We start from the raw sequence: 144,179 nt of genomic DNA on the forward strand, positions 1-144,179 counted from the left end.
ATTTAAAATAATAATGACAATGGCCTGATGTCATTACACATTTTTGCATAGGCTCACGAAGTCCAGGCTAGGGTTTTTTCTTATCCTTTACATGTTGGGAAACGGCATAACACATTTTTGCATAGGCTCGGGAAGCCCAGGCTAGGGTTTTTTCTTATTCTTTACATGTTGGGAAGGGAGGCTTTTTCAACTCTGGCTAATGATTTTACCTTAACTGAATTTTTCCTAAAAATTCTCTGCAGTGAGAAGCTCAGTTAGAGCAGATATTTTAGCATATGTGAATTATTAATTTACTCTGTTTTCCCATGGCCAACTCACCTGTTCTAAGCCACAGCCACCTGGCACCTTCAATTTGAAATGTATAAGGCATAAGGTATATGTTCCTCATGGAAAGAGTAGAAGTTATTTTATAGCCATACCAAGATTGGATTTCGGGTGTACCATTTATAAGCTGTGTAATAACGTTGGACACATTACTTAACCTCCCTGAAACTCAATTTTCTCTTTTATTAAAAAAAGAAAATCAACAACAAAGCTTTGCAGGATTGTAGTGAGTGAATAGTATATGATTCGGTACCTGGAACATAAAACTTCTCAGTAAATCACGATTAATAATAAACAGTAACAAATAATGATCAGTCCAAACCAAGAGAAGATCATCTCCTTTGACTGTAAGAAAATATGACTTAAACAGCTCTTTCCTTCAAATCCTCCTTCCCACTTTAAGAGGGCACACTGCACCGAGCATCTAGAAGGCTCTCTGCCAACAGCAGCGCCAGTTTGTTATCTAAGTGAGTCTTGGTCATTAAGCAAAGTCAGGGTCTTTGTTACTGGTTTCATCCCCACTGGCCTTGCAGAGAAAGCCCAAGCCACAGGGTACATCTCTGCCTGCCAATGCCCTGTATTCCTGAAACAAAAAGGCAATAAAAAACACGACAGTTAATGTCAGACACGGAGCCCGGGCTTGGGAGCGGGCGGGGAGGGCTCCCTTTTCTCCTTGTTCCGCAGCACCTGTCACGGAGACGGGAGATGGGGGCCTGGCCCGGGCTGGGCAGCCCCGCTTCCTCCTGCCCCCGCCGCGCTCCCTCCCGAGCGGCTCCGGCCCGGGCTCCCAGCAACGCGGCGGCGGCCCGCTCAGCGACTAGAAAGCGCCCATTGAGGGCTTGCAGCTGCCAGTGCCGCTTGCCCAAATCCGACATAAAGCCTCGACTTCAGCTCCAGTGAAGAAGACACTACTGTGTTCTTCCTGAGCCCCAGTCACGGCTATAAAACATTAAAAGCAAACTGGCGATTGTTAAACACTGCATTTGTTTACACCCCGAATCTTGAATCACAATGGGGCAGCTTGGCCTGCCCAGGCCTGGCGAGGCCCGGCTTTCTCCTAGACACTGAAGTCTGTTCTCCGACCCAAGGGACACAAGAAAAGTTGAGTAAATACCATATCGCTTTTCTATTGATAGATGTTTGCTCACGGAGACTTCAATAGGATATTTGGTTGCGGGGCGGGGGAGAGGGGGGCGTTGGGTTGAAGTACACGTTCTTGCAGAACCAAAATGTGTCACGTTAGCTTTGAGGCTTTCTAAAGTATCCTGAAAGAAAACAAACAAACAAACAAAAAGGCGAGTTACATAAACTATATCCGACCGAATTAAGGCATAACTGATCCTTAAAAACAAACAAACAAAAAAACCCAAAACTGCTTAGAAGAAAAAATGGGGAGGGGGAAATAAACGAAATAATGATGGCAGTGTGGTTGATTGGTTAAGCCAACGGAACCTCAATACACTGTTCTACTCTTGCAAATTTCAAAACAATGTTTCATTTAAAAAATTACACTTAAAAAAGTCCCTTTGCTCTCTTTCTTTCCCAGGCTACAACACATAAAATAGATTTGCTTTTAAATATCTCACTCTATTTCGTTTTCAGATTTTTCAGGGGTTTTTTTTGTGTTTTTTTTTTTTTTCTGGTTTAAAAACGTACATCATAATTTGGTAAATTGAGAAGATGCAGAAAAGAAGTCTAATGAAGAAAGTAATTATAAGTCCCATGATTTCAATTCACACTTGCTTATATTCTTATGTATTACCTTTCAATCTTTACATACACATGTGCACACACACAAAGAAAGAGGAAAAAAATGAGCATACCTAAATGGAATTCAATCCTACTTACCTTTATACCATGCCTTTTCCCCCCATCCCTTCTGGTTACCATTCCCCATGCCATTAGATATTCTTAAAAGGATGATTTGTACTGACTTTGGAATATGTCTAGGCTATGTTTCTTTATGTCAGAAAAAGTTCAGACAGTTTTGTTTACATCATTCCATGCTTAGAAACTGGAAGAGGATGCTTATAGAGATTACAAGGAAATGTATTTTGCACTAGATATATACCACTTTCTTCAGGATCATTTAAGAATTGCAGCTGGATTCAGCATAGTGTTTGGCAAGTACAAACATAGTAGTACAATGAAGTTTTCTCACCTTCAGATACGCTCCATAAAGAGAATGAGAAGGAATGAAAATAGAGTGTGAGGTGGGCTTTGGACATTAGGAGCAAAGCAAGAGAAAGGGAGACAATGCTCAGCCCACCCACCCACACACAGACATAAACACACATAAACACATGCACACACACACACACAAATACACCAATTTCTGTAAGCCTCGCATCAGCTGACGTGATCTCTGTTTCTTAATTAAGAACCTCAGAATCAGGCCGGATGTGATGGCTCATGCCCCGTAATCCCAGCACTTTGGGAGGCGGAGGCGGTGTGGAGGGGATGGGGTGGGGATCACTTGAGGCCAGGGGTTGGAGACCAGCCTGGCCAACATGGCAAAACCCCATCTCCACTACAAAAACAAAAATTAACCAGGTATGGTGGTGCGTGCCTGTAATCCCAGCTACTCGGGTGGCTGGGTGGCTGAGGCATGAGAATTGCCAGGAGGCGGAAGTTGCAGTGAGCCACTGTACTCCAGCCTGGGTGACAGAGTGAGACTCTGTATCAAAAAAAAAAAAAAAAAAAAAAAGAACGTCAGAATCAACACTCAAAAGAATCCAGTGGAAAATCACAAGGATTAAAGTGAAGAGACATACTGCATATTAGAAATGCACAGCTAACCATGTGACAGCAGACAGGTCCAATGGCAAGACACTCGGCATTGCTTGAGCACCTGTTGCACACAGGGCTATACAATGGACATAGAAACATAGAGATGAATAAATAAGTCACAAGCCTTGGTCCCTTGCAGTTCACAGTCTAATGGGGAAGACAGGATATAAGCAAGTGGTTTCAGCACAGTTTTGGAATTGCATGCAGAGAAGTGAGTGAAGTCAGTGAGGGCCCAGTCGTGGAGAGACCAGGATTCACAAGAACATCCCAAGATCTCAGAGAGGAAGGGAACTTAGAGCCAAGTAAAGAAGAATAAGACCTTACAAACATAGGGGAAAACGAGACATAATGGGAGAAATTTTAACAGTTTAATTTTTTTTTTTTTTTTTGAGACGGAGTCTCGCTGTGTCTCCCAGACTGGAGTGCAGTAGGCTCACTGTAAGCTCCGCCTCCTGGGTTCATGCCGTTCTCCTGCCTCAGCCTCCGGAGTAGCTGGGACTACAGGCGCCCGCCACTACGCCCGGCTAATTTTGTGTAGTTTTAGTAGACACGGGGTTTCACCGTGTTAGCCAGGATGGTCTAGATCTCCTGACCTTGTGATCCACCTGCCTCGGCCTCCCAAAGTGCTGGGATTACAGGCGTGAGCCCCCGCTCCCGGCCTCATTAATTTTTTTAAAAAAAGGCAAGTGTATTTTAAAATGTCTGTTTTTCATAGGCTTGGGAACAAATGTTATTGGATACAGACTTGCCGTTGTTTTTGTAATAAGAGATATTCCTTTAAAAGTTTGGTATATGGCAAATATTTGATTTTTTAAGCATATTTCAAAAAATTTGATATTTTAAGCATATTTCAAAAAAAAGGACTCACCATGTAAAGAAACTGAACTGTGAATTTGTTGTCTAGATAACACCTAATTTGTCTTTTCTTTCTCTCTCTCTCTCTCTCTCTTTCTTTCTTTCTTTCTTTTCTGAGATGGAATTTCCCTCTTGTTGCCCAGGCTAGAGTGCAATGGCACCAACTCAGCTCACTGCAACCTCCGCCTCCTGGGTTCAAGCGATTCTCCTGCCTCAGCCTCCCGAGTAGCTGGGATTATAGGCGCCTGCCACCAGGCCCAGCTAATTTTTGTATTTTTAGTAGAGACGGGGTTGCACCATGTTGGCCAAACTGGTCTCAAACTGCTGACCTCAGGTGATCCACCCGCTTTGACCTCCCAAAGTGCTAGCATTACAGATGTGAGCCATGGCGCCCGGCCTATTTGTCTTTTTTTCAAATGGACTACATACCACACGTAGTTAGTGCAGTCATGAAAATAGTATCTCCCCACTTGTTCCATTCATTAATGTCAAACCCAAAAGGACGCTGAGTGAGTTTTATGTTGATTTGCTTAGGCCTATCCCCCAGCCCCCACCCACACACAGTCACTTACCCTACTTGTGTGTGAATATTGCAATTAAGATGGCAAAAGGCAGGCAGCAGCACAAGCACATGTGGCCATGGTGAATGCAAATGTTAAAGATTAACCTTCTTTTATAAAAGCAGGTTTAAGTGATTTTGAAAAGTATCATATTTGCAAAGCTAATTTAGTGTTTTTAATTCCCACACTGATTTTTCTTAACCCGTTTGCAGCCTCCCCAACCTACACAGTGACTTTGACTACTTCTTTCTTTTTCTTTCTTCCTTCCTTTCTTTCTTTCTCTCTCTCTCTTTCTCTCTTTCTTTCCTTCCCTTCCTTCCTTCCTTCTTCCTTCCTTCCTTCTTCCCTCCCCTCCCTCCTCTCTTCCTCCCTCCCTTCCCTTCCCTTCCTTCCTTCCTTCCCTTCCTTCCTTCCTTCCTTCCTTCCTTCCTTCCCTTCCTTCCTTCCTTCCTTTCTCTCTCTCTCTCTCTCTCTCTCTCTCTTTCTTTCTTTCTTTCTTTCTTTTTGGAGTTTAAGATCATTTTTCCAAAGAGCAAGAGACAGGGAGAGGGAGGGGACAACTTCTTCCCCTCCCCAAGCCCCTACCATGGGGAATGGGACCTTAAACTGTCACCTGCTAGAGTACATTTTCTGCAGTGACTGGAGCCTGCATCTTCAGATAAGTGCTCTGTCCGTAGAGTCATGAAGCTGCTATTCTTAATGGGAAATGGATCGTGCTCCACCCTTTAATTGAATAGAGCACTTGAATTCTTACAGTATTGAAAATCTCTATGAATTTAACATGGGAGGAACATGTGCCACATAATCTGGCTGGAGGGGTAGGGGGCAGGAGTCTATTCTTATCTTCCTATATTTTTCCTCTGATCACTAGACCAGAATGTGTTTCACTGTGGTTAGAGTAAATAAAGACTCTGGATAACTTTTTTTTTCTTTCAAACAAAACCAAAAAATTCAGTTGTCCTGAAAAGCACTGATAATGTGAAATAACACAACTGTAGGTGTTATTTAAAGAGTCATCTTGGTTTTATTTTTCTTAAATTGAATGTTGTTTTTTTCAGAAAACTGATGTTCCATGAATATATTTCTAGTCTGAAGAAACTTAAGCTACTTTTCAAGGCTATACTTAAAAAAAAAGTCATTTTAAACATTGCATGATCCTGTTTATGAGGTTCTTAGGTCAATTACACCATTGTTATCTTTCTCTTCTTGAGCATAGTCTATAACCATTGGGGAAAATAATTAAATATAAATGTTTCTATATTAACTTTGATTCTGGATGACTTATCTTTTTTTTTGAGACAATGTCTCACTCTGTTGCCCAGGCTGAAGTGCGGTGGCGTGATCTCAGCTCACAGCAACCTCTGTCTCCCAGGTTTAAGCAATTCTCCTGCCTCAGCCTCCCAAGTAGCTGGGATTATAAGATGCCTGCCACCACACCTGGCTAATTTTTGTATTTTTAGTGGAGATGGGATTTCACCGTGTTTGCCAGGCTGGTCTTGAACTCCAGACCTCAAGTGATCCACCCTCCTCGGCCTCCCAAAGTGCTGGTATTACAGGCATGAGTCACCGTGCAGGGCCTGAATGAGTTATCTTAAGAATAATATCACTGAAGATGTTGTACTGGTTAACAATTACTATGTAATAAATTACTCCCCCACACCAGTAGCTTAAAACCATCATTTTATTTTGTTCATGGTTTTCTGGGAATTCCGGAAGTACTCAGCCCAGGCTGAGTTTCTCTCATGCAGTTGCAGTCAGATGTTGACTGGGGCTCCAGTGACATAAGGATCAACTGTCATAGGTCCAGCAGTTGAGGCCCAGATCTGCCACAGGTCCAGCAGTTGAGATGTCTGCTGTGAGCTTGGCAGAGGCTAACAAGGGTATCTACACCAGCATGGCTGTCTCAGGGTAATCAGACTCCCTACATGGTGGAAGACTTTCTCCAGAAAGGCCCAAGAGAATCAGACAAGGGCTTTTTCCAACCGGCCTCAGAGATCACACGGCATCACTATGAGGTTCAATTGGTTCCAATAGAATCACTAAGATTCTCTAGCTGGGAGGAGTATCAAATGATTTGCAGATACATTTTTAAACTGCCATACATGTGCTTTTGTGTTTTCCTTCGCAAACAACTCAGCATGTATTCTTTTTAGCTAAAGACCCCAGAAGTTTCTGAGTTCATTTTGTGCTTCCAGAACCTAGCACAGGGTATGTGTTACAGCAAATGCAGCCAAATATTTGTTAAACTGAACCAAAGGCTGATAAGCCATGAACTCCTGCCATCCACATGAAGGAGGGATTTTGTGGCTGCCAAATTTTTCTTTTGATCAGTTAGATGGCTTATCATGCTGATAATACCACTATATATATATATATATATATATATATATAGAGAGAGAGAGAGAGAGAGAGAGAGAGAGAGAGAGAGAGAGAGAGAGATAATAGAAAACCTTGGTTTTTTTCCAAGGTAAAGGAGTCTCAGTAATCCTGTAGTCCCACCCTTTACCTTGTACCTCCCAACCCCACTCACCCCACCCGTTTCATAGCTGAAGCCCAGAGAAGTTAAGTGACCTAACCAAGTGATAAAGGTATGGTCTCTAGTTGTATTATGTTGGTGCAAAGTATTTGCAGTTTTTGCTATCAAAAGCAATTCCAGGCATTGTTTCTCGTCCATAACAAAATACTGTTTTCTCACTATTTGGGGTTATGACTTTATCAAAAATTGCAGGGACATTGTGGGAGTTAAGTCATTTTTATACATGAGGGTGAGGGAAGTGATACTTCTGCCAACCTGTTGATCTCAGCAAGAATTCTTTTCCTCCCTGACCTTTCTATTTATTCCATCAGGCAGATAAAGAAAAGACCCAGAAAGATCTCACCAGGAGGCCATGGGACTCCAAGTTGCTCTCTTCAGATATAGGTCAAAAAAACTAACTTCCTGACCCTCTTCATGCCTTGCAATAAGATCTTGTAGTTTCTATGTCTGGGGCAGTGCTGAGTCTAGAAGGCTTCCTGTGATTTACAAAAAGCCTGTGAGGAAATGGAGATGTCCCTGAGCCTGCCTCAACCTGTAACAGTGATCCATTGTATTTCCAGGGGGCGGCCCATCATACTGTGATGTGAGACATCGTTCCAACCCTTTGGGGTCAGGAATGCAAAATGCCAAGTCATCTATTTTGCACCACAATGATGCAGTTTTGTCAGGAAGGATAGTATTTTTAAAGTGATCACCCAGTTGATTAACAAAAGGAAAGAAATCACACCTTCTCCTTTGAAGTTTGCCAGGCTTCCCCTAGCTAAAGAAGGCTCTTTCCTTAGCTCGTATCAGGACCATATTCAAGACTTTTTCAATTTCGAAAATTTCATATTTATGAGGAAAGGTGACTAATACAGCTAGTATATGAAACTAATTTCTTAGGTCAGTCAACATTTCTTTAAGTCAATTCATTGAATTGATGTTTGTGTGAATGTCTGGCTTATAGTGAGCCCTCAGTACATGTTGATTCCACTTATTTTCCCAACACCATTGTATGGGGAATGACTCAGGTTCACGATGTTTAGTATTTCTCCAGAAGACTCTGAGTCTTCATTACCAAAAACAAAAACAAAAAAAAAGTTTAATAACATTTAACCTCCTGTATTTACTAAGGCAGAAAAACTTTCTAAGCTCCTTGTATTAGGATTCTCCAGAGAAACAGAACCAATAGGATGTGTGTGGTGTGTGTGTGTGGGGGGGTGTGCGTGTGGTGTGTGGTGTGTGGTGTGTGTGTGGGTGTGTGTGTGGTGTGTGTGTGGGGGTGTGATGTGTGTGTGTGTGGTGTGTGTGTGTAGTGTGTGTGGTGTGTGTGTTGTGGTGTGTGTGGGTGTGTGTGTGGTGTGTGTGTGTGTGGTTGTGTATGTATGTGGTGTGTGTGTGGTGTGTGGTGTGTGTGTGGTGTGTGTGTGGGTGTGTGTGGTGTGTGTGTGTGTGTGGTGTGTGTGTGGGGTGTGTGTGTGGTGTGTGTGTGGGGTGTGTGTGTGTGTTGTGTGTGTGTTATTATTATTGGTGTGGTGTGTGTGTGTGGTGTGGTGTGTGTGTGTGGTGTTGTGTGTGTGTGTGTGTGGTGTGTGTGTTGTGTGTGTGGTGTGTGTGTGTGTGGTGTGTGTGTGGTGTGTGTGTGTGGTGTGTGTGGTGTGTGTTGGTTGTTATTATTGTTGTTATTGATTATTATTGTTATTGAGTTATTATTATTATTGGTTGATGATGATATTAGTTAGTGTGTGTTATTATTATTGTGTTATTGTGTTAGTTATTGGTTATTGATATTATTGTGGTTATTATTGGTTATTATTATTGATATTGGTTGATATTATTATTATTATTGATTGATATTATTGATTATTATTGATTATTATTATTATTATTATTGATTATTATTATTATTGGTTATTATTATTATTATTGGTTGTGGTTATTATTATTGGTTATTATTATTGAATTATTATTATTGGGGTCATTATTGAATTATTATCTCGGTGTGTGGGGGTATTATTATTGAGATTATTATTGAATTATTATTATTACATTATTGGTGTGGTGTGATGGTGTGTGTAGGGGGTTGTGATTATTGGGGAATTATTATTTGGGGTGTGTGTGTATTATTATTGGTATTATTATTGATTGGTATCGTGTAGTGTGGGGGTGTGTGGTGTGTGTGGTGTGTGTGTGTGGTGTGTTATTATTAGTTATTATTATTGGTGTGTATTATTATTATTGTGGTCATTATTATTATTGGTGTGTTATTATTGGTGTATTATTATTATTGGTGTGCGTGTGTGTGTGTGTGTAGGGGGCAAGAAACTTATTTTAAGGAATTGACTCGTGATTATGAAAGCTGGCACATTACAAGAGCTGCAGTGAGCAAGCTGGAGATCCAGGATACCTCATGGTATAGTTCCAGTCTGAATCCAAAGTCTGAGAACCAGGAGAGCTGATGGTGTGTCTACTCTAAATGATGGCAGTCTGAAGACCCAGAAAGAGTCAATGTTTCTGTTAGAGCCTGAATACAGTGGGGGAAAAAGAACTAATGTTCTAATTCTAGGTAGTCAGCCAAAAGGAAATTCCCTCTTACACATGGTAGCACCAGCCTTTTTGCTGTATTCAGCCCTCAACCGACTGGATGAGGTCCATCCACATTAGGGAGGGCAATCTACTTTACTGAGTCAACTGATTCAAATGTTAATCTCATCCAAAAGAACCGTCATAGAAATACCCAGAATAATCTTTGGCCAAATACCTGGGCACCCCATGGACCAGTCAAGTCAACATATAAAGTTACCTATCACACTCCTTTTCCATTGAGCACTAGTCAAATTGAAATTTCATACAGTTTGTGTGTTTGTAATAGAAATGATTTTCTGGTTAACCCTGTTTTACCAAATATGTATGGTATATCCAGTTCTCCTTAGGTTTTACTCTTTGCTCAGACCATTTCATTTTGGGGCATGCAAATAAATGGGATGCCCCCCTTATCCCTGCCCCATTTTCCCTTATCCCTATCCGTGTATGGGAATACAATGTATACTCATAACATGAAACCAAAGGGAGGATGTTCTATGTAACATTATTGATTCTGTGACCATCCTAGGAAGGAATGCTGGTGCGAACTCTCCATCTTCACCTCACGAATCAACAGACTTGTCATTAGAGGTATTACAGGGCTTGGAGTTACAGCAAAGCTTCACAGACATTCTCAGACATCAATCACATTTTGGTATTTGCAGCTCGAAGGCAAATCATCTGTACAATTATGATTTATATGAAATTCAGGAATCATAAATGTGCTTCGCTTTGGTCTTACTCAGAAACCAGTAGCCTTTACTCATGGATGGTAGCAAGTTTGGCTTGCACAGTGGAGGCTGTGTGCTGTTGAGGTTAATAGCATGCAATTACCCGGGCTCCAACTGCAGCTCTAGCAACACAGAAGCAAAAGGGAAAACACAGCAGAGTTCTTAGAGTAGAAATAAAACTATAAAAACAATGGTTGAAGAAGGATCTTTGTGCTTGTTTTAGATAGAATTCATTAAATTTTTAATTGCTACACCAAAGACTATATCCATATAATCTTTAGATATGCAGTGAGGTAGGTACTGTTATTATCTCCATGCTAGAATTTGAAAACAGAAACATAGAGAACATAAGTAACTTGTCCTAAGGTCACTTTGATTTGAAAGCAGGGAGTGTGGTTCCAAGGTTAACCACCAAACTAGGTGTCTCTTTGTTGGGTGAGTCCTCTCTCTGCCACCCAAACAAATACACAGCCTGGCTCAGTGATTCCACAGGGGTGCTGCCTTCCACTGCCAAGTCCTATGGGAATACTGGGCAAAGGTTCTTTTCTGCTTTCAGGCCATACCCCTTGAGCATCAGGTAGAATACTATGGGGGATAAATGGAAGACCAGATCCAGTTGGGTCAAAGGCTTCTCCTTCAGATCTTCTGCTCTCCAGAGTCTTTTTCTACCCTTTCCTCTAACCATCAACCACATGTTCCTTAGAGTTTTGTACTGTCCGTTCCACTCAAGACTTGGGTTTCCCTTTAACATTTTTGTTGGTTTTGTAATAAACATCTTGGTGCTGATTTCTTTCTTTCTTTTTTTTTTTTAACCAAATTTCACTCTTTTGTCCAGGCTGGAGTAAAGTGGTGCAATCTCGGCTCACTGCAACCTCCGCTCCCTGCACGTTCAAGCGATTCTCCTGCCTCAGGCTCCCGAGTAGCTGGGATTACAGGTGCAGGCCACCAAGCTCAGTTAATTCTTGTATTTTTAGGAGAGACAGGGTTTCTCCATGTTTACCAGGCTGGTCCCAAACTCCTGACCTCAGGTGATCCACTGCCTTGGCTTCCCAAAGTGCTGGGATTACAGGCATGAGCTACCACGCCTGGCTGGTGCTGAATTTTAATTCCACAACCAGCTGGGCTACCCTCGGTAATACACTCAGTAATCATTACCCTCCCCCTCACCAACCACTCACTTGATCACTCAACACATAGAGTCTCCTTCATTCCTAATGTAGACTAGAGAGCAGAGATAACAGTGGAGAGCAAAGGCAACATGGTCCCTGCCCTCACGGAGTTTATAGTCTAGTGGGGAAGACAAACATTATTCAGAGAGTTACATACAAATATAAAACTATACTGTGACACATGCCACAAGGGAAAGGTGCAGAGTTTGATGACCCCAGGACCAGGAATTGACCGAGTCAGGGAGGTCAAGGAAGGCTTCCCTAAGGAAGTGGTGCAGAGCTGAGATCGGAAGAAGCAGGGACGTGCTCCACAGGAAGAACATGCTCAGAAGCCCAGTCAGCAGCAGGAAGGAGTGTGGTGATTTTGAGGAACTGAAAGAAGACCAGCATGGCTGGAGAACAGAGGATGGGGGTGTGATATGTGACGAGCGAAGAGAAGTAAGCGGGGGGCAAGATTGTGTAAGCCTGTGATCAGGATTCTGGCCTGTATGCCTAAAGCAGTTATTTTCAACTTCGGCTACATGTCAGAAGCACCTAGGAAGCATTTTAAAATACTGATTAAAGAATCCCGTTCCAGAACCATCAAATCCAAATTTCTGGAAGTGAGAACCAGGCATAAGTATTTTTTTAAAAAGGTTCCAGGTGATTTTATTGTGAAAACAAGGGTGAGAATCATTGACCTATAGCAATGGTAAGTCACTAAAATGTTTGAAGATAATATGTATGCTATGAATGTTTAGAGGGAGTTGGAAGCCATCTCCAGATTTACATTTCAAAAAGCATCCTCTGGCTAGAACCATGGAGTTACCAATGCTTGAGAGTTCAAAAAGGAGACCACTTCAGTGACAACTATTTATTTATTTATTTTTGAGATGGAGTCTCACCCTTGTCATCCAGTTTGGAGTGCAATCTCATGATCTCGGCTCACTGCAACCTCTGCCTCTTCAGTCCAAGCGATTCTCCTGCCTCAGCCTCCCAAGTAGCTGGGATTACAGGCGCCTGCCACCACGCCCAGCTAGTTTCGCACTTTTAGGAGAGATGGGGTTTCGCCATGTTGACCAGGCTGGTCTCGAACTCCTGACCTCAGTTGATCCACCTGCCTCAGCCTCCCAAAGTGCTGGGATTGTAGACATGAGCCACTGTGCCTGGCCAGTGACTACTATTGATAAATGGTGCAGGTGTGGATTAGGGTGGCATCAGTGGAGATGAAAAACATACATATATTTACAAGATTTCTAGTTGGTTAAACCACTGAGACTGGCAGAATGATGAAATGATGGATTCTATAGAGGGAAAAAAGAGAGCGAATGACTACCAGGGTTCTGCTCACACAATAAGATGGATAATTGTGCAATTTGTTGAGACAGGGACAAGGACTAGAACCAGAAATGTTTAGAGTGAGAGTGGGTTTTCATCTGGGCATGTGAGGTTTGCTTTCACTTTGTCATGCATGTTCTTTACCTCTCTTTTCTGTAGGTTATCCATACTTCATTTACCAGTCCTTGCTATTGATTATTCATTGAAACAAACAACAGCAACAGTAACCACAACAGCAGCAATAAAAATACCTTTGAACTCACTCAATCTTGAACTATTAAACATGTTAAGTCCATGTCATTGGCCTACTTAATCAACCCTTGGTTGTAACTTGAAGAAGCTTACTGATAAGAAAATAAACTTCTCATAAAGTATAACTACTTTCTTAGCAAAACTATTTATTTCATCTTCTCTTTAAAATTTTTGATACTATGGGTTTTTTTTTTGTTTGTGTTTTTTGTTTTTTTGTTTTTTTTTTGAGAGAGAGTCTCACTCTGTCACCTGGGCTGGAGTGCAGTGGTGTGATCTCAGCTCAATGCAACCTCCATCTCCTCGGTTCAAGTGATTCTCCTGCCTCAGCCTCCCAAGTAGCTGGGATTACAGGCACTCACCACCACCCCTGGCTAATTTTTTGTATTTTTAGTGGAGACAGGGTTTCACCCTGTTGGCCGGGCTGGTCTTAAATGCCTGACCTTAGGTGATCCATCCATCTCAGCCTCACAGAGTGCTGGGATTACAGGCATGAGCCACCACACCCGGTCTATTATGTATTTCTTAAGATATTTAATGCCAAGTAACAGAAACCGCACTCCAATGAGTTAAAATAAAAAGAACATTATTATAAGAATATAAAGGTATCTTATGGAATATAAGAATAAATCTGTGGCTAGAGTTCAGGAAAAGCTAGACCCATGAACTCATGACTTCACAGTTCCCTCTCCCCAGCTCTTCTTCTCTTGTGCATCTCCTTTGTTTTTCTTTCTCTGTTCTCAGAAACTAGCTCCTATCACTTTTCTTCTTAACATGAACAAAAATATGACAAGTGACAGCTCTTGAGGTTTAAGCTCTAGAGCTCAGACATCAGAGGGAAACAATCTTAACTCTTTCAGTACAAAATCTAAAATCCTGGGGTAGAAACTCAAGTAGACTAGCCTTCCTTCTCCAGACCATCAACTGTAGGCAGGAAGTCAGAGCTGGGGAAAAAGCTGTGACTATCTCACTTTGATTCATATATGCTACTGAACTGTGGCCAAAATGGATACCCCTCTTGATAGTCTGAGGGGATTCCTTTAGGATTTGATTTGCAAGCCCCAAAAAAGCAGGGGCTGAGCAAAAACATGCAAGTTTGCCATTACATCCCAACTAAATAAATTTACATATGTGATCCTCAAGACCTAACTGAAGACAATCCTAAAAAGGCTGATAGTTATGCAAAATATGTTATCTCCCTGAACTAGTGTGTGTTTTTTTTTTTTAAATGATTATTAAGGCACCTGAATTTTCCAAAATTTTGAAAATTTTATATTTCATAATGATGTATGCCAAGAGATTTGCATTTGTCTATGATTTGAACTATGATGTTTGAACTGATTCTTTCAACAAAGCAATGAACTAGTTCTGAAATTATCCTAATTTTAAATATCATTTGCATTTCTGTAGATGGAAAATTATGTAACAAATTCTAGTTCTTTTCATTTTCATTTGATTAACACTAAGACTCTCCAAAGCTCTAAAAGAAATAGCAGGAGTTGAAATTTCAATTGCGTTTGGGAAAATATGTACTTTGTTCCTTTAGAAATAAAGGAGAATATGTGAGATGACAAGTCATAAAGAAGCTGGTCTCAACATGTATTCTTTTGAAGCTCTAAGATGAAATGAGGGCTATGCACATTACTGGTGATGAAAATGATCACAAATAAAGATCTCTTACGAGCCTTCTTATGGAAGGGCATTGAAAAATGTAAGGAAATAATCAGGCCAACACTTCCCTTCTGACTTCCCAGTGTACAGCCTTCTCCTGCAGGAAAGAGAGACAGACTGTCTACCCCATGTGGTCATGACTTACGGATTTTCCCTCAAGGCATTTATAATCTAGTTAGGACTGAACATATATATATGGCTAAGGACATTTATAAAATAATCCATTCTTAAGTGTCCAGTAAGCAATTCACATTAGTGTAAACAGAAGTCAGAGACTAGGAGACCAAGCAGGTTTGAGTGGCCCTGCCAGGGCTGGCCCTTGACGAAGCTGTGAAGCAGATATAGTTTGTCTTGGGGGAGGTTGTGCCCCAATTATCAGCACAGTCTCTGTTTCCTTCCTTTTGGCCCCCTGTGTACTTAACTTTAACTTCATTCTTCATCTGCTGGATGGTACCTATCATTTTTTCCAGTTTTGCTCGTAACTCATTTTCAACAAATCCCTGCCATGGTACTAATTGAAACTTGAAAATGAAACATAACAGATCTGTGGGTTGGAGAATCGAGTCCTATTCCTGGCCTGCTCCTCTCATTCACTGTAATCGATCACTGTACCTAGCGAATTTTTGTATTTTTAGTAGAGATGGGGTTTTGCCATGTTGTCCAGGCTGGTCTTGAACTCCTGAGCTCAGGTGATCCACCCGCCTCAGCCTCCCAACGTGCTGGGGTTACAGGCATAAGCCACCACACCTGCTCTGCATTTGTATTTTTTAAAGTGGGAGAAGGACAGTCCCTATTATTCTCCAGTATAATTTACTGCAAGAGTCAGCAAACTTTTTCTGTAAAGAACCAGTTAGTAAATATTTTAGGCTTTGTGGGTCATACAGCTTTTGTTGCAATTACTCAGTTCTGCCATGGTAGCAGGAAAGCAGCCACAGACAACTTCAAAAGTCATTTAAAAGACAGGGCCAGAGGTGGCCTGCAGGGTGTAGTTTACAGACCCCAGGTTTAGAGGATGCTATCTAGAGCCAATTTGCTTGAGTTCAAAGCTTAGTTCTGCCTGCTTACTAATCTCTTTGTGCCACAATTTTCTCATCTGTAAAACACCTACTTCACAGGTTGTTTGGGCGACTAAATGAATTACTATGTTAAAGCACTTCTCTATTCGTGAACTTTCTACCTGTGATCATAGATATTGTCAAACCTTTTTACCAGAGCAAAAACACATAAACTTGGACCTCCTCAAACTATTGACTCTAGTGGCCACATGCATGGTGTTACTTTGACTCTAAAGCCAAATGATCTTGCAGCCTTCTGCAAGGTAACTTGTTGACAAGCCAAGATGTTTCTGAAGAAAGTATGAAAAAGAAAAACTTGGAGAAGTCACCTCTGCCAAAGTACTGAGCCTCGTGTTAGGGAGAACACTGCGTTTTGGATATTTACTTATTTATTATTATTATTGTTATTATCATTTTTTGAGATGGAGTTTCACTCTTTCACCCAGGCTGGAGTGAAATGGTGCGATCTCGGCTCACTGCAACCTCCGCACCCACCAGTTTCAAGCGATTCTCCTGCCTCAGCCTCCCGAGTAGCTGGGATTATAGGCACCCACCACCATGCCTGGCTAATTTTTGTATTTTTAGTAGAGACAGGGTTTCGCCAGGTTGGCCAGGCTGGTCTCAAACTCCTGACCTCAGGTGATCCACCCACCTCGGCCTCCCAAAGTGCTAGGATTATAGGTGTGAGCCACTGTGACCGGCTGGTTTTGGCTACTTAGTACGTAGTAATACTAGGTTTATAGTATTACATGGAAATTGGTAAGGGAATTAGAAAAATATTAAGATATCATTTTAATGGGACTCAGTGTGGATTGGATAAAGGAGGTGGTGATAGTGGTAGAAATGAGGGTGTGTGCAAACATTCCAGGACAGGAATACAGGCTTAGGAACAGATGTGTATTCTCTTTCCCTTCCAAATTCAGTGACTGAAAAAAGAGCAGTAATTGCCAACTCCTCTGCCACAGTTGTGTGGTAAAATTATGTGATAGAGTATTTTATAGCATTTCAGGTTTAAGTGAGTTTTGCCTTAGATTGCAACATCAACCTGCCTGGTTCCTCCTGTTTTTCATGTGGCGCGGTGCCCAAATTTTGTACAAGATTATTAATCTTTTACAAGGGTATTGTTGACAGTCCTGTAATCATGTATACAAGTCATAAATCTTTTCTTCAATAAGTCAATGGTGCCTGTCATATTTGGCAAGTATTTCCCAGGCATTAGCTAAACTGGAGTGATAACAGTGAGGCCATGGGCTAGAACAATGAGGCCTGGATTTATTTATTATCATTTTTTTCAAGACAGAGTCTCGCTCTGTCGCCCAGGCTGGAGTGCAGTGACGCAATCTCGGCTCACTGCAACCTCTGCCTCCTGGGTTCAAGCAATTCTCCTGCCTCAGCCTCCCGAGTAGCTGCAATTATAGGCATGTGTCACCATGCCTGGCTAATTTTCTTGTATTTTTAGTAGAGATGGAGTTTCACCATATTGGCCAGGCTGGTCTCGAACTCCTGACCTTGTGATTGCCTGCCTCGGCCTTCCAAAGTGCTGGGATTACAGGCAAGAGCCACTGCGCCAGGCCCTGGATTTATTTTTTATTTAACTATATATATATGTGTATATATATATTTTCAGAGACAGGGTCCCACTCTGTCAGGCTAGAGTGCAGTGATACAATCATAGCTCACTGCAGCCTTGAACTCCTACCTCAAGCCATCCTCCTGCCTCAGCCTCCCAAGTAGCTGGAACTACAGGTGTATACCATGGACCTGGATTTAGACTTAGGTTCTTGTCATCGTTCTGTCACTAACTAGTTGTGTGACTTGAAGCATTAACTAACTTTGTATTATAGGGATAATTATCTAGCTTCCCTGGGTCTTGGTTTTCTTATCTGAAAAACAGTTAAACTAGATGTATGCAGCACTTGCCAATTCTTTAGTTCAATATTCCTGAAGTAGACAGATTAGGTGATCCCAGAGGTCTGAAACTCTGTGTTAATTATCCCAAAGCCTTTTTGGGCCCTTTCAAATTTTCTCCTAGGTTTGTGGTAATGTTACATCAGTTAATAATTACAGAAGTTGGACTGAAAGTTGCCTGAAAGTGACACAACACGGATTTAGAATAAGGAGCACATTAACCCAAATGGAAGAATCATCAGACAGTGAGGCAGCGCAGGCTGCTCTAAGAGTCAGAAGACCCAAGGGGAGATTTGGCTCTGTTGCTTCCCACCTGTGGGACCTAGGCCAAATCATGGAGTTTTCCCAAGTCTTTTTCTTCATCTATAGAATGAAAATCATGATACATGCTCTGCTTATCACCCAGGGCTGGTGCGTCAAATAAAACAATTTATGTAAAAGCCCTCTTTCTTTCTTTCTTTCTTTCTTTTTTTTTTTTTTTTTTTGAGATGGGGTTTCACTCTGTCATCCAGGCTGGAGTGAAGAGGTGAAATCTTGGCTTAATGCAACCTCTGCCTCCTACGCTCAAGCGATGCTCCCACCTCAGCCTCCCACGTAGCTGGAACCACAGGCGCATGCCACCATGCCCAGCTAATTTTTTGTAGTTTTGGTAGAGATGGGGTTTCACCATGTTTCCAGACTGGTCTCGAACTCCTGAGCTTAAGCAATATGCCCACCTCAGCCTCCCAAAGTGCTGGGATTATAGGCATGAGCCACTGCAACCAACCTGTAAAAGCCCCTTTAAACATTAAAATTTAATATAAAAACCATCGTAAACATGGTTCCCTTCTTAAAACAGAAAACATAAGCTACCTTTTTCAAACACGTTAGTGGTTAAATAATCTAATAACTTCTAAAACATCCTAAATTATCCATAGTCACTCTGTCCAAAGTCATTCTTCCAAATAGAAAGTTGTTGCTTTCTATTTATAACAGAAAGGAAATCCTTGTTAACATTGTGATGCATCTACGAACAAGTTTAAGTGTTTAAATGAAAAATTCTAACCCTTTTTTAAAAAAAATCAGTATTGTCAGAATACAGCCTTGCCCGATCTAAAGTGTTTTCTTTGCACAGAGCTTAGCAGGATTCAGAGAAAAGTCTATACGATAGGAGCTAGACTGGGGAGGCCGATGGGAATGTGTCTCCTTTATTCTGTGAGCTTGTCTGAATGCTAGGGGCCAGGTTCTGTCGGCAGCACTGACAGCTCTGGGTCCCCTCCAGTGGAGGGAACAAAGGCTGAGGTTTCTTTTGAAAAAATCTTTCTGAGCAGCGAGATTGTCCAACACAGTTTCCTTGATAAAGGGCTCATTATCTATCGGTGTGACTTTGCCCTTAATTTTTACGCCGGCAGTGCCAACATGAACACACTCAGGCAAATCCTTTTACCCAGACAGCTGTAACAGCACCCTGATAATGTGTGCCAGTGCTCAAGGCTTGGGTGTGGAATATAATCAACCACAGGCTAAATTTTCTATTAGTCGAATCTCCAAGAAATATAATTTATTAGCTTGCTCTTCATCATGTTTACGCTTCTTGTCACTTTTCAAACGCAAGCTCATTTTCAGATAAGCATAGTGGAATGTTTCAGAATTGCATCTTTAGTTCAACTAACACATTCCTTATGGATCTAAGAGAGTGGGCTTTTGTTGGAGAAAGGTAGGTCCAAAACTTTGGAAAAAGTGACCTTCTGAAAAAGAAAGAAATCAATACAACAATGAACACATGATGAATCAGTCTGACAGAATCTTTAAATGGTGGAGAAAATCTGGTTATCTCCCAAATCTGAATGTAGTGATTAAGTTTTAGTCTCTAAGAGGTGGGACTAGAATATGATGTTAACTGAAGAAGCTGGATGCTAAGTGTACTGTAAGTGCTGTAATATAGTTGTAATCTAATGGAATGGCTGTGTAGAACTTACACAAAAGGAAGCCAGATAATAAGAGTTAGTTCATGTTTATCAGGCAGTCCAGGGGAGAAGGTTCCTGGGATGGGGGATGAAACATTCTGCTCACTAGGAAGATGAACTTGATGGGGTGACTGGGACACTTCAATACGGTTTTACAAAGCCAAGATGAAATATCCCTCAAGACTCTCCACCATCATTTACTCTGAATCTATGCTCATTAAAAACAACTTATCAATGAATAATTCTGCTTCCAGGTTTTCCTAATATTGGGAAGGGGGTTCTGTGAACATGATTTCAGGCTGCTATGCACTGAGGTACAGGCTGTGCACTGGACAAGAGCATCGTATGAAAGGGAGCATCAGTCACAAGACAAACCTTGTAGATTTAAGTATTTCTTATGACAACTTTCTGGCAGATATTAGAAAATTCTCATTGTACTTAACAAAATCAGTATTTCCTAATAATTTTCTGCTTGATGAAATTAGAACACCACGAAGAAGAAAATCCTTTTACTTTTCTATTTTTCTTATGACTTCATTGAGATATAATTGATACATAATAAACTACACATATTTGAAGTGTACAATTTAATGAGTTTTGACATATGCCTATACTCAGGAAACTATAGCCTTCACCCCCAAAGGTCTCTGTGTGCCCTTTATAACTCAACCATCTTTTCACTCCTGCCTCATCCCAGCAAAGCAGCAGAAAACACTGGCATGCTTTCTGCTGCAGATTAGTTTGGATTTTTTAGAATTTTATAAAAAATAAAACCAAGTTGTATGTATACTGTTTTTCTTGTCTTGTTTCTTGGTATTAACACCATAATTTTGATATTCATCCATGTTGTGTGTATCAATAGTTTCGGGTTTTCAGGGCTGTGGTTGTGAAGAAGATCGAGACCTGTGATGGGAAGCTGGTGTCCGAGTCCTCTGATGTCCTGCTCAAGTGAACAGCCACAGCAGCCCCTCCCAGCCTATCCATCCTGCTGCTGCCCCAGAGCCCATGAGAAAGGCCCCTGTGCAGGGGAGCACAGGGAACAGGAGACCCATCTGAGGCACAGCCCTATCCCTCAGCCCACTAGGGGAGTTTACTCCCTGGGGCACCCCCCTTGCCCATGCCTCCAGCAACAAAACCATTCAATTGTTTTTTTTTTTTTTTTTTTTTTTTTGTGCCAAAAAAAAACTCTCTTTGTTTTGAAAAAAAAAAAAAAAAGAAAGAAAAGTTTGGTGTTTTCTTTTGTTTTGTTTTTTTGACAAGTAGTATTTCATTGTATGGGAGTACCATAATTTGTTTATTCTTTCACTTGTTAATGGACATTTGGGTTATTTACAATCTGGGGCTACTAAAAATAAAATTCCCATGAATATTCATCCACAAAATTTTGTATGGGCACATGTTGTTATTTTTCTTGGGCAAATACACAGAAGTGGAATCACTGGATCTTACAGTGGATATATGTTTAACTTTTAAATAAACAGCCAAACTGTTTTCTTGATTATATCATTTTACATTGATTGCCATCACCAGAGTTATAGAGTTGCACCTGTTCCATATCCTTGCCAACACTTGGTATTACCAACCTTTATAATTTTAGCCATTCTAATGGGTATGTGGTCATATCTCACTGTGTTTTCTTTTTTAATTCAGCAAGTATTTATTGGGTATCCAGAGAATACAAAACAATGTCCCTAATGTGGTTTGGCTCTGTATCCCCCACCCAAATCTCATCTCAAATTGTAATCCCCAAATGTTGAGAAAGGGACCTGGTGGGAGGGGATGGGTTCATGGAGGCAGTTTCTCTTGTGCTATTCTCATGATAATGAGAGAGTTCTCACTAGATCTGATGGTTTAAAAGTGTGGCACTTCCCCTTCATTTATGCTCTCTCTCTCTCCTGCGCCTTTCGAAGATGTGCCTTGCTTCTCCTTCACCTTCTACCATGATTGTAAGTTTCCTGAGGTGAGGCTTCCCTAGTCATGTGGAACTGTGAGTCAATTAAACCTCTTTCCTTTGTAAATTACCCAGTCTCTGGTATTATCTTTATAGTAGTGTGAAAACAGGCTAATACAATCCCTTTATGTATATTTGGCCCTTAATTATTTTTTAAATTTTTATTGAGGTAAAATATATAAGATAAAATTTGCCATTTTAACCATTTTAAGTGTACAATGTAGTGATGCTAATTACATTCACAACGCTGTTCAAATATCACCACTATCTATTCCAAAATTGTTCATCATCTCAAACAGAAACTGTATCCATTAGGCAATAAGTTCCCATTCCCACCCATCCAATCCCATACTCTCTATTTTCTGTCTCTATGAATTCATCTATTCTAGATATTTCACATAGAAGAATCATACAATATCTGTCCTTTTATGACTGGTTTATTTCATTTAGCACAATATTTTCAAAGTGTATCCATGTTGTAGCATGTGAAACAACTTTCTTCCTTTTTATGACTGAATAATATTCCTTTGTATGTATATACCACGCTTTATTTATCCATTCATGTTAATAAACACTTGGGTTGTTTCCAGCTTTTGTCTATTGTTGAATACTGCTGCTGTGAACATTGGCTTACAAGTATCTATTTGAGTCCCCTCTCATTATGATTTTAATTTGCATTTCCCTAATGACTAAAGATGTTGAGCTTCCATTCATGAACTTGGTTGCCATTCATATATCTTTTTTTCCTGTTTTCAGAGACAGGGTCTCAGTCTACGGCCTACATTGTAGTGCGGTGGCTGAATCCTAGCTCACTGCAGTCTTGAACTCCTGGGCTGAAGCAATCCTCCCACCTCAGCCTCCCAAGTAGCTACGACTACAGGTGCATACTACCATACTCAGCTAATTCTTAAAATTTTTTTTTATTTTTTTGAGACACAGGATCTTGCTATATTGCCTAGACTGGTGTTGAACTCCTGGCCTTAAGCAATTATCCAGACTCTGCCTCCCAAAGCTCTAGGATTATAGACTTGAGACACTGTTTTTGTTTGATTATTTGTTTTGTTTTGTTCCCCTGGCACTGGAGTGCAGTGGCAAGATCTCAGCTCACTGTAGCCTCTGCCTCCTTCAAGTGGTCCTCTTACCTCAGGCTCATAAGTAGTGGGGACCACAGCCACATGCCACCACTCCCAGCTAATTGTTGTACTTTTTGTAGACACAGGGTTTTGCCACGTTGGCCAGGCTGGTCCTAAACTCCCAGGCTCAAGCAATCTGCCCACCTTATGTTCCCAAAGTGCTGGGATTATAGACATGAGCCACCATACCCAGCGCCATATATCTTCTTTCGTAAAGTGTTGTTCAAGTCTTTTGCCCATTTAAAAAAACTGTAGTATTTTTTTTTAAATTAAGCTGTAAGAGTTCCTAATGTATTATAAATACAAGTTCTTTGTTGCATATGTATTTTGAAAATGTTTTCTCCTGCCAGGCATGGTAGCTCAAGCCTGTAATCCCAGCACTTTGGGAGGCTGAAGCAGGCAGATCATGAGGTCAAGAGTTTGATACCAGCCTGGCCAACATGGTGAAACCTTGTCTCTACTAAAAATACAAAAATTAGCCAGGCATGGTGGTGCATGCCTGGAGTCCCAGCTACTTGGGAGGCTGAGGCAGGAAGAATGCTTGAACTTGGCAGGCAGAGGTTGCAGTGAGCCGAAATCGTGCTACTGCATTCCAGCCTGGGTGACAGAGTAAGACTCTGTCTCAAAAAAAGAAAATATTTTATCCTAAGATAGGGCTTTTCATTGTCATTGTCTTTTGAAGATCAAAATTTTCAATTTTAATGAAAGGCCAATTCACTGATTTTGTTTTTTTCTTAAGGTCAAGTTTTTTTTGGTCCTGATATTTAAGAAATCTTTTCCAAACCTTTTTTTTTTGTTTTGTTTTTTTAAGTTTTTTGAAGTATTGTGTTAGCTCTTAAATTTAGGTCTATGATCCATTTTAAGTTAATTTTTTATATGGTAGGATATAAGGTTCATTTTGCCTTGCATATGGTTCTCCAGTTGTTTCATGCTCACAGATGTTTCAGCACCACTTGCAGATTGCCATAATGGGTGGTCCTGTTGATCTGTTTCCAGATCTGGCTCTGACTTACCAGACCCTCAGAAGGATAATCTAGACAGCATTTGCATTCTATTGTTTCCACTGCCACAAATGTAAGAAACTGGTGTCAAGTTTCCTTTCACCCTTCAGACCTTTCTCCCTCACTGAGTGCCCATGATGTACCAGGAAGTCTGTTAGCTGCTGGAGTCATACAAAAATAAAAATTTGCCCTTGCTTTCAAGAAAATAGCACAGAAATCTGCTCAACTCAACTGGGATAATTGTATTTTAATTTTTTTAAGGCGAATTTTTTTTTGCAGGTGATTTTGGGATCAGATATTGAGCAAAATTGAACTGAAACTATAACTCAGGTGGCTCATTTACTTCCATTCTATACTGATTGACTATTTTCAGAGTCTTATTCTCAAGTATGAGGACTGAAGAACTAAAAGAGACAAGAATCCCTAGAGCATGCATTGTTATCAGAGACCTTTGAGTATAGGTGATTATTATCTGACTTGCTCTCTGGGATACATTAAAGTTTCCTCTCCTTCTAATGCTTCAACATGAATAACAGCTTGTAAAAGCTCAGAAACAACAGAATGGGAATTATAGTACTGTTGGCCTTCTGAATTCTTACTCTGGTAGTATATTAGTCCATTTTAATGCTGCTAATAAAGATGTATCCAACACTGGGTGATTTATAAAGGAAAAGAGTTTTAATGGTCTCAGAATTCCACATGGTTGGGGAGGCCTCACAATCACGGCAGAAGGTGAAAGGCACGTGGTGGCAGGTAAAGGGAGAATGAGAGCCAAGTGAAAGGGGAAACCCCTTATAAAACCATCAAATCTTGTGAGACTTATTCACTGCCATGAGGACAATATGGGGGAAACCACCACCATGATGCAATTATTTCCCACCAGGTCCCTCCCACAACACGTGGGAATTATGGGAGCTATAATTCAAGATGAGATTTGGGTGGGGACACAGTCAAACCATATCATTTCACCCCTGGCCCTTCCCAAATCTTATGTCCTCACATTTCAAAACCAACAGCGCCTTCCCAACAGTCCCCCAAAGTCTTAACTCTTTTCAGTATTAGCTGAAAAGTCCACAGTCCAAAGACTAATCTGAGAGAAGGCAAGTCTCTTCTGCCTATAAACCTGTAAAATTGCAAGTAAGTGAGTTACTTCCTAGATTACAATGGAAGTACAGGCATTGGATAAATACACCCATACCAAATGGGAGAAATTGGTCAAAGCAAAGGAGCTAAAGGCCCCATGCAAGGCTGAAATTCACCAGGGCAGTCAAATCTTAAAGCTCCAAAATGATCTCCTTTGACTCCATGTCTCACATACAGGTCACACTGATACAAGAGGTGGGCTTCCATGGTCTTGGGTAGCTCCACCCTTGTGGCTTTGCAGGGTACAGCCTCCCTCCCCGCTGATTTCACAGGCTGGCATTGAGTGTCTGTGGCTTTTCCAGGGGTACGGTGCAAGCTGTCAGTGGATCTACATTCTGGGGTCTGGAGGACAGTGGTCCTCTTCTCCCAGCTCCGCTAGGTGGTGCCCCAGTAGGAACTCTGTGTGAGGGCTCTAACCCCACATTTCCCTTCTGCACTGCCTTATCAGAGGTTCTTCATCATGGCTCCACCTCTGCAGCAAACTTCTGCCTTGACATCCAGGTATTTCCATACATCCTCTGAAACCTGGGCAGAGATTTCCAAACCTCAGTTCTTGACTTCTGTGCACCCACAGTCCCAACCATGTGGAAGTTGCCATGGCTTGGAGCTTGCACCCTCTGAAGCCACAGCCCAAGCTGATTTAGGTGCAGATTTTAAGCTAAGTAATGCAAAGATTCATTCCACTTTCCCACCCACAACACATCAGTTAGCAGGCAGGAGAAAGAGAAAATAAAAATATTGCACAGAAGACCATAGTGTTTTGCCCCAGGGTTGCAAGCATTGATATCTCACCCATTACCAGTTCCCAGTCATTGAATGCCTACAGTGTTTGGTTCTGTTACAGAACAGAACATTTAAAATACTTGACTCTTTAGATTATCAGGCTGACATTCCAACAAGCCAGTACTCTTCTTGAGTGACTTTTTTTTTTTTGGCCACTTTATTTTATGATGTGCAGCATCATAACATCACACTAACCTAACCCACATTTGAAAAAATCACACGAATGTGGCCTAACCCATATTTCAAAAAATGTTGAATTCATTACCAGCATTCAATAATTGGAAAATTGCCCATAAAAATCTGGATTTCCAGCTTCTCTAGGAAAATTGGAAAATCTGGGTTCACATTCCTGTGTGTTAACAATTAGCTAAACTCTAGTTCAGCTGCTCTCTTTAAGACCAGCCATTTGTACTCTACTGTACCCAGAGGGCTTGCCTAATGGCGCCTTTCTTAAATGGCTCCTCCAAGGCAGCGGTTCCTAAAACCTGGCTTCACATTGGAACAATGTGAGCTTTAAAAGTTACTAATACCTGCATTTCACCCCAGAGATTTTGATATAATCCATCTGGGGTACAGACCAGGTATTGAGATTTTTATAGGCTCCTCAGGTATTTGCAATGTGTAGAGAAAATTGAGAACCCCTGTCTAAGATAGAGCTTCTCTAAGTTTAACTTACACAGGAATCACCTGAAAATCTTGTTAAAATGCAGATTGTGATTAAGTATGCCTGGGATAGGGCCTGGGATTCTGCCATTCGAACAAGCTCTTACATGGTTCCAAAACTGCTGGTCTATGGGCCTCACTCGAGAAGGGTCTAAGCCATTTGTAATTCATGTTGGTTTTGAACCCTAAGATACATTCTTAGGTTTCAAGTCTAATGAAAGCTAATTCTAGCACTCACAATATTGATGTAGCTGGAATGATGATGCCAAATGAGAGTACCCTACCATACTTTGGGGAGAATTCCTTCTCAGCCTGTGGCCACTCAAAGCCTTTCTTGACATTTGGGGGTCCTTGACTTCCTATGGCTGACTTCCAAAAGACCTTCACCCTTATGCCTTGTGACACCCCTGTATCACCCCTTTTGTTGCAAGTTGTACATCTTCTGCTATTTCCAGTTCCTTGCTGGTGTCACTACCTGCCAGCCAACAGTTTGGCCATTACTGATTGAACCGTGGTGTTTGGGTACTTATGTGAGTATTTTATTGCAGAGGTTTTCAATCAGTGTTTCCAGAAGCCCTAGAGTAATAGTTCTGAAACCATAGCATGCATCAGATCACTTGGAAAGCTTATTAAAACACAGATTGCTAGGTTCCACCCTCAGCATTCCTGATTCAGTAAGGACAATTTGAATTTCCAACAAATTTTCAGGAGATGCAGATGTTTCTAGTCCAAGGACCCAGAGGTTCTAGACAGAAGGAAAGGAGGTGGTGCAATGGGCCTCTTGGCCTTGTTACATGACTTGTTACCTTATAGCAGTTGTATTTGGGGATTCTAGACTAGATATTTTTAAATAAAAAGATTATTTTTAAAAAAGCTTGAATATTCCTGTCTTGTTGCCTTTGCTTCTGTTTCATATAAATCGATTGAAGGTGAAAATAAAAATGCTAATACTAGTGATATGGGGGGGAATATCATCAGTTTAAAACAAATGAAATACTGAATTTATTCAGTATATGAAGAGAGCCTTATTTTCTTCCCTTGGGACACTCTTCATACTTATATGTTCAAATATGATGGAAAAACGTAAAGGAAATACAACGTACGCTGGAAATAAATTACTAAAGACTGTGTCTAAATGAGGAGGTGCATTTGGGAATTTTATTGATTTTAGGTTTGCGGGTGAAGAGAACCCCACTGTAATAGTGCATAAGGCTCTTTCCAGCTATCTCCAAAAAAAAAAAGTTATCTCTTGCTAGAGATAACTAGCAAGGTTTTCACTGTTAGAATTTGTTCAGAGCGGAACCTAAAGGAAATACTGTGAAGGTCACAGCAGTTTCATCTCAGCTTATTGGATTGGATCAAAGTAATTCTACTGCAAGGCAAGTTACATCACTTCATTTACAGACAGAGAATGCATGAGGTCCTTCATTTCACACAGTAGGTGTGAAGGAGGTACCTTGGTAAATTTCATATTTGCTTTTAGATAAAGTGTATTCTTAAACCTGATGTGGGTAGCTGCCTGTTTTCGTGTCGCCTCTTCAAGAGACAACTTGGAATAATAGAAACACCAGTGTCTGAATAGCCTAAAGAGGAGCTTACTTTTCTGTTAGGCGAGTCACCTTTAAAAATGATATTTTTTAAGGATAAGCGATGAATTTTAGGACGTTCTTCCCTCTACTTCCAACGCCCACAGGAATAAACCACCGAATTCAACGTTTTACAGAGGCCAAGTGCTTAGGTTTTGTTTGTTTTTAAAAGAGTTTTCTTGCAAGGAAACTGGGAGGGAACTATAAAAGGGCTTTAGGCACGCAGGGTGGGCAGGTGCAGGGCTTTAAGTTGCAGAAAGGAGAATCTGGAAAGAGCTTTTAGGAAGCAGATTCTCACATGTTTTAATATGAAAGAGTGGCACACACGGGGTGCTGGCATTCCATCTTATCATCAGTGGAAGGTTTGAACCAACATCAATTTTTTCTGGAGCAATTTAGGTAATTATTACTTGAAGAATCTGCATTTCAAAACTAACACCTTTAAGAGACAATGTAATTCACCCGAGCTTCCCTCCGAACCCCTCCTGCCCGCCGCCACCGACCCCGCGAACGCCGAGGGGCCCGTGGTCTGCCTGAGTGACCTCCATTTGCTCTGTCATCTCAGGACTGGAAGGCATCAGCGTATACCCTCAGAAAACTCTCTTCCCTTCTCGTGGGTCCGCCTGGCTCCCGGAGGTGGCGGTGCCAGACTGCCGGAGTCAGCCAGCGGCAGGCTGCGGGCGCCCGTCCCTCCGGTTCACCCTTTCACCCCTCCTTCACCCCCGGAGCGCCAAGCGGGTGGCGCGGGTTTTCCGCCCACTGGGGAGGCGGTGCTGGCGAGGCCAGGAATTGCAAGGCCTCCCCGCTTTGGCGAGCTCCGGAATCCGAGTTCTCCCCACCCCAGTCACTCTGCTGGGGCGCTAGGGGCTCGAAAAAGCCTGGGGTTGGCTGCAAGACACTCGGATTAGAGACACAGCCAGCCTCCCGGGAGGTCTGAACTTGTCTTCGACCTCCCCGAACCCCTCCGCCTCTGCGCTGGGAGACGCCCAGCAGCCGGGCCGGCCCGGGACGCGCAGAGCCAGAGCACTCCGCAGCAGAGGCAGCGCGCAGCACGGCCGCCCGGGGCATCCCCGTGGCTGGGGGCGGAAGGCGAGGGCGGTGGCAGGAAAGGTCCGCCAGGCCGGAGCTGGCTCCCCCACCGCCGGCCGCCGGCTCGGAGGCCGGAGCTGTGCGGGCGGAAAGGGGCGGAGCCGTGGGCTCTGGTTGGTGTGGGCTCGGGGGCGGGGCGCGCGGGGCCGGGCCGGAGGCGGGGCCAGCGCCGGGCGCTGGAGCTGCGGGCGCACGGAGAGGAGTCGCGAGCAGCTGGAGCGGAGTTGGAGGAAGCAGTGGCCGCGGCGAGGGCGGCAGGCTAGCGGTCGGAGACGGCGAGCACAGATCGGGCACGGCCGGCGGGTCGCAGCCGGGCTGGAGGCGCGTCGGAACCGAGCGGGCAGGAGGCCGCCGCTGCAGCGCGGGCCCCGCAGAGGAAGGAAGCCGGCAGGCGGGGGAGGTAGGCAGCGGTGGCCCCGGGTGTGTGTGCTCGGGCGGGGGAGGCGGTGCATGTGTGCGCGGCTGCCGCGGCTCTCTTCCTGTCACTGGCAGCCGCTTCTCCTTCTGCAGAGCCCCAACGGGGGGAAGCTGGCCGGCCACTGGCCCTCCCCGCCTCCGGCATCTCCTGGCCACCGGACAGCACTCCCCCCTCGCGCTGCCGGCGTCCTGCGAGATCCCGGCCATCCTGGCTCCCGTTTCCCCTGTCCTCCTGTGAGCTGGTTCTGCACGCCGCCGGTCGCATTTGCCCCCGGAGTTGCCGGCGAGCTCGGGCTTCCCCCAACCCTCCATCATCGCACACTTCCGAGGGTCCCTGCTGTCGCCTTGCTGCAGTTTTCCGCGGCCCCTCACCGGAGGAGAGCGCCCTGGCCGCTGCCTTCGTGTTGCGGGAAGGAGCGCTCCCTTCGCCCGTGGTCCTCCAGCTGCACCCAGGGTCGCTGCCCCGGCCCTTCCCGGGGCGGGAGAGGCGGCGGTGGTCCGCAGAGCTAGTCCCCTAACCCCCGCCTTCCGAAGTTTGCCGCCCTCCTCTTCCGGGGTGGGGGAAGTGCGCCTCGGGGCGGTTGGTCGCTGGGGCCCTAACTCGGCGTCTAGTGCCAGCCAAGCTTGGGCAGGTTGTTGGAGGCATATTTAGTGGGGTCTTGGAACAGCCCGGAAATCCAGCTTTTTGGAACGTGGGGCGAGACGGGAGGGACCTGCCCAGCAATATGGAGCCGGCTGGGGAAAGCCAGGGAGCGTGCAACCCGGAGCTAAAATATCGTGGGCAATTCTCTGGAAACCACAGCTCTTACACTAGTGAACTCTAACCACAGCTCTAACCTAAGCTCAGAAACTGCCCCCCAGATCACAAGACAAAGAGAACAGAAAACCTCTGGCCAGGCACTCCTGTACAGAAATACACTTTGGGAACCAGAATTGGAGCCTGAACTGCAAGGGTATACGCAGAATGGCTGTTACATGTTGAATGCAGAATGTATGTCAACTGGATTTGGGGGAATTCTTCTGTTTCCCGGGGCGCTATTAATACCGGAAAGGTCTCACTTCCACCGTTAATCCCTTGAGCTGCAGCGCTGTTGGTGTCTGCTCTTTATTTGGGGGCTTCATGATTTTAGGTTTTTTTTCTGTTCTTTTCCTCTTTGTCAGCCAGTGCGAAGTACCAGTGGATAAAGCAGTTCCGGGTTTTGAATGCAACATAAGATTGTCATTTTGGTGTGATGAGGCTCAAGATTTAGTAATCAGGCGGGATATTCACAGAGCTTATTGGTCAAGGCTTGATGTGGAGTTATATTTTAATACTTCATTAGTTCTGTTACGTTTTGGCAATCTTAAACATGGTTAGATATTAGGTAGGAAGGGTTGGAATAGGCAGATAGGTTCATTTCTTAAGCAGGCTATTAGAGTATTAGATCGTCACAGTTTGAATTACTAGGAATTTGGTGACTTCTGCACAGAAGGCCACAAGTATCTTTTAACATTGAAAAGGAAGAAAAAGCAACTCACTAGCTGTAACTTTTTGACAGATTACACTGTTCTTGAAAAACAGTTTAGAAGCAAGCAGATAATAGTTTTCTTAGGTGCAAAAGTTGAGTAAACTTTGGGAAGCAAATGTTTCTGACCAGTATAAAGAAAATAAGAGTAATGTGGTGTGTGTGTGTGTGTGTGCGCGTGTGCGTGCATGCGTGCGTGCGCGCGCACGGCTAAAGTTTGGGAAGAAATGTTGGTTCAGAGTAAAGGTTTAAGTTGGAAAGGCCAGAGGATGAGGCTCCCTGCCTTGCACAACTGCTGGGTAATGTCACTGCTTGCCTCTTCAGCTTTTATATGCAGGTCATACTGCTTTTTCCAGATAAGTGTATATAGATTTTTATGATTGGAAGAAAGTTTAATGTATCTGATACTGGCTTGCAAAGTGTAATGTGCATTTACTTTTAACTTTCATCTTGACTTGGGACCTGTTCTTAGTTGCATAACAGAACTCTGCAGTGTACACACTACTATCTGATGTTTTATCTGCTTTTTTAAATCTGCTTTTTAAAAATGAGTCTTTTCATATCCATGATGCTGTATAGTCAGTGTAAAAAGCATTTTATTTCCCACTTATTAAATGTTTTTTCTTTAGCAATTTTTTGAGTTTAAATATACTAAGCGCAGGAAATCCTCACAGAATAAAGTTAGTTTTGGGAAACAGAAGTGGAACAATAAGTCATGGGAATACATATTTTGATTATTGACAGTGATGATGGTGACATGCGTTTATCTTCTGGTAATGTCAGTTTCACCTAAAATGATTTTTGAAGGACTTTGAATTGTAAATGCAAACCTACTCAAACTAACCAAAATTTTGTACCGTTAAAAGTGTTGGCCATTTCGTTACATTTTTCCATGAATGTCATGTAATTTTTAGGTTGATATGTTGATTGAAATTTCCTTTTTTCTCTTAGGTCGTTCAGGGGAGTATTGTAAAAAGGCATCCAGTCTGAAAGATTGTTCACATGATCATTAAAATAGGAACAATTCTAGTTCAGCTTTTATTGTGTTTGCATTTTGTGATTTGCAAAATGCTTGTTTATTGAATAAAGAGATGGTGAATGAGCAGGCTGAAAAAAAATTGATTTTTATGCTCAAGTAGAATATAGCCAGTTGAGATAATGTTTGTGTTGGGTTTTAGAATTCTGTCACGTCAAGGCATACACAATGCAGATGATATTGTATGTTTCATATGGGCTCCTCCAGCTCTCCCTCTTGAAGGGCACAGGGTTTGCAAGTGAAGGTAAGAGAATGAAGCATTTTAATGAAGCCCTGGAAGCCTAGAAAGTTAGTTATCAGTGGAAGGAATTATCAAGTTAGTTTTTACTTTAGAAAGCAGAATATAAATTATATCACAGCTTTTTATCAAAAACCTAGGTTGTAATTAATTTTCAAAGTATTCATGTCATTTCCTGCATTTTCCCATGCCTCCTTTACATACACCCTAATGTGATTACTTGCCATGATTCTACCAATACTTGTATGGAGTTACTTGCCTAAAAGACTAGCAATTAATGACCATTTCATGTACATTAAGCCACATGAGCTGAAAAAATAGACTATATAATTACTTATAAACTTGTCTGTTTGGCATTTATTTATTTAGGTGTTAGGTGTTTGTTTATTTGAAAGACTGGAGTGATTGTAGTATAGCATTACAAGAAAAAAAAGTCTACTGTAGAAACATCTTTGGAGATTTTATTCTGCTCACATTGTTTTCCTTAAAGTAAATCAAATACATATCCACAGGCACCTGTAGTCAAAATAGTTGTCAGGTTAATGATCATCCAACAGAGTACTGAAGTCACAGGAGTCTGGCCAAAGTGTGAGGAGACTCCACCAGTGGGTGCAGTGAGCTAATAAAGCCAAGGCATCTGGGCCAGCCATTCCTTGCCTGTTGTCTTCCTCCCTGTGTCCCAGCCTGGGGTTCTGCCCCAGGATCAAGGGCTGTACCATGAGCTACTTATCTCTACATCCTGGGGATGCGCACACATGGACACATCCCTTGGCCTCTCCCAGGCCTCCTTTGTCCTGACCTCTGCGGAGCCGTCCTCTACCCCAGGTAAGGAGAGAACTACATGGGCAAAGTCCACACTTAGCCTTTATCTATTTACTCCAAAAGGGGTTTAAGACAGCAGGGAGTTTTATTTTAGTTTCATTCAGGATTCATTTAGAACTGTTTGCGAGTTAAGAGGCAATGCAGAAGAAAATTCCTCACAAATGTTTGTTCCTCTGTTAAATCTGAATTGTATAAATGACAGTAGGTGACATTCAATACTAATAGAAATAACAGTAATATCATAGTTGCAGTTTACTAGCTATGTAACTTTAGGCAAAGTAGTTAACTTTTATCTGCTTGTTTTCTCATCTGTAAAATGGGGATAATAGTTGTACTTAGAGTGGTTGTAATGATTAAATGAGTTGATATATGTACAACTCTGAGAACTTTGTGCCTGGCACATAGTAAGTACTATGTTGGCATTAATTATCCTAAGCTCCTATTATCAAGTATGGAGCTAAGTGTCATTTTGTTAATCCTCATAGTGACTCTGTGAGGTGTAGGTTTGCTTGTATCTGTCTCACAGATGATAAAACTGTGCCACAGAGAGGTTTAAGTGACTTTCCTGAGGTTACATATTTAGTTACTGATTGGGGCAGCTGCTTGAATCTGAAGCTCAGTGTTCATACTAACCTTGCCAAGAAGTTTACAGAATAGCATCTTTTTTTTTCAAAAAAAGAAAGACTTAAAATCATCCCCTTCAGTCTTCTCATTCCTGCCCCCTCAGGTCCTCTCCATTGTGAGGATGCAGAGAACCAGAATGATCAGCCTCATGGCCTTTTCTGGGTGATAGGATCTGTCCCTTAGGTCCCAGAAGCTACGTCACCCTTTCTCCCAGCCTCCGCGTAATGGCTACTGCGTTCCAAAGCGTTGCCATCACCTGGGCCAGGGTCATTCCTCTGTGTCTCCTGCAGTGCCTTCCCATCATGTTGGCTGCTTTCTGAAGAGCCCTGTCTCCTTGTTGTGTTACCTGGGCTTGTGCTACCTGTTCTCCTCTCCCTCGCCCCATAAACACAACACCAAAAGGGCTTGTAGGTGAGAATTACAGCCTATACACCCTATTTACCCACACCACACACCCAGCCCTGAGCATGGCAGCATGCAACACATTCTGTTTAGTTGGTTGGTTTGGAAATGAATTTGATGTCTATTATTTGGGGTTAATCTAAGCCCATTATTTTCATTTTATTTTAATTGATATAAAATCCACATACCATAAAATTCACCCAAGTTCATCATTTCAAATTGAAGGCAATTTATTATGTTTACTAGGTGCTATGGGTTGAATGTGTCCTCCAAAACTTACATGTTGGAAATGTAATCCCTAATGCAATGGTGTTGGGAGGTGGGGCCTAATAGGAGGCTGTGCTCTTATGAATGGATTAATGTCATTATGGCAAGAGTAGCTTAGTTATCTTGGGAATGGGCTTGTTATAAACTCGAGTTTGGCCCCATCTTGCATCTTGCCCTTGCAAGAGGAGGGAGGACGAAGGCCTTCACCAGATGCCAGTGCCGTGCTCTTGGACTTTCCAGCCTCCAGAACCAAATATACTTCTGTTGTTTATAAATTATCCAGTCTCAGGAATTCCATTATAACAACACAGAATGGACTAGGATATTTTAATTTTGTTCAGCTTGATTTTCATGATTTCTGGGACACCATGATTTGGAAGGTAAAACATTTTTAAATAATGATTTTTTAAAAGACTGTATGAATTTAGGTGAGGAACTTGACCTAGACTCTGAGCTAGCACACTGAAGTTAAAAAGACCGAATGTAGAGAGATATGGGCTGTGGGCCCAGGAATCCTTCCATACCCTCCTGCCTTGGTTGAAGACCCATTTTGCTCTGCCATCCAATGCCAAACTTTTAATTTCATTGGGAGATAGAATCACATGACTTGGATATATTCTTGATCAATTTAATGTGATTTAGAAATATCCTGTATTCCTGCCTCTCCATCATGTTTTCCAGATTCTTGCCATTTCTAAAGGGGGAATGGAGTAACTCAACAAAGTCAGAGAGGGTTTTTTGTTTGGCTCTTTTCCAAAATGCCTATAGGTTAGAGGGTTACACACAAAATCTACTTTACAGCAGTTGTACTTTAAGTAGCTTTGGATTGCTACTTGTCAAACATCAGAAACAATTTCATTTTGGGGAATAGAAAGAGAATTGCTCTCTGTCTTAGCAGGGACAGAAAATATGCTTCTGATTAATGGGATTGCAGGCAGTCATTAGAAGGATTGAAAGACTGGAGAAAAATTCCTTAAAATTTTGAACTGTTGCATATGATATTGTATAAGAGTAAGTTAGTTTACTTGTTCGTAGGATTCCTTTATACCCTTTGTTACAATAACTTATGCATGCACTAGCTTGGAGCCTATATCAAAAAACTGCCTTGGTTATTTGAAAATATTACATTGTAGATAATGTTATCTACATATAAAAAACCTTTGCTATGTGAATAATCATGTCACAACTGGGTGAAAATCGTTCAGTGGACAGGTATATGTAGCGAAAGAGAATGGAGGCATACTAGAGTGAATCTGAGGAAAAATCCTGTTGATCTGGATAGTTTAGGCTCCAAGTCCATCTCGGTGCAGGGGGTTGGTTACACAGGTATTGCCAAATACCTCAAGCTGCTGGGTGCAGTACTGTGAAGAATTTGAGGATGAGAGAAAAGAGGACTTCCCAGTCCTCTAAATGTAACAGTCCTTGTGGCAGTGCCATATCCCCCCAGGTGGGAGCTGAGTTGTTGGAAATTGTTCAGTGGAGGGGCCTGGGATAGTGGCAGGAGGCAGAGGTGCTAAGAAGGATACAGGTGGCAGAAGCTAAACTCATAGAGCAGAAATAGGCAGGATTCCAGAAGTGGGCAGCCTTCCAGAAGTGGGGTGCCCAGTATTCTTTTATTCACTAGTTTATGGACTTCTTTGGCAGGGACACATTTTAATGAAGTCTCTTTGGAAGAAAATTTGCATGGCTGAGATGCTGGGTTTTGGAGTTGATGGAACTGCTGCCGAGTTAAAATAGCTTTTTTGTGTGTGCAGGTAGTGTGAAAGAGCCACATACACTATCAGTAAAGCCGCTGTCTGAGAGAGTTGAAGAGGCACACAGACAGTTAAGGTTAATCAGAGTGATCAGCCTGTGTAGGCCAGGAATCTGCATCATTGACACCAAAGCAAGTTGAGTTCAGGCAGTAGATGCTAGAGGTGTTAAAAATGGGACTTACAGAGTCAGACTGCCTGGATCTGAATTCTAGTTCCTCTTCACAATTGCTGAGTATTATCATGACAGAGATACTCTCTGTCCTATGTTAAGTGAGACTACTGATAGTACCTGTTTTTATATAGTTATCTACACACACACACATATATGACTATATATATATAGTCAGCATCATCATAGCATCTAATACTAATTGGAACTATATGTGTACAAACTCAATCATCATCATCATCACCCAATGCTTAACTGGAGCTTTATGTGTATTAACCCATTCAATCCTCAAGAATGACAGACATCAAAATGGACATGGCAGTCAGGAGAAAGTGTACAATGTGCAAAAGAGTAGGGGTGGCTGCCTTCTCTATCTAGCTAAGGGCTCTCTACACCTTATCACCTTGTGGTCCTGTCCCCACCCCAATGACTTGTCTGCTCTCCTTTTTTTTTTTTTTTTTTTTAAAAAAACAACATTGCCCTCAGACCACTTAATTGACACTGACTAATGGCTGGCCTTGAATTAATGTCTGCATCAATGGGTGGATGCCCTGTTTGTATCCGTCTTCCTGGCCTTGCTTTGGGATCTCAGAAGACAGAAATGGTGTGTTCTATTTACAATCCTAGAGTCATAGAAGATTTGTGGTTCTTTTTATCAGATGAGGACCCAGAGTTCTGCACAGGGTTCTTCTTACACACAAAGTAAGGTTCTTCTTACAGGTGGCAAGGGAGAGAGAGTTTGTAGAGACCTTTAGTTCTCTGTCACTTCTGACAGGGATTGCCTCTCTAGTGTCTAGCCTCTAAAAAGTCATCATGTTCCTTAGGTTTCTATTTCCCTTTGCACAAATTTAGCCTCAGGCAGAGTCAAGCACAGCTTTTAGGTTTGTAAAACCTTGACAAGACCTGGAGCCTTTTCTTAATACAGAGCCCCCTGGCAAGGAACAGCTTCAGAGGTAAGCTGTGGGCAGGGGCTTGCTTGATGGTTCCTGGGGGATTGAAGATGGCGGACAGTTTGTTCATTATACTTCCCATTCTATTAGGAATCCCACCAAACTGGCCCACTGGGTGGCTGGAATAAAGGAAGTGCTGGGAAGCAGCTGGCATAAAGATCTACCCAGCCTACTGGTCGAGGATTTTTTTTTTCCCTAAAAGACATACATTGCCAGGAAAAGCTAACAAAAATTTCAAGGCAGATTTGGAGGAATTAAATTATTCTTAGGCATATTGCCTGGTTTCTAAGCATTTAGGGATATGTAAATGTTCATGTTCTTTAGAGGTCTGTGTCTCTTTTGTACAGAGTACATTAGTACTAAAAATGAGATTTGCTAGTTCTACATTTTCATGTGAATTTATGCAGTGAATATTCAATTTGATTCTGGATCTTTCAAAAGGAAAGGCTTTCTTTAAACAAATAATATGGCTTATTTTTCTGATATGCTCTACTGGTTGCTTTAATTCTTTTCTCCGACAACTGAAATGCAGAGTAGAGTACTGTCCCCAATTAATATTCTTGTTCCACAAAGACTTCCAGTGTTTGTTTTTGCTTCTTTTAATATGTAACTCTCCTAAGTGTGTTATTGTATTACAGCTAAGAGGCTTTAACCATGTAAAGTTGAATACTTTACACTTCTGAATGCCAACATAACAATTAATCTGTGATTAGATTTTGCTTCTTAAGATGCCTCTACTGACGAGTGCCTATAATATTAAACTTCTAAAGTGTTCCACTCTTTAAAACTTATAAAAGCTCTCTTTGATATAGCCCACTGAAATTATGTGGCTATTGTTTTTATTGCTTTATTGTGCAGCCAGCTTAACTGAAACCTTTGGGTGACTTTTACTCTTTATAATAAAGATAACATTGAGAAATGCCTGGAGTACAAAGTGTATATGTGTACATGCCGTTCTCAGCCATCTACTCTGACTTAGTAACTCTCTAATTCCCTTGCCTCCACTATGTTTAAGAACAAAAAAGAAAAACACTTCCATTTCCCATTTCCTCCATCAAGCTCTCTTTATAGAGTGATCTGCAGCAGCCATTGCTACTTCCTCTCTGATATTTTTGAACTCCTTAAGACGTTCTTACTGTCCTCACTACTGGACTGGAATCTGCGTGATGATTCCATCATGGGCGAAGCCCCAAATTATTTCGCCTTGACTCAGTCTCTCCTGTCTGGATGCCTTTGTAGGATTTAGTCTTAGGGATCACATTTTCCTATGAACTCTTCTTCCTTGTTTTTGGGACGTTGTCTCTAAACCTTGACTTTCCCTCCTCAGTTACATACATTGAACTTCACTATTTGGCCCTTGGATCATTTTTTTTCTTTTTAACTTTTAATTTGTCCTTGTGAGCGCTTCCATTCCATTGAGTTCAGCCTTGCCTAATTGTGGCTGATTGCCAAGTCCCTAGTGTGTTTCCTCTTCTGAATCACAGACCAGGGTTTTATCAGCCACTAGCACACTTGCACAGGGGCGCCCAGAATCATCGTCAGCACATCAGGTCACCTGGCTTCTCTTTGCCTGATAGTGCTACAAACTCTCATTCACGCAGGATCAGGCGTCCTTTGCTCCTCTCGTTCTCGCCCCACATTTAAGCATTTGCCACATCCCACATGTTCTTTCTCTGCAGTGTTTATTTCACTCCTCCCCTTTTCACACCTGCTGCCACCTCGGTTTGTGTCCTCACTGCCTCTTGGCCAGACCTCTGCAACATACCTTTCTCACACATTGTGGTTAGACTGATGTTCCTCAAGTGCAGCTCTGATCCTATTGCTCACTTTTCACCAAGCCCTTTCAGTGTTCCACATGGTGGACTGAATCACTCACAAACTCAGCATGGGCGTGCATGATGTCCTACAGCCCCTACCTAAATCTCTAACCCCAATCCCACTGCTCCCTCTTTGGCTTCAGACTGCCTGTTCTAGCTCTTCTCAGAATATGACATTTTCTTAGTCACTTCTGTAACTAGCATCTCACCACACATTCCGTTCTGTCTTCAGATTCCTGCAGTTAGTGTGCTTTCTCCCTCGTTTGAACCCTGTAGTGTTTAGTTTCTGCCTCTCTTATGACATGTACTAGTGTTGCGGCTCTTTGTGTACTAGTCTTATCGCTGAGACATTGCCTCATGCCGACACTCCTCCCCTCTGCCCCCGCCCAGTGTTCTTAGAAGGCAGCAACTGCCTTACTAATCTTTGTTGTGTATATTGTGTCAAGCAATAGCACACTGGCCTGTGTCTGTCTGCCAAATCGATTAAGTACTTGTTGAATGGAAGTAGAAATTCCAATTAATACAGATGGCAAAGTGTGGTGTTCATTCTTAAGTCTCGTTTTTTTCATTCCTAGGTGAAGCTCGTGTGTGGAGTGCCACGGTACAATCAGACGACAGATGGACAGTGTGACAAAAGTGTCAGAAAGGATTGGGCCTCGCTGTGAGAGTCAGCCTGGATTCAAAGTGTTGACAAGTTGCTGAAAAGGAAGCCAGTGGGAGGACTGTGGCACGCAGAGGAAGTGGAGCCCTGTCTTCGGTCACACCATTGATGGAGGACAGATGGACAGCCGTATGGCCAGTCACCTCTCCTCTTAAACCTTTGGAGAGTGGTCCTTTGTCCTCTGCTGGACACATAATAGGAATTCTAACACACTGTCTGAATTCACTTTTCATAAAAACGTAAAATCAGACTGCTCTGTACAGCCAGGCTCAACTGTTGCATGGTAGCAGATTTGCAAACATGAGTGCTGAGGGGTACCAGTACAGAGCGCTGTATGATTATAAAAAGGAAAGAGAAGAAGATATTGACTTGCACTTGGGTGACATATTGACTGTGAATAAAGGGTCCTTAGTAGCTCTTGGATTCAGTGATGGACAGGAAGCCAGGCCTGAAGAAATTGGCTGGTTAAATGGCTATAATGAAACCACAGGGGAAAGGGGGGACTTTCCGGGAACTTATGTAGAATATATTGGAAGGAAAAAAATCTCGCCTCCCACGCCAAAGCCCCGGCCGCCTCGGCCTCTTCCTGTTGCACCAGGTTCTTCGAAAACTGAAGCAGATGTTGAACAACAAGGTCAGTATTGATAAGTGGTTGCTTAATGACTCCCTTTCTTTTTCTTTTTAAGGAAAAGTCTTAAGTTTGGGTTGAGTTGTTATGTTCTGGGCAGAAGTTATCTTGGCAACTACACCTGAATTGATGCGTGGTGCAAAAAAGCTTGGTCAGTCATTACACAACTAGAAATTTGTGTTTTTGACACCCAAAGGAAATTCTCATTAGAGCATTTCAGAATTCAGATTTTCAGATTAAGAGTGGTCAAGGGGTATAATGCAAATATTCCAAAATCCAGAACAACATGAAATCTACAACACTTCTGGTTCAAGGCATTTCAGATAAGGAATACTCAACCTGTGTGTATCTAATAATAATTTTGGGAAAGTGGAGGGTAAGTCTAATGTAAGTATGTTTAACATGATTTGTATGGAAAAATAGAGAGAGTAATAAAATGACCACAGAACTCAGCTGAGAAGAAACCATTGTTTTTATAACCCGGTATCTACCTCTTGGTTTCCTCTCCAGGATCGCTGTGGGCAAAGCTGAAACCCAATCCTATAGTTAGTATAAAAGTAAAGGGATTTCACTTCCTTTGTGGGTAGTGTCATTTGTAGCATTAATGCCTATAGTCTGGTTCACCTTCATGAGGGGAAAAAACATTCACTGAATACTTTTCTTAAATGGAAACCACCTTCATTCAAAAACCACTTATTGCTTATTGGAGATGGTCCATACTTGCGCTTCGGGCACAACTGTGTCTTTAAGGTTTATCTTCTGTTTGGTTTCACACAGAGACAAGCCTTATGCTCAGCTTTAGTGTTATCAGCTTTGTCAAATACCGGTTTCCTCACTAGTAAATCACATGCATTTTTCTTTTTTCTCTGGTAGTCTTTTTTCTTAGGATCTAAGAAGGGAATGGGAAGGAATGTTTAAGATGGGTGGGCCAAACTGCAGTAGTTATATATTGAGGAGACCTGACTGGCATCACAGGATATTTCTGGAAGAGATTCTGGTACCATTAATAAGGTGTTATGCCTTCTTTAATGTTGCCTTTTTCTAACACAAGTGAATAAGACAATGAGAACTGAGAAACAGAATGCAAGGGTAAGAGCTGCCTTTCAGTACTGAGTAATAATAGATTGGGAATATTGTGTTAAAGTCAAGGAATTTATTAATGATACCTGAAGGGAAGCCCTTTTCTTTCCCACACCCAGCCCAGAAGGGATACTTATTTCATAAATGTTACACTTTATAATGTTCAAATAATATCTTTTATTATATTGTTCAAAAGCCAAAGTTAATTTTGCTTTGCAGGTGAATCAAAAAACCATGACTCTCCACACATACATAAGTGATTTTGTCAACCATTGCAGCACTTAGCAGATTGAAGATACATATGTATAATCGTTTTTCTCCACCAAGTTATATATTTTTCACCTTTTATTTTTTTAAGTTAAAAACATTTTCTTCAGTAGGCTAATTCAAAAGAAAAAGTGATTTAATTTTTCCCAGAATACAGAGCTTTACAGAATCATAAAAATATCTCAGTTGAATTAGAGAAGATTATTTACAAGGTGGAATAAGGGCACCTTGTCAAGAATAGTTACAAAACAATTTTATAAAAGCAGTCTTTCAGCAAAATTGCATTTGATAATTGCTATCAGGTGTAAGTTTCTTTGGATATGGTGTACAGAAAAGCAAGTCTTTCCTTATAGAAAAAATCATTTTCTCTTTTTATATCCTAAACTATTTTATAATGCTTCCTTTCTCATGTAATGTGATGACAACTGAGATTTTTAGCAGCTTTTCCATTTTTCTTTAATACATGGAAAGGTGGAGTGAAATGAAAATTTTTAGCAGAATTCAAGAAAGAGACCCATGATAATGGCATAAAAGTATTAGAGCCTGAATATAAATGAGAAATTAGGAATAACTGAAAGGTTGAAAAGAGAGTGGGCGGGGGGGCCGTGTGGGGAGTATAATACTAAACATTCAATTTTCTAGAAATGTTGGTCTTGTATTCTCATTTAAATATTCCTACGAAGTGCGAATTCAATAGCTCCTATGAGTTGCATGTTGAATTGATATGGAAAGTAGTTATAAGGATAAATGGTATATGTTGGAACGTATGAGACTGGTTTCTTTTGCCTCCGTTTGTATTTCTTTGAAAAGCTTTTGCGGTGACAAATTGTATGAAGGCAAGAAATGATAGTTCTGTTCTGTTCTTACTGTAATTGAATTCTTTAGTTCTTTTTTTTTTTTTTTTTCCTTTTAACACCCTCCACCTCCACCTGACTTAGCCAGTTTTTCATGTTATGCTGTGTTTATTGCTTTTAGAAGGTTATTCCTCACCAATCCCCCGCCCCAGGTCTAGGATTTGTTTTGTGGACTTGGCACACCTCATTAATGGGCAGCAGGGTAGATAGAGGGTGTGAGGACAGCCTGCATGCCAATCGTGTGTCTGTGTCCTGCTGAGCCTTGCTATCCTCTCTGTTTTTGAAAGGAAGTTGTCATTAGACTCTGGCCAAAAGTACATTCTGTGAGAGATTCCTCCCTGTACGATAGAGTCTTACGTTTCTACTTTGCTTGTATGTTCTTGGAAATAAAGCTGTGACGTTTTACTTTTTGAGAGAAAGAGTCAGAACCCCTTAGGAAATCTTATATACGGCGCTGTACTTTCTTCCAATACATTTTGCATGCAGTTTTTTAGGAAGCCCTGGCATATAGATTGAATGAATTGTTCTAATTGGATAATCTTGGATGTTTTGGGACTTAAATACATTTAGTAAGCATGGCCTGAGTCCTTATTTTGCGCTAGAAAGCAAAGATAAAAGATGAAATTAAGACTCAAGAGCCAGCGTGCCCTGAGATGCTGTCTCATGCCTCTCTTCCACCTTAGAGCTGTGCTTTGTCCCCTCTGCTTGGACAGCTCTTTCCCTAGACATCTGAGACTGACCCACTCTCACTTCTCTGCTCAAATCTTTCTTCTCATGGAGTCTGACTCTACTCACGATATTCCATGCTGACACCTACCTCTCTGCTTTTGCAAATCATTGATTATTTAACCCATGATGTCATTTACTTATTATGTTTATTGTTCATTGACTGTTCCCTCTGTTAGATTTTTAAGCTCCATAAGGGGAGGGATCTTTGTGGTCATCCATTATCCTAAGTATCTAGGACAGTGTGGTAGGTTCCCAGCATGCTGGTAAACATGAGCTGCTGCAGCTCATCATCTATTTCACTTTCTGCATTGCTTTTGAAATTGATCACGTGCTCTGAATGTCATGTGCAATCATACAAAGCTTAATGGCCCATCTTGTTTTAGAAAATAACAGCTTATTTGTTATCCACATCCTCCACATCTGAGGCATTCTGCCTTGGCCTTCACCATTGCCTGCTATGTCTCCAGAACTCTTCATTTTCTTCCCAGGGCCTGGGACAGGTAGTTCTGCTGGTGGGAAAGTGGGTTAAGCTGATAGTGCCTGCAGTCACTTAAGTCAAGTGAGTAGAGGGTCTGTCCTGGCCAGCGAGTATCCTCAGGGCAAATTCTGTGCCCTTTCTCCCATCCTTTTATCTCCTTCCCTTTGCATGGGGGCTAAAATTGCCAATATGATGATGACATTTCATTTTTCTAGAAACCAGTAGAGCCCTATGTTCTTTGGAGAGAACCTCTTGCATGCTTTGTTTGGATAAAGAGTGTGCTGGGTGTACAAGGTGGGTGTTACATGCTCTTAGGTGAGGCAGCTATTGAAAGGCAATCTTCTGGCTTAGGCTGCTCAGATCCTGGCATCCCGTCCCGCTACACACAACCTCATTCAGCCAGGGTCCTATATTTTCTCTTGTACACAAGGAAATGAGTTGATGGAAAGTGGGGATCTAGGGATATGGGAATAAAAATATATTCCTCTGTCATATGTAAGCCATACCAGTGAGGCTATTTCTCAGGACAGTGGTTTTAACTCATACTTTGAGATCCTTTAATTAAAGTCATGCTAATGCAGAATATTTAGATGAGTGAGTCTGTGCCCATGTTAGTTTGTGGAGTGCACTGAAACCTGCTAGCATAAGAGATTACTTACTGCATCTTCACCTCCATCCTGACCTACACAACCCTCGCTGGCTCCTCCTGCAGACTCTGACAGTGGATTTCAGCTGGTTTCAAACGTAAGACATAAAGCGTGCATTTGGCATGGCTTATGTTAAATTTTGATCAAAATCGCTTCTAAACAGAAAAAAAAGGCCGCCATTGGCGTTGGTTTTCATGGTTTCCTGAGGCATGTTATTGTTACATTTTTCACATTCAGCATTCAAGTGTCCCTTCATGGTTGTTGTTCCGTGTCCAGAAAGCAGGGCTGCAATAAATCACAGACGTTGATACACTGTACAGAGGTCACAGAAAATAGTGACCTGATCCAAAATTACACACCTCTGCTGAGCCCGTTGATCATAACCTACTGCTGTCTCCTTGAGGCAAATAGTGGTTGTGCAAGTTATTTGCTTTGCTTCACAAATTCCTGCCTTTATGAATTCTGTTTTCTTTCAGAATATACTTTCTCATAACATTCTTCACCTTCCTTCCTACTTAAATAAGCCTTTGCTGTGAACTTGGAGGTTTGTCTTGTTAAGCCCAAGTGATGGGGAAAATCACCCAATTTATGGTGCTGACTGCTCGTTCTGCATCTATCAATCACTTTGTTTTTGCAAGAAAGTTGTGTCAGTTACAGGATCTTAGAAGATAAGGGCCTTTGAGCTCTGTCTCTAACTTCTGACCAACCAGAAAAGTTCATCAGGACATTATGGAGATTTCTACCCAGGCATAAAAATTTAAGTGTTGGCCCTCTGTGTTTCAGTAGGAAATGAAATATATTTCTAAAAGACGTAATGAATATAATTGATTAAAGAGTGTGTCTGGAAAAAACAAATGTGCTAATTATTTTGAATAAAATCAAATTAGCCTAACCACTTATCTTAGGGTCAGAGAATATGTCATTTGCATATTAAATTACGTATTGCAACACGGTTCACCCTCTCATGAGCATTTATTTATATTCTCATTACATTTTTGATTTTTTAAAAACATGTTTTCTGTTAATTTTAGTTATTTTGTTTCCCTAAAAATGTATGAGTGAAAGAAAAGTAGCTCTAATTAACAATTTGTGTATCCATGGTTTTTTTGAGAATGAAATTGACAAAAAGAGGATTCTCACCTTTATTGCTTTTTAGCAGGAGGGTTCTGATCCTGAGCTGGCCTGACCACTTGAGGAATTCACAGGCATGCTCTGAGGGGCCCGAGAGTAGGGAGGCTCTCTCGCCCAGAGAGGAGAGGAAGGCATTTCTCCCTCCTTCCCCCAGTCTGTTATTTGAAGGGAATTACTTGAACTTCTCTCCTAGAGCTGTGGTGACAGTTAAGTCCAAGCTTGCAGAATAAGACATTATTTGAGGGGAAGCTTTCTGCCAGGTGTCCGTTTCTGTCTCCGTCCTTTAGAATGTTTGTTCAGATGCTTTTGTTAAGGCTTCTGACTCTATACACTTCTTCCTGTGTTCTTTTTTAAAAAACGGGAAAAGGGTCCAGTGTCCTTATATGTACATCCTAAGTGAAGCCCTCACACACCTCTGATTCAAATAGGAGTTATTTAACTAGAGGGAGCATATTTTGTTTTGTGGCAACTAAGTTAATGTTGATATTCGAATACAGTTTTCTTTGTTATAAATATGGAACTCTCTATTTAACTTGTCAATAGATTCTTTGATAAATTTGATGTCAGTCTTCTCTGGTTTCTAGATGAATGCATCTTTGTCTGCAAGAAGAGACGTTCTGATTAGTAAGAATTTCTTCTCTGAGTTAGAAAAAAAATTAGAAATTCTGAAATTCAACAACAAATGGTGACTTACATCTGCTAAGTAGCACCCAAAAAGGGGAGAATTTTTCACCTATGGCAAATAAGAGTGCCAAATATGACATTATTTGCATATCCATGTTTTGATTAGTAAAAACCAAACAGATGTTAGTACAGCTGGCTCTTGCCTATATGTGTATCTTTGTTGCTAACAAATTTCCATGGGGAAGGATGTAACATTGGTCTGAAGGCTCAGATAGGAGAAAATAACGTGGTGTGATAGCTTGAAATGAGAAGCATAATTGCATGATGGATTATATCTGAATGTTTTGAGGTCTTGAGTTTATACCATTCAATATCAAAGCAGTCCATAGGCTTTCAATAGAGGAGGACACGTGGAGGGGGATGAAGCGAACTAGAAATGGGCTTTATTTCAATTACTTGGGTGTAGTGTACCTAAAATGTCAAGTTGTTTAACAAAATATCAGACTACTTTATAAATGTGTTATTCCTTCTTACCAATTTATGTAAAAGACCACGATATTTTATTTTTACTATGAAAATTCCATGCAGTATACAGTGAGTAGAATTATTGTAGAAACATTGTTAAAATATAACTTTGAATTAAAAACAAAACATGGTATACATTGTTATATAATGGATAATGTAGTGTATACATTGTTAAAATATATCCTTGTAGTTAAAAACAACACAAATTAGCTGCACAAATCTTTGTTTAATTATGTATGCAGAACTTTCTCCCAAAGACTTTATACCACCTAAAGCATGGCTGTGATTTTCAGGAATACCCTCTCTGGACTGTTTCTTGCATGGAGGTGTTTGCAATGTATTTGTATTCATCTATCTCTCTATTCTCAGTTGGTAGATTATGTAATGCCTATAGATTATTCTGTCCTGTCACAGTTTGATTGATATTGAAGTTATAACTGTGAATTTATTATAGCGTATTGCAGGAGCCGTAATTTGATGATCACATCTGATATCCAAGAGAGTAAAGAATATAGACATAAGTGAAATATAAATCTGTGACATATTATTTGAATCAGAAATTCCACATTGCTTTGCTTTCTATAAATTCCTTAACCTTCTAGTTCCAGTGTTCTCTAAGTATAAGATGAAAAGCTAAATGCTGTCTCTTTCGAGTTTTGGCAGAGTTTTTGTTTCAATCCTTCTCTTCCTAATCAGAAGAACTGTCGGAGAAATAAGACCCAGAAAAATTGATTCTCACTAGTAGTGTTTCCCCAATAATGCAACCCAGAAGCCCTGTATATGAGAATAAGGGAATGCAGTGAGAGGATTTATGCAGAGAAGCAGCCTATGATGGTTGGAAAGATGTACTTACATGACCTCATTGGGATTATTGCTTATGAAAGTGCCTACCTGGTATCAAGTTTTTGCAAATGCACGTGGTGTATGGTTTTAAGATATGTTTCACCAGTGTGAATATTTAGGCTCTACCTCTGTTGGTGGGCAGTTAGCAATTGCTGGTATCTAAACTGGTTTGAAACTTACTGCCTCCTTTGAATGGCATCTGTGCAGTAGAGCTAAACTCGTTGACATGATCTGTGCTCAGAGTTCCTACAGATTTGTTTCATACATATTTGTTAAATTTTGCAAGCTAAGTAGAGAATGATGGTTATAACATTTTGTTTATTCAGACCCCTCTAAATCTACCTAAGAGGTAACACATTAGCATAGACATTAGACAAGGCTGCATTGTGAAGTCAGAGTGACTGTCTGGGGTTGTCATTGTCATCTTCCAAGCTTTCTCCTAAAGAAGAAAATTGACATAATGCTGTTAGACTCGGCACATGAGACCAGTGCCACAGCAAGCACTGGTTCCAGCCTGCTACTGGCTTTTTGGTAAAATGCAGTTTTCAGAATTACTCAAGGGCATTAATAAGATTAATTTTTATGATATTAGATATAGTATGTTAACTTTTTAGCTATTGTTAGTCTTAAACACTGATGGTTTTATTTTTATTCTATTTAAAAGAATAATTTTTGAGGCCAGTTGCAGTGGCTCACACCTGTAATCCCAGCATTTTGGGAGGCCAAGGTGGGCGGATCACTTGAGGTCAGGAGATCAAAACCAGCTTGGCCAATATGGTGAAACCCCATCTCTACTAAAAATACAAAAATTAGCTGGGTGTGATGGTGCATGCCTGTAATCCCAGCTACTAGGGAGGCTGAGGCAGGAGAATCACTTGAATCTGGGAGGCGGAGGTTGCAGTGAGCCGAGGTTGTGCCACTACACTTCAGCCTGGGTGACAGAGTGAGACTATCTCTAAATAAATACATAAATAAATAATAAAAATAATTTTCAATGCTTAAGAATTTTTTTATCAGTAAACAGTGCATTTGAAATTTTTTTTTTTTTTTTTTTTGCATTCTTGTGTCCCAACTATAGAAATATAGCTGAATATTTGTGGCATCATTAATGCATAATTTCAAAGCATTTTACACATTGTTAACTTAAATCTTACCATGTTCTTTCAGGTAGCAAAAAGTAAGTTTGTTTATTATTTATTCAGAAGTATTTGAAGAAGTTAGAACAAGATGATTTTATTGCTAAATAATAAGGAATATCTGTGGAGTACCAAGGAATGAGATATAATGAATTTGGTTAGAGTATATCAAAGTGCATATTATAGTTTTTGTCTCACACTTCTCTGTGGGTCTGTTTAACTGTTGAAAATGTCTTCTTCAAAATGAACCTTAAACATTTGCAAATTTAGTCTTTGCTAATTATTCTGCCAGGCTTTTTTTTTTTTTTTTCCTGAGAGTCTTGCTCTGTCGCACAGGCTGGAGTGCAGTGGCTCGGTCTCAGCTGACTGCAACCTCTGCCTCCTGGGTTCAAGCAGTTCACCAGCCTCAGCCTCCTGAGTAGCTGGGACTACAGGCGCCCACCACCACACCTGGCTAATTTTTGTATTTTTAGTAGAGACAGAGTTTCACCATATTGGTCAGGCTGGTCTCGAACTCCTAACCTCGGGAGATCCACCCGCCTTGGCCTCCCAGAGTGCTGGGATTACCAGTGCAAGCCACCACGCTGGCCCTGCCAGACATTTTATAGATATTTTTCATCTGACCCTCACAACCACCCTGCAAAGATGGCATATTATGACCATTTTTGAGATTTAAAAACTGAAGGTCATGTGATTGTGTAAATATTTAAAAAGAAAAGGGACTTCTTAGTGATGGTGCATTCACAAGATTCAAGAACATTTTGGGCAAGTCAGGCAGTCGTGGGGATTGCCTTAAGCAGTCCCTTGTGAAGTTATCGGTAATTGAATTCTGCTTTTTGGGTGGTCTTCAATTATGTCTGCTCTATCTGTTAAGTTTCACTAGCTATTACATTCATACAACTCCAGAAATTTACCTCCAATTTATATGTGACTTACAACATTTTCTTATGTCTGGTAAGTATTTGAAAGGATTGAATTACAAAGAGACGGATAAGGCCATGAAGCTAAGACAAAGTTTTGGGTATATGCATGTAAATGCAATTTTTCTCAGGAAGAAATACACCATGATCAGATAACTCAAAAGTTTTATAACCTTGATAAATAGATTTACCTTCATTTCTGTTGTTTTTGAAGAAGTTAAATGTCTGCTTTAAATGTTTCCCTGCACTTCAGGTTTTCTTATTTCAGACTCATTATATCATTTTGATTAAAATGGAGCACAGACTGGAGTTATACTTGCTTAAAAGCCAAAAACTTGAGGGTATCCAGCATAAGAATTGTGTGTTTTGGCCTGTGGATAGCAGCTGCTTGAAATCCATAAAAACAAGAAACTTGAAGTTGACTCAGATAAATCTGAAGTCTTGTACCTGAATTATGTCAAGGTTAGCAGTAAAAGCCATTTAAAAAGACTGAGTACAAATTGCCAAATTCCTTTGAATGCCAAACCGTATTTCTCAGGAAAGTCGGCCACTGCCAAATTTATAACATTTGTGTTTCTGTTACCTGAATTCCAAGGGCAGAGGGGTGGATGGAGGGGGTAAGTGAAAGGCACAGGTGAATTTTATTTTCAGGTATCTAATAGGACAGTGTGACATTGCCCAGAGATCGTCTCTCAAAGGTAGTGAGTGCCAGCAGAACTTCCTGAATGCATTTATTTTTGCTTATTTACTTATCTTCTCATTGAATTAAAAAAAACCTTTAAAAAATGTTCTCTGAGTTAAAAAGGCCTCTGGCTGGTAGTCCTGAGACAGCTTCTTGAGAGTCTCCAAGAGAGCCTCTTCTCACTACAGTCCCGAAGAAGACAGGAAGAAAAAAAAATTATTCTGAATACATAAAACTAGAATTAGTGGGGGGAAATGCATACTGTAAACTCAACAGAACCAGGGTTAAAAAATATAGGATAAGTTTTGACTACCTAAAAATAGCAGGGCAGACCCATCTCCTCCCTAATTCTGTCCATAATTCAGAAAGGGCACAGGGAACTATCCTCAGGAATGCTCTTACCCCCTCTTCCTTGTCCTCTCCGACAAAGCCTTTCTAATCAGTAGGAGGTTACAACTCAGAAAATAACCAGAGAGAGCTGGAATGGTTAGTTAGGGGCTATTACTGTTGTATCCTGAGAATCCTGATCCGTGAAAATAAAGTGCTGAAGGTGGGGTAGAGTTAGAAAGACCTGTGTTCATGGAGGGTTTTGAGTATTACAGGCTCTCCATCCCTCAGAGCACCAGAAAGCCAGGCGGCGAACGCAGGAGATTTTTCTCTCAGGCTAATCAAAATCATGTTGAAATGAAAACCACTTTGGAATTGGCCTGTTCGTCTCAACCTGCCAACTAACTGTAGGCCTGATACCAGCACCCAAGTGGATCCCTTGGCTCACAGCAGTCACCAGGCGTGGGTAGATCTTTCCTTATTTAGTGATAAACAGGAAAAACCTAACCAAGCCTACTGAAGCATGTCCATCTATAAAAGAAAAAGGGAGATCGTATTGGAGATTTGGAAGAACAGTAGACCTCCAGAACTGATTTATTACAATTTACTTCTGTTACAATATTTCAGCTTATTATTATGATTTATTTCTGTCCCTCATGAAAGGGACAGAAAGTAGTCAGACGGTTATGAGCTGAAAAGACAGTAGGATGGGATGAAATCAGAGTGAAACAATAAAAAAAAGACTAAGTTAAAAATGTAATAGCATATTAAAATTCATGTTTTGAGGGGGTAATGAGCTGAAAATAAAGTCTGTGTTGTGAAGGAGAAACAAGATAAGGCTCTTTCAGAATGCAAAGGATAAAAACATAAAAGGGAGAAGATATATGGAGAGAATATCTAACAGGAGAGAATTACAAGTGTTGATAAACGGGAAACCACATCAAGTGAAATAGAACAACATCATTGTAATAAGTTTTCACGCATACGTGCAGATTTGAAAGTGTTCCCCATATTTTTCATGTGAAATCAATGAAAAATATGTTTGGGCATTTCTTTTTAAGAATAATGTTAAAGTACCTTGCCAAAATATCTGGCAAGATATTTGCTACCAGGAAACAAAGATGTTTTTCTTCCCTGTCTGGCAATAAATGCCAAAAAAATAGTGCATTGATTTCAGTAGAGTTTTGAGGAGAAAAGATGGTGACTTAAGAACTTACTGAGCTTCCTCCTTGTATTTTATGTGGAAAGGCAATTGAGAGGCATTCACTGATCAGCGGGAGCTCAGGAAAGATACACTGAACCTCTTGTTCACATGGGAGGACCTAAAGGTTGCCTTTTTATTGTTAAGCTTTATAATTTAAAAAGGTATAAATTTAAAAGTAATTCATTTTGGTTACCTTAAAAAGTAATTATCAAAATAAAACTATAAAGTATATATCTTCTAAACACGTAGAAATATATATTCCAAAAGATAGGCAACAAAGAATAAAAATATTACAGGGAAAATGTTTACTGTATATGAATAAGAAATACAGACTTAAACATATGTATGTTCGTATATACACATATATACATATAAAATTGGCCATATACATGTATTTATGTGTTCAACACACACATTATTTTTCAGGTACTGCACTAACCTTTTATTCCATTGACTTGTTACTTTTCCTAAGAACTCTGTGACACTGGCCTTATTATACCTGTTTTAAAGATAAACAAGTGTACTTAGATGATGGCCCAAGGTCACACAGCTAGTGGAGGAGCTGAGATTTGACCCCAAACAGTCCGACTGTTGACCCAATGCTCTTAAGCAACTGTGCAATACAGCGAAAGGGCCAGCGGGGGTTAATGTTCACACTGCTTCATGCTGCTGACTTCTGACCAGCCACAGGGCACCCTGGAGCCAAAGGCAGATGACTCCCTGGCTTGCCAGTGACGTATGATGCGGTCTGATATGACAAAGTGAGTTAAGCAAGCAGATTTTTCCTCTTGGGAAACACACCCAAGAACAACTAAAAAGAATAAAGCAGATGTGTGAGTTACTGTCCTTACAGCAAAAGAACCTCATCAGAACCACAGGCTGGAAAGAGGTGATTACTTTTAAAGGGCAGTTCATTCCTTCTGCATGTTGGAACCTGTGGCTCTTAACTGGCTAAAATTTTAACCTTCAGTGTGGCCCTCACTTGGCTTGTACTTCTTAATGTTGTAGATAACATTATAGATTTATATAATATTCAACTTTTATATATATTATATATAAATGTTTATGTATAAATATGTATTTGTATTTGTATATGATATATAGTAAATGTTATATTTAAACCATCATATAGAAAAGCCATTATTGGGTACACTGTACAAATCTGCCTTTATAATTGAGCGTGCTGTTTCACTAAAAGCAGCTTTAGAGAAAGGACTGAAAGCTAGCTCTAACTTGCTACTTCACTAGCCTTCATTGTTTGGATTGGCGTTACATGCACAGTTATATTGTAACTGTCACTTGTGGTCTAATCTTCCCCTTAGGGGAAACTTGAGAAACCCGGTCAGCTTTAACATTTAGAGGAAGTTTAAACATATTGGACCATAACATTCACAGTTGTTTAACCGAAACTCCAGTTCTTGTCAGACCACATCTCTGCAGCCCTTCTGTGATTGGAATCATCTAACTTTGGCCCTCACTAAGGAAAAATTTGACAAGATGCAAAAAAATGTTTACTCTTGTTTTCTTTGCCAGGAACCTGAGTCTGTGCAGCAGACTCTGAGACCTCTTTGCCTACCCCAAATAAGTGAATTGTCAAATTCAACTAAGTGAATTGTCACTGTAACTGTTTTTTATTCCCATAACTGCTTTCAGTGAATTCCAACCTAGTTGTTATATCCCTTTAATATTTTGGGTAATTATGTTCTTTAAGAATGAAAATATTTTTTCCTTCCTTCCTTTCTTCTTTCCTTCCTCGTTTTGTTATAGTCTAGCTGTGAGACCAGTTGCCCTTCATATATTCTAGAAGAGAATGATGGGGTGAGTTTCACAGTGATCTTTTTCCAAAATGCAAAACCACTGTCACTCCACCTCCCAGGCAACCCCAATCATTCTATTTTCTAGAACACATTTAAAATATAGTTGAGGGTTTTGCTTAGATGATGAGTCCCTTGATTCAGTGGACTCCTAAGGGACCATCTTTCACCAGCACTAAATGCTGTTTAGTTCACATATTGAAATGTTTTAAATTATAACTTAGCAATTGTAAGTAGTAATCTTCAGATTATATTGTCTCACATTTAATGTATAATTTCCTAAGAGAAGGAAATGGTCCTGGTGGGGGTTAATAGTTATAGTAACTATTAATAATACTGATGACTACTAGTTAATAGTAATTAAAGCCTCCTAAAATGAGAGGGAAAAAAATCTTTTGTTTATAAGGGTTAAAGAGAAGAGTTGATACTTAATATTTTTAGTAAAATCCCAGTGCATATTCGATTAATTTTGTTACTTTATTCCGGGCATGTAGTTGAATAATCACCTGAATTTTTGATTTGCTGAAAAGGTGGTAGTTGCATTTTTTTTTTTTTTTTTACATTACTGTTTTTAGTTCATTACATCTAGATGCTACATTTTCCTTTTCTTAAATACAAGCAAGATAAAATGTTTTACCTCTGAGATGAAAAATTTGAAATTTCTTCAATGTGACTCCTTACTAACACAATTGCAAGCACGCATTGAACGTTTGCTTTGTGCCAGGCACCGCATGCTGTGTGCTCTGCCTACCTAATCTCACTTAGTCCACTTAGTCCTATTTGCAGGTTGAGGCTTAGAAAGAAAAAGAAACTTGCCCAGAGTCCAACACTAGTAGCTGGTAAAGAGCGGGTCTTTGCATTAGCCTTTCTCACTTCAGGATGGGTTCTTCCCAGCACCACACTGTACCACGCTCAAGACGAGTTGCAGGAGGAAAGGAACCTCTGGCAGTTAACTAAATCTTAGCAAGTAGTTGCCTGTAAATTGTAGACTTTTAAATACAATCTCACATTTCTATGATCTTTATCCAGACACCAGTTACCTTCAAACTAATTTAAGAATCTTATAGATATTAAAAATGCTTGATTGGCCAATCTAATTTCTGTGAAAATCAGGTACTAGAAGCATGTATCAAATCAGAGCCTTATTTGTGACAATTTGCACACACATTTGCACAAAATGCATCAACTTCTTTCAAAGTTTACTTGAAATAAAAAGGGAAGAATATGAAGTATCATAGGTTAAAGCAATGCCCTCATTCCATTTAGGCAAAAGTATTGTGATATTTGAATATTGTTAGTTTGAGAATATGGAATTGTACTCCTTATAGCAATTCCAACCTAGAAAAAGATTTATGTTTTAATTGATGGGTTAGGCAAAAAATTAATCTTGGCATAGAGGAAGGAAACAGCTCTGACTTAGAGGACTTGAGGCTAGAACATGGATCAAGTGTCTGAAGTTTTTCATGTGGCCTCAAGTTGAATCTTGCTCAGAGAATACACGGTGGTCAAACTTTGCATCATAGTCATGATGTATGAAGCCAAAAGAAAAGTCCTAGTTTAGTTGCTGGGTGGTTCCATTAAATCATGAACGTAGGTTTAATGATTTTATTGGAAGCATGACTTCCAGTGAGGCAAGGCAGCAGGCCCCAGAAGAGAGGTCTTCCATGGGTAGATAGGAACTCAAATGCTTTCCCAGACTGGACCCAGGAGACCATGTCAGGGACTGTGATACGGCTTACCACCAGGACAGATCATTCTACCCATCTAAGGAGTTAGGGTATCCCCAGGAGCTGTGATGGGAGCTGGAAATTCACACCTGTGAAATGGGAGGTATGCTGGGTTGAACAGGATAGCCCAAGGCCTGTCCATGAGCTGAGCCATGGCCAAGGATTTCTTAATTCTAGAGGCCTCCTTCTTGAGCTTGCCTTCTTTTGAACTTGGCCCTCAGTGTCTGGGTAAGTTGGAGCGTGACTATCCAGGGAAAGCCCCTGGTTTGTATTTAGTCAAGTTGGCCAGAGAAAACTGGATCTAAGCGGGAATAAAATTTGCTGACCCCCATCTCAGAGGTTAACATTTTCATTTGTGTTTTGCATGACTCATTTTAAATTACAGTGCTCTACAAGTATAGAAAGAAGCCTTCCTCTTCCCACCCTCCCCCAGACACCACATAATGGAAAAAGCAAGAATTTTCTGCATAAGCAAGTCCTTAAAAAAAAAAAAAAAAAAAACACACACACACACACACACACACACACACAAAGGTCAGCTTCTGATGGGACTTATTTCCTGCCAGAAATCCCACTGGTCCACTGTCGCAATTTTTACAAAAGGCCACGATGAAAGAGTAAAGCCCATTTTGAGCCCTTTGCTTCTGTATTATGTGAAACATAACTTGTATTTCTGTTCTTGGTATCAGAAGAATTGTTAGTTTTTGAACATGTAAAATCTACTAGGCTCTCTGACTGTTGAAATATAATTTTGATTAAGAAAAGATTTGTTCCACCGCTTTGATTAGACACATAAAACTTTGAAAAGTTTTGATGTTCTGTTTCCTGTTTTAAAAAAGTATGTCCTCTCCTGTGAACTCTAACTAGATGAGAGGATTTTCCTCAGAGAAAATTCAGCCCTGGGAAGAACCATCTATGGAGGTCATAACCTAGAAAATTCTTCAAGGGAAGTTGCAATGAATTAAAAGAGGTTGGAGTTAGAAAGTTCTGTTCTACCAAATTTGTGCTAATAGTTGCACCTTTCTTTCCCAGAGTGGTCACTGGAGAAAATGTGTAAACCAACTGCAAACAAGTATATCTGTTGTAGCTTGTCTTTTCCTTTAGTGACAGTTCAATTAGTTAACCAAAAGAAGCTACTGTACCATCAAGACTAGCTCCCAGCCCAGGGCTTCAGCATAAAGCAGCTGCTCAATTAATTTTGGTGGATCAGGGGCAGAAACAAGTTACCTTTGGGATGCAGATTCTGAAGAGTCTGCCATGAAACGATTAAATGAATGAGAGTGATGAGGGGCTACTTAATTGGAACTATGTAAAATGGCTCCTTAAGCTTCATGGACAATTGAGTAACTTCAGTTTCTTCTCCACTCTTGTTTACTTCCTGCTCTTCTAGAATCAAGTGTTAGGTATTCTGGTCTTTTACAGTGAGAAGATTAAACAGCTGTAGTTTAAAGCATTAATCTGGAGTGTTCTGTGGCTGCATTAATTGTATTTTCTACTAAGATTAAATTGCAGATGGATATAAGCAGCAATATACGTTCATCCAGGGCACACCAAAATTCTGTAACCAGCCATCCTTGGTGACTTTTTATTTGTATATAAAGACCTTTTTAAATTGAAATAATTTAACTTGATTTTTTCCCCCAGTTAGGTAGAAGAAAAATGAATTGGATGCAGAAAACAGTTGTATGGAGTGTATTTTCATAGGTACAGGACTTGAGTGACAGAAAATTCTTTTTCTTTTTTCCCCGGTGGGATTTAGCAAAAAGCATGTGTTGAAAGTCTCTTGACAAAATGGGTCATAATTAAAGACTTTGGGATTTATTTATGGGTATTTTAATTAGAAACATTAAGTTCACTCAATGGTCCTTGTGAAAACTTTTCTCTCACTGCCTATTTTATATCAAGTAATAAAATTTTTGTGAGTATAAAGATAAGTTTTAGGGCTGTTCATTTCTCCGGGACCCCCATCTGCTTCAGAGAGCTTTTCTCTTTCTTTTGCCTATTAAACTTCTGCTCCGAACCTCAAAAAAAAAAAAAAAAATGAGTTTTAGCTGTAACCACATTGTAATTCGTGCTGAATATATGAATGCTGCTGTTCACTGAATAGTTAACTGGTCATATCCCTTGTTAATTTGAAGTTTTCTTCCTTTGTTTTGGAATAATAGTTATAAGGCAACAAGTATTTTAGAAAAAATGCACTTGTTTGAACTTGTCAGATGTAATGTGACTCTGTGGGACTAGACGTTAAGAAACTATATGTTTAATTGAACATCATCTATGATATTCCATCTCATAACATGTTCCATGAGTTTCATGGACAATTTCTAAGAAAGTAGCATGCAGTTTTATCAACCTCTCTGCATCCCTTGGCACAAGGAATAATTTTTCTGTCATCGAGGGGGCAAAACAGAGGGGTAAAGGGACTCATACAGTTAGTTGCCAGATTAAGTCAGGCATCCAAGTCACTCTGCTTTGGGTTGATTCTCTGAGACTCAGCTGCTGACTTCAAAGGGAAGAAATAGATTTCAACATTGGAAAAGAATACAGTGTGGAATATATGATGGGTCTTATTAGCTATCTCTTATTTTCTAATCCAAAGAGCCTCCTAGTTGGAGGAAAAGCTTGAACTACATACGTATATCAGCAAATCTTCATTATATTTTATAATTCTTTATTGCATTATACGTGAATATATTTAGCAGTGGTTATACATCTTGGAAAGTTTAAGAATTTAGACAAATATACTTTTTTTAAAACTAAGCTGGTTGAGTTTTGAATATGCTGTTTTGGTCCTTATGAGCATGTGGGAGATACATAGGAGAAAGAGTTTGTTACTGATGTTATAGAATCACCAACGCAGCATTGCACTTTTGTTCTTTTCCATTCATTGTTCTTGCTTACGTGGAGCACTTGCAAACAGGCTGGACATCTCAGAGTTCTGAACAATGCCCTTGGCTAACCGTTAGTCCTAATTGCTGTGACTAATGTGCTGTGTGACCTAAAGACGGTAGCATACTTAACCTTGGTTTTCTCATCTGCAAAATAGAATTGATGACCTCTACCAAGCCAAGGATTTCAGTGAGGCCCTCAAAAATAAAAACAAAAATACATTTGGGACAAACATGAAAAAAATTACTTTTTAGACTGAAGCGATGCATTTAAACCTGAAGAAAATGAAAGGAATTGAAATTGTTTAGCCACAGAAGATAAAGACCAAGGACCAATTTAAACAGTTGAAGATTATATGAAGTAGTGTTTTATGGAGAGTAGTGATGAACTCTTCTTCACCTTCTTTGAAGCTGTCCAAAGAAGAAATGAAGTTAAATTATTGCAGAATTACATAAGTTAGTGAGCATGAACTGACCAGTTCTTTCGAAGACACATAATTGAGTATTCTCTTCAGTTGCATTGAAGGTGACAGTGAATTTGCTGAACACCTGTGTACATGTTTCCCCGAAGAGACCACTGGAATAAAGTTTTGTTTTGAGACAGAGTTTCCATTGCATTTATAAGTCTTGTCCCTTGAAGGATGTTTTCTGGTAAACACCTTTATTCTTTTTACATTATATATCTTCATTACCTGTACAAGTTGGTTGTGAACCATTCCAGAGTCTTTAGTGTGCTGTATGGGTGTATTCTATACTTTATGCCTTATTTGGAAGTCATAATAATGTCAAAACCATGCCTAGCCATCCCCTCCCCTGCAAAGTCTCTTTTGCTTTGTCCACTTGGTGTGTATATATACATATATTTTTTTGAGACAGAGTTTTACTCCTCGCCCAGGCCGGAGTGCAGTGGCGCGATCTTGGCTCACTGCAACTTCTGCCTCCTGGGCTCAGGCGATTCTCCTGCCTCAGGTCCCCAAGTAGCTGAGATTAAAGGTGCCCGCCACCATGCCCAGCTAATTTAGAGAAAGGGTTTCACCATGTTGGCCTTCCTGGTCTGGAACGCCTGACCTCAAATGATCCATCTGCTTCAGCCTCCCAAAGTGCTGGGATTACAGGCGTGAGCTACCGCGCCTGGCCATGTGTGTCTTTTTAAAAAGATTTCTGGGACTTCTTTTTTCTTTATAAATCCAGAATTGCATTAGCTTAATAAATAACAAATATCTTGGTTATATGCTTACTAACTGTCAAATAGCTCATTAGTAAGAGAAAAAATGCTGAGCCTTAAGAGGGGAGACGAAAGGCAGTCTTTCTGAAGCTGAAGCCTTTGCCTAAATCCTTAGCAATAAAGATTGCCACCTATTGGTAAAAAGAAGAACTAAAACTCAAAGGTGTTTGCCGTTCTGACAGGTAGTTTTAGTGTGATCGAAATAGAATTCTTTCAGTGGTGCTCTTGGATAAGGGACTTGGAAATCTGGGATTTGATAAGGAACTTTTCCCTCTGTTTTGAATTTGTCATGGCTCGTCTCTAAGTCATAATAGTTTTTTGAGTAGAGGAGGTATGCTGCTCTCATGGTCTGTCTTAAAATTATATTTTTGAGATAGAATTCCATTTTAATGGATAAGTGGATTTTAATTGGACACATTTTAGAGGCTTGACGATTGATTTTGAAAACATTTCTCCTTTTTCTTTCTTTCTGTCTTTCTGCCTTTCTTTCGACCACAGCTCACTGCAGTCTGAACCTCCTGGGCTCAGTTGATCCTCCCGCCTCAGCCTCTTGAGTAGCTGGAACTATAGGCGTGCACCACCATGCCTGGCTGAGTTTTCTGTAGAGATGGGGTTTCACCATGTTGCCCAGGCTGGTCTCAAGTGATCTGTCCGCCTCAGCCTCCTAAAGTGCTGAGATTATATGTGTGAGCCACTGCACATGGCCGTTTTTTTTCTTGAGACAGAGTCTTGCTCTGTCACCCAGGCTGGAGTATAGTGGCATGAACATGGCTCACTGTAGCCTTGACATCCTGGGGTCAAGTGATCCTCCTACCTCAGCCTCTGGTGTAGCTGGGACTACAGGCTGAAAACATTTTTCTAACTCTATTGTTTGTTTGGGCTTTCCTTCATTCTAGCCTCTGAAATCCATTATTTCCTGCACAACTGAAACGGGACAGGCCAGTGGTGACATTGGCCTTTGGTCCCAGGACCTGTTTTTCCAGATCATGGGCACCATGCAAAGACGACTGCCCTAAACAGCATCATTTCCCCAGAGTCATTGAATGTCCTTAAGGTGCGTTTGATAAAACAAAAAAAGGTTTTTGTTTTGAAAATTCTCAAGGATTTCCATACTGGGAAAATGTTCTTTTTTTTTTTTTGACAGGGTCTTGCTCTGTTGCTCAGGCTGGAGTGCAGTGGCAGGATCTTGATACACTACGACCTCTGCCTCCTGGGTTCAAGCAATTCTCCTGCCTCAGCTGGGACCACTGGCATGTGCCACTAAGCCTGGCTGATTTTTGTATTTTTAGTAGAGATGGGGTTTGCCATGTTGGCCAGACTGCTCTTGAACTCTTGACCTCAAGAGTGACCCGCCTGCCTTGGCCTCCAGAGCGCTGGGATTACAGGCATGAGCCACCACGCGTGGCCAAAAATGTTCTTTTTAATGGTGTTTTCCCCACTATTTGGATGGATATATAAATTCAGTTACTAAGATGACTTAGATTTAAATATAAAACACCAGCGTAGCAGATTTTGATTCTTAAATCCACCTCCCCTCATTGTCCCCTGTATCTAAACACCCTTCAATTCTTGAGAAAATTACGATTTCCATAGATTAGTATTCTATCTGTGATAGTGTGTGTTGGTAGACACCCTAACAAATTTATGAATAAAGCCAATACTCTTTTGTATAGTGCCCTTATTTTTTCTTTACGTCTGTTCATATTTGGAATCTAAGCTTTTTTATATGAGGCACTACCCAAATAATCATTTGATACCCTTTGTTGGCATTACATGTTTGGTCAATTATTTTGGCAACAATTATTTATCCGCCACTGGGAACTAAGCACTGTAACAGCTAAAGAAAGAGGTCATACGAGGGAAATTGGAAGACCCATATGTTATTTGTTTCAGTTTTTATGTAGTATACCTATATATGTGTGCAAAAAAATGTAAACTGTTACAAAGCAACATATTGATGAATTTAAATGAGTAGAGCATAATAAAAGCAAAAACCGAACAGAAGAGTGGTTGGAGTGAGGCCATAATAAACCAAGAGATATTTTCTGAAGGAAATGAACATGTTTGTATTTTCCAGCATACTGCTATGGATGTCAGCATTAGGCTCATACATAGTATTGCAGCATGATTCAAAAAGGTGAGATAGAGGGGAAATAAGATAGCTTCATAAATATTACCAAGGAATTTAAGACATGAGCATTTTATGTAGGGAGGTTGAAATGCATTGTTATAATCAGGCTGTGTAATTTCCTTCTGTCAAGACCTGCCCATTTACCAGTAATGATACCTTCTTTCTCTTCTATTTTTGTCTCTTCCTTTAGGAAAAGGAATATATGCTTACTCATTATTTAAAATTCAGAGTCATTTTCCTGTTGCAGTTGGTTTTGTTCCTAGAACCACCAAAGAAGAGTAGAATTAGGTGCATGTGAAACTTTTATTTCTGCTTTTTCTACTCAATCAACTTTTATCTCTTTTTAATTTTTACTCTCTCAACCATCAGTTCTGTATCATGGTATCTCTCCTTGGTCTTTGTGTATTGTATTTCCATAAAACCCAAGGTACGGGGTTGTTAAAATACTTGGATATATATATAAATGCTTGGATATATTATCTACCCTGGCACTAAGTGGTCCTGTCACAAAATCCAGTTAAACACTCACTGAAGTATTCAAATTGTTTCATTTTTAAGTAACATCATATTGGGCATTGGAATTCTTAACTAAACTATTTCTTTCCTTAAATGACATTGGTTAATTCAACAAGCCATTGTAGGAATTCTGTTAACCCAGTAGCTTCTACTACTATGCTACTATGGTAATGACTTAGCTTCCCATAAAGCTGCATTTTAATAGGTGTTTATAGTCACCAATTACCAGGTATTTCAATTACCAGGTACTCTTTGAAAGGAGACTGCTTGTGGTGGGGTGGGGGGCGTTAACATAGATACTTTCTCAGTCAAGTAGCTATTGAATTTTTTCATGTAGAAGACAGTTCATAGACTATTTGGTGGGCAAATGAATAACTGGATGAATATCCATCTGGGAACCCCTAAAGAACTGAAGATAATTCCCTGGCCACCACTGTTCACAGTCATCTGTTATGTGCTTACTCTATGCCAAGTGTTGGGCTGGATTCTGGGGTCACCAAAGGGAAGAGAAAATCTTCACTGCCTTGAGGGTAGCTAAAAACTTAATGGAGGGAAGCTGAGAGCATGAGTGAGTGTGCCACCCAGCTGGGAGAGCAGCACAACTTGGGAACAGCTGGGAGACACCCAGCAGTATGTGTCTTCCTTCACCCTTAGCACTTGCTCCTCTCCAGTTCACTATGTTTCTCTTCTCTCTGGGGTCTAAGGAGCTTAGGTTTCACTGCCTGCTCCTCAGATTGTTGGAGCAGAAGCAGGGAGTGGTGCCTGCCACAGGACATTGGGTCCTAGAGACAGGCCCCAGCATGGGAAGTCGGTGGAAACCCATGCATTGCTCTCTGGCATTGCCACACCTCTTCTGCCACCTGCCTCCCAGCCCTTTGCTTTTCCCCAGCTCTGTCAGCTCCTTGCCTCTGACATCAATGATGAAAGTCAGGGGTGGGGGGATTAGATTATTTCCATTGGCCTTGATAGACTTAGACATATAATAGAAGCTATAATAAGTGAGTTAGGTTTCCATGTTTGTTTGCTGAAGTTTATATCACACTTTATGTCACCAAAACTTGCCCATTTGCAGTCATCGCAATTGTAGTCATGCAAAATCACTTGAGAGAAACAGACTTCAGGGGACTAATCTGGGGACCTAATCACCATTTATAATGTTTTTTGGGGGAAAATGTGTTCTGGATTTTGCACAGCCAACTTACAAATGAGCTTTGGGAACACAATCCATATGTAAGTTGGAGACTTCCTATTATTAGCATTTAATCCTGTGAGGAGAGCCCTTCCTTTGTTATCAGGCCTGTGTGTCCTCAGCCCTAAGTTCCTAAAACCAACACTACTTGAGGAGCTTGAATTGGTGCTCTTGGAGTTCTTTAGATTAGTTATGAGATTTCAGAACCTGCTTACCAGCAGTACTGAGCTCAAGGAGACCTAATTCATATCCTTAAGAAGATTCTTTTAAATCAAGAGAGTGTGTTTGTTTTCCTCTTGTGAACATAGGAAAGTTAATCTGGTGCTCGGTGCCTGTTTTGTGACTCCCCAAGGGTGAAGGGAAGGGAGGGCAATGATTGATTTCCAGATAGGATAAAAACCAGTCAGCACACAATGGGTTACTGCCACCGCTTTCTGATAAGGATCCTGCTTCAACTATCTGAAGAAATTCTTCAAGGTGGAGGATACAGTGGTTATATTACTCTCACCCTTGTTATTATGGAAGGTAAAATTCCTGGATCCTAGATTTAATTTTAAAATAGTAATTTAATAATGTCTGGTGGAAACCTCTTAAAAAAACACTTGGCAACGCATCTCTGGTAGCCCTGTGCTTGAGATGACTTTTAGGCTGTCAGTTCAGAAGGTGGAAGATGTAAACTGTGTTGATGAGTTGGTTTTTCAGCGTACCCTGTTAGGTTCCTTCTTTAAAAAAATAATAATTTTTATAATGAGTATGTCTTTGTGAGCCCTCACAGCCCTTGAAGTTTTTACTTGTTTGGCAGAACTAAGGGCACTGGACGTTTGCAAGCCGCTCACTAACACTTAGAGGAAGGGCATAAAAGGGTGCTCAAGTCAGTCTGTAGGTGGTGGGGGCAGGGTGGAAAGAGGGCATTCCTGTAGACCTGGATGAATCAGCCACTGATTTCTGATGGTAACCCCAGCTGCAAAAAAGTAGGAGGTATTTTTTATGGACAGAACTGCAACTCCTTTCTTTCAGGTTTTTCAGCCTTTTCACACTTTTCCATTCTTCAGACTTTGCAAGTTTTTAAACAAAATCTTTGTATTTCCTCAAAGGAAAGCACACAGTGGACTGCATTGTGAGAGGGAAAGGAGCAAACTCTGTCTCATCTGAGGAGGGGCTCAGATCAGGAGTTGTGTAGGACCCTCGCCTAATTGGGGGTGGTGGAGCCTTGGCTGTGTGCAGGAATGACTGTTCTTGGAGATGTTCTGGTTGTATCATGAGTTTGGGCTCGGTTGGAAAGCACTGCCTCAAGTTCATCAGCAGGAATGAGGCAGAATTCACTACTTGCTGTCTTAAGACCTTTCTGTCTGCCAAGTGTTTGAGCAATCCCTCACATCTCCCCCTTGAACTAAAGAGCAACGACTGGTCAAGAGCCCAGCAGGGATGAAAAAGGTTGGCCCCTTGCATCTTCCATCTGCTGTTTAGACTAAGGGCCACATTCTAGACCACTCTCAGTCACGCTGTCCTGAACCCGAGGATCAGCAGAATTACAGGCCCAATTTCAGGCAGACGTGAGCTTGCATCTGATGACAGGCAAGTACCTACATGTGTCTTTCATTATTCCATAGCCTTAGGAGATGCTGTTTAAGTTGGCAGATATACTTATTGAAAGCAAAGCTTGTTGCTGGTGAGATTACTGAATTTACAAAAAAAAAAAAAAAAAAAAAAAGGGGGATCAGATGCCAAGGGAGAGGGAGGGAAGTGTGTAGCATTTAAAAGTGTGGTGAAGCCATCAAGTTAACAAGAAAAAGTAGAATAAAATGTGGTTTCAATTTGTTGTACTGGGCTCAAGATGATAATATTGCAATAGTAAACTGGAGGGATGTGTGCGTGCAAATGTAAGCACATGTGTGCTTGCTTTCTGAATTCAAAATCCTAGAAGTTATTAGAAGTTCTAATTTTAGTTCCCAATTTAATGTACTCTGATAGTAAATTAGTAATTTTCAAGGGATTTACTGATAATCAGAACAAAGGTTTGCAATTTCTAGGACAGATCCCCAATTTTGGGGGCGGGAAGGAGCACTTTGTATTTCCCTGAAACCTTGAGTTATTGGGGCCGAACATGTAGGACAGATACTGAATGACCAATCCTAATGCTTTTAGCAACTTTGCTAAGTAAAACCCCGCTGCCATCCAGTGGCAATTGGCTATACGGCATGGTAGCTGTAAAATATGCCCTTTTCTGCCTTTTCTCCCTCAGATTCCACCTTTCTCAGATGCTCCCAGTTTTGTTTTTTTCCCAGATGGCACCTGACACAGTACTTGACAGGAAAAATCAAGTTTATGTCTGGCTTAAGTAATTCAGGGCAAATGTGCATTTATTTACCTTGTCTTTTCTAGCAATACTAATTTTTATCTGCATTGCATTTTTATTTTCTCCCCTGATTTGTCATAAAACACATACTTTTTCCTTGAATATTTTTGTTACCTTAGCTAAAGAATTAATGCTTGGTGGTATTTCTTTTTTTTTTTTTTTTTTTTTTTTTTGAGACGGAGTCTCGCTCTGCCGCCCAGGCTAGAGTGCAGTGGCCGGATCTCAGCTCACTGCAAGCTCCGCCTCCCGGGTTCACGCCATTCTCCGGCCTCAGCCTCCCGAGTAGCTGGGACTACAGGCGCCCGCCACCTCGCCCGGCTAGTTTTTTGTATTTCTTAATAGAGACGGGGTTTCACTGTGTTAGCCAGGATGGTCTCGATCTCCTGACCTCGTGATCCGCCCGTCTCGGCCTCCCAAAGTGCTGGGATTACAGGCTTGAGCCACCGCGCCCGGCCGCTTGGTGGTATTTCTGCTCATCATAGTTTTACTTTAGAGTAGATTTCGCTTGTATCTTTGTATTTATGCTTTGAGCTGTGGTTTACCAATTTCCTAGTATGTTTCATGACACTTATCCTACATTTCAGACAAGGATTTATGTGTCCCATAGGATTCAAGCTGGACTTGGAGAAAGAGCCAGCTAGCAAATGGAATTATTCTGACTTGTGAAGGGTTCCAGCCTTTTTAAACTAGGCTCTGAGAAATAAAAAAACAAATATTCTTGGGAAGAAACTGGGTTTGTGAGTACTTGGCTAGAAATTTTAGGAAAGGAAAGAACATTTCCTCTGGCCTCAGGAGCACATTCAATGTGAAATATTGCTGTCTTTAAAAGAGCCAAACTTAAATTTCTATTTGGGTCATTTATTTGACTTGAAAATAAAGGGATCTATCTATATATATATATATATTTTAAGGTTCAGAACCCTATTTTAAATAAAATGACATTCTAGTAAGTCAGGCACAGGCAAGATGCCACCAACATGAGCTATTAATTAAAAACAGCCGGAACTTCTAGAGGTGTTTGCAAGTATCTACCATGAGCTTGGGGACTGGCGAAATCTGGTACAAGTTAGTTCCAGCTGCACACATTTGCCTTATTACAGTTCTTTATAATAAATTAAATGCATGCTTCATACATCCTTTGGTGTAGTCATATTCTCTCAGCACTTGACTAAGCAGGTGGAAAGTTTATTTAGTCAGAGGATGACTGAAAACAATGAACTATAAACGCATCTATATCCACTCCAAGAAAGAGCTAATAAATGTCATGTTTTTTATTTTCCCGTGGACCCCCATTTTTTTTTAATGACCTTTCCAGAATCTGGAGTGATTTTTAAATGTTTGCCCTTTGGTCATAAATGCAGCAAGTAAATGTGAGTCTGCACACTCGAATGTTATATAAATCAGTTGACCAGTCAGTGTTGGAGCAAACTTCTCAGGATTGCTCTGTGAACTCCCTGTTCTCTGGCACAGTCGCCAGATACAAAGATAAACCAGGAGAGACTTATTCCCAAGAAAAGAATTATTCTGCATCCTTAACTTACATATCAACTGTTGAGATGTTTCATTTTTTTGTATGGTCAAGCCCCTTCTCTTGTTCTCTCTCTTCATCAATTAGTATGGAAATTGGAAGTTTACTGAAAAGAGTTTCGAATCGTGGGATTTTAGATTTAAAAAGATCAGAGGGATCATCTACTACAAACTTGCCAAAAAATACAAAATGAAACCCCCCAAAGAATGAATAATCCATTGCTGGGACACTGGAATCTATCTATAAAGGAGAAATCTTATTAAGGTATTTTCATCTTAGGCCTCTAACCCCAAGGGTATCTTTACAAAGACTTTATTTTAGTGAAGCCTTCAATAAAAAGTGACCTCATGTCAAGAATTCTAAAGAGAGGGTTACGGAATATTGGTTTGATATTTAAGTCATTGTTATCTTGGAGCTGGCCTGAATGGACTGATAAGTGGCCCGTCACCAGTTGTAACTTACTTTTACCATTTTAATGTGATTTAAGGGAAGACACTCTTGGAAACGCTTAGTTATGGTTCATACCCATAATCGTGTTTCTTTTAGGTCTTAAAATTTTATGTAATACAGGGGAGTAGATTGCATCAGTGCAGTCTTTTTCTTTTCTTTCTTCTTCTTCTTCTTTTTTTTTTTTATGATGCAAACAAAGCAGTATCTTAAATTAAATCAAGGTTTCTTAAGGTTCCAGATTCTCATTCCTAAATTTTCCACTGAGTAACCTCCACATTCTTCTCCTGCCTTTGTCCCTAGTTGACACAAGTCAGGCCACAATTTTTTTTTTCCTGCAAATGGACGAGCTGCTGCTCAGAGGCTGCACTTACTGGTGAGAGATCCTTCAAGGGAAATGAATCTAGAATGGCCTGGAACATTTGTCGTTGGGTTGCTCCAGAGCTTGATTAGAGCTTCTGAGATTTCTAAGTAGGTGATGAAATTTAACAGCATCTGATTTTCTAAAATGACCAAAGGAGAATTGTTTCAGTCCCTGATTTGCAAAGTACTCACTTTTTGGCCCTCTCAGAATTTTTGTCAGATGAAGATTTTTCCATGCCATGAATGTAAGAAATAACCCACTCTTACTGACAAAGGGAAGTTAGTGTTGTAAAGGAATAAGTGATGATTCGGGGCTCTTGGAAGTCTTTGGAGGTATTCATGCTCGATTAAGCTATATCCCAATACCATCATTATCTGGGTCAGCCTCCGATTCAGCCTCATCCTGTGCTTCAGCAGTGGGGTAAAACAAATGTCACTTGTTAGCTGCTTCTTCATGACCTTTATAGACTTTGCATTAACTTGAAGCCCTGTCCCCAAAAATAGTGCTTGGGGGGAAATGAGTTAGTGATTTTATGAAGATAATGGGAGTTGAGGAAAACACTTAAGTTTGCTTTTCTGAGCTCTAGCCTCATTTTACTTCTCAGCCTATTTCATTGTCTCCACTGCTTTTTCTAACTTGGAAGGAAATCAGATGGCGAAAGTGAAACATACTGGCTGTCAGTGTGAAAAAGCTGCTCCCTATAGCACTGGAATTCTCTTGTCATTAATAGCTCTTGTAATCAACAGATTCTAATGTACAGAGTCATAAATGCTCTTGTTGTCATTTGGAAAATTACAAACTCCCAAAAAGTGGTGATTATTTGGGGCTTTGGGTCTGCAAGACAGTTCACATTAAAATGCCGATAATATCTTCAAAAACCACAGAGCCATGGGCCTTGCAGGCTTGGTAACTGACTGCCTTTGTGGTGTGGTTTTATTCTTTCTACTGAAGCACCTGGTTGAAAGGAGTGGGATGCTGAATTCATAGGGGCGTGTTCACAGAAATCTTTAACACCAAGTATCTGTTTATTCAAGATAGTGCATAGTTCAAAGCAACCCTGATTCCTTAAACTAGATGTTTGTATGTTCTTTAATGAAAACAGCCTGAACATGGTTATTAATCTGGGTCTTTCTCCATTCTGACCACCCCACTCTGCTTTTCTCTTTGAGTATCAAAGAAAAGTATAAAAACATTTTGTAATTAATTATTTATTTATTTATTTTGAGACGGAGTCTAGGTCTGTCGCCCAGGCTGGAGTGCAGTGGCCCGGATCTCAGCTCACTGCAAGCTCCGCCTCCCGGGTTCACGCCATTCTCCTGCCTCAGCCTCCCGAGTAGTTGGGACTACAGGCGCCCACCACCACGCCCGCCTAGATTTTTTCTGTATTTTTAGTAGAGATGGGGTTTCACCATGTTAGCCAGGATGGTCTCGATCTCCTGACCTTGTGATCCGCTCGTCTCGGCCTCCCAAAGTGCTGGGATTACAGGCTTGAGCCACCGCGCCCGGCCTCTTTTTGTATTTTTAGTAGAGACAGGGTTTCACCCTGTTAGCCAGTATGGTCGCGATCTCCTGACCTCATGATCCACCCACCTTGGCCTCCCAAAGTGCTGGGATTACAGGCGTGAGCCACCGCACCCAGCAACATTTTGTAATTTTTTAAAGTGCCACATAAATTCAAGGTATTATTGCTATACTTCTTTTCTGTTACCTTACGAAGTTGATTGTTGTTGAAGCACCAGCAGTATGCATGCATGGGTATTCAGAATGACCATCTAGTCTCAGCTGTGCAAAATCCACTATTCATGCTGGGCACAGCGGCTCATGCCTGTAATCCCAGCACTTTGGGAGGCTGAGGTGGGCAGATCGCTTGAGCTCAGGAGTTTGAGACCAGCCTGGACAGCATGGTGAAATTCCGTCTCTACAAAAATTAGCTGGGTATGGTGGCATGTGCCTGTAGTCTCAGCTACTTGGGAGGTTGAGGTGGGAGGATCACTTGAGCACAGGAAGTCGAGGCTACGGTGAGCCATGATCTCACCACTGCACTCCAGCCTGCGTGACAGAGCAAGACCCTGTCTCAAAAAAAAAAAAAAACAACAGCAAAAACAACAAAATCCACTATTGAGGTGAGCATTTTAATGATCTTAATTAGACCTATTCCAGTGATTTATTCACAGCAAAGTACTAAAGAGCTATGTTTTCAAGAAAGATTGTGCCTGAAATTCTACAATTAGAATTTGGCTTGAGACCCTGTTAAAATCAGCAACATCTCTGTAATATAACACATAAAGCTTCATTGGTCATTTTTCCATTTCATTTTTGGTTTTTCATTTCCGTGTGATTGAGTTTAATAGACTCTTCTCTAAGAGGCTAGCTTTTGAGTGGCGCAAGACTAGAGAAGACCATAAGGCACTATGCAGTCTCATGGATTGGGAGGTGTGATTAGCAAGCGTGTGAGATAATGGAGAACGAAAAATAATGCCAAGCTGGGTTAAAAAAAAAAAAAAAAAAAAAGTTTGGGAAAGAAAAAACAGGTGCTCAAGATAAGCCTCCTATTTTTCAGTTTGGCCTAGCCCTAGCCCTATTGAAGAAGGTTAGTACATTCACCTGGCCAGTTGTAGCTAACTTGGTTACCTGGCAAGTGGCAGGGACACAGTACATTAGTACTTGTCCTATGGTACAGGGCATGCTTCTCAGGGTGTGGCCACTCCAGGGAGAGGGAAGACGTGCTTTATGGGGCCTACTCAGCCATCACTGTGATATGTGCCACCAGGATCTCAGGACCTTTCGTGGTCCAGTCTGAGGTGGGAGCACCACAGAAGCAAGAGCTGCCCGGCCCGGCCAAGCCCAGATTACCCTAAAATCTTACCACTTTTTTCCCTTCAGCATTTTAAATTATAGGAGCAAGTAAAAGTATACATAACACAAGGCAATCTGAACAGGTGGCTGATAGCTGCTCCATCCAGAGGAAGAGTCATGAAGTTCCCCCTCCCCACACATTTCACCCCGTCTTGTCTACCAGAAATCCTGTGGAAATGCAGACATAGCCATGGAGGAGTAACCCATGAACAAAGGGCTGGTAATTATAATTTAATGTTGTTCTTTTTACCCCTTTGGCTGGCTGGCTGTGCAAAGACAGGCCCCGCAGGGAAGTAATGTATTTGTGACAGCCAGTTGGGGTGGGGAGAGATGGGCTGTATTACACTTTGAATTTATTATGTTCTGCTAATACTTTTACTCCTATGCTGGAAAGTTATGTTTTCCTTCCTTTGTTAGACAATTTTTGCAGAGCAGTTTAACATTTTCAAACATTCACTATATATAGCACTTTTAAAATCCAGGAACTGTCATTTCCAAAGAAGACTCCGTGTCTATAATATTAATTTCCTGTCCTCTCCTCATGGCCTTTTTCAGACATCCACTGTAGATAGCCTCTGTTCCCCAGGAACTACCATTTCCAAAGGAAACTCCCTCGCCTATAATTCCCTGTTCTCTTCTTGTTGCCTCTCCTGAATAATAATTTTTGATTCAGTACCTTTTAGCTATTTATAATGTTACCATATAATCTGAGTTTGGGAACTGCTTGCCACTTCCAGTTTCTGACACCCAAAACACATTTGCTGCTTAGGGAAAACAATAGCATCCTGAATTTTTAGAAGACATAGTTTTCTCTTGGGGATCCAAACTGGAAGCAGATATTTGAGCTGTGAAGCCCATTTTTTCTTAGAAGAGTCAATTAGGAGCTGGGTTGAAACTTCACAGTCTATGCACTTAGAGTCAGGTTTTAGGACTAGAGCAAGCACTGTGGGCACCTGTTGTAAGAAAACATCTGACAGCGCGAGGTGCTAAATTGCTTCAAAATCTCCTCCACAGCTCGTTGGGATGCTACCTTTTTAGCAGGAGTTTGAAGCCCAGGATGCACTTAACATTGTAACCAACACAGTTGAAAAATAGGTTCTATGTTCTGTAGGGATGGATTCATTAAACTGCATGTTCTGGAAAAAGGATGTATTAGAGACTTTGAATTTGAGGCTCCTGTGTTATGTACATCTCTGAGCCATCTTAGGAAGAAAAGCAGCTCCTTAAGCTGCCTGCCTCTGCCTCTAATACTAGGTACATATTTTGACCTCTGCCCTCTTTAAGTTCTTTTCATTTGTCTTGTAGCCAGTATCGGACACGTTAATGACCACTAACTTTATAAATGAAACTATTGCAGTTCATAATGTCAAGATGTGAACCTAAGCAGGCCTTCGGTTTTCTGACTTAATAGCTGAACCATATCAGTCTTTCCCTGATCGTGGAACCTTCTGTCTTCTGCAGTCAGCAGACTGTCTCTAATGAGAGGTGCACAGATACTTTTGATGCTTATTTTAAGGGAAGCCAGTGGCAGATGGAGAGCCATCAGATGAAACTGTTATTAATCACGCCATTTCTGAAGATGTTCTGACTCTACACCCTGCATGGTGACAAACGCCAGGATGCCAAGTTCCTAGTATTCCAGCAGGTTCTTAGTATATAACAAACACTATCAGTGCCCCCAGCTCCCCTGTCAACTTTGACTAAATGCCTTCCAATAGAGTTAAGCTGTTTTTATCTAATACATGCTAACAGTAAAAGGACATAGAACTCTTATTTGACCCTCTTAGCATCTAAGGCATATGATACTTTTTTTCTTTATACTTATCTTTGAATTCAAAGCTAACACATTCTTCAAGTAACCAAGTTCACACTAAAGAAAAATTGAAGGCCATCCTCTAGAGCCATGCTGCTCAGTGTAGGAGCCAGCAGCCACATGTCAAAGCCACACTGAGCCACTGAAAGGTGGTTGCTATAAATTGAGATGTGCCGTGAGTGGAAAACAAGAGAGAAATGAAGACTAACATATCTGCTTAATAATTTTTATATTGATTGTATGTTGAAATGATTATATTTTGGATATATGGGGCTAAATAAGAGATTAAATTTCACCTGTTGTTTTTGCTTGTGATGTGGCTACTAGAAAATGTAAAATTACATGTGTGGCTTACAGTGAGACCCCACTATTTACAGAGCACTGAAAGTCATTCTTCCCCTTAATTCCTTATCTAAACTCGACTCATTGGCTATTTTGTGTTTCTGCACCTTTTCTTCCAAAATGAAGTTGCTAGAAGGCATGACTATGGAAACACTTTATCTCCTACTGTGATTTTTCAAGAGTGAGGAAATTTGGTTGTCACCATGAGGGGGAGGGGTTCTGTTCTCATTTGGTAAACATAGACCAGATACGCTAAACATCCCATAGAATATCTTAGAAAAAGAAAATTACAGTAAGTAGAGAAATTGATCAAAGAGTGGCTATTCTTGAACTGTCTGCTTTCCAGGTCTTTTTGGCTAGATAACTCTTTTTCTAACTTTGTTGCCTGGGTTTTGGCTTAACGTCCAAAGTAGTGCACTGAGCTGCCCCCCAAAAGGGGTACAGTTTGTAAGGAAACCATATGCCCTATGGGACCTCATGGGATGACATTGAGTGCATTAGGATCTCTTGGAAGGGAGCTGCCTTTATGTCCTCTAAACCAGGTCATCTCTTATCAGTTAAATCCTGGTGCTGACTAGTACAGCTGTGTGAGCCTGGACAAATCACTTCTGAGCCTGTTTTTCTTCTCTGTGCAATGAAAATGATGATAGAACCTTTCTTATAATGTTGTGAAAGATTATATTTTCTGAGATAATTTTAGTAAAGCAACTTAGCATAGAGCCTGATACATACTAAGTATGTTGTGTATGTTGGCCATGATTATTATTGGCTTCTTGGTAATGAGAGCCTCAGATACTAAGGGCAGTTTTTAGTGTATTATTTCAGACCTTGTGTAATCAGAAATACCACATTTTTGAGAATGTATTCTTTTCCAAAGAATTAAATGACTCTCAGAGGGGAATGGATAAACCCACAGAGGTTTTGGAAATGGAGCTGTTTCCTCTAAGTTTCATGACTTCTAATTAAGCCCCTTTATCTGTTTTATCCCTGACATTTGTACTCACTGTGTAGATCATGAGCTAATTTTGCATGGACTCTCCCCTCCCATCATCTCTTAGAGCTCAGCAGTGCTGTGCATGCATTGGTTAAAAATCTCAAACTGTCCAACTGAATTGCATTTATTAGCAATTTAATGCTGAAACTCAAAGAGGGAGAAGAGGAGAAAAAAAAAAAATCAAAGATGAAGTGGAAAGAGAAGGGCCCTTGGATACAGCCAGACAGGGGTTGTAATATCTGCTCTGCCAAACACTAGTTAAGTGATCTTGGTGTAGTCACCAAACCTCTGAGTCTCTTTCCCACATACAAAATGAGGTTGATGTATTTCACAAGGCGGTTATCATGACTCAAGGAAATAACCTAAATGACTAGGGCAGTGACAGTTCACCTCTCTCTCTTCATGTTGCTCTCAGTTTCATGATCTCCTCCTCCCCGCAACCCCATGATTTATAGAAGCCAAGTTACATTCTCTGATTTATAGCTGCTGTAACTTTGGAATACATTTAAGAACATGGAATTGGTTGTCTTTTGTTAGATCCACATACAGAAGTCACAGAAATGTTTTCATCATTTTGAATTTTACCGTTCATTCTAGCAAAGTGAAAATTTATACCAAAACACTATTTTAAACCACCTATCCCCTGGGTTAGAAATTATAAGTTAGTGTAGCCCAGTGAAGTATAATTAAATGTTGCCATTCTCCCATTTATTTAACTTCCTTCCCTCCATATTTGAAGTAATTTTCGCTTGGTGCCAACTCCAGCCATTCTCCAGATGCCTGTGATCTCTTCCAGATTTTCAACACATAGTGGCTAAAGATAATATAGAATTATTTTTTAAGTAATTTGCGATTAAATGTAAATTTAGTAATTTTATGTTGGGACATGTGATCTCCTTGACGTTTTCTCTAAAACACAGAATTTAAGAACTATAAATGATTTTAGAACATCTAGTTAAACCTCTACCACTTCACTGTTATGACAGTGAGGCCCGGAGACATTAAATGTTTTGCCCAAAGTTACCAACATGTTGTTGGCAGAAAAATCTGGAACATATGGCCTCATCCATTGTCTGATTTTTTTCTACTAGCACAGTGCCTTTTCAATTGCTTTTTATATGATATAGTGACAATCATAAATAGGTAGGGGATTTAATCAATACTCTTTAAAAAGTCACAGAAAGAAAGCAATTGTATTGAAAACCCCTTTCTAGTTTTTCCAGTAGGTTACATTAAATGGCCCCAAAAAGTAATTTATGGGCTAAAATGAATGTCTTCAGAAGGCTAACATAAAAGATGACCAACAAGGGGAAACCTGAAACAGCCTTTTAGATAATTTGCTTAACTTCTAGCCCTTTTAAAAAAATTACTCAAGCTCCTATTAGAGCCAACAAAGAACATCTGTTGTTTTATTTATAGCCACAATTTCTAAGAAGCATATTCTATAGCAGATGAAAAAGTAGTTGACAGCTTATAATTCATAAAGTTACTGAGGCCTAATCTAATAGAACAAAATGTACAAACTCCCTCCTGTGGTTCAGGCCCTATCACCTCCCTTTCAGCTGAAGACAGAAATGGCGCAACAGAGAAGTGGAGCATAGGTTGTTATGGTTGTTAAGGAAGAGGCGACTCTGAGATGATAATGCAGAAAGGAATACCCCGCAGTGATAAATGATTGCTTTCACCTCTGGGCCGTCCATCAGCCTGAGTCACTGCTACTTTTTCATTAACAACGTTGTACGGATTTTCATTATAGGAGGCCAACATTTTGCTGTGTTCAATCTACAGATTGTTAACATTGTATTTCCATCAGGAATCTAAAGTGTTAATTAAAATGACCGATTGAATAGTTCCCTCTCTGAGTGAAGCTTTTAGTTGACCCCTTTCACCAGTTAGCTCTAGTCTATATTGACATAACTTTCTCCCTGCTGACTCTTGAGCAATTATTAGAATTCACTCACTACTCAAATATCACCTCTCTGTATCTGTTGGCTTATTTCTGAGAATCTTTTTGAGAACATGACCAGGCTTCTTTCTATAATCGATATATATATATATATTCTATATTTTGGTTCTACTATATCTACAGGGTCTTCTGTATATCAGTTTGGTATGTTTTTTTTTAAGTGCCTTGGTTTGGCACTAGTAACTGTAGTACTATTTATTACCCTGAGCTTTTTTGAGAATGTAGTGATAGGGTCCAACATCTGCCCAAATTGACCCATCTCAAGTTATAATTCTAAAACCGTAACCAGAAGAAGCCCAATAATTTCTTTAGCAGAGAGGTGAATAGCCTCTTGTTCATTTCACTGCTGATCATGGTCTGTTTTTGTCTGAGGTAGTGAAAGTATGTTGCTTCATTTTATTAAACTCTGATTCCTTACACAATTAAGGATTGTGTTTACTTTTATCTCAAAATTGTTACTTTTTAATATATATAGTCTTTTTTCAGTGATCTTTTCAAACTTTTAAAATGAAGTCTGAATAAATATTATCTTATGCATTTCTTCTGCACCAGCTGATAGGGAATTTTCTGTACAATGTTTCCAGGCCTCTTGCCTTTCTTGCCTTTATTTTTCTTTGCAATTCCACATGCAGGTCATTGCTTTCCCTTTCTCTCCCTTTTTGATCATGGGTGCTTCAACTCCCTTCATATATTTGTTAAGCATATTTTACTAAGATTTCATTTTGGGGTGCTTGCAAATATATATTACAAAATATGTATTTTAAAAAAGTTATTTGCGGGGCCCTCTGTCCACCTGATGATTAACTAGAAGAGTCTTTTGTACCTTGCTAAAAGTGATAAGTTAGCTAGCTATATTTAGCTGTATAAAACCCATTACATCCTTGGGGAAGAATGTGCTTTGTTTAGCTTTATGAGAAAATATTTAATAAATGCTGTCTTGAAAATATTTAGCCTGGCTGAGTGGGCTGGCAAGGCTTCAATACTGATAAAGCAGAGGTGATGGTGAGAAGCTGGCCTTCCAGTCCAAGCTCAAGTTGAAAAACGCACCTCTTGTCACTAAGGGTTGCAACTGTCGCCAAGTGCTTGTCCATCAGTGTCATGTAAAGATTTTTTAACCTCACATATGGCATCATGCAGCGTGTCTGCCTAAAAAGGCAACCTAGATTCACAGAGAGGTTACAATTGGCTTTGAAGTCCCATCTGTTCTTTAAAATCCTAGCTTTATTTCTTACTACTGGTATGACTTCAGGCAACTTGTTTAACTTTTCTTAATCTCAGTTTTCTCACCTGTAAAATGGGGACAATGATAATTCCTTCGAGCGTTGTACAGATTCAATGAGATAAAACGCTGAGCAGAGTCTCTTACACTAAGTGTTCACCACATGGGAATTATCATCAGTAGTAGTAATTTGTCATCAGCCTAACATTTTCTGTCCCTCCCTAACTCCTCCCACCCCACAGGAAATACAAAGAGCAAAGTCCTCTTGAATGTGGTGAGGTGGGAAAGGCTCTGGCATGGGCATCAGGAGGCCTCGGTCCTCGGCTGGAACTTCCTGTGGGACCTTGGGCAAGTTGTGGCTTACATAATCCCTCCCCACTTATCAGTACACAATGCACAGGGCAGCAGAGCTCCCAGCTGCTAATCTCTCTTTTGATACCTAATTCATTGTGATATCAGACTGAATTTGATATGATAGCTAGACCCTCCAGTCCATAAGCATCAACTGGGGTCTGGTGTAAGATCAGCCTGTAAAATTCAGGCATGTAGGCAACAAGTTATCAGTAAGAAGGTCAATCATTGGGATTCTGTCTCCCACAGTGGTCTGGATTTCCTCTTTGTGGCAGGTGGGGTCAGCCTCAATCCTTGCTACTCAGAGTGTGGTTGTGGTGCGAGGACTGACAGTGTGGGCATCACCTGGGAGCCTGCTGGAAATGCAGAATCCCAGACCCCACCCCGACCTGAATCAGGCTGTTAATATGTACATTAAAGTTGGGAAACCACTGCCTCAAACCACTGCTCTTGGTAATATTCTGACACATAGAGGGTATTTACTAAACACTTACAGAATTTGTGTTTGACACTGACATTTTCTAAACAGGGTTCCATTCCTTTCTTTGGGTGTAGTGTACTGATGTGTTAGGTCAGGGTTACCATAACAAAACACCACAGACTGGTGTTTATGTCTGTACCACCATAGACATTTAGAAATCTATTTCTCAGAGGGTGCCAGTGTGGTTGGGCTCTGGTGAGGGCCCTCTCCCTAGCCTCCAGGCTGCTGCCTTGTCACTGTGATCTCACATGGGAAGGGTGGGAAGAAAGGTCTCTGGTGCTGCTGCTTATAAAGGCACTAATCCCATTGTGAGAGCACTTGTCCTCAGGACTTCCTCTAAACTCAGCTGCCTTCCAAAGGCCCTGTCTCCAAATACTATCACATTGAGGGTCAGGGCATCAACATGAATCTGGGGAGAAGGGACACAATTCAGTCTGTAGCAGCTGACTTCGCATCTGACTTTAAAATGCATCTTTTTTTTTTTTTTTCTGAGACAGAGTCTCGATCTGTCGCCCAGGCTGGAGTGCAGTGGCCGGATCTCAGCTCACTGCAAGCTCCGCCTCCCGGGTTTACGCCATTCTCCTGCCTCAGCCTCCCGAGTAGCTGGGACTACAGGCGCCCGCCACCTCGCCCAGCTAATTTTTTGTATTTTTTAGTAGAGACGGGGTTTCACCGGGTTAGCCAGGATGGTCTCGATCTGCTGACCTCGTGATCCGCCCGTCTTGGCCTCCCAAAGTGCTGGGATTACAGGCTTGAGCCACCACACCCGGCCTAAAATGCATCTTTTAAAAAAAAAGATGTGCTGGCAGATAAACATGTAAATAAAGCCAATATGATAAAATGTTAATCGTAGAGTCTAGGTGAAAGATAATGTGGGCGTTTACTAAGCAATTCTTTCAACTTTTCAGGATATTTAAAAATGTCAGAGAAAAAAACCCCTACTCTCTGTAGTTATTTGAAAGGAATCTGGTGCTTGCTTTTTTCTCCTCGTTTCCATCCAGGCTTTCTTAAGAGTGCTTGTTCGGTCTGGCTGGACAAACTTGCCTTTTTGGCAGTTCCTCTCTCTCTCCCCACTCACTTTCTCCTTGGTCAGCCAGTGGCCTGCTTCTGCACTGTCAGTGAGGTCCCAGCCTGTATCCAAAGCTTCTTTCTGGTCTCTAGTCTGCCAGTAGCATCTTTCTGTCCAGTTCCTCTCCATCCCCTGCCCTGTCCTAATACTAATCAGGGGATCTTTCAATTGCTTGTGACATCGCAGCTTCTCAAGTTACATTTTAAGACTCTGCTTTATTATTTTTAAGCATTTCTAACATGACATTGTATAAGTTTGACTCTGAAATTTATCATCACATGTAAGTAGGAGAGAAGTGTCTCCACAAGTTTGCCCTCAGCCAGAGATAGTGTGGTTCGTCTGGAATGCCCCTGCCTTTCTCTGGTTATTAATAGGGGCTCCTATTGCTTTTCCATTTACAGTGTTAATTATCTGCATTTCAAAGTAGTTCATAACGAGAGAGAATATATTAACTTGTTATTTGGGGAGGAAGTACAAAAACTGCTATTATCAAGATCATTTAACTTGAACATAATCAGAAAGTATTAAGGTTATTCCCCTTGTGGGGTTGACCATCAGATATCTGTGTGTTTCGTAATACCCTTATTGCAGATACCTTTTAAAGAAGGGAGGCTTGCGGGAAGTGTTGGGAAACTTACTATAAGCTTCTTTCCTTGACTGGCACTTGTATACTCTGGCGCAGGGAAGACAAGCCCAAACTAAATACATAGGCACTACTTAAGAACTTTGCGACATTGGCCAAATAGTTTCCTTGCCTTTAAATTGGGGATAATAGAGACTATATACCTTTGAACTGCTATGAAAAATAAATGAAAATGTTTTTGTAAAATACTTACTGTGGGAATGTGGCTCCTAGTTGATGTTCAGTACTAATCATTCATTCAGCAAACAGCCTACCGCCCATTGCGTGGTATGGCCTATGATTTGTCTTTTTTCTTTTGGGGGGCTTCTGGGTCACACATCGTATGAAATGTTTCTTAGCACACCGAAAGACCAACTTTCCTTATAAATCATTGGCTTCAAAAATCCTGTGGACTCAAGTATAAATTATTTTTCTGATGAGGAGAGGAGGAAGCCCCTTCTTCCCCATTTATATCCTGCCTAGCATTTTAATTTGCTACACACTGTAAATTGTAATCTTAGAATCAAACTCCAATTTAGGTGATAAGGATCACAATTAATTAGGCTAGCCTGTCAAAGATTAAATGTAATCTTGCATTTCAGTTACCTCTTAACTCTGAGGCTTTAGCTAAGGCTATCAGAAACAAAGCTGTTAGGTCTGCTTATGTTTAATAAGATCTTTGCCTGCTGTTTGTTTTCTATACCAGTCTGTTGTCTAGAAATAAAACGAATGGACAGAGGATCTCAAATCCCTTTCATTTGTTTTTAGCTGTGCGGCAGGAGAGATAAATGGGAGAAGATAAACTTAACGATATTAAAGACTAATTAGGGTATCTGAGGAGATTTGCAAACTTCTAGTTTAAATCTGTTGGCAACTCTTTTAATTCCCTCCTGCTAGTTATCTCTGAAAATAATATAGTTATGGCTGAAGATTTATTTCCACGTCTACTCTTTGTACTCTCATTTTCAGTTGCCCATACTTTTTTTCTCCTTCCTCCAAAAAAGAAAAAAAAGTTCTTGTTTCCACCATGCTCAATATAATTTAGTACACAGTCGTTCCAACTTCATTTTTTCTTCACATTCAGTGTTCAGTGTTCAGTATTCTGAATGTGAAGAAGTCTAGTGACTCAAATATATTAGTATTGTGGTCCTTTTGGGGAAAAGTGTGATAAATTGAAAATATTTTGGTTTTGACTTCTGAGGATTTTGAGTATTATGTATATATACAAAGGCAAAATGCAAGTGTTTACCAAATATGCTTCCAGCTTACTTCCTTAGAACAGTATTGAGAAGGGTCTAAGTATGATAATTTGTGGTCTTAAAACCTGCAGTCGCAATCAGTGGATTTCCATAATCTAAACAATAATAAAGATTACATGACTAATTCTAACAATAATAACTACCTATTAGTTTGTGCTTTCTACATACTGGGCATGAGGCTTGTCATGTTTATATATATATATTATTCATTTAATCCTTATTATTGCACATAAGTATTCCCATTTTACAGATGAATAAATGGGATTCAAGTTAATTAACTCACCCAAGATTGCTGAATTCAGTACGTGGCAAAGCAAGGATTAAAACCTAAGCCTCTTTGGCTTTAAAGCTCTGCTTCTAATCACTTTTTTACTACTGATTAAACAGATGTGTCCCAAAATTAAGGAACTCGTCGCTGGATTTTTTGCTTTGTTTTTGCTTAAAGAGCACAGGCCATCATTTGTTGTAGTGTCACCCATAAAGCTTAATAAGTTTAAAGTTCAGGATTTTAATCATTACAAGCATAAAGTATGAATATGCTTAAAAGGTTTATTTAAGAAAAGAATTGGGATTAGATTTGCCCACCAGAATATACATTTTTCACTTGAAGTCCTGAGAGAGATTCAGACAGAAATAGCTTTGACTCAGTAGCAGTTAGCAGACAGACTAACATCTTGATATAATATTGATCCACACTTTGCATATACACTTTCTTTTCTTTGTATTACATTTTTAGAGGTAAGTGACAGTTTTTCACACACTTCCAACCTGCTTCCATCAGTAACGAAATATTTGGCTTGGGCAGCCTCTGGAGTCCCAGTGTTTCAGCTTAAACTTTCCACTCGGCCCTGCCAGGCACTAACTTGAAAATATCTTTTTTTATGGAGAATGCCTCCCGAAGGTGCAGCTGTGTGCTGGTTTCATTTTGCACTTCATAACGGTGTTGGCACCACTTAATGCAAAGAATGCCACTGTCTCCCACACACCGCTGGTGCCCAAGGACTGTCGAGGCCTGTCCATGTCAGTGGTTTGGGAAGGGCTGAAGTTTGGAGAGAAGGCTCTTTTTCTATTCCGTGTGATTGGCTGTCACCAGGGCAAAGGGGGAAAACCAGAACTAGTGGAAAATGCAGCATCGGATGTGTCATCAAATATTCTTCCTGCAACCTGGAACACCTAGTTCATTGGTGTTCTGGTCAACATTGAAGGCTGAATCCTCCTTTCTTTTGAAATAATGCATGTCTTGGATTCACTACTTTTAAACATTTCTGCTGATATTTATCCTTTTCTTTCTAAGCAATACTGATTTCTCAATGAAAAATGATTCAGCTAGTGAAAAACTGGGATTGGGTTGTAGTAAAGGAATCAACAAATTTGCCCTGATTCTGAAGAGTGGAGTTGGTTCTCCAGACTTATACACTGTGCTACAGCAAGCTTCACAACCAAAACCCATTACTTATTCAGGTATAAAAATCAAAAGCTGAACTGTAGTGAGAATTTATATGTAAACTGTTGGAGGATGGTGCTCTGTTAATCTGTGTTTGTTCCATACAACCCCTCCCATATAATTGATAATATTTGCATCTTTTTGTTCTTAGTCCTATTATTTTTTGGTTCATCAAACTTTGTAACGTGGTGCTTTATCGTGGACTTTTCAAAGAACAACTTGCCAAATTTGGTAATTCCTAGCAATTGTCATTTCCTGTTGGAATTTCTTAAAATTGAATCTAATGGAAAAGTGATTCTTGACCTTGTGTATTTAGTAAAATTAAAGGCATAGTTGATTTTAGGATTGTTATAAAAATTAATATTTTGTTTTAAAATGCTTTTTAGACTTTCAATGGTAATTGATCCTATTGTTGGAAGTAGATGATATAAACTTTAAAGCTTTTTGGATAGAACTTTCACATTCCCCAAGTCTAAATATTTTAAAGAGGAAATGGATTGACTCACAGACATTTTGTCCTAAGGAATAGAAAATCTTTGAATTGCTATTTTAAAAAAAACATCCTTGTAAAATTTACTATTTTCAAACTCCAGTTGCAAAATCCTGACCAGCTATGATGATTCATACATTTGAGCGATAAAGCTTTTTTCAATATTAAAAATTCAGTGGGGAGTCACTCAATACGTTACAAAAAGAGTACTTATACTTCCTAGTACCTATGTGTATTTTTTTTTTTCTTTTTAAAGCAGTCTGGTGTGCATTTTGAGAAAAGTTCCAGTGTTCTCACAGACACCTGACTTGGTGTAGCACGGTGCTTTTCAGAAACTTCATCCAACACCTGAATGAGTAATGCATAAAACATACGATGTTTTGTAGCGCAGGATACTGCAGGTAAATTAACACTTTTTGCCAAAAAAACATTGAAAAGACAAAGGAAAGCAAGGAGGTTTTGCTTTTTAAAAAATTTTTTTCAAGCTTAATGAAGAAAGAGAGAGCTGGAAACCCTTCTGTATGAGCATTTGCCAGCCCAGCAATATAACAACTTTTGGGTGCATATTTCAATCACAATTAGATGAAATCTTTAATTATCATTTAATTTAACTTTCATATTTGCCTGCAGAAATGATTGTGTTGATAAGACTGGATTGAGACAAACCTTTATTAAGTAATTCTATTTTCAGAGCCAACATTAAAGTTTTTTTTTAATTAAAAAAAATGCCTGTGTAATTTATGAGAAAAGGGGAAGAGGAATTGGCATGTTGGTTGCATGAGAGTTGCATGGATATGTATTTACTATTTGATCTTTAGCTTTTTGAGATCTGGGGTGTGCTAAGTCTTGTTAGTTTGAGAGGCCTAAGGAATGACACAATGATGGATCTTAATAACACTTTTCTACATCATTTCTCTACCTGTATATTTCCCTTCTATTATATATGCTGATAGGATGATATTTCATTGTGTTCAGTGTAGAAGGTGTTTGTGAGAGAGGATACGTTTGTGAGTTGATATTAAGGCAAAGGGAAGTGGTTTATAATTTATCAGAGGAAATGAAATGGTGTGCCCTTTCATTTTATAATATTTCTTTTAAAATTTTATAATGATTTTAATTAGACTATGAAATCTTTAAGACATTTGTATTTTAAGTGCTTTTCAGATATATTTACATTTTAACATACAGAGATTTGAGAGGTGTCATTGCTGAACTTTTTCATAGGATCACCCACACGAATTTTCTTATCAAAAGAGTATGTCCTAATGCTTATTTCTAACCCCAAACAGATTACTAGCCCATTCCTGGATGTTCTGATCCTGAAGATTTAGGATGGTACCTGGGAATCAGTATTTCTAGCACATTCTCCAGGTGGTGCTTAGCTCTGGCAGGTGTGGGAGACACTGGAGAATGGTGAAGTTCCCACCTAGCCCTCTGCACAGTGACTGGAAAGTTAATGGCTGGTCGGTCGTGCTTTTATGAAACCTAAGATGTGTTACAGTGATGTTGCAGTAGGACAAAGTCACTCAAGAAATCGAGTGGTAAACATTGCAGGGCTTTGAGTTCAAATATTGATTAGCTCTATGTTAAGATGCCTTGTCTTCAGGGATCGCTTTAGAGTGGGGTCTCTAACACAAAGCTGACTCGGGAATCTTTCATCTGCCATTGACAAAATTTGCCCTTGTGCAGGCAGATAAGACTATACTCTCTAATACCGTGGGCAGTAGCCACATATGGTTGTTTCCATTTACATCAGTTAAAATAAAAAATTCAGTTCTTCAGTTGGAATGGCTGCATTTTACTCAATAGCCACCATGGCTAGGCATTGCTTTATTGGAGGGCACAGCTGTAGAACATTTCCATCATCACAGAAAGCTCAAATAGACAGTGCTGCTATAGGATTTTCCTTCATAATGTAGCTCTTTTCTTTTTATCCTGGGTAGTTGCAATGCTAAATAGAATTAGGTGGAAAGATCATGTGACAGTCTATGTACTGCACATTGTGTACTGCAGTCTGAGTGTTTTTGCAAAACGACTTAATCATACTTCATTCTCTGAGATCAAAATTTACTAACACTACTTTGGTAGCATGAATGTGTTCTATGTTGACTTTTAGTACTTGAAATACAGGCTTAATTAAAAATTTTTTGGTCAGGTGCAGTGGCCCACACCTGTAATCTCAACTTTTTGAGAGATTGAGGTGGGCAGATTGCTTGAGTCCAGGAGTTCGAGACCAGCCTGGGTAATATGACAAAACACCCTCTCTACTAAAAATATACAAAAAATTAGCTGGGAGTGGTGCTGTACACTGTAGTCGCAGCTACTCTGGAGGCTGGGGTGGGAGGATCACATGAGCCCAGGAAGTTGAGGCTGCAGCGAGCCATGATCATGCCACTACACTCTAGCCTGGGTGACAGAGCGAGACCCTGTCTCAAAAAAAAAAAAAAAAAAAAATTTGTTTACCATAGTATATGGTTTATAATAAAGAGCTATACTGGTAAAATCTCACAGAAACAAAACCGCAAATATTTAGTCTTTCTCAGATTATATAAATTGTTCCTAGAAAAGACTGCAAGTGATGAGGCTAATAAACAGGTTGTACGTATATTTTCATAATGACTTTAATTTACCTTTATTTTGCAGTTTCACAAATTTAAGATGAATATATTTAGCTCCCTCTTCTGGCATAATTTGAGAATTTTTTTGCTTACAATGGTTTTATTTTTTTGGACTGAGAATAAGGTTATCAATGTAATGTTGAAGAATGTTATTTATGAGTGTCATCCAGTTAGATTTTTTGGTATCATTACAAACGGTTAAAACACACGGAAAAAGTTTATGAAAACAGCACATTTTAAAAACTACTAACTGACCAAAAAATATATAAACAAAGGCTTTGACAAAGTTACACAGAAATTTAATTTGATATCAAGTGGGCAGTATTCATTCATATTGGCTTCTGGATCTGAGAATCAGCCCATACTTGGCATTTGTGAGGCCTGGGGGCAAGAATGCAAAAAAGAGGCCCAAGTAACCTGTGCCTAAATATTTTTGTTATAAATCATGTCCACATGATTTATAACAAAAAAATCAATAAAATCTGTCCAATAAAATTTTATTATCTGTTCAATAAAATCTGTCCCGTCCTTTCTGGGCAGTTATTTCTTCCTAATAACCAGGAGGAGAGATCTGAATTCAGGTTCTTGGGCTCCTGAGAGTTCTGCCCTAGAGTGTGGTATTATGCGGAGAGCTGGATCCTGGTTCATCCCTGGCTTCTCCCTGCACATCCAAACTCCCATCCATCCTGCCACTCCCCTCAACTTTGGGGCCCAGGGGTGTACCTAGACAGGGGGGTTTGCCCTGGGGAGGGTGGACCTGGGGGAAAGGCCATAAGAGGCCATTCAGCAGGAAATTCTGGGGCATTACTCTGAGCAGACTCTAGGTGAGAAGCAGTGGGCATATCACTTTGGCCTGGACAGTGCAAAAGCCCAGAGCAGGGGTTCTTCTTGCTCGGGCCTGGGTTTGCTAAGATCAGATGTAATTAAATTATTTTGTACGTCCTTCATTGTGGTCTAATGCATTCAACTATCCAAATTAAATACAATGGTGGGATTTTGTTGTTTGCAGCTTTGACTCTCCCAGATCTTGCAGAGCAGTTTGCCCCTCCTGACGTTGCCCCGCCTCTTCTTATCAAGCTCGTGGAAGCCATTGAAAAGAAAGGTAACCAGACTGCCAGAGGGCATCAGTTCACCCTTATTTCATGGCTGTTATTATTTGTCTCTTGTGCATTCATTAAGTAAACTTCCTGCTACCAGCTATGTCCAGATACTCTGCTGGACACTCAAACTGTTTAGGGCTAAGTACTGGGGAAAATGTCTTGGTCTATAATTTCTAACTCTAGATTAACATGTAGTTTCCATATGGAAACTATTAAATTCTTCATAATTTAATAAATATGATTAACTTTCTTCTTAGAGGCCAGATGGTTTTGCCAAAATTATCGACATGCCAGATAAGATTAATAGTAGGAGTTGACTTCCAAGAATATTTGGTACGCATCTAGAACAGATACTGGATGGAAACTGGAATGTCTCTGGCAGCGGGCTCACAGGTTCTCCAGAGAGCTGTGTTTTGCATACATAGTCTGTGGTCTGTTTTGTGTCCTAGGTCTGGAATGTTCAACTCTATACAGAACACAGAGCTCCGGCAACCTGGCGGAATTACGACAGCTTCTTGATTGTGGTAAGTGTCACAGAGCTAGAAATACAAATGGGAAAGACAGGTCTTGGCTTTCTGTTTCAGGTAATGCACACACAAAAAATGGAATTTAATCTATGCCATGTTCTAAATGTAAAGGGAACTCAAATCATGCACAGCTCTCCCTGCCCTGTTACGGTAACAGTGCAGACCTTTGACATTTTTCTCCTGAGTTGGGCTGCAAGTGTGTGCATGCCTCCCTTCAGGCATGTTGGCCATCATCATAGCCAGCAGGCCGTGGGTCCTGCAGAGGAGAGAAACGACCTCTTGATGTTTCTCTCGCTCTGTATATCTACCATCTTTCCTTGATCCTGAATTTGGCTACATCTATTTCATCTGAATCAGTTAAAAAATATTTTTAAGCCTATGTCACTTAAGAAATGTCTCTTCTGACACTCTTTTTCTTTTATTACCTTTCCCTTCCATTTTCCTTTTCCCTTTCCCTTTCTTTCTGGCTTGTCTTCTTTCTTGCTTTTTCTTGTGTTGAGTACATTAAGTAACATCATGAGATTGTTATGTTCAGTGGTGTGCTGATAAACCAACTCTCTAGGAAGAAAAAGGCCCTGGTTGGTAGCGTCTGCCCATTTTTGTGGCATGAATATTCCCACCGAGGCTTATTTCAAGCTAACCAACATGTCACTGGATGTGGAATTGGGAAGAATTGAGGACAGTTTGGTTAAATGACACTAATTAATTTAGCCAAGAGGACTTTAGTACCCCACACACCCACTTCCTCCTTTGGCATAGAGAAAAAACTACACATCAATTTACTTGCCAGCATTCCAGCAAGTCATCTTCTTATATTGACTTCTAAAATCTCTCAAGATCCTTCATTCCCTCATAACACTTTAAAAAAATTATATACTGCCTCACATCATTTTAACTGAACTTAGGTGTTTAAACCAAAAAGAGTGAAACCCAGTTTTGCACTCCTTCAGAGGTATAATTGTACAAAGAATGCCCACATGATAGTAAATGAGAATTTGAAGCGTGAGGCAGTTTCAAAATGAGGCAGCTTCTGAGACTTTCTAGAAAAGAGGTCTTTTTGGAGAAAAGGAGGAGACTAGACCTTTATCAGTATCAGTAAATTCTTACACTTGAAATGTTCTGACCAAATGTTTTAAAAAAATGTTTTAAAAAAATATTTAACTTCATTTTTTCTTTGTACATGGAAATCAGTTGCATGCGAACAGGGCATATCCTCTTTGCTGCTCTGCCTCCTGCACGTCCCACAGAGCAGATCATTAGAAGTTAACATGCAGAACACTCAAGGTGAAAAGGCTTGTTTTTTGGTATTTCTGACAGCTTTATCAGAGTATTAAGGAAACGCTGAATTTTGTCCTTAGCCAATTGAAATAAAGACACATGTTTGGGTCAGAAAATTGGTCAAATTATGAACATGTTTAGTCACAGGAAAAGTTTTGACATCAGAGCCTGATGAAGTGGAAGTTATTTGAGAAATAGTGGTTAGGTTTGTAATGTGATCAACACAGAATGATGCAGTTTAGTTGTTAAAAAAAAAAAAAAAAAAAAAAACCCTTCACACCACTTGCAAGATAGAGTCAACAACCAAGACTCACGTCAACGGTACATTTTGACCGACAGCTTTCCTTCCCCAGTGAGATCAAAACACATAGAAAAGTGGTTTCATTTGGAGTCTGTGCTAAAAAAGTGAATTTTGTGCCCCCCCACCAAATATAAATAAATATTGTCCAAACTTGGGAGTGAATCTGCCAGGTCTGTTTCCAACTCAAAGATTTTTCAATACATAAAAATATTGTATAATATCCTGGAGGAGGCTCCAAAATAGTCACTTACACCTAAAAAAAATTTATGGCTTTTAACTAACCTTATGAATTACCAGTGTTTGAAAAGGACAGACATGGCAGACAATAGCCCACTTTTATTAGCACCTGCTAAGCTATTTCATCCACACACTTACCTTGTGATGTACATCCTAGTAACTTTAACTCACCAGAAAAGAAAGCTGACCCTCAGGTAAATAATTTCTTTCACATTTTTCAGTGGCTGAGTGGCTAATTTTTCTGACTCCAAAAATCCTTGATTTTTTTCTCTTTTTTAATTTTGCCCTAAAATAAATTGTTTCTTTGTCTCATGCAAGTTTTAATGATTCAGATCTTCACCTGACAGTTTTTGGTTTCTTTTAACTTGACTCGGGCTTTCTTAGCCTTGGTACTATTGACATTTTAGGCTGGATAATTCTTTGCTGGAAGAGTGGCAGCCTGTCCCGTGCATTGTGGGATGCTTAGCCACATCCCTAACCTCTACCCACGAGGTGCCAGCAGCATTCTCCCCCAGTTGTGACAATCAGAAATGTCTCCAGACATCTAGGGAGAGACCTGAAGAAGAGGGGACTCCATTCCAGGGGGAGGGAGGGAGGAGTGAAGGATTGGAGAGTTTACGGGGTACCTGTCGTGAGTAGACTCAGTGAAAAGTGAGGTAGGAGAGAATGCAAACTCCTCCAATCAAGACCTAAAGATTATGTAGCTCTTCAAAAGTCATCACATGACAGGTGTGAATAGCTAGTGGGAGAGCACGTTAGGCCAGTTTCAGTGCAGAAAAGGGTTCTTAGAGAGCAGAAGTCAGAGAAATAAAACAGACTTTGTCACTAACTCTAGTAGAATTTGACATAAGGTAACATTACCCAAAGACCTGCATAAGATAATTTTATTCATACACTATAGAAGTTCTTTTGATATACCTCGTGTTAGAGAAGGGCTTTGACAAATTAACTTCACTCTAAGAGCCTTCTAGTTCAGTCCACAAACATTTAACACATTGTATGTGCTAGACACTGAGGGATGCGAGAAGAGCAGGTGACAGCCACAGCCCTTGCCCTTGACATACCTTGGTCTAGTAGGGGGAAACATAATCCCATATGATGATTATACTCTTTGGGAAGTGTCTTGATAGAGGGATGGCTCATTAGCACTGCAAAAGCACAGAGGGAGACCCTGCCTGAGGGAGGGATGTGTGTATATTTATTATCTTAACATTTATATTGCATCACCAAATGTTTTATCACATATTTTAGGATAAGCAAATTCAGTAATACTAATTTTCCGGGCAAAGAGACATTAGATGAAACGCACAGGGGCAAAGTGTATGGGAGACCAGAAGCACGGCCAAGAGTGGTGACCATAGAGAATTCCTATAGCGACACACACACACGATTTTATTTGACGGTATTTAATTATGCTCACAATTGCATTACCTTCAACATAGATCCTTTAGGCAAAGACCTGCAATGGTATTGCCCCTCCCACATTTGTTAGACATGTGATAGGTCTCTGGTTAGTTGCTTGTAGGACATTTAAGTGATTTAACACTTTGTCTCTCACCTTTTAAATTTGGTAATTCTTTTCCTCAAGTTGACCTGTCCATATCCTATTCCAGTCTGACTTTTCTTAGAGCTCTGTGGTTGGGTGACTCACTTTTGGAACATCGGCCTACTTAGTGGGGCAGGTTTGGTTTATGATAACGATATGTCCAAGGAATTTTTGTAGTCTTAGGCTCAACCTCGAATGATTTGTACTATCATACTGCATTGAAGGGTATCTAGGATACTACCTTCTCCCACTCACTTATACTCAAACACTTTGCAGTAAACTTTCATACTTCCTCATTCTCTCCTAGGCCACAGCCCAATGCAGTCAATCACTGAGTTATATGAGGTCTTGATAATATCTTGCACATTTCTAACTGCATTAGAATTCAGACCCCCATCACCTTGATTCAGAGAACTAAAACTGGTAGTTTTACTTCTAGCAGCACTCCTTTCCAATTTATTCTTAACACTGTCATTAGTAAAGCTGTTACAAATGTAGTATCTTGCCCATCAGCCCATCTTTTCTCCACTGAGTACACAAGTCCCCAGATCACTTTCCTCAAATTACCCTTCACATTGCTAGTGTACATCCTTCAGCAGCAGCCAAAGACCTCTTCTTTTCTGGAGGCCCATGGTCAGCCCTGCCCCCAGATCTTTGTTTCTAGCATCCCTTTTTTCTGCTGGGCATTGTGTCTTTTTCCAACCCAAGTGCTCAGAGTGCCATGCATAGTGAGTGCCTGGTGAGTGGTTTTGATTAGTATCACCCCCGTTATTGGATCGCTTGACCTGTTTCCCAGCTGAGGCATTTACTGGACAGGTATGCTCATTTGATTTTCTGAAATAGTCTGATGTCCACAGGTTAGATTAGTAATACTCAGCCAGAATTAGGGAGAAATATTCTAAAAATGTTGAAATTATTTTCATGGATATTGTTGAGCTTGGTTGCTAAAAGTCTGTAGTATCTTACTGTTGAATCCGCCACTCTGTTGGTGACATTTACATGAATTCTGAAATGTATCAACTCAAGTCTTAGGAAATCTGGGAATATGCATTTTTCAAATTTTCCAGTTGAGGTTTTAGGAAACATTTACTATATGACTAACCATTCCTAGTTAGAACCCTTCTCAGTCAGGGCAGAACCACCCTCAGAGGGTGTTAGGAAATGTTTGGATTCTATATTCGTTTGCTCAGGCAGTTATAACAAGTTACCACTGACTGCTTGGCTTAAAACGCAGAAACTTGGCCGGGCACAGTGGCTCACGCCTGTAATCCCTGCACTTTGGGAGGCTGAGGTGGGTGGATCACAAGGTCAGGAGTTTGAGACCAGCCTGACCAACATGGTAAAACCCCGTCTCTAGTAAAAATACAAAAATTAGCCGGGCGTGGTGGTATGCACTTGTAATCCCAGCTACTTAGGAGGCTGAGGCAGGGGAAATCGCTTGAACCCGGGAGGTGGAGGTTGCAGTGAGCTGAGATCACACCAGAGATGCACTTCGGCCTGGGCGACAGAACGAGACTCTGTCTCAAAAAGCAGAAACTTACTTCTTGTGGTTCTGGAGGCTAGAAGTCTGAGATGAAGGCATGTTTGGTTTCTCCTGAGGCTTCTGTCCTTGACTTCCAGGTGGTTGCCTGCTCACGGTGTCCACAGCGTTTTTTCCTCTGTGCCTGTGCATCCCTAGTGTGTCTCTCTGTGTCCTCATTTCCCCTCCTAGAAGGATATCAATTAGATTGGATTGGAGTCCACTCTAATGGCCTCATTTTAACTTAAATGCAGTCACTTTCAGAGGCATTAGGGGTTTGGGCTTAGAGGGGTGGGATAGAGGATGGGGTAGGTAACCACTGAAGATGCAGCCCAATTCAGCCCATAACAAAGGTATTATTTTTTGTTGCCCCAAAGTCCAGAGGTCTGCTACTGGCATCATGGGCAGGGGGTCAGGCATCCCAAATGCTTGCAATTTGTCGGACAGACCTCACAGGAAAAACTGTTCTACCCCAAATGCCAGGATCAACCCCTACAAGAAGTACAGCTAACGAATACTTTGTGTCTTATATTTATCCTCATATTGCTTCCTTTTTTTTGTCACATGAGTCAGATGTTCAGAAAATTAGCCCAACTGATGTATTCTTTAAAATAAATGTCTGAAATATTTCTTAAAATGTTTCCTAGATACAGCCTCTGTGGACTTGGAAATGATCGATGTGCACATTTTGGCCGACGCTTTCAAACGCTATCTCCTGGACTTACCAAATCCTGTCATTCCAGCAGCCGTTTACAGTGAAATGATTTCTTTAGCTCAAGGTTTGTTTTTTCTCTTCTGAGGACCTCATTGGACATACATGGAGATGTAGATATGCTTGTATATGTGTTGCATATATAGAGATAGTGGTTAGAAAATAGTGGTAGTAGCCACCTGTTCCTCCTCCATCAATACCACCTCAAATTTCCTCCTCTACCCAGGCATCCAAGAGAAGACCTAGATTCTCATTTGCTTGGGAAGCCCGTCTGCATGTCAGAATCAGAAATGGCTCATTGTTAACCTACTGGTCTTAACAAAGTTTGTATGTCAATGAAGGACACGGTCTTCCAAGTACTAGTGTCAGATTCAAGGAACCGGGACTAGGATCCAGTGATGGGGGATGTTCTTGTCACCTTCCCTGAGTGGCCATAACAGAATGTGTTGAGGGAAGAGGGCTCTCAGTTTTAGGAGCTAAGGTTCAGTTAAGTGCTCTGGGGACAGGAAACTGTGGTTCGTAACCTTCAAAGTTAAAACCTGTGATACTTATCTGATGCTCCTCTGAGTTAGCCAATCACACATGAAGCTGCTCAATGCTGGGTAAGTTGCTGCCAGCACACCCTAAACAGCTTGTGGTTTTTTTTTACACACTGAGCTTCTTGCTTTTCCATTTGACCTGAGATTTCTTCTTTCTCATAATGCATTTTTTAATGAGAAGGACAAATGTACCGTGTGCTTCTTCCAACAACTTTTTTAATGACTCCTATAGCTTGAAGAAAGAACAGAGCTTTTCTAGGTGTTTATTCACTGATACCTGGAAATAGTCTCTTACTCATTTCCCTTTTCTTTTTTTTTTTTTTTTAAACTTGTAGAAGTACAAAGCTCCGAAGAATATATTCAGCTACTGAAGAAGCTTATTAGGTCGCCTAGCATACCTCATCAGTATTGGCTTACGCTTCAGTATTTGTTAAAACATTTCTTCAAGCTCTCTCAAACCTCCAGCAAAAATCTGTTGAACGCAAGAGTACTCTCTGAAATTTTCAGCCCTATGCTTTTCAGATTCTCAGCAGCCAGGTAAGTGAAAGGAGACAAACATGTATTTTGGGGTGATGAGGGTGGTCCTAAATGGATTGGTCATGACAATGTATTCTAAATATACTACTCCAGAGATGCATGCCCAAATGCTATCACACACGTTCACTTGAGTGTATATAATGAAAATGAGTTTGCTTTTAGGGAAAAGGTTTCTAATAAACTCTCTTTCTTACAGCTCTGATAATACGGAAAACCTCATAAAAGTTATAGAAATTTTAATCTCAACTGAATGGAATGAACGACAGCCTGCACCAGGTAATGCTTTTTGAACATTTAACATTCTCTCATTGTTCCTTTTTTTAGAGCCTTAAAAAATGGTGCCTGTAAACCTCCTTTGAAGTAATACAGCTTCTTATGGAATTACGATTGGTAGTAATATGTTACCTTGTGATTTAAAGAAAACAAATAGCTGAGTGATAGTGTATATGTTAATTATTATCTGAGTTTCAACATTTGCGGATTTTAAATTAAACTTGGTTTTAGGTGAGAGTTTGGAGAGTTCCCTGTACCCTTCAACATTTATGCTTCAGGTTGTTGAAGAAATTTATGGAGTTCATTTTAGTTGTTGACATTTTTGTTTTTCTTTCTAATACTTATAAGTAGGGGATTTATAATTGCTATATAATTTAAAGTATTTTAGAATGTGTGTTTTGGAAGTGGGTATGCTGAGAAATGCCTGTCAAAATAAACATTTTCAATAATGCGAGCAGTATGAAACCAGAGTGTTCACTGCAGCAAGTTTGAGCAAGCCAGACACTTCTTTGAAAGCAGGCTGCTGTTCAGTTAGCCATTTAACAAAGCAGGAAATGTAGACCATGTTAGCAATGCATTTAATTTAAACTGATGTATTTTTCTTCTACTGTGGAAAGTCTAAACAACCTCATTTTGCTATATACCAGTTAAAAGTTAGCTAATCGACAGTGGTGATTTAGAATAGTGATTAGGGTCCTATACGTGAAGTTTCAGGACCAGTAAAAGGTGTTGCTTGTAGTCTTAATTTATTCCTGGAACTTAAATGAAACTCCATGAATATATTTATTATAGGTAATACATGCAGATTACCACATTTATCTCGGTATGAACAGGCATGGGGACTCAGTTTCATCATCATGCAATGGAGAGTTAAGTTGTGCTTTTTCTTAATTGGGTATTGCACAGCCAGGCTTGGTTACTTGCATCTGGATGGGGCAGCCTAAGAGAGGCCAGGGCCTAGACTCAAAAGCCACCTGCAAGGGGGTAGGATAGAGGATGGGGTAGGTAAACACTGAAGATGTGGGTATTGGGAAAGGTTTATGTGGACAGGCCCAAAATGGTACCTGTGGTACCAGAGTTGAGAGGCATCAGATATAGTAGATAAGGCAAGCATGGGATGTTCCAAATCACAGCAAGCAGAATGTTTAACAGGGGTGCCCAGAATTCTAGGTAAACTACGTCAAAGAAGGCTGTCAACAGGTAGGGCCTAGGACTTCAGTCCAGGGGGTGGCCAAAAGGCTTCATCTCGTGTGAGTACACAGGTCACTGTGAATGGATTTGACAGCTCTGTGCTGGTGTTCAGAGGCTGCCTTTGGACTTAGTGGAAAAGAATGGGCATAGGGATGTGGCACGTGGCACTTAAGTTGAGGCTTATGTTAGAGACTAGGGAGAGCTGGACTCTGCTTTCAGTGAAGGGCTAGTAGGGGGTAGTCCTGATCTTTTCAGTGGCCACCCCTCTAGAGAGAAGAGACACATGGAAGCCAACGCCAGACGGGGTTTGACAGATACCCACAAATGAATTTATCACATGGAATTTTGGAAAATTTCTACTACACAAGGTATAGTAGAATCAGTGGTAGAGTTTGATTAGCCTGACTGGTGTCAACTGGTTAAATGTCTTTGTTAGTTGCATCCTAATTCCACCCAAGTAAAAATGGGTATCCGCACTATTTTCATAATGCCACCCAGAAAGCTGTTTGATATGTCAAAGGACCCTATATTTCTCTACTGAGCAATTGGTGCGCCTGTTTCAAAGGAGGATTAGTTCCATCAGCTCTGCTAAAGAATGACAAAGCCTTGAACATTTGCTGGATCATCCCAGTATTTATGTGGCCTCTTTAAAAAATTAAATCCAAGTAGGTTTTAAATTCTAGTTTGAGCCGTTTTCCCAGGAACTTTGTGTGATTTGTATAGGACCTTTGGAATTAAATGGCTGTTGTAGTATCTTCTCATATGTGCATACATTGTACTGCCCACTCCAGGAACAAAACATCCCCATCCAGAACATCTTTGTATTCAGGAATGGCTCCAGTGCAAATGACTAGTATGGCAACCTGGGTTGAAGAAATGATTCTTAGGCCTGGTTTAAAAAATGCAATAATTTCTTAGAGTCCTTCAGCATTGCCACAGCATGTGCTAGTACCAGACAGAACTTTGAAAGCATAGCACCTTACATCTCCAGTGAATGGCCATTTACAGTTACATTGTTGTGAACACAAATGAGTACCTGAATGATATTTAAGGGAGACAAAAGCAAGACTCTGTTATAGGGCAGATAGACAGCATTTCTAATTATTACCAGATAGAACTTGAAATGACAAAGCTTATGATGTTTGAGGCAAAGTTTCAGTTCAAATGAGACCAATTAGCACATAGTATCTAATTAAATGGTAGGTGGGAGTGCACAAACTCTAAGTACAAAAAGGACTTCAGAGATGCAGCTGGTGACTATCTAGGGTAATGGAGTAGACAGAAAAGGCTCATAGAAGAAATAGGGCTTGAAATGTGTCTTGAAGAATAGGTACAATTTGAATAGGCAAAGGAGAAATAGCATTTTGATGCATGGAGTTTAAAGACTTATTCAAAATAAATTACACAGTACAAAATAATGGCTTGGTATTTTACAAAAGCAGTGCATATTTTAAGTGATAGTATCACAAAAGAAGCATCATTTTAGAGTTGAAAGCATTGTCCAGCTTTACCAATTTAGACATGAGGAAACCAAGACCCACAGAGAGAGAGATTTGCTGTGTGCTACCCAGCCAGTGGGGGCCCAAACCGGGTCTGCCCAGGAGCCGCCGCCTCCACTTCAGCCCATTCTATCTGCCATGCCCTGCTGCCTGGGTTTTTGGAATCTTCATGAGCAATGAGGCTGCTTTTAGTGTCCAATCAAAAACTTCTCTGAAGTTTCCGGCATGTAATAAACTAAAAATATGTGAAATTAGCCCCCATGGGTCACACATAGTAAACAATGTCAGGGCAGTGTTAATACTTTTCAGGATAAGGCTCCAAATCACTCCATGAGCCATGCGGTGGAAAAAACAGTGGGCTTCTGACTCAAATAGATCTGGATTGGAATCTCAACTCTTTCCAGTAACTCAGCTTTTCCAAATTGTTTTCCAGACTGTGGAACTGGGTTAATGCCTCTCTCCTGGGGTTGGTATGAGATTTAATGAACTGATCATTTCTCTACTATCTATCACATCAACTCTAGCTTTTGAGGCCTTATGGGAGCTGTCCTCATTCAGCAGGTCTGATTCCTTCAGTCCACCTATTCCTCATTAATTGTGTGAATTCTGTCAGGCCTTTTTCCTTACGCCATGTTCCCAGCCAGCAGAGCTACGGCCTCTAGGAGCCTGTAGGGGCAAAAAGAGACACTCTGGGAAGTTGCCTCCCTGATGTGGGTATGTTGCTTGGAGGGAGGAAGGTACCTTTGTATGAAGCCCTTCCTCTGTATGTGGCTTGGTGAATGGAGCAGCCTAGATTTCATCACCACTCCTCCATCTTGCCTAGGTGCCTTTGCACAGTGCACAAAATATGCAACTATACGTAGCTGCCCCAAGCAGTGCCATCCACTTTATCTCCACTCAAGTAGGTCCTTCCCCTGTTTTATATGCAAGTTAAGTCGACCCATTCAGTATGTTTATGCCTTTAAGCTTTCTGTCATCTTATATTTAACTGTCTATAGTTTTTCCTATTAATCTACATAATTACATTTCTAAAGGGCAGGGATAAAGGCTTTTTCTCCTTTTGAGCTCTTCCTAGCAGAGAACTAGATACAGCATAATAATTATCCAAATTTATTCTTTGATAAACTTCCAACTTTCAAAGAATAGTCACACATCAACACATCCAATGCATCCAGCAATCCTGTGAAACAAGGATTCTCCTCATTTATGGAGGGAAGCTAAGATTTGGAAAAGGTAGGGCACAGAGTAAGCTCTCTGAACTTTGTTGATAGTTTGCTGTTCTGTTTTGTTACTAAAAAGTCTTAAAAATATTTAAAGCCAAACGACAAGTTTTCTTGAATCATTGTGTTCTCTTTACCCAATTAATACTTAGGTAGGTAAAGTAGATTTCTGTAGGCAAACCAAGGTAAAAATAAGTCTATTTAACACAGGGTGCCTTTGAATGAAACCCATTATAACTGTATTTACATATTTCAGATTTCATGGATATATTCAGAAATATGAATGTAGTATAATTGAAGTCTAATATTGCACCCTCAAGCCCAGAGTGGAAAATAAATGACTCTTTCTCCCCCTTGCCCTTCTACACCTGTCAAAGTTAATTTTTAACCACTGGCACATTGCAAAACATTCATCCTGAAGAGCCTGATTCATAAATCTTGTTTTAAATGCTCTGGGCTTGGTTCTCAACCCAGACTAAAGGCAAGCACTAAGGTAGAGGGAAATGACATTCAAAGAGTTTTACTTTTCTCTGATTTAATTTTTATTGGGTTTAAAATGTGGTCTGACATTAGAGGGTTGCTTCAAAGGGGAGAAATGCAACTTTGAAAAATTACATGTTTTTAGATGTGTAGAACTAAACAGGAAAGCCACACTAGGTTTTGTCAAACAATAGTTTTATTTGTGCCCTGAAAGAGAGACACAGGTATTTTGGTATGTATGTGTTTAGGAGGGGTATATAGTCAGTTTTACTTTTGTTTTCACAGTGCAGACTTCTCTTTATCTCAAGGGACAGGATCTGAGGGAGAATTGCAGAGGAGGAGTTCTTTATTCTGCTAAGCAGTGGGGATGCCTTTTCAGAAATCTGGTAGAATGTGTCAGATTTTATACATATGTAAACCTGGGCTTATTTATATACTTAAATGGATGTTTTCCTTAGCACAACATCAATTAAGACCAGTGGATATGGAGCAAATAATTTGAATTACCCTAAAAGGCCCTCTGTTCTACACTGTCTTAAAGTTATGAAGGGAGGTATTCATTTTACCCTTAGATGGAAGATTTTGGTTAATTTTTGTTGTCTATTCTTTTTTTCATGGTCTTTGTTCATAAATGATGTCCCACAAAAAGAAGCATTCTAGGTTGAAAGCTGCTTGTGCAACATTTGCCACTTGATGGTGATTTGCATGTATGAAATATAGTATTCAGTTTGTAACTTTTGAACAGTTTAAGGATCAAGAGACATTTTCCTGACTATATCTGCTGAGATGTGAAATAATGGCCTCTGAAATGAGTTTTGTGAAACTTGGGGGAGAGGGAAAATGATCCATATTGTTTTAAAGTATCCAGAAGGTAAAGTTAGTTTTCCAGTGTGTCTAGGCCTTTGAGGTCCCAGAGAAATGCTGACATTAAAATACAAGTTTTCCTCAAAGACTATCAGCTTCGTGAAAAGTGTACTTTTTACTGATTATTTGTTAGTGAGTCATATAGATCAAGTGACAGTAATACAACTAGGTGCATTAGTTTGTGTCAAATTTGGACATACAAAATATACAGAAAGTTGATGGTTTTCTCCCAAAGTAGGAGTTACCGATTCATTTCTACCAGCAGAGGGCTCCCTTTTTTAAGCTAATAAAGAACATGTGTCTTGCAGATCACTTTTTAAACACTAAAATTCAACGGGAAAAAGATTCAGCTCACACTTTCGTAATATAACAGGACTTCTCTGGTAGATGATTGTACATATTGTGAGAAACTTGTTTAAGGCAAAGTTTTTCCAACCTATTTCAAGACTTACTTTCTATGCGTTGAGAGAGTACTGCTTTCCAGTGGCTCATTTTCTTCTGAAACAGAAAATATACTGTTGGACTTAACAGAGCATTTTAATCTTAGAAGGTTTTGACATGAAACATCATGTGAATCCAGACAGGTATGCTTAGGAGACTGATGTTTCCAATGTTTCTAGCTTTAGAAAGGCTATTTTTAAAAGTAGGGCAAGATTATGCAGCTCAGGATGCAAGGGTATTCTCTGAACTAACCATATGTCCCTGTGATCAGATGGCAGATTCACTTATAGACTGTTATTTCCATTGGGAAAGTTTTTCAATATTTTATCAGTTGCATGAAAGGAAAGTTTGTAAAATCACTTTCATCGTGAGTTTAACAGCACTTGCCAGATATTTCAAGTAAGCTTGAAGCTCGTTCCTACTGTTGGCCTGTGTGGACTTTATGTGACCACTGGATCACTTTCCCTTGCAGAGTATGAGGGTATTATTGAAAGAACCTATGTCTTCAAAGGGAATGAAATGTTTTGAAGCAAGCTAAAAATAGAAAACAGAAAGAGAGTTTTGTTGGGGGTGTGAAATTTTTTGCATGTGGCTTAAAAGATTAACTTCAGTTTTGTCCATTATTTTACTTTCTCTAGCAAAGAAAGAGAAGTGAGGAGCAGGAACAGTGGGTAGAAAAGGGCATTTGAAACCATCAGAAGATGGGGTTCTAGTCTTAGGGCTATAATCTTCTGCAAACCACTTCACCTCCCTGGGTCAGATTTTGTTCCCCCCCCCCCCACCCCCAATGGCATGAAGGAATTGATTGATCTCTAAATTACTTTCTGGTGTAAAGTTTGGTGATTTCCCTGGATAACCTTAAAGCTATCTATGCTGATGCAACTGAAAATTTTCTTAGATCAAATTTTAATTATTTAAATAGTAGTCAATAATCCCAAGTCTTGTCTATTGCCCACTTTCTCAAATAAAGGGCAAACATCCACTAGAAAGGTATGTCCTTCTCTGCCCTTCTATCCTTTACCCCATTAGCTGGCACATAAACCTAATGCAGAGACACCTTTTAATTAGCAGGTCATATGGCCATTTAAATGCGAGTTGCAATCGACCTCATAAAAATAGCCGCAGTGTTTTTTTTTTTTTTTTTTTCTGAATCGTCACATGATCATGGAGTATAGTATGCATGTGGTGTGGGGTTTAATATTCGTCCGAGGATGCCCTCCTACTACTTACTATTGAACACTTTTGTAATCTGCTCCCTGCCCGAGCTGCTCACAAGGGCTTTCCTGTTACACCTGCGGGGCTGTCTGTGCTGGTGTGTGGGAGGAGGTGCAAGAGGTAGACACGAGCGAGGCACTGTGTTCTGGGTTGTTCCAAGAGGTTCAGGCCTTTACAAGTGAGGCTTTGATTCTATTTTTTGCTGAACTAGCTCAGCCACTTCCTGTGTTTGGCGGTGCATAGTGCCTCGCTTCACTGTCGGCTACTTGAGCCTCGCGAGCCAGCCAGCGCGCTCAGCAGCCAGTGAGACTATTTTAGGTCCTCTCACAATGGCCTTCTCATTTCCTAGGCGAAAATGATCAAGTTGGTCTTGCATTGGCCACTTGTCAGCCGATGACAACTTTGACTTGGGCTCCCCTCCCCCTCCCGAAATCCCTAGCTCAGCAAATATTTGAACCTGCCCAAGTTAATCATGAAGCTGCGATCTTTATCTAAGGGAGACGTGCGAGCGCCTGGGCTCCTTTCCTCCCCAGTACAGTAGCAAAATCCAGTTGGCTTCTCAATGAGGAGCCGGCGGTGAGCGGCGGTGGCCCGGACGCCCGGACGCACTGCCGGGCGGGGCGTGGGGCGGAGGGACGAGCCGAGCCGAGCCGAGCCGAGCGGAGCTGTTCCACTGTGCGTGCCCGGAGGGTCCTGGCGGCGCCCCCGCTCCTGCGCGCACTCTCGGCGCCGGGCACGAGCACTGCCCGCCAGGAACAGGCTGGGGGGAGGTGCGGGGGCTTGGCCCACTTGGTGGAAGAACAGCTTTGGGGATTTTTTTTTTTTTTCATTGTCGGATACAGGCATTTCAAAGGGAAACCGTTGAAATGCATAACCTGCAAAGTAAGTTGCCTTGAATTTGTGCACTTCTCTGTTCCTTCCCTGTGGTTTATCTGAGCGGTGCCTCTCTGTAGTTTGTCTTGGAGTACGTGTGTGTGCGTGCGCCCCTGTAAGCGCTGCCTGGGGAGGACAGATGGGAGATTAGGGGAGACACTCCCCCTGTCCTCGAGGGGGACAGTGGCTGGGAAAGATAGGGTTTAGGTTGGAAGTTCAGGAAGAAGGTACTAATTACAACGTGTTTGGCTGGAAGTTGGTGCCAGGCCAGGGCTTGGAGAGACCATGTAAAATCACCTGTCTCCCTGCCTTCTCCCTGGGTTAGTTTGCCACAGCAGATCCAACAGCCAGACTGGTTTGCACCGACGGTTCCCAAATGCACGGACTGGCACTCTGGGCTGTTACACCGGCCACAGCTGCTTGGAGAACTTCTCTCCTTGCTTTGGGGGAGGGTCGACATTTTAATTAAACTAAAAAAGAATGTTTCTCTGAATCTTATCTGAGGGCACAACGCCACTTTTACCATTTTTATTTGAATTTGAGTTCAGGTTTATCTAAACTTAGGCAAATAGAAAAGTGGGAGAGGGTGGGAAGGAACAAGGTGAGCCTGCTTTTCTCAATAATGGGAAAATGAATTAAACTAGACGGAGGACGTCAGAGAACAGAATGCCTTGCCTTTGGTCTGCTTTTTCATATATTTTATGATCCCAAATTTTACAGAAAGTCTCAAGGGTTTCTGTGTTTTTTAAATGGTCACACAAATATGTGACATACGTGTGTACATAGATCACAGAGCCCACTATAGTTTTTTAAATGAGCCACATTTACGTGGGGGAAGAGCCCCCCCCCCCCCGCCATCGTAATATTGTGAATGTAAAGAGATTGGTTCACAATGAGAATGTACAGTGGGCTCCTATAAGGGTGACAGGATTATATGCAGAATGACTTTGAAGAACTAAAATTGATTTATTTATATTAAGTAGTGCTAAGAAAGAATAATTGTCCTGGAGTGAAGCATTTGAGATAGAGGGGAAAAAGAAAAAAAAAAAAAAAGTGATTACATCATCTTCCCGTTCAAGCAGTATTAGTAGTGAAGATGGGTTCATCAGTGAAACATTTTGCAAAGATAAATATACCTCTACTCTGCATTCTGATCTATAGCCTCTTTCTTTTTGGAAGAAGCATTTTCTTTGCCCAGTTTTTGTAGGCAGTCACATTAAAATTCTCATTAATAATGTTGACAATTACGTTTAATATTTCTGCTAATAGGCATCTGCATTCCTATTCAGAATTTTCATTGTTCGTCTATAAAGTCTAGTTTTAACTTTGGAATGTTTGGTAGAGGAGGACATTTTATCTATACATTTTCTTTTAACTGTCCTTTCTAATATGGTACATTTGTGACAGTGTTTAAATTCTGGGTTTTCAGTGAATTACGGAGGACTGAAATTAAATACCAGGAGTAGTCCGTTCTGCTTCTCTTATACATGAGAGATATCTAAGGACTATAAAATGTAGCTTCAGTATACCCTTTTAATGCCTTTGTAAGATTTTTAAACCAAGGAATGACTGGGCTATCTATAAACCCAGATGCAGTAAGTGGGGAGAAAAGCTCAGAGCTGCAGCATATCAGCTTTTGTCAACCTGCCAACAGCAGAGCGTACCATGCTGCAAGGAGTAATAAACAAGGAATTAGAAAACTCGCTGCTGGAGGAGAACAGTCAAATTAAACACCTTTTTGAAAGGATGAGCGTGTATATACTGCAATTCTATTAAATGTAGCTTCTCAGTGAGGTTGGCATTATATTAAGGCTGGTATAGAAGAGAACTGATGAAGCAGGAGTGGTCTGGTGACATTTTTCTGACTTGATTGGCTGGGGCGTGTGATGTAATAGGTTTCAGTGCAGCCCCTTATAGGTTTTAAAATGAATTCCAAGACACCATTACAAAGAAAGCCGGACTCTTTTCTTATAACTGAGCTCAGCCAAGGAAACTCTTGCACAAATGTACAATACTGTTTGGAATATGGAAGACCTGGATTTAGAATATGCCAAGACAGATATAAATTGTGGCACAGACTTGATGTTTTATATAGAAATGGACCCACCAGGTAATACTGCGGTATTAGAATTAGTTAATTTCGTGGCTTTTTAATTTGTTGAAAGCTACTGTAAAAAAGATCCTTTTTAGATTTCTGTTTTTATTAATTTGTTTCATTGATAAAAATTAGTTTGCTCATGGCTTAAAAATTAAACAGATTGTTTGACTGTCTGGAAGCAAGCAGCTCAGGCTGTGTGTGGTAAATGCTTATTCTTACTTGAATGGATGTGAATTGAACTCCAGTTTTTCACTGGTGTCTTTTGTTAATCGAGATCCTTCCCTGGGTGAGTTATGTTGTGGGATATTGTCCCTGTAATTAAAATGATGCATCCTTTGTGCTGCTTTTCTCTGTTGCCAGTGGATGAGACCAGTGTGGCACTTTGCAGTGATAACAGTACTTTAGAAAGCATGTAAAATGTTGCAGTGATTACAACTCAGTTCTAGATGTTGAGACTTTGCTTGTCCTCTCTTGTATTAAGATATTATAATGAAAAAGGAAGTTGACGTTCCATTATTGTTAGTCTGTAAAATATTCTTCGTAGATAACTGAAATCATTTTTTGCATAAGTTAAAATAGTAACAGTGCTTTAAAAACTTATGACAGAATTTACCTAAAAATCCTAGATTTATTTTGTTTCCTAAGTTGTTTTATTCCAGTGTTAGCTCCCCTGCCCCCATTTAAGATATTCAGGAATATTGCAGTCTTTTATTTGTCACCAATTGGTATATATGAATACTGATTTGACATTGAGGAAGGGGGATATGGCTTTTAATCATACCTGGCATATAGAGCACAATTTATCCAACAGAATATTAACATAAATACTAAAGAGATTTAGGGCACAGATGAGAGTTTCTTAAAGTGGCTTTTTGCAGAACAGTGCCTGAAATACTAAGATTAGAGAAGCCCAATTCCTCCTCTTAAAACATACTGCTGTGGAAAACATACTGCTGTAGATGAGCCTTTTTATTACTGCAACAGCGTTTGTGGAGGACAGAGACCAAATTTGTCTTTCATAATTAAATAAGAGGAGGAAATTAAAGCCAACTCATGTTATTTCTGCTATTCATATGTTCATAGTTTCTTACTTTAGATGGATTTGACCAGGCATGAAACTTTAATATAACTAGAATCTAGAAGTGTAGAATGTCATGACTCTGGATTTACTTTGAAATTTATTCACATGGCCAGCCCAATTTATTTGTCAGTTTCTAAGGCTCTCTCTCTTTTCTCCTTTTCAGTTTCATTTCTTTTTGAGCCATGCTCTGAAATTTTTTTTTTTAAGAAAATTATCTTCCATATTGCATGGAATTGTGAACTAATGCTGTATATTTCAGTTACTCTAATTTTTTGATTTTTTAAAAGTAAAAGTACTTATCTAAAGAAATTTAGTGCTTATGTAGTTGGGATTGCGAACAACTTTTTCTTTTTCATCTGCAGCACTGCCTCCTAAACCACCAAAACCCACTACTGTAGCCAACAACGGTATGAATAACAATATGTCCTTACAAGATGCTGAATGGTACTGGGGAGATATCTCGAGGTAAGGCTACAGAAACTTCGTTTTCACTAGATACAGAGTTTCAGATTAAGAGAAAGAAAAGCACCAGCTTGCTAAGTTCCATTTTTAGGATATCATCCAACATAAGCATGAAGCATAGTTGGTTCTCTTCCAAAGACGACCAGAAAAAGTCACTGAGCGCTGGAGAACTGTGGGTGCTGGATGCCACAGGAAATTAAATACCTGGGAAGTTTCATTATTGACAGAGTGTGAAGGCACTCTATCTGTTAAGCACAACTCTAAGAATTCTTGTCTTAAACACAGTAAGAAAACAATGCCATTTTATGTTAGCTTTGGGAAGGGGGAGTAAGGTTGGAGAAACCTTTTTGAGATCATGAGTTTCTGCGCTCATTTGTCAGAGAGATTGTAATGTTTACTTGAAACAATAAAAACTTAGTACCACAGATACACCAGTAGTGAAAGTGATATGCACCTGTTTGTGATGAGACTGCAATTGCTGACATTTCTATTTAAACAAATTATTAGTAAGCTTTTATTAGTAAGCTCTGAAAATGCAATTCATTTAAATCTATGTGGACAGGAGGAATATGGGCACTCACTGTACTTTTCACTTGATTTTGCTGTGAACCTAAAACTGCTCTAAAAAATAGTCTATTTGAAAAAATATAAATCTGTGGTCACTGAACCTTAAGATGAGCATGGTTTTGTGTTTTCATTTCAGGGAAGAAGTGAATGAAAAACTTCGAGATACAGCAGATGGGACCTTTTTGGTACGAGATGCGTCTACTAAAATGCATGGTGATTATACTCTTACACTAAGGTAAGCTGAGGAATATAGCTGAAATTAGGGTTTTGGGCTGATATTAAAACATATTTCTTTATTTGAAAATGTTAATACCTTCATTTTTATATTGTTTTTACAGGAAAGGGGGAAATAACAAATTAATCAAAATATTTCATCGAGATGGGAAATATGGCTTCTCTGACCCATTAACCTTCAATTCTGTGGTTGAATTAATAAACCACTACCGGAATGAATCTCTAGCTCAGTATAATCCCAAGCTGGATGTGAAATTACTTTATCCAGTATCCAAATACCAACAGGTAATAAAAACTGAATGAATTATCCAGTTACGATGTTTAGACAAGATACTTCGAATACTTAGAAAACATTTGAAACAGATGAATTACATGTAATCAAGTCTAAAAAACTTTACATTTGTAATTACATAATTGCAATTTTAAAGATGTTTCCATGTCAGCTATTTTGTTAAACAGTTGTTATTTGATTAAATACCTCATCCATTGAATTTATATTAATCTTTCTAGGATCAAGTTGTCAAAGAAGATAATATTGAAGCTGTAGGGAAAAAATTACATGAATATAACACTCAGTTTCAAGAAAAAAGTAGAGAATATGATAGATTATATGAAGAATATACCCGTACATCCCAGGTGAGTTTTCTATGAAAATCAGATTAAAAGTTTAGAACTCTTAGTTTTTGAAGACTAACATGGAAAAAAGAATTTAAAGGGTTTTTATGAATGAAGTGGGGGTGAGATCATTTATTTGTGAATCATTGTTGATTATTCTAGCATATCTCTAAACCTTTAAACCAAAAATTTTAAGTATCAGAATAATAAATTAAGTTCACGTGATACCTGAAGCAGTCACTGAGTTTCAAGTTGATTTAATTCCTGATAGAAGGATCCTGTTTAGATTGGAAGTTTAGTAATAACTGGAAGTTTCACAGACTCCCTGAAACGGAGATTTAGGCATTAATATATATCCTGCAACCAAAAGGAAGGGCTACATTTACTGCTGTGTTTTTCTAGACCCTTACTCTTCACTGGTCACTCATGTATCTGGGAATGCCAGAGGGAATAGAAAACAACAGAGATGCTATAGAAACTACAATAGCTTTTAGGAAGATAAAAACTATGGGAAATTGCCAAGCAATCATTTTTCATAGATTGAGAAAATTCTCCAGAGGAAGTATTTGTTTCTGGGATACTATTTTAATGGATTTTATGAATTCGAGTCCCAGTCTGCTAATAATACAGATCAAATGTCCTGGTGGTGTCTTGCAGTAAGAAATTGTTCTATGAAAGGTATGACATTATCTTTTTAAAATTATGTTGCAGGAAATCCAAATGAAAAGGACAGCTATTGAAGCATTTAATGAAACCATAAAAATATTTGAAGAACAGTGCCAGACCCAGGAGCGCTACAGCAAAGAATACATAGAAAAGTTTAAACGTGAAGGCAATGAGAAAGAAATACAAAGGTTGGTGAACCATAGTTGTTTCCCTTGTTCTTGTGCGAGAGATAACCAAAATCCTCTAAAACCATTTAAAAATGATCTTGCTTTCTGTGCTTTGAATGATTTAAAAATGACAGGAAGAGAAGCCACGCTTTACCTGAGGAAAACGGCTGGGAAACTATAGTGAAACTTTTCATAAACTTTGGGGACTGTTCATGACGTACCCAGATAATGACAAATGCATTTCTTTTGCCTGCAGGATTATGCATAATTATGATAAGTTGAAGTCTCGAATCAGTGAAATTATTGACAGTAGAAGAAGATTGGAAGAAGACTTGAAGAAGCAGGCAGCTGAGTATCGAGAAATTGACAAACGTATGAACAGCATTAAACCAGACCTTATCCAGCTGAGAAAGACGAGAGACCAATACTTGATGTAAGTATTTGAAATGGAATCCTATACATGAATAACTGGTGATTGCTACAATTCAGGATGAGTTAATGCATTCTTTTTTCAAAACTGTTTTTCAGGTGGTTGACTCAAAAAGGTGTTCGGCAAAAGAAGTTGAACGAGTGGTTGGGCAATGAAAACACTGAAGAGTAAGTAGTTACTAAAGATGGTGACAGCAGAAGATTTTTCTCATTTTAGGAAAATGCATGCTTGCTTTGTTTTTAGAACAAGTGAGGAATTTTACTGAGTTTGGAACATCTTGTAGGAGAAAATGTATAAACTCAGTGCCATTATCCAGAATTTTAAAAAAAGAAAGCCTAGCTAAGGAGGACTAGGATTTATTTTTACTCATAATGCTGTGAAACAACTCTGTGTCCATAATGATGTCCCCGAACATCTGAAAAATCCCAAAATATTTTTGGAACAGCCAGAGAGAAAATAATTATGCTTAATATATTTTAAAGCTTAAGTATATACTTTGTTTGAATTATTCAAAAACTGGCAATCTTCCTCGTCAATTTCCTGATCTAAACTGGATAAACAAGATTGTTTTAATACCTTCCAGTCTGCCCAGGTACCTCAGTGTGGTTGCCTGAAAATAGAAATAGTACAATTGATTGCTAACTCTTTGTCCTGGGAGGTTGCACTGGAGGCTGAATACCAGGAGAGGAAAACTCAGGTCAGGCAGAGGCAGGCATGTGATGGCCAGTCTGACTGGCTTGGTAGGGGCCAAGAGGGAAGTGAGGGGGGTATGCCTAGGGAAGACAGCAAGGCAGGCTGATGGCTCCGGCACTCTTCATTTAGAAACTTTCTGCCCTGCCTGCCTAGCCAATATTCGCTGGTGGAAGATGATGAAGATTTACCCCATCATGATGAGAAGACGTGGAATGTTGGAAGCAGCAACCGAAACAAAGCCGAAAACCTGTTGCGAGGGAAGCGAGATGGCACTTTTCTTGTCCGGGAGAGCAGTAAACAGGGCTGCTACGCCTGCTCTGTAGTGTATGTATCTCCGGCAAACTATTCTTTACAACATCTCATGAAGACATGTTTCATTCATTCATTCATTGAGTTTTGAAATAGTCTTGAATAAGCTTATAGTGCAGTAATGTAGAAGAGAAACCAAAGCAGACGTAATACCATGTTAAAGTCTAGCCAGAAGTATATGTTAATACAATCTAATAGAAACATACATATATGTTAATACAGTCTAGTAGATACCTACTGTTTAGCTGGAAGACTAGGGTTTGGATTCCCATTCAGTGCTAGTTAATCACGAGACGCCGCTAAACCTTTTTTTCTCGTCTTTAAAATGGAAGCAGCAATGCCTGCCCTTTTTGCCTCTCAAGGCTACTATAGTTAGAATCTGAGGTAATTTATGTGAGAACATCACCCATAGGAAAAACACTCATCAGGAACAGGTCAAAAAAGAGAAAGGATTCTGATCATTATCCTTGAGACAGGTATACCCACATGGGATCACTGACATCACCATTTCAGAGAAATTCATGTCCTCTAGTAGGGAATGGTTCTAAAAGTATGTTATACTCCATGATCACCTTTCATTTAATGAGGGAAATATTCCTACAGCAAAGAAGGGTCCTTTTGTCCTTACCTTGTCTAAGGGCACATGCAGAGATGGAGAGTTGTGCAGACACCTCAAGGACAGCCAGAAAGAAGGAATCCTATGAATAATCATCCTGGGAGTAATAGTAACACTGCTAGTCATGGAGCACTGCTGATAGTTGTCCTCATCATGGTTGGAAGCTACCATTTGTTGCATGCTTACCACATGTCAGGCATTTTATCAAGCATATTGCATGCATGATCTCCTTTCATTTCTCAAAGTAACTGTATTACATACATTTTACTATTGTGTCTTCCCTTTAAACCATTTTAAAGATGAAAATAAAGTAGGTCAGTGAAGCTGGGTTACCTACCCAAGGCACTCAGCCAAGTGTCTACCATGTGACAGGGCCAAGAGTCTACTGTAACCTAGGACCCTTTCCCCAAGTTGAAACTGCACAATGATGCTTTTTATTAAACATGCTCTGTAGAGTTGTGAATTGGCTTGGGCAAGCTCAAAAGACAGTTTTTCTTCTCTCCTCTCTAGGGTGGACGGCGAAGTAAAGCATTGTGTCATAAACAAAACAGCGACTGGCTATGGCTTTGCCGAGCCCTATAACTTGTACAGCTCTCTGAAAGAACTGGTGCTACATTACCAACACACCTCCCTCGTGCAGCACAACGACTCCCTCAATGTCACACTAGCCTACCCAGTATATGCACAGCAGAGGCGATGAAGCGCTTACTCTCTGATCCTTCTCCTGAAGTTCAGCCACCCTGAGGCCTCTGGAAAGCAAAGGGCTCCTCTCCAGTCTGATCTGTGAATTGAGCTGCAGAAACGAAGCCATCTGTCTTCGGATGGGACTAGAGCTTTCTTTCACAAAAAAAGAAGTAGGGGAAGATATGCAGCCTAGGGCTGTATGATGACCACACGTTTCTAAGCTGGAGTGCTTATCCTTTCTTTCTCTTTCTTTTTTTCTTTGGTTTAATTTAAAGCCACAACCACATACAACACAAAGAGAAAAAGAAATGCAAAAATCTCTGCGTGCAGGGACAAAGAGGCCTTTAACCATGGTGCTTGTTAATGCTTTCTGAAGCTTTACCAGCTGAAAGTTGGGACTGTGGAGAGCGGAGGAGAGAGAGGCAGAAGAACCCTGGCCTGAGAAGGTTCGGTCCAGCCTGGTTTAGCCTGGATGTTGCTGTGCACGGTGGACCCAGACACATCGCACTGTGGATTATTTCATTTTCTAACAAATGAACGATATGTAGCAGAAAGGCACTTCCACTCACAAGGGACGCTTTGGGAGAACGTCAGTTCATGTATGTTCAGAAGAAATTCTGTCATAGAAAGTGCCAGAAAGTGTTTAAACTTGTCAAAAAACAAAAACCCAGCAACAGAAAAATGGAGTTTGGAAAACAGGACTTAAAATGACATTCAGTATATAAAATATGTACATAATATTGGATGACTAACTATCAAATAGATGGATTTGTATCAATACCAAATAGCTTCTGTTTTGTTTTGCTGAAGGCTAAATTCACAGCGCTATGCAATTCTTAATTTTCATTAAGTTGTTATTTCAGTTTTAAATGTACCTTCAGAATAAGCTTCCCCACCCCAGTTTTTGTTGCTTGAAAATATTGTTGTCCCGGATTTTTGTTAATATTCATTTTTGTTATCCTTTTTTAAAAGAAATGTACAGGATGCCAGTAAAAAAAAATGGCTTCAGAATTAAAACTATGAAATATTTTACAGTTTTTCTTGTACAGAGTACTTGGCTGTTAGCCCAAGGATAAAAAGTTCATAACAGATTTTTTTGGACTGTTTTGTTGGGCAGTGCCTGATAAGCTTCAAAGCTGCTTTATTCAATAAAAAAAAAAAAAAAAGATATATGAATATGACAAAGTATTGCTGAGTCCAACAATGTTGTTTTAAGACTCTTAAAATACGGTACCTGGCAATGTTTATTTCATAAAGAATTGTGAACTTCTTGAATCTAGGGAGGGGGGAATGTAGTGAAGAGATGTATCAGGTCGGGTGGTGGGAGGGGGAGGCAAGGTTATATGCACTTTGTCTTTCTCATGATTTACAGAGAAGTGAATAACTGCAAAGTGAAGTTGCTTCTTCTACTTCAGTCTTTTCTCACTTTGATTTGCTAGTTATCAATTAATGACAATTACAAACCTACTGTAACTAACACAGTGTGACTGGCCAGGTATTTCAGTTCTTAGGAAGGAAGTGCCAAGTTTGTTTTTGGGTTCCTGGAACAGCGCTCACCTTTGTTTAGAACACTGGTTTAAAGGGATGATCTCTGTCACATTGGACTATCCATCACGACCAGCAAATACTCACTCATTTTAGGAAAAAAAAAAAGCATGATCTGAAAAAATACTTTTGGTGGGATGTTGGTTACTCCTAGCTTTCCATTTGGTTTAGAACATAAAGCAAATGGACACAATCGTACTGTCACTGCTCTGGACTGTGTGGAGCTCGCTAAGGTCATGGCCATTGCAGGAATCCAAGTGGCAGTCCTTCTCATTCATCCTAATCATTGTATGTGCTTCACTACGGGGGAAAAGGAAGCATAGTTAGCATAATGTTTCCCGTTTAGGGCAGGAGTGAGAGATCTCTCTTCCTGATTTAGATCTGCAAAAGCTGGTATGTTCAGTAGGAACTGTACATGTGTTAGGAGGAATAAAGACTAATTAGCAACCATAATATGGTCACTACCCTAATAGACTTAAATGACATCTTGCAATTTCAAATTTCCCTTTCTCCATATTAGATTTACCCACAGCTATATTTCTGTTTAAGTACTAGGGTGAGGGTTTTCTGTTCCTTTGTTTTTTAATGTTGTACCTTTTGAAAGAATCAGTCTTGCAGCTGAGTGAATCATCTGTAGAATGTATTTTTCCTCTTTACATAAAGCTACTCATACTTAAGCAAAAGTCAGTCTTACAGCAAGACTGTTAGCCCTCAAACTTGACTTCACTGATCTGACCATCTCCCTCTCATCGCCAGACAACTGATGATTTCCCTGGTTTAGTCTGTGTCTCTGCTTTAAAGTTATTGTGATATCCTTCTAGATCACACACAAGTCTAACAGTTAATTGGTTAATAGTTTTTAAACTAGGTTTGTGGGTTTTCTTTGGTAGCACATGTATGCTATGACGTACAAATTTTTATTTCTAAAATATAAGATCTGAGATTGAATATTTTTATTAAAAGCTACAGTTTTGTGAATTTTGGCTTCAACAGTCTTTGCAAGATGACGTGGTATTTAGGCAGTTGCCTTATTTTTGCATCTCACAAACATAAGTGCAGTAGATCTTTTCACTGAACAGCAAAGTAGGATTCATCATTCCATATGACTGAGTTACACCAGACCTATTCTGCCCGATGCCTTTTTGAGTGCAGTGTAGCTTGCTCACTGCATTTGTCTTTTTAGATATTTTGCTAGCCGGGCACTTTGAGTTTCATCAGACAGTCCTCCTAACAATAGTCTGAACGGCTGAGTATGACTAGATACAGCAGAGGCACTCCTGATATGTGATTTTATCCATGCATCAGTTTTTCCCACCCAGTGTAGCATCCTAAAGATAAAGCCAGAAGCTAAGCTGCAGTGAGGCTGTGATAGGGCATAGAAGTGGGAGCATTGGGACCTCACGTTACACACACGAGATCATAACCACATGAAAAAGCAAAAAGCATGTGTTTGCAACATCTGATAACTTCACGGCCTTTTGATATATGTATATATGTATATGTGCATGGACTGTGTTTCCGGTACACCTTTCAGCCAAAACAGATCCACAGTAGTTGAGTTCAAGTACATAACAAGCAAACGTCTAGTACAATTCTTATATATGTGTATGGGATTTTTCCCATTGAGGTTGCTTTGTTTTGTCTTACAAAGGTGAAAATTGTTTGCAAGTGAAGTGAGAAGTTCATATTTCTTTGGCTTTTTTGTGTTTTTAAAAGTTACTCCTTTTAGGGAGCTGGTCAGATGACTTGCTTAGCTTGGAAATCCTTGTTTTCAGTGTGTCGAGTCAAAATGTGTTTATGTGAGCTGTCACTGTGGGGAACCAATTCCTTTGTCATGTAGCTGGTTATGAACTAGTAACATGTTTGGGAAGTCCTACTGATGTTCCTTTGGAAGAAAAATTCTGCTGGTTTTAACAACTGTGCTTTTGCTATGCATGGTATCCAAGTTAGTTGAATCGCAGACCCTGAGATCTGTTTGAGTTTAGGGTCATTTTTAGAAAGGGGCAGTTTAAAGCACAATGTCTCACATGGGACAAAGTTCCAAAATGCCAAATTCTTATTTTTTAAAAAACCAGTTCTAGAAAATACTGGTGAGGAAGAAATAGAATTGAGTCAATTGGAAAGACTATCCAACTTAACATGAAACTTGTCACCATGAGATAGCATTAACTGCCCAGGATGCTGCTAATATATATATATATATAAATATATATATATATATATTTTTAAAAAAAAGCAAAACAAAAAAAACTCATTTATACCTGTGTATTTTTTAAAGCTACAATCAGTTCAATGTTTTTACAAATCTGTTTATATGACATTGTTAAAATAAAGTTGGTCTTTTGACGAGAGGGAGGATGTCACGGTCAGTTGTAATTTTGCCTTCACAAGGCAACTGGGGTGGGGGGTGGGGGTAGTGTGCCTCCTTGACATTTCGTTCAAGTTATAGATTCAGTGGAGCTATGTCTTGTTTTAAGTTGCTTTAATGCATTGTATTAGATCTTCAAACAGAATAAAGGTTGTTTTGAAACTTAAGTTTTGGGTTGAAATTTCACTTACCACCTAAGAAATCTTTCTAAAACAGCTGTCTTGTGGCTTATAAATATTGCTGCTATTTTTATTTCTCCCACCCACCCGCTTTGATCGTTATCACAGTATCTCATTTTTGTAAAGTTGCGAAGGACGTTGAGTGTTCACATGTAAGTAATACTGAGCTGTTGTTAATATATTTCACCATTTTTTTTTTTTCTGAGACAGAGTCTTGCTCTGTCACCCAGGCTGGAGTGCAGTGGTGTGATCTTGGCTCACTGCAAGCTCCGCCTCCTGGGTTCACACCATTCTCCTGCCTCAGCCTCCTGAGTAGCTGGGACTACATGCGCCCGCCACCATGCCCCGCTAATTGTAATTTTAGCAGAGACGGGGTTTCACCTAGCCAGGATGGTCTCGATCTCCTGACCTCGTGATCCGCTCCACCTCAGCCTCCCAAAGTACTGGGATTACAGGCATGAGCCACTGCGCTCGGCCAATTTCACCATCTTAAATGAGGAAATACCTCTAGGTGATGTCCTTTCAAGGCATGTTCTCGCTATAGGAAACCTAGAATGTCCATCATCCCTCAATTCTTCTCGCCGCCTCTGCATTCATCCCCAAACCTTGAGAATCATCCTTAAGAACCAAGTGTCTAGTTTTGTCTCTGTTGTACAGTCTGCATATTTTGAACACTCACAGTGCAGGGATGACATGGGGCTGCAGACAGCAGCTAAGCTATACCGCAAATGCAGATTTTACTTTGTATCACCTAGTCAAGATGCACAAGTCTTACTGTAGATAACTTTCCCATTTGTTTTTATTGCTAAGTGGACGTAAGGCAATACCACTTTGCATGTATATGGTGTTTACATGTAGGCACATGTGAAGGTGAGGGTCTAGACCTGAAGACATAGTCCAGTAGTAGAGGGGAGAGGGACATACAAATAATTACTCTCAGGGCAACAATGATAAATATTTTTTGAGTATGGCAGTAGCTCCAAGACTGATTTTCTGCTTTCCCCCTGCTCTGTTTGGTATCACAGAGAACTATATTCCCTGGATCTCTTGCCCTCCAACTTCTAGGTGTCTCTTCCCTGACTCTAGCTCCTGCCAGATAGACCCTCACTTTCAGGTCTGAGCAAACCCCCTCTGCTCTAGCTCTCAGGAGAAGGCTCTGGAAACATTACCTCCTCCCATTTTTACTCTAGCCCAAGAAGTGGTTGCAGCTTTATGCTGTTGCTAAATGTCTGGTTTCCCTCACCACCCCTATTTGGTTTCCAAGCCCTTCCCTCACCCAAGTAATTATCATCATTCAATTCTTCCAGTAAAAGCTAGGGTAATTCCCACCCCCACCCCCCACTGGTCTCTGACATATCAAGTGATCATCATCTATTAAACTCTTTGTCTTCCTCTTTCCACAATTATGTGGGTAAGATGATTATATTCCCATTTTTTAGATGAGAAAACAGGCATAGATGTGAAATGACTTGCTCAAGATCATGCAGCATCTGAGAGCAGAGTTGAATGCATAGACTTCTCAAGCCAGAGCTCTTTACCCCTATGCTGTAATGTAATAGCCTTTCAATGGAAAATGCACAAGAGAATGCAAAACAAACAAACAAACAAACAAAACTCACTGGTAACATTTTGCTGGGGAGGTAACCATGTGGCTTTCAATTAGTAGACAGTGCACAGGTGGCCAATGATGAATGGCAGGAAATAGCCTGGGCTTGCTTTAAACCAGTGGTTCCCAAAGTGTGGTTCCCAGATTAACAGCATTCATATCAGCTTCACTTGGAAACCTATTAGAAGTACAAATTCACAGGCTCTACCCCTGACCTACTAACTCTGACACTGGAGCCTAGCAATCTGTTTCAACAAGCTGAGTGATTTTAATGTATACTAAAGTTTGAAGATCACGACTTTAGATCACCTGCTTACTGAAATAGTACTTCTAGTATTTTAACTAAAAACCATTGCCATTAATGAGTGATATGTTACTTTATAATTTATGTTCATAGTATAGGCCATAGAAAAAAGAAAATAGATTGATTTGCAGTTTAGGAGACCCAGCCTGGTCTTTTTATCTGTCTTTAACCAGCTGTGGGAAGCGGGCCAATTCAAGGCACCTTCCAGGCCTCCAACTCCTTATCTGTGAGATAAAGGTTTGGGCCTCTGGGACTCCTTCTAGAGCATATGCTGTGATTAAGTGAGCTGAATGAAGCTTCTCAGTCCCCCAGTTGTCCATTTACAATCTGACCACCAATTTTAACCCACAACTGGTGGTCTTTTATGTTGCCAGTGACTATGGCCAAGTGAAAGCATGCCTAGAATTGGGGTATACTTTTCTTGCTGACATCTTAAACGTGACACTTGAGGTGAATCTAAATTGGTAGCCAAGTTCTTGACAGTGTGGAGTGGAGTGTATTTGGAAATGACACTCTGCCCATCTACCTAAAGCATGAAGTGCTAAGAGAATGTGGCCTACCAAACCCTCTGGGGCATGGTGGGAGGCAGGGAAGTAGAGTCTGTTAAGACCTGATACAGTGTCAGTCAATTTAAGACACCTTTTTTTCCCTGAACTTGTCCCTTAGAAAGTCTATTTAAAAATAAAAATCAATTGCAATATCTTAAATAGATAGAATTGATTACTCACTATCCAAACTTCAGATTATCTTCTCAAAAGATAGCACTTTGTAACCTCCAGTTTGGTATTGCTGTCATAAATCAACTCAACAGAAAACCGCTGAGATGCTTTGGGGGTGGGAGGGTGTGGAGGATAAATGAGTAATCACCAACATGCTAATCTGCATTTTGCTTTCCAGAAGGAAATGAGAAATTCCCTTCTCTCTGTAGCACTCAATCATAACAGTCTGAAGCATAACCTCAGGCTTAACTTGTTAAATAAAATATTCTAAATCTATACCTGTCTTGGCAGGTTGTAAAGGTTTGGCCTACAATATGAGAACAGGACAGTCAACCTCTAACTACCACCACTAATCACATTAGGAAGAAAGTTACAAGGGAGGTCTATTCATCAACACGACTGCTCATTAGAATTATAGTTTTGACTGTGAAATATACCATACGTTGTAAGACTAACTCACTGGAACCAATTTATTTATGGAGCTCTCATTTCAGAGCTCAGTGATTTATAGTCCAAGCCCTCAGAAACCAGAAAATATAGATAACTTCATCACAATGGAGACAATGTGCTAGTCACTTTGTGCCATATTTACTGTCCTCTAAAAGAGGCCCAGTGCCATGTTCAAACCTATTTAAAATAGTTTTGTTGACAGTGGTGATGATCTGTTTCTTTGGACGCGCGAGGATAAGACATCCGATGAGATGTCTAATGTACTGATTCATTCAAAGCTTTATTGAGCACCTACTATTTGCTTGACACTGTATTTCCCTCTGAAGATCCAGTGATAAGACAGGTGAAATCAAAGATTACAGTCTGCTGGTGAAAGCAAACTCAAACAACTGCCCTCTATCATAAGAGATACAGAGAGGAATGAACATTAAGTCTCAAGTAGGCCTGCATGAGGAACTAGGCCAAGCTTCAGAGAGGAGTTGACATTTCAAATGTTTCCTACTCTAGTAAAACAGGCCCATGTACTCCTGGTGGTTGCTCCTCCCACCAGCCTTCATGGAAGCTGGTTCTATTGAGCCTAGACCATTGCACTTCTTTAATATAATCACTTTTCAGGTGACATGTTTGGTTTTTCAATACTGTCAAAGGCATTATCTCCATTATAAGTTCTCTAGAGTTGAATGTTCCTATCTAAAGTTCCCATGCTGCAGGTGGTTCAGACTGCTGACATCACACACCTCAGCTTCAGGCAAGCCACCTTTCTCCCTGTCCAGGGGCAGATGCCAGGGCCTCAGTTGGCTCTTTACCTTGGCACATTAGATGTGATCTGCATGCAACTGTACTTTTTCCTTTTATTTTAGATGAGAAATTCTCAACCCTAGTTGAACATTAGGATCACCTGGGTATGCATTTAATAGAAAACCTAACTTTTGGAGTCTCTAGGGGTGAGCATTAAATAAGATGTACGGAATGCACCTGCAACATGGCTGGCATTTAATCAATGGAAAGCAATGCATATGGTTGTTAGTAAGTCATAAGTCTTGCCTATCAAGATTACATTCCCCAAAACTATCACTTTTGATTTCCTGTCATTTGTAGGATAGGGCTGGCTGGACACATGGTAAACCACCCAAAATGTATAACTTTTAAGATATTTTATATAAGATATTTATGTTTATTCATATCTGTACCTACTTCCAGGAAGTATTTACCTTTTATTGGCTCTTAGGTACACGGCATTGATTTACTCATCATCCAATGGATTAAAAATCACCGATTTATGTGTAATTGGCTGTTCTATTATTCTGAAATATTGTATAACATTAAATACATTAAATGTATTTATAACATTAAATACATTAAATGTATTTATAACATTAAATACATTAAATGTATTTATAACATTAAATACATTAAATGTATTTATAACATTAAATACATTGTATACATTAATATATATTAAATCATTTATAACGAACAAATACATTAAATGTATTTATAACGATAAATACATTAGATATTATTTATAACATTAAATACATTTTATACATTAATATATATTGTATAACATTAAACACAAGTATGACAAAAGTAAAGCCCATGAAATAGACCACAACAAGTAGAGGAGGAAAGGAAGGGAAGACATTAGAAAGTAGCTAATTGTCTCTAAGGAAAATTTAATAATTGAAGGAAAACAAAGCTTCCTATTAGCCAGGCAAAAAGGGGCACACAATGCTTTCATAGTTCCAGTGCTCTGGGAGGAGGGACTTGTCAGTTCAGTGTGAACTGAATGATCCTCTTGCCCTGGACACTTGAGAGGAATCTGTCAAAGAGATCTCTGCAAGCGGTAGCGCCTCTTACACAATGTTCGATTAGAAATGGTTCTTCAGATATATTCTCCATATAGTGCTTTCTTATTCAGTCTGTGGCAGAAGCAGAATATTGTCCTAGAAAGGAGGTTCTGTGACATTGGCTCCAGAACTCTGCTCAAGGTGCATCTTGCCTGTTTCCTAGTACTGTTTGGGCTGCACCCACTTCAACATGCCTGAGAAAGCTGCCCTGCAAGTTCTACAGAAAGAAAGGCCAACAAAATCAGGGCCGCTGTTTATTTGCCAGACTATTCCAGGCCAGCAGCTCAGTGGTGAATCTCTCTTCGGGAAGTCCTTGTGACATCTCAGGCAGTGCCAAATCTCAAAGCTGTGGGGGACTGGCCACTCCACTCTCTTATCCAGACATCAGCTTCATCTGGTCTGGAGCCCAACTTCATGTGGCACTATGTTTCATTCATCATTTTCCCCACAGAATATCCTTGTTTCAAGTTCATTTTACTACTTTAAAAATTTTGTCTCTCAAAGATACATTCCAATGATACATTTTAATAACACCCCGTGAAACTGGAAGTTCAAGTTTTCTGGCTTTTTCCCAAGGAGAAAGGTTGTCATCAATATATGGAACTTTTGAGGAATTTCTGCAAAAGTCGGTAATCACAGTAGAATGAAGGAAGTTTTAACTAGCCTATAACATAAAAGGGAAAGTGTCTCTGGTAAGTGGCTGTAAATCCTTAGCAGAACTGCACAGTATATTCTCCCACATCTCCCTAGTTTAGAGAAATTGAGGCTAGGGCTTAGGGTGAACCAGCAAGGGTGCACCGGAAAATGTTCAATCATTAGCTCTTCCGCATGTCACTGAACACAGTTGGGAGGAGGTGCACAGTAGCACACCAATATATAGTATTGCCACCATCCAGAAGCAATCGATGAAAAGTAATCTCAGGGCCGGGCGCGGTGGCTCAAGCCTGTAATCCCAGCACTTTGGGAGGCGAGGCGGGTGGATCCGCGGAGTCAGGAGGTCGAGACTATCCTGGCTAATACGGTGAAACCCGTCTCTACTAAAATACAAAACTAGCCGGGCGATGTGGCGGCCTGTAGTCCAGCCTTCTTTCGGGAGGCTGAGGCAGAAGGTAAGTGAACCGAGTGGGCTTGCAGTGAGCGAGATCGGCGCCACTGCACTCCAGCCTGAAGACAGAATGAACTCCGTCTCAAAAAAAAAAAAAAAAAAAAGAAAAGTAATCTCAGGAGTATTGATAACAAAGTGAAACAATTAGGAAGTGGTGAGTTTTTAGTATCTGATTGTAAGTTTATGATTTAATTTTTAATGATGCCTGTAATTATAATTTATGTGATATTAAGCTTACATCATTTAATGTTTAATAACAGCTGTATATCACAACCAGCTCACAAAATGCCCAAAAAATGTAGCCATTGGCTCTCAGGGTTTGGTTTGAGTTGGCCCCAGCACACCCTGGCAGTTGGTAGGGGCAAAATCTTAAGTTTAAGGATGCTTTGGGAGATGCATTAGATGCCAACGTCCACCAGTTGGCTGTGGACCTCACATCCAGCTTCTGCTTGGAAAGATGTTTGCTAAGAAAAGCAGAAGCAGCTCCATATCAGGTTCCTAACAAAATCAGTTAGGAGGAACAGACTATGTCCTAGCATTGAGGTCTATCACAATAAACATACAAAAAAATTTAGTGCAAGTTCTCCCTTATCCCCTTCGCAGAAAAATGTTTCCTATCTAGTCTAGAAAAATCAAACCTTTTAGAGTTTAAATATTTTTAAATTAAAAACTTTAAATTATTAAAAACATACATATAATTCCTCACCCCTCTCCAATATCTGGGGTTAAAGGATTTGAACAAAGACTCATATAATCTCAGGCAAAATTCATATGGATTCTCATTACTCAGTCACACAGTAACCTCCTTCCTGCTGCAGAAGCTTTACAGCCAATCACAAGGCATATGAAATGTTTCAGTAATTAAAATGAAGGGTTGGAACAAATGTCTCCCATACAAAACAAATTGGCTCCAGGAAAAGGGGGAAAAATCAAATCAATGTCTCTGAAACTTGAGAAACTTGTACTTATTAATAGGAAAAAGTTTTGAGCTCAGTTCTAATTGCTATCACATGAAACACTATTAGCACATTTAAAAATGGAGGGTTATCAGTAAAAGATAAATTGGATGCTACAGAGACAAATTAGTAAAATAGAATTTACAATTCAAGATATCCTCTCAGAATACAGACACAAGAGAAAAGAGATGACCATGATAAGTAAAGAGACGACCTAGAGAATAGATTGAAAAGATCTAATACATGCACAGTAGGAATTCAGGAGACAACAGAGCAGGTCGAGAAGTACTAATCAAAGAACTGATAGAAGAAAATTTTCTTGAGCTAAATAAAGATTCAGCCTACACATATCAAGGACCCACTGAGTAGCATAAAATAATAAGACCCAAATTGCTTGGTAACTTTTCTTAGGGTTCAAGGAAAATATTTATAAGTAACCAAACAAAAACAGGCTACTATTACAAAAAAAATTTTTAAGCCAAGTGCAGTGTGGCACATGCCTATAGTCCCAGCTACTTGGGAGGCTGAGGTGAGTGGATCACTTGAGCCCAGGATTTCAAGTCTAGCCCGGGCAACAGAGCAAGACCCCATTTCTTAAATTTAAAACTTTTAAAAAGGGTTAATAATGACTTTCCTTCATAGCACTTAATGACAGAAAAAGGATTGTGACAACAGCTATATAAGCCAAATAATTGTTTATGTTTGGAGGCAACAAAAATTTAAGACATAATGCTAAAGAGTGACCACTTTTACCTTTTCAGAGAAAAAAAAACCTAAAAATCTTCCAGCCAAATGAAAAGCAAACAAAAAGAACACAAGTAGAAGGAAGTTGTCTTCTAAAAATGGTAGAGAACAATGATAGCAGTAACGGAACCAATATCCAAATAATAGTTAACATATTTATGAAAAATAATGAAAGAAAGTATTGAATGAGAATATATGTAAAGATAAATTAAGATTTAAAAAACTAAGATGGATGTAAAAGTTCACATTATTCTAATAATCCTGAGAGCTGGGAGAGAGATTAGGCAAGTGTGTCAATATCAAGGAGCAATGATGCTTATTGGTACATTCCTTTTAATACTGAAATTAATCTAAATGACTTATTGAATAAATAATGGCATAGTATAAGTCAGAAGGATACCATCAGCAATTAAAAAGTTATACATTCATATCCTGTTTATTGGCATGTAAATAAATCTATGTTTATGTATTCAAAATATGTTTTTAAACAATGAAAAAGTATTCCATTTTATTCAACATATGTGTATACATTTATATCTTATAGAGTATGTTTATGACAATTCTGGAAGTCTATTGGGTTTAGTTAATAAAATTACATGGTTAATTTTTTGGAATGTATGTTTTTCCTCAGCAAGCATGGAACACTCACAATTTAAAAAGTTAAAAGCAAATGTCTAAGAAAGCACAGGAGTGGTAAACTTTAATTGGGAGTGTCAGAAAGTCTTTGATGAGATACCGTAAATAAGTGAGGGAAAAGATTTTGAAAGGCAACTGGACTGCAGCAGGAAGAAAGGTGTGGAGGGGTAGGAATGTGTGTGTATGTGCGTGTGTGTGTGTGTGTGCTCACATGTGCGCATGCAGTTACAGCCTCAGATCCAATCACATACCTGAAGAACCAGTAACTGAGTTACTGTGAGGGAATTTATGAGTTCAAGAGCACATTCAGATGGTACCTTCCAGGTTTCTTCCTGACACTATCTTTGTCCTACCTCAACCTTCCCTTCTAGCCCCCATCCTTTGCGGATGGTAGAGACAGCACATAACAAAATGGTCTTACCAGAAAAGAGTTTCCTGCCCTGGAGTTTTCCACAGTGTGCCTTGAAGTCCAAACTTCTTTAGAACTTGCCAAAGTCCAAGCCAGTTTACTCCATACAATGGCAACCCTGAACCCTTCACTGAATCTAAAGGTCATTGTTTAAAGTTTTCATCTTCTTGCCTTACATAATTCTTGTATCTTCTGCTGGGGGTGGGGGGATGGGGAGATCATAGTGATTTTTAGCTCAAAAATCTGCTTAAAGGGCTTAAAAATAACAAAATGCTGTAAGTTATTTACACACTCCAGGCAAACTTGTTTCGAGGAATCTTTCTTAAGGATCCTCCTTAACAGGTAATGCAGCTTTGAGAGATGACATTCCCATCTGATAGATGTAACGATTGGATTCTAGAGTTAAGCAGGCATCCCTATGGTGGCATGTAAAGATGGATATAATATCTGATCACTATAATGATGATAGTAGTAATTTCCACTCAGGCTAGTAAATGCTTACTATACACTAAGCACTTTGCATATGTTACGTTGTTTAATTTTTATTGCCCTCAACTGAAAGATGAGGAAGCTGAAGCTTAAGTAGGTTATGCAGCAGGCTCAAAGTTATGTAGTTGGTTTGTGGCAGAGCTGGGACTCAAACATAGGTCTATCTAGTCCAAGAGCCCTCGATGTGACACATCATGTTGTGCTGCCCCTAATTATACAAAATGGCCCAGCCATGTGTCACATCTTAGGGATCAGGGACCTGTGACAACCTTGTCTTTAGAGATATGGATTCAGTGATAAATTCTTGGTATGTCCACTCTGGAATGCTATTCTTCATCCCATCTGCTACATTTCCACCTATTCAAGCACTCCCCATTGACCCCAATTCCACCAATCGAGCCCTTCCACACCTCTCCAGCTCTTGCTGAATTGACCTCACTGATCTTTCAGTGCATTTACTCTCTAACAGTCTCATTTGGCCTTAGTCTTCAACAGGAATAATCAGTAAATACGAGAAAAGCCACCTAAAAGTGGCTTAAATGACTACTACTAAAAGTCTGGAGGTAGACAGTTGCTGGAATTGGTTTGGTAGTACAACAAGGCCATCCAAGACTGTGGTTCCTTCTATGTTTTGCTCTGTGTCTGGGATTCTCAGCCAAATGTTAATTGTTTCATGAGCACAAAGTGACTGCCCCACTTCAGCCATCACATTTATATTCAGGCAGGAGGGAAAAGGAGCAGTGCCAGTGAGCTCTCCTTTCACACCTTTCTCTTTTATAAGGGAAAGGAAACTTTCTAAACTGCCTCCAGGTGACTCTACACCTCATTGACCAGGACTGGGTTTTGTAGTCACCTCTAGCTTCCAGTGAGGCCAGGAAAGCAAATAGCTCACTTCTTCTGCGTCTATACTGGGAAGTGGGCAGGGAGAAGGTACTGAATGCCTCTGGGCCAGACTGTCAATAGTATCTGCCAGTGTTGTATTTTTCAGCTTTTTCTTTAACACTTTACCACCCCTAATAGACTCTTCATTGTGCCTCTCTGCTTCTCACCATTACCTCAGAGGTCTGGGGCACATTGTTGGTATTGTATAAATATCTGCAAAATTTAATTAAGTACAAAATACATATCCTAGAAATATAAGGAGCATTCTTTTGATGCTTTATTTGATAAAGTTTTGACTGAGACACAACCTTTGAGTTGTGAAAATACATTGAGAAAACCTGTGAGAGAGTGCATCGTGACTTCATTGTATTTTCCCACTGAGGAAAAAAAAATACAATGAATGGTGCAGAAAGGAGGTTGCTGGGCTCAACACCTTTTGTTTTGGCCACCTTTTCTATCCATTTCTGTGATGGCTGACCCCTTACAGAGGCTGAGCAGGAAAAGGCACAGGAAATTAGGCTTATATTTGCTTTTCATTGGCAAGACTGATTACAGGTCTGCTGGGGTGGAAATTTTAAACTATTGACTTTATTTCTGTCTTATAACAAGCACAGTGAGGGATGGCCATGAAGCTGCTGCCTTAGTGCACCTGAAGCTTTTCTGAGCTTCTTTGCTAAATCTTAACTCATTAAGTGTTTACAGCATTTCCTTGTCTCCTCACACCTATTACCTGTGCTCATCCTGCTCTTCCAAATGGCCTTTGGAAAGATGCATTTTGACATCCTATATTCAGAGAACAGAATGAGATACTGGGCTGAGAAACAGCCTGAATGTTAGCCAAAGTATTTTCCTAAGATAGTACTTCCAACTTACAGCAACATTCTCAGAACAATAAATCTAATGACACCTGCAGTAGCAGCTTATCAAATGGCCTCTAAGATGGCTCCTGATATTCTGATTTCTGGTGTTCATGTTCCTGTGTACTGTAAAGGGCCAACTTACATGGCCACGGGAAGGCCTGCTGAGGGAAGCCTGCTATAAAGTCATGAGAACACCAAAACAGCTCTATGGAGAGGTCCACATGGTAAAGGACTGAGACCTCTTGCCAAAAGCTAGCATCTACCTGCCACCACATGAGTGCACCATCTTGTAAGTGGATCTTCTAGCCACAGTCAAGGTTTCAGACGACAGCCCTGGAAATCATCTTGACTTCAACCTCATGAGGGTTCTCAAACTAAAGCTCTCAGCTAAACTGTCCTCAAATTTCTGACCTAATGAACTTGTGTGAGATAACACATTTGTTATTTTAAGCCACTAATATGCTCACCATCTCAGTATTCATTATGTCAGTTGATCCTCATCACTGCCTAATATGAAGTAGAAAGAATCAGTGTAACAATCTACACTCCACTGATGAGAGCACACTGGCTCTCATCACACTGGCACATGGTCAAGATCGTGTTGCTAATACATGTTGGGGTCTGGCCAAGGGCCCTGGTTACCTGACTTCTAATTGGAACGTTTTCTACTGTGGCCCTCTGCTATACCAGTGAGGCATAAGGAAAATGACAGAGTCCTCATTTAATTCCCTGCCCCAGAGCAATGGATCACTAGCTTAATAGAATGAGTTTTATTCAAGTTGACACCAGCTTGGATCTCTAGGCCCTCACTGGGATCAAAGATAAAGTCTTCCTCTGATCATCTTTCTCTCCAAAGAAGGTTTTGAAGTAACGAGGGGAAGACGACTACTCTAGATGCTTGGTCTCAGCTCATGGTTACATTTGTGGTATGTCACTCTCACACGGTTCAAGACCTTCCCAGGTATTTGGAGTAAAGTTTTGGATAGAAAAGAAACTCCCATACTTTCCATAACTCCTCTTCCTATCTTTTCCCCATCATAGCTTTTTTTGAATACCACCCTCCACTTCTAGAAGATCTCTGGTTTCAGGAGATAAAAAATATTATGTGGCCACTAAATTATGTTCACACTTCAAATTCTCTGCTTAGAGGGAAGCTCTCCAGGCTTTAAATGTTAACCATGTTTACTCAGCACAGACCACATCAAGGAAAGGACCATAGATATAAGAGCTTTAAGCAACCCCTTTCTTCAGGACAATAAAACAGGAATTAAGTTGGGCATATAGGTGATAGCAAGCTATTCTGGCCACCTTTCTGCAGTTGAGATCTGCCACTGTGGTAGGGAATGTCCAGCCAAATCCTGCTGGCCAATACCAAGTCAAATCCCCCACTGGTCCACTTTTCCAATAGGCAGGCTTCCTTTCATATTCACATACAGGAGTGGAGCAAATACCTAGGGTCAAATGGGGCTTCAACTTTTCTAATGCACATTGCCTTTGGATAATTACAAGCTGTCACAGTTGGAAAAGTTCTTAGCAGTATAGCTCAACCATTGCATTTTACAGATTAAGAAGCCCAGGACTAAAGAGTAAAAAGAAGCACCTAGGGTTGATGACAAAGCAGGACTATAGCTTCCACACATCTCATGGCCTCACCTGTAGCCTACTCACCTTGCTAACACACAACTCAGAACACTTCCTCTTCTACCATCCCTCTGCCTAAAGCTCAGTTTGAAGATTGACTGCATCAGGGGTTTGGAGTAACCTGCCCTTGGTCTCTCCTTAATGGAAATCAGTGTATGGCAGATGCATCTGACCAATAACTTAATGTAAGCCTACCTCAAGAATGACCCTATAGTCAAGAAGAATGTGCGCTTGGAGTTCTAAGCCTAAGGAATCTAGGAGTGGCCAACCCAGGGATTCGTTTGTCTAGGAAGAACATCTGAACCTCCCGCCCATCCCATGGAATGCAGGTCATACAGGGGATTGAGGCTCTTTGTTTCAGGTCCAGTGAAGGTTATCAGGTGGAGTTTGCTAGGGTGAGGGTGCTAAGTGAAAAGCTATATAAACCGCATGCTTTTTACAAAGGGTAGTGGTTCTCCTGTCCAGCCCACTGCTGCTGCATCACCCTGTACATCAGTCCCCTCAACTTATATCTTGTTCACTGGCTCCTGGTCTCTTTTTCAGCCTCTTGAACATGATGCCATCCCTATTGAAGTCAATAAGGGTCTGGCACGAAGATCAGCTACAGTATTCTGGAGTAACACATACTAAACATTTTTACGTAACCCCTCCGTGACTCAGTTTCTTCATCTATAAAATGGGTACAATAGTATGTTGAGGTATTAGAAGGATTAAATGAGAAAAAAATATGTGAAGAGCCTGACGCCAGAAAACTCCCAGTAAATGTTAGCCATCGATAAGAATAGTCACAAAGAACTTCCTAGAGAGTAGCAAATATTTACCATGAGGGAAGGTGGTCTTTTAAGAGGGCATTAGTCTTTCAGGGGGAACAGCAGTTCTCAAACTTTGGCCAAGCATTAGAATCACCCAGATGGCTTGCTATAGATTGATGAGTCCCACCCTCAGAGTTGAAGGTTTGGTAGATCTCAGAGTCCAAGAATCTGACTTTCTAATAAGTTCCCAGGAAACTACACATTGAGAACCTCTGGTGTAGAACATTGGGAAACAGGAGAGAGGTGTTTTTTGTTTTGAGACAAAAATTTCACTCTTTTTGCCCAGGCTCAAATACAATGGCACGATCTCAGTTCACTCCAACCTCTGCCTCCTGGGATCAAGCGATTCTCCTCAGTCTTCCGAGTAGCTGGGATTACAGGCACCTGCCAATTTTTGTATTTTTAGTAGAGACGGGGTTTCACCATGTTGGCCAGGCTGGTCTTGAACCCCTGACCTCAAGTGATCTGCCCACCTTGGCCTCCCAAAGTGCTGGTTATAGGTGTAAGCCACTGTGCCCAGCCCATGAGAGAGTTTTGAAGACATATCAGTATCAGTTCTTTCAGAGCAAACCATACCATACTGCCTTACAAGGGCTTCTGTCACTCAAAAATGAAGCCCTCATCAAAAGTTGAGCTGGCCATGTGATATTACCAGATGGCTGGATCAGGCCAAGGTGAGAAGAGCCAAAGCCATTTTTAGGTGAGGATAGGAGGAAACAGCCAACAAGTGGGAGAAGGTGGGTGGACAGAATGAGCAAGATGAAAAAAGGAAAAGGAGAACTAGACCAACGTGTTACATTGAATTCTCCTGCACAGCTGGAAAAAAGCCTTTACCTTCCCAAGTCCCCAGAGAAAGCAGCCCTAGGTCAGCTGTTTGATAACAAGGTAGACACGAAGGAAACAGATTGCAGGGTCAGTGAGCTCTTTGGGCTACCCACCTATCACCAGCACTCCCTTCAAAGCAGGCACAGGGCTGGGGCAGGCCCTTAGGCCTTAGATTTCCCCATCGCTGTCTTTCAGCCTTAGCTCTTCCACAGGCCTGCTGGACTGCCTCCAGGTGCGGCTGTGGGCACCTGCCTAGAAGAAAGGATGCGGGAACCTCCATTATTCCCCTGTCCCCAACTGCAAGCCCCACCCCAGGCTTGCCCACCTCGACTTACCTCAGTAGCATTTTCTCCCAGGAGGATAGCTGAAGCAAGCCGGCCTGAACCCATGGCTTTTTGTTGAAAAGCCCCAGGGGCATTTGTGGGTAGTGACCACGTCTTAGCACCAACTGGCTAAGTAACAGTGGCAGGCAGGCTAGCCTCAGATGCCACATCCATAACGTGACGTGAATAAAACCCTCCCCTGCTGTTATCCCAGGGAGGGAGTATGAAGCAGTGAACTGTTCAAAGAAATTGCCTCAGGATAACAGGTGTGAGTTAAATGCCAGCCATGAGTGATTCATCCTGGACTCTCCAAGAGAAGTGAAAGAGAGGGAGAGGGGAAGGGGAAAAAAAAAGGAGGAGAAAGAAAGAAAAAATTTTTAAAAATCTAACTCCACCTATATGTGAACATCATTCCCACTCACTCCAGCCTCAAAAATAAGTCTTTGGCTTGCTGTATGGCAGACACACCTGACAGGTGTCACTTAAGCATACCCCGAGAATGACCCTGCCCAGCAGACGCATCTGAATGTGTGTTTGGAATTCCAAGCTAAGGAATACAGAAGTGGCCAACTCAAAAAGTCATTCCTTATCTTTGAGGAACATCTGAACCGTCTTGTCCCACGGCACGTGGGCCTCACAGAGGATTGGGGCCCCGTGTTTTGGGTTAAATGAAGATGGTCAGGTGAAAGTTGTTAAGGGAGGGTGCTAAGTGAAAATGAAATATAAACGGAATGCTTTCTTTTTAAAAATTATTTATTTTAGAGATAGTCTCTAAAGACTGAAAGGGGCAAAAATGATGAGTGGAGTTTAGGATCGCAGGCTGGGTTATCTGTTTTTCAATGAAACCACGGCTCTGTAAATTGTAATGATAGTGATGCAAACTATTTTGTTCATAAAAATGTGAATTGTGTGATGGGACAATTAGTGTCCCATATTGACCAATGTACATCCGTCTGCAAATTCTTTCAGCGTTCCTGAAGGTCTTTAGGAAGGTCTTTAGCCTGCTCTGTCACCCAGGCTGGAGTGTACTGGCATGATCTGAGCTAACTGTAGCCTCAAATTCCTGGGCTCAGGCAATCCTCTTGCCTCAGCCTTTGAGTAGCTGAAACTACAGGTGTGTGCCATCACACATGGCTTTTTTTTTTTTTTTTTTTTTTTTTTTAGTTTTTAGATATGAGGTTTTGCTACATTGCCCAGGGTGGTCTCGTACTCCTGGCCTCAATCAATCTTCCCGCCTTGACCTCCTAAAATGCTGGGGCTACAGGCACGAGCCACTGTGCCCAGCCTCTACGGCATGCTTTCTGCAGGAGGCGGTGGTTCTCCTATCCAGCCCACCACCACTGGATTGCTCTGTAAGTAAGTTCCCCTCCATAAACCCTATGTCTTGCTCGCTGGGTCCAACTCTCTTCTTCAGCCTCTTGCACCTGGTGCCATCCCTAATGAACTTAATAGGAGTCTGGCCCAACCCTTTTGCTCCCAGGAAAGCCTTCCAAAGAGTGAGGGATCCTGAGGGATTTTAGAGGGACAGCCAACTTGATTCTGCCCGAGATGCACTGCACATTCTTGCTCTCAAGACAATCTCCCTGTCTGGCTAAAAGCAACTATTTTTAGGATGGTGCTGAAGAGTTTGGGGTGTGTCAGTCCAGTTATTTTCTTAGAGGACCAACCAGCTCAGTGGAATGGATAAGCCAGCAGTATGGTGTAGTTGGCCCCGAAAGAACTGACACTTTCTCAAAATTCTCTCACTCTCTAATGTTCTACACCAGCGATTCTCAAAGTGTGGTTTCCTGGGAACTTGTAAGAAAGTCAAATTCTTGGAGGCTACTGAGGCATACTGAATCTGAAAGTCTAACAAGCCATCCAGGTGATTCTGATTCTCAGTCAAAGTTTGAGAAGCACTGTTCCACCTGAAAGCCTAGTGCCTTCCAGAAGACCACCCAAAAGGCCCGTGCTCCTCGAACTTTCACATGTATACAAAGCACCTCAGATCTTGTTAATCTTCAAGATTCAATTCAGAAAGTCTAGGTGGGTCCTGGGACCTGATAGCGCTATCAAGCTGCAGGTGTTGTGCATGTTCCAGTCTCTTGACCTCGTTCTCAGGAGCAAGGGCCACAGCCGTGATTTGCATAAGAATTCACGTGAGACTTATCTGCGGAGACCTTCAGAAGTGATCTAGAATTGCATCCCCGCATTGGCAGGTTCCAAAAAGTTCCCAGGTGATTCTAAGGGGAGTGAAAATTGCCGCCTACACGTTCAGCTTTATCGCACTCAGTTGACAAAGGTTTGATTCCTGCTTTTACAGCCACCCAGGAGTATATGCATTTTAAGTTGCTACCTGATCATTGTAAATGAATATCAATGAAGTAGTTACCTAGTGATGCAGGGGTGGAGAGAACGCAGGTGGTTAAGAAGGGTGGAAACTGTTCTGAGGTGGAAGTCTACAAAGGAGGGGCTCTGAGGATCCAAGGGAATTTTTTCATTGTAGAAGGTATCGGGAAACATTTCAAAAGACTGAAAGGGGCAAATACAATGACTGGAGTCTGGGATCGCAGGCTGGGTTATCTGCTGTTCAATGAAACCATGGCTCTGTAAATTGTAGAGTACTGATGATAGTGATGCAAACTATTTTGTTCACAAAAATGTGAATTGTGTGATGTACTCAATTAGTGTCCCATATTGACCAATGTACATCCATGTGCAAATTCTTTCAGCATTCCTGAAGGTCTTTAGATGTGTGGGAATTTTCAGTTTTCCTTTGAAACAGTGGTATCATTTTAACTGTTCCTTAATGAGTTAAACTAAATCTGTGATACGTTTATTTTATATTTATATGCAGGTCATGGCTTTAGCACTAAAACAAAGCCCTTAACAAAGAGCATGAAGTTCATTGGGTAGTTGTAGCAGGCTGCATAATGACCCCCCCCCCCCCAAAAAAAAGATGTCCATGGTCATAATCCCTAGAACCTCTGAATATGGTACTTTTTTTACTAAGAGTTTTTTGGATGTGATTAAATTAAGGATCTTTAAATGGAAAGAATATCCTGGCTATTTGGTGGGGGAGGGGGGAGCGGAACGTAATCACAAGAGACTATGTAAGAAACAGGAGGATCATAGTCAGGAGATACGAGGACAAAAGCAGAGGGTAGAGTGATGAGCAGTGGGGCCACAAGCCAAGGGTTACAGGAGGCCTTGAGGAGCTTGAAAAAGCAAGGACACATTCTCCCTGAGAGCCCCCCAGAGGAATGCTGCTCTACTAACACCTTGCATTTAGCTCATAAGAACCATCTTAGACTTCCGACCTTCAGACGTTAAGGTGATAAACTTGTATGGTTGTAACTAGTTGCAGCAGAAACAGAAAACTATAAGAGTAATCAGAAAGCTGCTTTCCATGCCCCCTGAAGGTGTTGAGTTTGCATGGGCATGTTTGCCATTGTCTTTGACATGGAATGATGCCTCAAGCTGTGCTCCTGCCTCTGGCTTTTGATGGCTGACATAAGTTTTGACTTATCTACTCTCTGACTTTCCCTCTGGTTTGGTGTTCCAGGTTCCAGACTGAACCAATAAACACCAACACACCTCTGATGACCTTAAAGTTAATAACCTCTTCTTTCCCCTCTCAGTCATGCTTACCAAAGTGACACTACAGTACTGAGGTTTAAACTCTCAATTCTTGGAGGCTCTCTGAAGCATTCCTCAGTCTTCTCTCACCTTGTAAAACTATTATTCTTGTCATTTTAAAATAGGGAAATCAAAAGACTACAGTAGAAGTGACTCACCAAAGGTCAGCAAGTGAACCTCACTCATCCTCCCAAGGAGTTCAGCAGCCTTGGACTCCTTATTTAATGACTCTCCACACAGATTTCAATCTTTGAAGGAATGAACTGCAAAATGCTGCTTGGTCCCTGAACTTGACCTTCTTATTCTCATGTCCAAATCCAGAGATTTCTTTTATTTTTCCAAACACTATCGGAGCTTTAGAACCCTTCACTTCTTCCTCACTTATGAAAGCAGCACAGAAACGCCTACATGTTTGTCTTAGTTTCTTAGGGCTGCTATAACAAAACACCTAGATCAGGTAACTTATAAACAGGATACATTTATTACTCACTGTTCTGGAAACTGGAAAGTCCAAGAATGAGACACCAGCAGAGTTCAGTGTCCGGTGATCTATCCCTCTTTCTTCGTGTCCTCACTTGACAGAAGCGGGAAACGGGCTTCCTCAAGCCTCTTTTATAAAGTCACTAATCCCATTCACAAGTGTGGACCCTATGACCTAATCACCTCCTAAAAGCCCCACCTCTTAATACTACCACAGTGGGGATTGGGTTTCAATGTGAATTTTGGAAATACATAAACATTCAAAACATAATATTGCTGTAGCAAACACTGCAACAAGAGAATTGCAAAGAAACGTAACCCTTAACCCTTGGGCGTTCACAATTTAAAACATGGACAAGATAGGTCACTGAGCCTAAAGTAAACATTCAGTGGTGAATAGACACAAAAGAATTTACCCATTTAGGTCATGGATAAGTGCACAAAGGGCAGGGAGCCAGGCTAAGTGAATAGCTGGGGTGGGGAAGGAGGGAGGAGGACCTCAAAGTCCCAAGTCCAGATAAGAACAAGTAAGGAACTAATCTCTGGTGGTCAGTGCTGGGTGCAGTTTTGTGGAGGGAGTGGCATTTCAGGGACATCAATGAACACCTTCTGAGGGGGCAGTAAGTAAGAGAAGCTCTACTCTAGACACCTGGAATTCAGTGGGTCCATAGGAGGACAGCCTAGAGTAGAGAAGTGCTAGCCTGAAAAGCTTCACAGCAGAACGAGTCAGCAGATGCTGTGTGCTAATAGGAGCCCTACAGACAGCCCTCTCCAGGAGAAACACAATCAAGTTCCAGCTGTATCAGCTATTACGGCTGTTTTTCAGCCAATTGCACCTAGAGTGAGCTGGAAAAGGTACCAATTAGCTATTTTGATTTAGCAACACTCACGAAAGCAACCTGAGTGAGCTCCGTGTATCTCCAATCCCAACTTGTGGTTTTCCTCATCTAGATGAGTAGACAGATGACAGGGCTGCAGAAAACCCCATCACCCTCAGGCCTGTAAATCCACACACTCTCACCACAAAGACGCTAAGAGGACCATGCCAAGGCCTGAACAATTCATCAGGAGAAATCCGCAGGTTGTCCCCTTGTCCACCTTCAAAGAAACAGGGCTAGAAGGGGGACTATTTTTGCATATCTGAACACAGGAAAGCTAATGACAATATAATCGAAACAAACCTATTTTTAATAGCAACATTAACAGGAAGCTTCATTCTCTCTCTCTCGCTCTCTCTCTTTCTCTCTCTCTCTCACACACACACACACATCCTTGTTGCCTTCCTCTTACTTCACAGGAAACACAACTCATTTAGTGTCTTTTTCTAGGCATGGTGAACTGGAATGCAGCTTCAGGGTTGGTGTAGTTAGAAAGCCTCCCGAAAGCTCCCTTGTCAGGGATCTCTCTTTGCCCTACCTGCTTGCTCGCCCTTCCTTCCCTCCCTCCCTCCCTCCCTCCCTCCCTCCCTCCCTTCCTTCCTTCCTTCCTTCCTTCCTTCCTTCCTTCCTTCCTTCCTTCCTTCCTTCCTTCTTTCCTTCCTCCCTCCCTGTCTCTTTCTTTCTTTTCGTTCCTCCCCTCCCTTCCTTTCCTTCCCTTTCTTTCTTTTTTTGAGACAGGGTCTTTACTCTGTTGCCCAGGCTGGAGTGCAGTGGTGTGATCATGGCTTACTGAAGTCTTGATTGACCCCCTGGCTCAAGTGATCCTTCTGCCTCAGCCTCCCAAGTAGCTGGGATTGCAGGCATGTACCACCATGCTTGACTATTTTTTTACTTTTTTGTAGAGATGGGGTCTTCCTGTGTTGCCCAGGCTGGTCTCAAACTCCTAGGTTCAAGTGATCCTTCTGCCTTGGCCTCCTAAAGTGCTGGGATTACAGGCATGAGCCACTGCTCCCTGCCCTGCTTTCTTTTAAATTACATTTTTTTCTTATCAAAGTAATACAAGAACGTAATTTAAAAAGTGAAATGATAATGGATAAGATGCATCAAACGCATCCTATGTGCCAGACACCAAACTAAATGTTTTACAAGGATAGTCTCAGTTAATTCTCAGCACACCCTATGAGTTGAGTACTATCTGTGTCATCCCCACTATATTGATGTTAAAACTGACTGAGGCACACAGAGAGCATCAGTAACTTTCTTAAGGTCACAAGTTACTAAGTTGGTAAGTAGTGGCATTAGAATTTCAACTCTAGCAGTTTTGCTTGGGTGTGGCAGCACACACGTGTGGTTCTAACTACTCGAGAGGCTGAGGTGGGAGGATCATTTGAGCCCAGGAGTTCTAGGTTGTAGTACACTAAGATCACACCTGCGAAAACCCACTGCACTCTAGCCTGGACAAAAAATGCTACCAAGTCTCTTCCAAAAAAAAAAGACATGGTATTATGATATTCTCCTTCAAGAAACTTTGTAATAAAACTATAGATTCCAAGGGCACACACACATACACAGACACACACACACACCCTTCACTGTCCTACTCTTCAGAGGCAGCTACTTTCAATTTTCTGAGGTGTATCTTTGGTATGTACTACTCTACTTGTAAACAATATTTGTATACTAACATATCTTGGTTTATAACTTTGGCATAATCTATTTAATTTTTATTATGGGAAATGAGCATTTTAGCTCTCATATCCTTCTCTATAATTATCACAACTTTTTCTTAAATTCATAATCAGTGTTTTTATTATTTTTGATGATGGTTCATTTCTGAGTTAAGTGATGTACACTGTCTACATTTCCCATCTTACATAAGTTTTTGTTTTTCCTGGACTTTTGTTACTTAATTTTGGTTTGCTTAGGTTATTATTTTTTAGTCTACAGCATGTCTTCCTATCGCTATGTACAATGGCTTTCAATAGAACTTTTTACATCTTCAAACTCCTCAGACAACTGTGTTTGAATATCTTTTTCTGAGGACGTTCCTCCCAGGACCCTCTGTTCTGCTCCACTTGAGGCTGACAGGTCCTTTTCTTTTTGGGACAGGGTCTCACTCTGTTGCCCAGGCTGCAGTGTAGTGGCATGATCTTGGCTCACTGCAGCCTTGACCTCCAGGCTCAAGTGGTCCTCTGATTGTTCTTTATTCTTGTTGCACAGCTGTTGTTTGGGGACTTCCCTTTGCCATCATCCTGGGATTTCCCTCTTACCTCCTTCCTGTGTGGTCTCCGGTTTCCTAAAATCCCTGTCTTCCTCTCTGTTAGGTTAGTCCCTGTTTTGGTCAGTACATCATCCAAGAGTTTCCTGACAAAAGAGATGGGAAGGTAACTTGTTTCTCCAGAAGTATATTTTTCTAACTGCAGGATGAGGGTGGAACTCAGGGGGTTTAAGTAGTTTTTATGTAGCTTTTAACCACACCCCCTTCCATTTTTTTTTTTCATATCCCCTGCCCCCAGTCTCCTCCTATATTTTACAATACTTGATGTTACCAATTTTGATGCCTTTCTACAGTCCCACAGATGAATTGATTTAATTCAGTTCTTCCTCTATAGATTCCTAGTTTTTTCTTGTACTATTTAGCTAAGTCATTTAGCAATCTTCCATTTGCTTTTTGTCACCTTATCTGGTGTTTCAGGGTTTTATTTGGCTTCTAGTATCATGAGAAAGAAAGTGATGCTGATTTTTGTAATTCTTGTTATTAAGGGAGCGAGTTTTGAGATGAAAGTGGGCTTTGCCATCGTTACTCTGCTGCTGGTAAACCCTATGCCCTTTGATCACCAGGTGTTCTACAGAGTTGATATCAGGCAAGGTTGATCCTAAAATGACAAATGTTCTTTACTCAATTTAAATGTCATATAAAGCCAGCTCATTATTATCTCTCTGGTCAACTGATGTCCTGAAGGCCTAGGAATTGGGATTGTCTTATCAAACCTCAACATGCAGGCCTGCTTTTGTCCAGCTGCAAGTCCACTTTGACCCTAGTGGGACGCTCTTTCTCAGTCCTTGGATAGATGCAAATCAAACTCTCAAGTGCTTAACAATCACTTAGTGTACTTATTCAAGAAGAAAGCAAGGAAGGAAGGAAGGATGGAAGAGGAAGAGGAAGAAGAAGGAGAGGGAGAGAAAGAGGAAGAGGAAGTAGAAGCAGCAGCAGCAGAAGCAGCAGAAATGGATGATAGAAGAGGAAGAAGAAGAGGAGGAGGAAGAGCTGGAGGAGGAAGAGGAGGAGGAGGAGGAGGAGGAAGAAGAAGAAGAAGAAAAAGAAGAAGAAGAAGAAGAAGAAGAAGAAAATCAATTCAGGGCCTAGATCAATGGGATCGAATATTCTATATTAAAGTCTGGGCAGTGGATCTCAGACTACCTTGATCTTTTCCTGACAACTACTCATCTAAATAATAAGTCTCGCAGCTCTCTCTAACCATCAGTCCTCCTTCCCCCTAACTACTTCCTATTCGTCATCAGGATATTATGTCTTTATAGTAAATATGTTTGTAAATGAATCCTGCAGATTAATGGTAGCTCTACCATCTAACACTTTGGGAGGCTGAGGCAGGAGGATCACTTGAGGTCAGGAGTTTGAGACCAGCCTGGCTAACATGGTGAAACCCCATCTCCATAAAAATACAAAAATTAGCTTGGTGTGGTGGTGCATGCCTGTAATCCCAGCTAGTTAGGAGGCTGAGGCACGAGAATCGCTTGAACTTGGCTACAAGTTCAAGCAGCAGTGAGCTGAGATTGTACCACTGCACTGCAGTCTGGGAGACAGAGTGAGACTGTCTAAAAAAAAAAAAAAAATCACTTGTCAGTCTTGTTCTATAACCATGTCACAATTTCTTCTTATATATAATTATTATTTTTAAGTTGTGGCTTGACTCTAGGGCCCAATATTTCCAATGAACACTTGAGAAGTTCTGGAAACAATAATAAATAAACATCGATTGAGCACTTACTATACGCCAGGCATTATTCTAAATGCTTTAACATTACTCACTTAATTTCACAGCCCTACAAGGTAGGTACTATTATTATTCTGATTTTATAGGTAAGGAAATTGATGATTAGAGGGTTAAACAACTTAGCCAGATCACACAGCTAGTAAGATGAAGTGCTGGAAGTGGCTGAGTTATAAAGAGCTGCAGAACCTTTTGACAATGATCAAGGAGTGGAGGAAGGCACCAGATCCAAGCAGAAATGCCTCATCAACTTCTATAGGCAGTCGGCTTCCTGACCACCACATAGGTGTTCCCTGGCAAAACAGGTGGCCAGGACTGAGGGTAATGGAGGAAGTGCTAGCAGCAGTGGCTGATAGAAATGCTCAAACAATACACGTAGATCAAATCTGGGACAATTATAATGGTGTGAGACACCCAGTACTGAATCTGCGCTGAGTGCCTCTGAACTCCCTCTCAGTGGGAGTGTAAGGATCCCAGCAGTCAAAGCTACCTAAACATAAGGCTATCAGTCTCAAAAGGGTGGTGGAAACGGCAACAAAATAAAAGAAATGACAGGTCAGAGTCTAGTCATGGGACAGTAATAATGCTTCCAGCAAAGCTAATCTTTTGAGAAATGAAACAGCCTCTTTCCAAGCCCCTCTTCCCCCATTTGTAAAACGAAGATAATAGAGTGTACCTGATTAACAGCTTGTAAGGATTAAATAAGCTGATGTGTAAATAGTGTACCATAGTACCACACACTAAATAAGTGTTCAAGGAATGTTAATTATTATTAAATATCTTTGCACATTCAAGTCTAATGTGCATAAGAGTTAAAAATATAAATAACATTTTTGAATTTTATTTTTGTAATTTGGTCTCCACTTTAACCAACTACAGGATTTTTTCTCTCTAAAAATAAAAACATCTTAATTTATAATAAAACAAATAATCAAATCAGGCTCCTATAACCACTGTAGCCTGTAGGAACCTCTTTTGGCCTTCCAGTAGCATACTGTATCCACATTATTCACTGGAAACTTACTTAACAACAGGAGGCCACATACTTGGCCTTCTGAACAAACGCCTCTTCCCAAACACTGCCTCTCCCTTCCCCTCAATCTGATTTTGAGATTCTTAGGGACCTTAGATAATGGTCTTTTTTTTTTTTTTAATTTCTTCTGAATGTCTCCAGCACAAGTAGGTACCAAATATTTTGTGATGAATAAGTAATGTCACTCTGAGAATATTCTTGTTCAATAAAAAAAGTAAGTGCAAGCACTAGTCATTTTACTAAGACCTCTCCTTTCTAGTAACCCAAGCTGGACCTCAGTCTCTGTCCTTCCCTGCACACCAGAAGGTCCCTTGGGATCAGTTAGCACAATTTGATCTGAGTCCTCTCATATCAGGCTGAATCCATAGGAGACTTTCTCTTCTGGCTGCCTCCCGCTAGTCTAGACCCCTACACTTGACCTCTGTTGCAGTGCAAAAGGATCAGTACAGTTGATCTTCATGGTCTAGGTCATCTTTCCTCCAGGCTGGCAGGTCCCTGCCCAATCTGCTTCCAGGGGCACAACTTACACCAATCCATGAGCTTGTCCTAAAAACCGGAAGTGGCTAAAATCGAAGCTTATCACAAACTAACCCCAAACCACCTCTACCACCTCTCTCCCACTTCTCTCCTGCATGAACCCAATGCTTCAACCAGAAGGGCTTATTTATTGCATCCCCTTCTCAAAAGAACATGAGACACTTGCATCCTGGCCTTCCTGAGATGCTCTTAACAAGCACCTCTCCTTCTGCCTCTATGTTAAGACTCTGGACAAACCCCACTGCCTCTAATTCACAGTGATCTTTCCTCCTGTAATTTGCCAGTTACCATTTCATATTTATGATATGCTACCTGATTTGGGCAGTTGTGTTTTTATCTGCAAATATATTGTTCCCTCCTAACTATAGTATTTGGGTGCTTGCTCTATGCCACTCAACTTTGTAAATGCTTTATATGGATTAATTCTCACAACAAACCTATGAAGGTCTTGTTATTAGTCCAACATTAGGTTAGGTAGCTAGGACAGAGAAAGGTAAGTCGGTCATCTGAGTGGAATAAGTGGTGGAGCTGGTAGATATAATGACCCTATGTTCAACCACTTTGCTGTGCCCTGCACATGATAGCCGTGCAAGAAATATTTGTTCAACCGCTTACACACTGTTGGTGGGAATGTAAATTAGTTTAACCTTTGTGGAAAACAACATGGTGATTCCTCAAAGACCCAAAAACAGAATTACCATTTCACCCAGTAATCCCATTATTAGGTATATACCCAAAGGAATATAAATAGTTTTATCATAAAGACACATGCACATATATGTTCATTGCAGCACTATCCACAATGGCAAACACATGGAATCAACCTAAATGTCCATCAATGGCAGATCTGATAAAGAAAATGTGGTACATTATGTACCATGGAATAGTCTGCAGCCATAAAAAATGAATGAGATCATATCTTTTGTAGGAATATGGGTGGGGCTGGAGGCCATTATCCTTAGCAAACTAATGTGAGAACAGAAAACCAAATACCACATGTTTTCACGTATGAGTGGGAGCGAAATAATGAGAACACATGGATACATAGAGGGGAACAACACACACTGGGACCTTTCAGAGGGTGGAGGGTGGGAGGAGGGAGGGGATTAGGAAAAATAACTAATGGGTACTAGGTTAACACCTGGGTGATGCAATAATCTGTACAACAAACCCCTGTGGCATGAGTTTACCCACATAACACACCTGCACATGTACCCCTGAACTAAAAATAAAAGTTAAATTAGAAAAGGAAATATTTGTTTATCAATTGTTGATTTCCCCACCCCTCTTCTGACTCAGTCTTGCCTATACTACCTTCTCAAAGAGAGCCCAGCTTGGGAAGATGATCAAACATCTTTATTATGTTGACCTCCTTGGAAGGAAAGAGTTCAATAAAAACAGTTGAAACTGTTTAATTTTGATTCTGTGTTTTATCACTATGGTTTGTGATTCTATTCTGATATCCTTTGTTGACAGAACCCCCAGATATGCAGCCTGTTGCAAAGTTATTATTTTTGATATCAGAAGGGTTGGGATATTTCTATTTGAAACATTGTCTATTTACATTCTTTAGCTTAAAATAGTCTGAAGTGTCATTATTATGTCTTCATGTTTCTAATACAATTTCATGATGTTACATCAATATTCACAAGTCCCCACGAAGTATTTTTGCCCTCCCTGGCTTTTGGGAAAGCATATTATGATAATGACTAAGATCATATTTATAAATGATGCCAGTATATCTTTCCTCAATATGTGAAGGAAGATAGAGTGTCTATGGAATTAAGTGTTTGGCATTGTGCAAGAATAATCTGCCCACATTAGAGCACTAGTTCTCACGCTTTCTCCTCACAACTTTCTCATTAGAGTGTCATGGTTCAACCCACTACTTCTGATTTTATACTGGCCCCCAAAAGAAAACCATGCCCTTAGTCAAGGCCATTCCTGTGGGACTATAGGACCCAGAACATGTTATACTACATAAGCTCCTTCATTTTCTCCTCGCATTATTATTGAGATAAATCCTAGTTACAGTAAATAATATCAAGGAGAATCTGCGGGAGGACAGTCATAAAAACTCATTCTGACAGTGTGTGAAAGGGAAGGAGGGTGGTTTGCTGCCAGCCATGGTCATATCACAACTCTATTGCCTGCTGTGTGTTCATGAATTTATAATAAAGCCAAGGAAAGTATAGAGGGTGGTTTATTTGAGTATTTTTAAAAGCAAACATATCAGAACTTGTACATTTATATCAATGTGTTCTTAAAAGCAGTCACATTAGCAACTTGAGCACTAATCCCAAAATCATATAATTGCTTAGATATTTGTTACCTCTTTTTTAGAATTGCCTTCAGGATAGTGTATAATAATGTATCATGCACATAGGGGCATTTTGAGAAAAATAGTGGGTGCTATTAATAAATTATATTGGGATAATCATAAAAAACCCAGACTGGGTGGCAAGGATGGGTGGTCACTTTGCTCTACGGTCATGTAAGAAAATCAGTTTTCGTCCTTTTTTGACCAGAAATGTTGTCATTCAGTTGGTAGCTTCTTTTGTAAGATCTGACTTGTAATTACCTTTGGTTATCTTCAAAATAAACCTGTTCTCAAAAGGTGACTTCCCTGCTCTGATGATAGTCAAAAGAATGTGCTTTTGGTTTTAACATAATTCCAGAAATATTTTCATCAAAAGCAGCATCTTTGTTATACATCAACTCCAAAGGGAAAGCATTCTGGCTGCACCTGGTCTATTGTACGTGACTTACACACACACACACACACACACACACACGACACACATCCTGGACTTGAGCACCTCCAGGCTTATTTTGAGCCAACTGTCAGGGACACCTCCTTGCTCCCCAGCCCACTCTCCTCCCTGAAGTGATGGTTCTAACTTCCCTTATCCCAGAGACAGCTTTCCTTTTAGCACATAGCCTAGACATCACTGCTTCTAACTCGTCCCTGGACTTTTGCAGTGCTTTCTCACCTTTCTCTTAGTTATCACTATAGATCTTAAAGCTTTCAAACTATGAACTTGTGAGGGAGTACATACAAGATCCAGGCCTTGCAGGCAGAGGCCAACTCCTCCATTCAGATGCAACCTGAACAAAGCTGGGCTCCCTTAGGGTCAGTCTCAGCAAGGGTTGTATCCAAAATAAAGACAAATCTGACTCCAAAAAGACCTCAAAGATTAAAGGAGGAAAATAAAACTCTACTGTAGATGTATTGCCAAGAGAGTTCTCACATGAGAGCACCAATAGAAAGATGTATATACATGGATATCAACTGCAACATTGTTTTAGTAACTGTGATAGGCAAAATAATGGCTTCCCCAAAGAAGTCCATATTCTTATCCCCAGAACCTGTGAATGTGTTATGTTACATGACAAAGAGGAGATACAGCTGCAGGGGGAATGAAGCTTACCAAATCAGCTGACCTTAAAAGAGGAAGATTATCTGAGTCAGCCCAAGGTAACCACAATTGTCCAACTTATAAGTGAACAAGGAAAGCAAAAGGGGAGGGTCAGAGAAAAAGCTCTGATGATGGAAATAGAGTCAGGGAGCTGTCATGCTGTTGCCTTTGAAGATGGAGGAAGGGGAGCATGGGCCAAGGAATGAGAACAATCTCTAGAAGTTGGAAAAGATAAAAATAAACAGGATTTTTTCCTAGCACCTCCAGAAAGAAATGTAGCCCTGCCAATACCTTGATTTTAGCCTAGTGAGACCTATATTGGACTTTGGAACTACAGAGCTGCAAGATAATAAATTTGTGCTGTTTAAGCCACTAAGGTTGTGATAATTGGTTCTGGCAGTAATAGAAAACAAATATAGTATCTTAGCCCAATAGAGGAATAGATAATATGTACGGTATTTATTGAAGACATGCAATATGGCAATTAAGAACAAATAAGCTAAGACGGAAAGTAAAATAGAGGTTACCAGGGGCTAGAGAAATGGAGTAATAGGGAGTTACTTTTTAGTAGATACAGAGTTTCTGTTTAGGGGAAGTGAAAGTTCTCAAAGTAGATAGTGGTGATGGTTACATAATGTGAATGCCTATAATGCCACTGAAATGTACACTTAAAATGATTAAAATGATAAATGTTATATATCTTATACCATAATAAAAATGAGATAAAAAATGTGCTGGAGCCCTATTTCTTGCTATGGATAAATATTAAAAGTATAAATTATAGAATGGTAATTGAGCTCCATGGTGTTGTTGACACTGCTGGTCCGTGGACCATACTTGCAGTAAAGAGGCTTGACAAAGTGAGGGTTGGGTAAGTATGGGAAGGGCTCATAGGAGCCTAAAATTTCAATTTCATATATTTTCCCTGTATTCCTTCTCACGCACATCATCTGCCACTCAGTGACCCGAACAAATACCCGTTGTGGCCTCTCAGTCTCTGATTTTCATCACTTCCTTGAAACTTACTTTCTATACTTGCAAATTAAATCTAAACAT

The 144,179-nt window shown here is 40.4% G+C and overlaps 1 protein-coding gene and 2 long non-coding RNA genes across 9 annotated transcripts; all 3 read left to right on the forward strand.

Annotated features, from left to right (window-relative positions):
- The first annotated feature begins 11,362 nt into the window (after positions 1-11,362).
- On the forward strand, positions 11,363-13,139 carry LOC103885151. Its single transcript, XR_648066.3, has 2 exons — positions 11,363-11,965; positions 13,004-13,139. It is a non-coding gene; the product is annotated as an uncharacterized LOC103885151 (long non-coding RNA).
- A 16,170-nt stretch (positions 13,140-29,309) lies between these two features.
- PIK3R1 (phosphoinositide-3-kinase regulatory subunit 1) lies at positions 29,310-114,522 on the forward strand. 7 transcript variants are annotated; one of them, XM_031666196.1, is made up of 16 exons: positions 29,310-29,422; positions 39,599-40,318; positions 86,478-86,570; positions 87,018-87,092; positions 92,624-92,755; positions 93,563-93,764; positions 93,961-94,040; positions 105,362-105,464; positions 106,165-106,263; positions 106,367-106,547; positions 106,773-106,898; positions 107,589-107,731; positions 107,967-108,143; positions 108,239-108,307; positions 108,987-109,157; positions 110,269-114,522. In XM_031666196.1, exons 2-16 carry the CDS (start codon positions 39,985-39,987, stop codon positions 110,456-110,458), a joined length of 2,175 nt encoding a protein of 724 aa, XP_031522056.1. In that variant the 5' UTR covers positions 29,310-29,422; positions 39,599-39,984; the 3' UTR covers positions 110,459-114,522. The 7 variants fall into 7 exon arrangements, with proteins under 7 accessions (XP_031522056.1, XP_021795100.1, XP_009206817.1 ...); XM_021939408.2 differs by lacking the exon at positions 29,310-29,422 and adding an exon at positions 29,992-33,043; XM_009208553.4 differs by lacking the exon at positions 29,310-29,422 and adding an exon at positions 29,992-30,430.
- Positions 49,098-58,794, forward strand: LOC110743471. The gene is made up of 2 exons (XR_002522572.2): positions 49,098-52,648; positions 58,347-58,794. It is a non-coding gene; the product is annotated as an uncharacterized LOC110743471 (long non-coding RNA).
- Positions 114,523-144,179: the final 29,657 nt, after the last annotated feature.

Source organism: Papio anubis, chromosome 5 (assembly GCF_008728515.1).
Source record: "Papio anubis isolate 15944 chromosome 5, Panubis1.0, whole genome shotgun sequence".
Taxonomy (NCBI): Eukaryota; Metazoa; Chordata; class Mammalia; order Primates; family Cercopithecidae; genus Papio; species Papio anubis.

What these genes read in the sequence shown, in the direction of transcription:
- PIK3R1 (XM_031666196.1), top strand. Translation starts at nt 39,985, where the DNA reads ATGAGTGCTGAGGGGTACCAGTACAGAGCGCTGTATGATTATAAAAAG. An exon ending in AATGATTTCTTTAGCTCAAG is followed by an intron (nt 92,756 to 93,562) that starts GTTTGTTTTTTC and finishes TTAAACTTGTAG; the next exon opens with AAGTACAAAGCTCCGAAGAA. An exon ending in TGCTACGCCTGCTCTGTAGT is followed by an intron (nt 109,158 to 110,268) that starts GTATGTATCTCC and finishes TCTCCTCTCTAG; the next exon opens with GGTGGACGGCGAAGTAAAGC.